The sequence below is a fragment of the Neovison vison genome, chromosome 4 (genome assembly GCF_020171115.1).
Source record: "Neovison vison isolate M4711 chromosome 4, ASM_NN_V1, whole genome shotgun sequence".
NCBI lineage: Eukaryota > Metazoa > Chordata > Mammalia > Carnivora > Mustelidae > Neogale > Neogale vison.
The window spans coordinates 82,183,412-82,327,590 of NC_058094.1; the positions used below are offsets into that span (position 1 = coordinate 82,183,412).

General features: G+C 37.0%; 1 protein-coding gene across 4 annotated transcripts; it reads left to right on the forward strand.

The window, feature by feature from the left end:
- Nucleotides 1-22,980: 22,980 nt before the first annotated feature.
- Nucleotides 22,981-87,126, forward strand: PCMTD1 (protein-L-isoaspartate (D-aspartate) O-methyltransferase domain containing 1). 4 transcript variants are annotated; one of them, XM_044245612.1, is made up of 6 exons: nucleotides 22,981-23,160; nucleotides 51,418-51,848; nucleotides 64,429-64,531; nucleotides 76,255-76,426; nucleotides 78,256-78,379; nucleotides 86,067-87,126. In XM_044245612.1, exons 2-6 carry the CDS (start codon nucleotides 51,542-51,544, stop codon nucleotides 86,432-86,434), a joined length of 1,074 nt encoding a protein of 357 aa, XP_044101547.1. In that variant the 5' UTR covers nucleotides 22,981-23,160; nucleotides 51,418-51,541; the 3' UTR covers nucleotides 86,435-87,126. The 4 variants fall into 4 exon arrangements, with proteins under 4 accessions (XP_044101547.1, XP_044101550.1, XP_044101549.1 ...); XM_044245615.1 differs by lacking the exon at nucleotides 51,418-51,848 and adding an exon at nucleotides 70,460-70,651 and having other exon boundaries at nucleotides 22,986-23,160; XM_044245614.1 differs by lacking the exon at nucleotides 22,981-23,160 and adding an exon at nucleotides 24,039-24,060.
- The last annotated feature ends 57,053 nt before the right edge of the window (nucleotides 87,127-144,179 follow it).

The following is a 144,179-nucleotide window of genomic DNA, read 5'->3' on the forward strand; positions in this document are numbered from 1 at the left end:
CATATTTACTAATTATACTATTTACAATGTCCAGTTTTTAACAGTGTAGGAGGGTTCCCCTTCCTCCGCATCCTCGCCAGCATCTGTCATTCCCTGACTTGTTAATTTTAGCCATTCTGACTGGTGTGAGGTGATATCTCATTGTGGTTTTGATTTGTATTTCCCTGAGGCCCAGTTATGTGGAGCACTTTTTCATGTGTCTGTTGGCCATCTGGATGTCTTCTTTGCAGAAATGACTGTTCATGTCCTCTGCCCATTTCTTGATTGGATTATTTGTTCTTTGGGTGTTGAGTTTGATAAGTTCTTTAGAGATTTTGGATACTAGCCCTTTATCTGATATGTTGTTTGCAAGTTATCTTCTCCCATTCTGTCAGTTGTCTTTTGGTTTTGTTGACTGTTTCCTTTGCTGTGCAAAAACTGTTGATCTTGATGAAGTCCCAATAGTTCATTTTTGCCCTTGCATCCCTTGCCTTTGGCACTGTTCCTAGGAAGAAGTTGCTGCGGCTGAGGTCGAAGAGGTTGCTGCCTGTGTTCTCCTCAAGAATTTGGACGGATTCCTTTCTCACATTGAGGTCCTTCATCCATTTGGAGTCTATTTCCATGTGTGGTATAAGGAAATGGTCCAATTTCATTTTTCTGCATGTGGCTGTCCAATTTTCCCAACACCATTTGTTGAACAGACTTTTTTCCATTGGAAATTCTTTCTTGCTTTGTCAAAGATTAGTTGACCATAGAGTTGAGGGTCTATTTATGGGCTCTCTATTCTGTTCCATTGATCTATGTGTCTGTTTTTGTGCCAGTACCATACTGTCTTGATGATGACAGCTTTGTAATAGAGCTTGAAGTCCAGAATTGTGATGCCACCAACTTTGGCTTTCTTTTTCAATATTCTTTTGGCTTAAAATATTAATCTTATGTTGGCCTCACCTCAATAAAAAAAAGTAAAACCATAACAATAATAAAGCCTGGACATCAACCCATGTCAATTAAATCAGAATTTATAAGTGTGAGATCCAGGAACTTTTAAGTCTTGAAAACTGCTCAGGTGATTCTAAGGAATATCCAGATTTGAGAAACACTGGGCTGGATCAGGAAGAATTTGCATTTTATGAATATTTTGTTTGAATGTTATTTTTTTATACTTAGAGAGGGAAGCCCTTGAAGAGTTCTGAAAAGAACATGACAAGACACACCTTTAAGATATATGATAGCAGAATAAAGATCACCTGAAGGGGGCTTAGATTGGAATTAGTGAGTTTGATGGGACTGAGACTGAGGGGCCTAATGCAGTCAAAGCCAGAGAAGACTGAGAGGATCCAAGAAATAAAACACATGTGGAGGTGGAGCATGAGGATAGAGTTTTGACCTTCAGTTTTCTGACTTGGGTAATTGAATTAATAGTATTATCATTAACTGAAAGAAAAATTCCAGGAGATGGAAGTAAGAAGAAATTCTGGATCCCAGCTTTGCCTTAATTTAGGATGTACTGAGCTCTAGGTAATGTGCTCATAGGACATGTAAGCAGAACCATGCAAGGGACAGTCAGAACAACTCATCTGAGAATCCTGTTTATAATGTGCTTATTGGCTTTTCCACAACATATCCTCTCTGATACTTAGGAGATTCACAAAAAGCCTACAAGGTAACACCAAAAATAAGACTGGCAGCATACCTCACAATAACTTGAAAGGAATTTCTAAAAACAACATCTGAAGCATAAATGGAAATACAATCATAAGCAATAAATTTTTTTGTCACCAAAGTAAACTAAAACTTATTCCTTCCCCCAGTGCTTACCTTGTGACTCTGTACTGAGCCCTCTTCTTTGAGGAAACATCTAGCCTTCTGTCTTAGTAGTTCTACATTAATTTCTACCACCACTGTGAGGCTCTGAATCTCAGAAATCAAAGAACAAGAATCAGCAGAAGGGAAAGAAAGGAGGAAGACTGACTCTGAGGTACACATAATTCTAGAACGTATAGCCCTATTTATAGAAGGCTGCCTCTGAAGGACATCACGAAAAAGACACCAGAGAGAAAAAAGGATTCTCATGTACTTGACACATCGGCCATATGTGGAGGGCCTTTGAAGAGCCTAAAAAGATACAATATAGTCTCAAAAGATGAGAGAAGGGTTTTTTTCCCACACTTCTTCTAAGTACAACTAAAAATCCCTGGGCATAACATATAAGAAAACGTAAGATGACTCAAAGTTGGAGAGAACAGGCCAAACACGATAGGGGCCTTGGGACCTAAGGAATGACTCAGCAGTGAGTTCCTGGGTTTTATTTTTACTTCATCCTCCCAGACAGGGTGCTGGAGAAGTTGGCAACCTAGAATAATAAATGAGTGCCAACAAAAAAAAAGTCCCAGGCTAAGCCTGCTCTAGTCAAAAGGTGAAGAGAGAGACAGCCTAACAATACAGAGAACTTTTAGAAAACAACTGCTTTCCTGACAAGGTTTTCAGGAAGCCTCTGGAAGTTAGAAAAAGCAAGGAAGGGACTCCCATAGAGACTCCAGAATGAATATCCTGCTGACACCTTGATTTTAGCCCAATGAGCCTCATTTTCAGAATCCTTACTTCCAGAACTAGACAGTAACAAATCTGTATTGTTTTAAGCCACTAAGATTATGGTAATTTTTTAGGGCATCGATTGGAAACTAATATAGATTTTGGTACCAAGAGTGGGGTGCTGCTATAAAACAATGCCTAAAAATGTAGAAGTTGCTTTAGAATTGGGTAAAGTGTAGAGGTTAGAAGGATTTTTTTTTTTTTTTTTAAAGTAGGCTCCAGACCCAATTGGAGCCCACTGAGGGGCTTGAACTCATGACCCTGAGATTAGGAGTCTGATGCGCAACTGACTGAGTCACCCGGGTGCCCCAAGGCTGGAAGAATTTTAAGGAGAATGATAGAAAAAACTTAAGAATGTCTTGAACAGACTGTTAGTTGAAATACAGATATTAATGACTCTGTTCGTAAGGACTCAGAATGAAGTGAAGGGCAAGGTTGAGAAAAAAAAAATCAAAAGACCATTAATAGAAACAAAGACATTAAGGCTTGAAAGGAAATGAGAAAAATATTACTGAGAATTGGAGGAAAAGGGATCTTTGTTACATAGTAGAGTAGCTGGCATAATTTACATTACATAGTGGCTTAGGTGAACTGTTTCCTATTTTTTTGTAGAAAGCAGATTTATAAGTTATTGACTTAAACACTGTTGAAGAAAAGTATATTTCAAGGCACTTGCTAAAGAGAGTAAGTAATGCTGTGACTAAAGAGGGGGAAAGAGGTGATCAGAGCCTGAGCTAAACAGGAGACTGAGCTGTTACAAGGACCTGTGGAGATTTACAGCCAAGAACAGGGTGGGGTAAGTGGATGGAACATTCCTACAAAAAAAACACCAGGAATAGGGGGATTCCAGTTAAACCAACTTGACAGGATTTTGCTGAAGACAGGTTAACAAAGTTTGGGGATAATTAATTTGATCAGATTATCAAGGGTGGGGATTTTCACTAAACTGACCCAGCAGGATTCTTGCTAACACTAAACTAAATAGGCCAAGGACAGAGCTCAAGGGCAAGGCCTAGTTGAAAGAGGACTCAGAGGAGCCTGACCTAAAGTTTGTTCAAAGGAGAGAGAATTTGTCAATATTTAGCTGAGGTCTTTAAGTAGAGTACTGAAGGTGAAACAGGCTTCTTTCTTGCTACCTATAAGTAAAATGTGAGAGGAAAGAGCTAAACTGAAGTAAGAAGTGTTGAGCAAAAAGGAATTAGGGCTTGATGATTTAGGAAGTTTTCATCCTATCCACACTGCCAAAGACGCGAAAATTTAAGAGATTCACTGTTAGGAAAGCATACTCAGAGAGAAAGCTAAGACTGTGGTTGGATAATCTTTTGATAGGTACCTCAGAAGGATAGAAAGGTTGGAGTACTCAGTGTCACACAGAAGCTCTCCCAAGAGTAGGAATTTGATTCATGGATCTCCTCAGCCATCTAAGCAAAAACCAGGAATAGATACAGCATTATGTGGGAATGATTTGTGGAGGAGCCTCTTGTTTAATAGAGTGAAGCTGAGACATACATGACAAACCCACAAGGATCCTGGCAGAAACACTGAACTGAAATGGGTAAAGACAACAAAACGAAGAAAGGCTGCCCCGGTGGTCAGACTCCCACAGTCCTTCAGACAGGAAAGAGGCTGATGGATCTACTCAGATGCAGATAACTGCTACCTTTTATGAAAAAGGAAAGAGAATTCCAGGGGATGGAGCCAGGAGTCCAAAAGGCAAAGTGAGAAACCAAGGTGAATCAGTGAACACAGATGATTATTTCCAGACTCTAAAACCCAAGGGAATTTGCCCAGTTGGATTTCTAAATTGCTACCAACCAGTAAGTACTTTTCACCTTCCATTTTCTCTTACTTGAAATGGGAACTTCAGTAACTAGTATCCCATACTTGTCCTACTATTATATTTCTTGTTTTCTAGTTTCATAAGCCTACAGATTGACAGGAATCTTGCCCCAAGATAGATTATGCAAGTTTAAAAAAAATTATACAGAGCATGTTCTTTGACTATAACAGAATGAAACCAGAATCTGATTACAAGAAGATAATAGAAAAAAATTTCAAATTTACAAATTAAACAATATACTTCTAAATAGCCTACAGATTAAGAAGAAAATAAGAAGGACAATTTAAAAAGCACATTAAGTGAATGAAAATAAAAAAATATATCAAAATTTGCAGGACACAGCTAAAGCAGCATTTAGAACAAAATTTATAGCACTAAAGTGCTTATATTAGAGGAAAGTCCCAAATATTCTAAGTTCTCATCTCTAAGTACTAGAGGAAGAATGAACTGAAACTGAAGCAGAAGGCAGTAATATAGATAAGAACAGAAATCCATCAAACTGAAGGCAAAATACAACAGAAAAAAACCAAAGATTTTTTGGGTAAAGATTAATAAAACTGACATACCTCTAGGAAGACCAAAAAAGAAACAAAAAAAAGTACAAATTACTAGTATCAGGAATGAAACACAGGATATCACAACATATCCTGCATTCATCAGAATGGCAAAGAAGGAATACAAAGAAAACTCTGTGCACATAAGTTTGACAACTTAATTGAAATTGCCATAACTCACCCAATATAAAATAGGCAATGTGAATTTGCCTGTAATTACTGGGTAAATTGAATTTTTATCTTAAACCCCCCCTGAGAAAGAAATCTCTAGGCTCAGACAGTTTCACCAAAGAATTCTACTAAACTTTGGTTTAATGAAAATTCCATCTCTTCCAGAAATTAGGAGAAACGCATTCTAACTCATTCAATGAAGGTTATATTGTGCTGATATCAAAACAACACAAAACAGAAAAAAAGGAAAACTACAGATTAATATCGCCATGAACATAGATGCAAAAGTTAGCAAACAGAATTGAGCAATATATAAAAAGAATTATACACCATAACTAAATGTTACCAAGATGCAATGCTGATTCACTATTTGAAACCTGATCCATGTAATCCACCCTATCAAAAGGCTAAAGAAAAAAATCATATGATTTTATTCACAGAATCAGAAAGAGAGTAGAATAAAGGAGGAACATCTTTAATTTGATAAAGAACATCTGCAAAAAAAAAAAAAACCCTACAAATAACATTATGCTTAATGATGAAAACCTAAATCCTTTTCCCCTGCAATCAAGAAAAAGGAAGTATATGTACTCTAACCACTGATAATCAACTTAGTTGAGGAAGCACAAGAAGAGAAGAAAGGAAATAAAGGCATACAACTTGGAAGAAGTAATACGCTGTTTCTATTTGTGGATAATATGATAGTTTACCTAAGAATCCCAAGATATCTATTCACACATACACAGAAGTTGTATAATCAATGGGCTCAGACATGGAAGTTATATAATCAATGAGTTCAGCAAGGTCACAAGATAGAAGGAAAACATACAAACAGCAGTTGTATTTTATATACTAGCAATGAGTATGTAGAGACCAAAATTTAAAATTTAATACCATTTACAACTGCTCAAAAAAGTGAAATAAATACTTTGTTGTATATTTAACAAAATATGTACAAGATTTGTATGCTGAAAACCAAAAATCAAACAAATAATCAAACAAAAAAAGCCACTACTGAGAGATAATCTGCATCTATGAATGGGAACACTCAACACAGTATGTCAGTTCTCTCCATATTTTGAGATACAGGTTTAACATAATTCCTACCCAAATCCCAGAAATATGTTTTTGTAGATGTGGATGTGATTATTTTAACATTTATATGTAAAGACAAGAGGATTAGAACAGCTAAAAAATCTGAAATTCTTATTTCAGAACTTATTATATAGCTTATTATATAAACTTATTATGTAAGATTTTATATAATTATATAGCTTATCATATAGTTTATTATGTTATTATATAGCTTGTTATTATATAGCTTATTTCAAAACATTATATAGCTAGAATCATAAAAGACTATGTGATATTAGCAGAGGGATAAACTCATAAATCAATGAAAAAGAATATAAAACCCAGAAATAGTTCCATATACATACTACCAACTGTTATTCTGAAAAAGTGCAAAAGCAATTTAATGAGGAAAGGATAATCTTTTTATAAATGGTGTTAGTGAAATTGAATATTATAGGAAAAAAAACTCAGCCTAAAATTCATACCTAATATAAAACATTAACTTGAAATGAATGTTAGACTTGAAATACAAAACTATAAAACTTTTAGAAGACAACATAAGAGAAAAACCTCTGGTACCCAGAGTTCCATGAGTAGTTCTTAGGTATGATCCTAAAAATAATGATTCACAATAGACAAAACTGATACAGTGGACTGTTAAAATTGAAAACTTTTATTCTGCAAAGCACCCTGTTAAAGGATGAAAAGACAAGTGACAGACTGGGGAAAATATTTGCAAACCACAATTTTGACAAAGGACACATACTTTGAGTATGTTAAGAACTCTCAAGCATGACATTAAAAACAGAATAAATTCAATTCGAAAATGAGAAAAAGATATAAAGAGACATTTCACTAAAGAGAGTATACTAATGGCAAGTAAGCACATAAAAAGATGTTCAAGGTCACTACTATTAGAACAGCTAAAATTAAAAAAAAATAGCAATAATATGGAAGACTGGTGAGGATGTGGAGAATCTAGTTCCCTTGCACATGGCTTGAGAGAATGTAAAATGGTACAACCATTGTGGAAAACAGTTTGGCAGACTCTTAAAAACACTAAGCAAACACTTACCATATGACCTAGTAATTGCACTTCCGCATATTTATCCCAAAGAAATGAAAGCTCATGTTTTCAGAAAAACCTGTAAACAATTGTTCACAGCAGTTTTATTTGTAATAGTCCTAAACTAGATACAACCAAAGTGTCCCTATGTGAAGGGTTCATTTGTAGTACATTTATACTACTCAGAAATAAGAAGGAAAAAGTACTTACTTATATGTGCAACAACTTGGGTAAATATCAAAGACATTATCTTGAGTGAATAATGTCAATCACAAAATGTAATATATTGTGTGATTCCATTTATGTAACTTTCTTTATATGAAAAAGTCAGACATGGAAAACAGATTAGTGGTTGTTATAAGTTATGGCTGGTTGGAAAGGGTGGGTGTGATTACAAAGGGGGTAGAAGATGAGAGATCTTTGTGATGATAGAATAGTTTTAGGTCTTGATTGCACTGGTGGTAACAGGAATCTACACATGTAATAAAATTACGTACAGTTATACATATAGAAGCAATGTCAGCAAGATTGTAGGTTAGGAAGTCCCATCCCCATTGCCGCCCCCCACAAAAACAATGGCTGAACAACTACCTATGGAAGAAAATAGCTTTGGGAAAGTTCCAGAGTACAATTAAGAAATTGCAGCCACTTGTTGGAGCATAAAAACTAAGAACAGCTGCATAGAAAAGTATAGGAAGGATTTTACCTGTGTTAGCCTCATTCTCTAGCCCAGTACAGTTTGGTGTGGAGAGGGATCCCTTCAGTTTTAACTTCCCTTGTGGTAGGAGGTGAGAGCTAGAAGACCCCAGCAGCCCTCACCACTGCAGCAGACACTCATTGCTTTGCCAATGAGGACTCCCACAGTCTTTGCTGATGCCCACAAAACTGCCCAAAGACCATGCTGCTGAGCACCACACTTCCCTAACTGGAGCTGCCTCTGTAACCACTCCTCCTACCAGGCTGGATCCAGTCCCGAGACCCTGTAGCCAGGGCTGGAGTTACTGCATAACACACCTCCAGGCCTGGTGCACTGCACTCCCCCTGAAATAGTATCATCACAAGCCCCCAGAAAAAGAACTCCTATAGTGATCCCCACACATCTCTATACTGATGCTGAGCCTGTGACTGCTGTGTACCCTATCTCACAGGCAGTCTTATACCTACTACTGGTGAAAGTCTTTCTCTACCAGAGCCAATACAAAAAGTCTGCAAGGGGTGATTGTACTTTTTTTTTTTTTCCTTTTAAAAAAGATTTTATTTATCTATTTGAGAGAGAGAAAGCACAAACAGGGGGTTGAGGGAGAAGCAGGGGGGTGAGGGAGAAGCAGGCTCCCTGCTGAGCGTGTGTGTGTGTGTGTGTGTGTACACACACACACACACACACACACACACACATCAAAGAAACATGACCCCACTGAAAAAACAATGTATTTCTAGTAAACACCTCCAAAGAAATGGAGATCTACAAATTTCCTGACAAAGAATGCAAAATAATTGCTTTAAAGTTGCTCAGTGAGCTACAAGAGACCACTTATTTGCTGGCATAAGACACTCCAAAAGAACACTGATAAACAATGAAATCATGAAAATACTACACAAACAAAACAAGAAGTCTAAAAAAGAGATAGAAATCATAAAAAAGAACCTAACAAATTCTGGAGGTGATACAGTGAATGAAATGAAAAATGCAATAAAGAGCTTCAACAGCAGACATGATCAAACAGAAGAGTCACACATGCATATTGTACAATGTCAAGTTCCTGGTTTGATATTATAAATATATGAGATATTAAACCAAGTAAAAGGTACAAGGGAATTCTCTGCACTACTTTGTAATTTCCTGTGACTCTGCAATTACTTCAAAATAATCTCAAAGATAATGAACAGGACTAGAATCCAGTAATCCAAAAGGGTGTGCTATAATTTTCTACTGAAGCATAAAATTTCTCTCAATAGTCACAATAAATGGTTAATTTTCACAACAAATATACCAGTAGATCATTAGTTTATGTATATGAATTAGCTTATTTTTATTCCACACTGTTAGGGAGCTATGCAATACAAATATATTCATACAGTGTTTATTTCTGTTTTATGACTTCCATTTTTTATTGCTACTGCTATCAGACTAAGAGGATCTTTATATTTGGGATACTGTTTTCTAATCTACTGTTGATTTTCTTGTTTAGTGACAAGCAAAACCTTAAACTCTCTTATCTTGAAGAACTGGGACTAGGATCCTCAGAGAGTCATTGTTAGTAAGATTATGACTAAGCATGAAGGTAGTGGCAGAGGAAGTTTTCCATGTGAGAGTATATTTTTCAGCTTTTTTTTTTTTTTTAAAGATTTTATTTATTTATTTGACAGAGAGAGATCACAAGCAGGCAGAGAGGCAGGCAGAGAGGAGGAAGCAGGCTCCCTGCTGAGCAGAGAGCCTGATGCGGGGCTCGATCCCAGGACGATGAGATCATGACCTGAGCCGAAGGCAGCGGCTTAACCACTGAGCCACCCAGGCGCCCCTATTTTTCAGCTTTCTAATACAAATAATAAACACGCCCCTTGGCACTTGGCTTTTTGTTTGAGTATCTAACACTGAGACTTTTCATCCTCATATTTTGGTGTTTTCTTTGTGGAAATGGGAAAATTACCTACCTCCTTACTGATAGATTGAGCCCTGTGAAAAGTTCTGGCCAATGAGTTCTGGGCAGAAATGATGTGTGTCATGTTCAGGCTGGACTACTTATTTGCTGGCATAAGACACTCCAAGAGCTCTCTGTTCCTATTATAAAAAGTGCGGAAAGCATGTGTTAATATGGTGGTGTCTGGAATACTGACCTTATCCATGGAGGACAGCTGCCTAAAATATCACATGATAAACTTTTGTAGTGCTATGCCAATGCAATTTTGTGTTATTTGTTAGAACAGCATAATCTGGCCTATTGAGACCGATACAGTTGAATCAGTTATTATCATAAAGCCATATAATTTATCATTCAAACCTGGACATCTTTGAGAGTAAAAGGATACATTATTAATAATTAGAACAAGACAACAGTCATGGACTGGTACTGTCTTGAACAATGTGTATGTATGGTCACCTTAAACATGTAGTAAGTAAAAGCAAACATACTGAGAACTGACTGCCAGAGATCTCCAAGAATATTCTCCTGCGGCATGTTGGAACATAGTTACAACAACATATTGTGCAAGTTTTAGATCATAAAACAATACAGTCAAAACTTTTTTCTAGTCAAATTAATTTTGAGTTTGTGATCAGAATCTGTAGAACTAATAAGAAATTTTTAATAATTTATTTCTAATAAATTTCTAATAAATAAATAAATTTCTAATAAGAAATGTTTTCAGGTCTCCTATCTCCAGAATTCTGGGGTCTTTTTTTTTTTTTTAAGATTTTATTTATTTATTTGACAGACAGAGATCACAAGTAGGCAGAGAGGCCGGCAGAGAGGCCAGCAGAGAGAGAGAGGAGGAAGCAGGCTCCCTGCCAAGCAGAGAGCCCGATGCGGGGCTCGATCCCAGGACTCTGGGATCATGACCGGAGCCGAAGGCAGAGGCCTTAACCCACTGAGCCACCCAGGAGCCCCCAGGATTCTGGGGTCCTATTGATGGTCAAATCATTGAGTCTTTGGTGGTCATGAGCCATCAGTTCATAGTGGTTACTGCCAAAATGCCCACTGTCCCACCTGGTGCGGACCTTTTAGTTCTGGAGGTTCTACTTATTCCATCCTACCTTTGGGGCATGAGAAAAATGTGGTAAAACTGCAAACTCCAAGTCTGAAAATCCAGCCTCTCTGTATATACTGTGAGTCTACTTTCTCTGCTCTTTCTTCTACTTTCTCATCTCTTTCTTTGCTTCCTGCTTGGGGAACTGCTTGGTAAACAGGTATTTATTTTGTTTTGCTATTCCTTAGATCCAGGGTCATCTCTTTCATTCCCCTTCTGGGGAGGGCTAGGAGGGTTATTTTTGTGTAAGCAAGTCTGGTTTCTGCCTTGCCAATAACTTTACCTCTACAACAAGGCAAAGAATCACACAACTTGGCTACCTGCTAAAACAGATTAAGAAAAAAGGAAAAATTATAGAACAAAAATATGAACAATTAGTTCAGAGATATATTTCAGAGATATATTTAGAGATAAATATTCAGAAATATATTTCATCTTGCAGTCTTTTAATTAGAAACTGAAGGAAGCTAAGAAAACAGAAGTCCTCCTGACTCTAACAATCTAGCAGTAGCTTACCACTGAGGCCAGAAATCATTGGTAGAATATCATTATTTAATTGCTTTGTAATAATTTTACATTTTAAGAGTTCTCTAAATAAAAAGATTCCTAGAGAGATATCAAGCTGATTTTACATATGAAGCATCTTGGTATGAATTCTTTTCTCATATCATATGATCTTTCCAATATAGTTCTTCTAGCTGAGTGCTGGATTGAATAGGACACACTGTAGAGAAGTAGAGAAAAGGCTGGGCAAGGTATGGATGAGACTATAAAGGGATATACCCACATAGCCTCAGGCAGCTTGAGGGAACTGTTTCTGAAACTGTGACACACACTGCTCATGTTACACACTGATTTATAGCCAGTACTGGCAGCAGAAGCAGTGGAAGCAGTGGGATCCAACCATTTGTGCTTTTTGGACTGCCTTTATCACTTAGCCATGACCTTCCAATTGGGCAACACTGAACACTTTTCCAGAATGTTTGGTGTCAACCAGACTCTTTTAAGTGTCTCCTTGAAAGGACACTGAATTTAAATCACATTCTGATTTATCCAGCATTTATTCAGCATCTAAAAGGAATGGTGTTGATAATTTAGAACAAGGGATGGCTTTAGGATTTTTCATTTAAAAATTTTGTTCTGTCCTAATAATAGGTTTGTTGCCACAACCCCTATTTTTAATATTATTTTTAGCAAACTATTCCATTTAGTGGAATTTTAAAAAATACTCTATTTGAAGACCAATTGGTTCCAGCCAATTCCTCATAATTACTGTGTTCAACATGATCAACCTATTTAGAGCAGAAAGAATCTATAAATACTAGTTATCACTTCAGTGCTTGGACTCATTACTGTGGTTCAGTATCTGATCAAGTCAGTCAGGCTTCTGGCCTAGTAATTTATCATCTTCATTTCAGAATTCTAATGCCATAGCTTACACACACACACACACACACAGACACACACAGTAATTTCATATATACCATGAATCACTAAGGCAAACTCTCAAATGGTTTGACCTAATAACAACAGCTATGTATGACTTTTTAGCTCTAAGGCACTAGAATCAATTACGCATAAATAAAAATGAATATGGCTTCCCACTGCCTGATGCATAAAATCTAATGACTACCAAAATCTACCAAAATCTTAATCTACTTTTCTGCACTTGGCTCCTATTATCCCTTTTGGACTTTATATTGTAGCTAAATGAGTTTTATCTCTACTATATGAAAATGCACCATAAATTTTCTATTTCAATGTTATACTTTTTTTTTTTTAAGATTTTATTTATTTTTGAGAGAGAGAACGAGCAGGGGAGGGGTAAGGGGGAGGGAGAAGCAGACTTCTCTCTAGCAGTGAGCCTGTTGTGGGGGCTCGATCCCAGGACCCTGGGACCATGACTTGAGCTGAAGGCAGACGTTTAATGACTAAGCCACACAGGTACCCCTCAGTGTTACTCTTTATGCTATTTCCTGTCCTAAAAATGACTGCTTTCATATTTGTAATGCAAAAGTTCTACCTAAATTTTAGATCTTGATTCAAATTACACTTCTGCCATGGAGCACTTCTATGATGCAACAGCATCTTATTTGTACCCTTTTTATTATGCCATGGGTCATTTTCTTATTTTATTTTAGTACAAGTTTATTAAGAAAGCAATTATGTTATATATTGTTATATAGCTTCAGCACCTATTATAGCTTCCCAGAATATGTTTGTTGATTTTTTAACCAGATTCTTCAAAAATTGACAATTTAAATAAATAACAATTTAGAAATATTTTTTATCTATAGTTTTGATGCATTTAGTTTATACAGAATTTTTAAGGAAGGGAAAGCATCTATATGGTTTATTTATTTATTTTTTGGGAGATTTTAATTATCTGAAAGAGAGAGAACGAGAGCGAGAGAGCACGAGAGAAAGGCGGGTCAGAGGGAGAAGCAGATTCCCCACTGAGTAGGGACCCTGAAGAGGGACCCATCCTGGGACTCCAGGATCATGACCTGAGCCAAAAGCAGCCACCCAACCAACTGGGCCACCCAGGTGCCGCATCTATGTAGTTTAAAAATCATAATAGTGTTAAAGTTAAAGTCCCTATTTATTCGACACAATAAATTAGAACTATTTTCCTGAAAGAAAATTCTTTTTGTTGTTAATTCTGTATTTCCTCTTATTAGAAAAATTTCCAATATCCTATTAATGTTAAATCCAGTATAAATGCCAAGTTAATTAATACTCAACCCATCTGCAAAACATGAGGAGCTCACCAAATGGCTTCTAAGATATTGTTCAGTTCTAAAAATTTTTATATTAGTATTCCATAATTTCACCTTGTTTTATGTACAGCTGCGTTAAAATACGTACTCAAGAATGCACGGGACTTTGCTGATATAGTATCTGCTATATCTCAGATGCTCAGCATATCTTATATTCTAAGTACTTATTGAATGAGTAAGTTTGTCTTCCCTCCCCCAAAAGTTTATATATTATGGAAATTCCACTCAATATATATATATTTTTTTTTGTGAAGCACTGATCATAAGTAGGACATTGTGCTAGGCCCTGGGCCTCTATTAACCTCACAAACTATCTGGAAAGGTCTGTCAACAAATTAAATATAAACACAGCTATAAAAGAAGTTTAAAACAAGATAATATGGAAAAGGCAATACAAAAGGATAAGAAAGATAAACTAATTTGGCCTATTAGTAACTTTACTAAATAGAGAATGGGAGCAGGCACCTGCGTGGCTCAGTCGCGTTAAGCTCTGCCTTTGGCTCAGGTCATGATCCCAGGGTCCTGAACAGAGTCCCACATCTGGCTCCCTGCTCAGTGAGGTGCCTGCTTTTCCCGCCCTCTCTACCTCTCCCTCCTTCTTTGCTCTCTCTTGCTTGCTGTCTCAAATGATAAGCAATCTTAAAAAAAAAAACAAGGGAATGGGAAGTATTAATAGTTTTAAATTTTCTTTCTCTTCTCTCTTTGCTCCCTTCCTTACTTTTCTTCCCTCCTCCTTACTGTGTCTCCTCCTTCTTAAAGGAGAAATGTAGTACTTTATTTACAGATTATAAATCTCATGGTACCAAGGAAAAGGTAATATGGAAATGGATATGCTTCCACTATTTCTCTCCAGTACCTCAGTAAAGGACTGACCTTACACATTTGAAAATTATATGCCATTATTCTATAAGTTTCTAATAGAATTTGTTTATATGCAGTTCTCTGGGATAAGCCTTGGTATATTTAAGAAAACAAAAACAAAAACTAAAAATGGATCTGAATCCAGATCTAATGAGTTATATTTCTCTTTTCTTAAATATTAATGATATCTGAAAATTGAATAATCTACTTTTTCTGTTTATTAGTGCTGGATAGCCCTGAGAAAAGAGATAATAAAACCCTAGAAGAAGAAGAGGTTGAAAGTTTTCATGGATATAGAGTATCCTAAATACTGTTTGTCAATAAAATAACATCCTCATTATATCTATTATGTTAGTAGCTTAACATATACTTGCAATATATAGGTAGCAAATTAGGGCAATCCCTTCCTTAAATTGTTATTCTAATGAAAAAGAAAAACACATATTCATTCATATTTGAGTTCCAAAACAGCCTGTTTTCAAGAAACAATGTACATTTCATCATAAAGAAATGTTTTAACTTTTTAAGCTATTACAGAGAGAAGTAAAATCTGATAATGTGCATGGAAGACAAATTCCAGGGCAAGAGAAAAAACAGGCAAAGATAACTATATACTCAATATACAATTATTTCAATTGTTTAAGATGAAGCAATAAAAGTTCTTTTGTCCCATCCAAAAGCAACAAAACACACATTCTTCTCAAGTGCACATGGAACATTTTCTAAGACAGATCATATGTTAGGCCACAAAACAAGACTTAATAAGTATAAGAGGATTGAAATAATATCAAATACTTTTTCTAACCACAATAATATGATACTAGAAATTAATTACCTAAAGAAAACAGGAAAATTCACAAATAATTTGCAGATTAAAACAACCTGTTACCAAACAACCAATGGGTCAAAGACTAAATAAAAAAATACCTTGAAACAAATGAAAATAGAAATGTAACTTACCAAAATGTATAGAATACAGCAAAAGCAGTTCTAGAAAGGAGTTTATAGAAATAAATGCCTACCTCAAAAAACAAGAAAAGCCTCAAAAAAACAACCTAAATGCCCTAATTATCCTGAAGGAACAACAACAAAAACAAAAGAACAAAAGAAGCCCCAAATTAGTAAGAAGTATGGAGATGATAAAGAGCAAAAATAAATGAATAAAGACTAAACAAATAATAGAAAAGATCAAAGAAACTAAGAGCTGGTTCTCTGTAAAGGAAAACAAAAGTGACAAACCTTTAGCTAAGTTCACTAAGGAAAAAAGAGAAAGGACTCAAATAAAATACAATCAGAAATGAAAAAGAAGATGTTACAACTGATAACACAGGTACACAAAGTATCATTAGAGCCTATAATAAATAACTATATGCTTACAATCTGAATAACCTAGAAGAAATGGATACATTTCTAGAAACATATACCTAGCAAGACTGAATCATGATGAAACAGAAAATCTGAACAGATTAATCACTAGTAAGGAGATTGTATCAGTAATCAAAAATCTCCCCTAAAACAAATGCTTTATTGGTGAATTCTACAAAACCTTCAAGAAAGAATACCAAACCTTCTCAAACTCTTCCAGAAAATAGTTGAGGAGGGAACTCTTCCAAACTCATTTTACAAGGCCAGTATTACCCTGATACCAAAACCAGACAAGGATACCGCAACAAGAGAAAATTATAGGTGGACATCCCTCATGAACACAGTTACAAAATCTTCTACAGAATATTAGCATATTGAATCTAACAATGTATTAGAAGAATCATACACCATGATCAAGTGGATGTATTCCAGGGATGCAAGGATGGTTAAACATCCAAAAATCAGTCATTGTGATATACCACATTAACAAAATGAAGAATTAAAAAAATCACATGATTATCTGCAGAAAAAGCATCTGACAAAACTCAATACCCACTAGTGATAAAGACTCTCCACAAAGCAGGTATAAGGGAATATTACTGAACATAATAAACACCACTTATGACAAGCCCACAAGTAATATCATACTCAATGGTGTGAAGTGGAGGGTCGCCTGGGTGGCTCAGTGGGTTAAAGCCTCTGCTTTCGGCTCAGGTTATGACCCCACGGTCCTGGAATCCAGCCCCACGTTAGGCCCTCTGATCAGTGGGGAGCCTGCTTCCCTCTCTCTCTACCTGCTTCTCTGTGTACTTGTGATCTCTCTTTGTCAAGTGAATAAATAAAATCTTAAAAAAAAAAAAATGTAAAGTTGAGAGCTCTTCCTCTAAGTTCAGGAACAAAACAGGGATGCTTACTTTTGCTGCTTTACTCAGTACAGTATTAGAAGTCCTAGCCAGAGCAATTAGGCAAGAAAAAGAAATAAAAGGCTAAAAATGGAAAAGAAGAGGAAAAGCTCTCACTATTTGTAAATGATACATTTACAGGAAATTTTAAGAACTCAATCAAAAAATATTAGAATAAATTAGAATAAATTAATTCAGTCAAGTTGCAAGATACAAAGTGTGTAACAACAAACTCTGTTAATGACCTATTCTGATAATGAACCATCAAAAAGGGAAATTAGGAAAAAAAATCTGTTTATAATTGCATCGAGAAGAATAAAATACCTAGGAATAAATTTAATCAAGGAGGCAAAAGATCTGTATATTGAAAACTATATGGCATTAAAAAAGACACAAATACATGGAAAGATATTCCATACTCATGGATTCAAATAATACTGTTAAAATGCCCATATTACCCAAAGCAATATATGAATTCAGTGCAATCTCTATCAAAATTCCAACAGTATTTTTTCATAGAAATAGAACAAACAATCCTAAAGTTTGTGTAGAACCATAAAAGATCCCAAATAGCCAAGGCAAATTTGGTAAAGAACAAAAGTAGAGGCATCACACTCTCAGACTTCAAACTATATTATAAAGCTAGAGTAATTAAAATAGTACAGTATTAGCACAAAAACTGATAGATCAATAGAACATAATAGAAAGTCCAAAAATAATCTTACCCATACATGGTAAACTAATTTATGTCAAAAGAGAAAGAAAGAAAAAAAAAAGAGAAAGAATATACAATGGGGAAAGGATAGTATCTTCAATAAATGGCATTGGCAAAATTGGACAGCCACACATGAAGATGAAACTGGATTACCATCTCCCATCATACACAAAAATGAACTGAAATGAATTAAAAACTTGAACCTAAGACCTGAAACCATAAAACCTCTAGAAAGAAAAATAGGTGGTAACCTTGTCTTAGCAGTGATAGTTGGAACTGAGATCCAAAGCACACACAACAAAAGATAAAATAAACTAGTGGGACTATATCAAATTAGAAAGCTTCTGCAAAACAAAGGAAACCATCAGCAAAATGAAAAGGCAACATACTGAATGAAAGATAGTATCTGCAAATTATGTATCTGACAAGTGGCTAATATCCAAAATATATTTTAAAAATTAATACTGAAAAAACCCTAAACAATCCAATTTAAAAATCGACAGAATATTTGAATAGACATTTTTCCAAAGACATAAAAATAGCCAAAAGAGACATGAAAATATGTTCTACATCACTAATTGTCAGGGAAATGCAAATCAAAATCACAATGAAATATCACCTCACACCTGTTAGGTTGGCTATCATAAAAAAGACTAGAAACAGTAAGTATTGGCAAGGTTGTGAAGAAAAGGGAAAGGGAACTCTCTGCAGTGTTGATGGGAATGTAATTTGTGAAGCCACTATGGAAAACAGTATGGAGGTTCCTAAAAAAATTAAAAATAGAGAAGTACATAAGATGCAGCAGTTCCACTTCTGGGTATTTATTCAAAAAACGCAAGAATACTAACTTGAAACGATAAATGCACCCCCATGTTCACTGCAGCAATACTTACAATAGCCAAGATATGGAAACTACCTAAGTGTCCATTGATGGGCAGATGGAAAAATTAACAATGGTTATTATAAAATGGAATATTATTCAGCCATAGAAAAGGAAATCTTGCCATTTGTGACAACATGGATGGACCTTACAGTTTTACGCTATGTGAAATAAGTAAGACAGAGAAAGACAAATACCCTGTGAGTTCTTATACGTGGAGTCTAAGAAAATATAAATTATAAATTAAAACAAGCTCAGAGATGTAGAGAATATATTGGTGATGGTGGAGGGCGAGAGAAACGGGTGACTTGTTTTTTAGTTTAAATAAATTGAAAAAAAAAAGGTACTTACGTTATTACTTCCAAATAATTACTTCATTTTGGGAAAGCAGTTTTATGTTCAGTACTTTAATGCTTAGTGAATCTGAGGTGCTAAAAGCAACTTTTCTGCTCTTAAGTATTTTGCTTTGAATATTTTTGGTGGAGGGAGGTGGTTGGACATGACAAAACATGTATTTACATTTTCGTTTGGTCTCATAAGAGTTGTATACTTTGATGTTCCAGCTTCGTTCCTTCGTTCCTTCTTCTTTCCTTTTTTTTTTTTTTTAAAGATTATAAGTTTATACAAGCTTTATCACAGCTTTTTAAAACACATTTAGAAGTTTCAGGAAATACAGAATAGTTTGGAAGAACTGGAAAATATTGGGGTCTACTGATCAATTTGGCATTTTGATTAGTTACTTCCCGAGGGGAAAGTAAAGAAAATAAACAGTTACTAAATATTAAGGCCCACTAAAGAAGCAGGAGTGCACAATTCTGGGCAACTTTCTAGTGTGGAAAGGATCTCTTGGGTTGTCTTTTCAGTCACATTCACAATCACAAATATCATCTTTACATGTGAACAAGAACAGCAACAAAATATCCTATTGTGCTTGAAGGTCCTGAGAAAAGCTCATAAAGGAAAGACTGCTGGGTTGGGTCCTTGAGCAAAGAGTAAATTTGCCTTAGGAGGGGACAATACAGATATTGGAAATACCAAGAATGGAGTATTTTCCCCAAAAGAAGCCCATTTTCAACCCAATTTTGTATCTAAGAATTGTATTTTAGAAAAAAAAAATGTACTGAGAATGTACACTTTGTGCTTAGAACTAATGGTTTTCAAATTTTAGCGTGTATCAAAATTGCCCTGAAGATTTGTTAAATTGGGGTAAGGCCCATGAATTTGCACCTCTAGTAAGTTTCCTTATGATTTTATGCCTTTGATCCCAGAATACATTTTGAGAACCACTGGTTTAAACAAAGTCTTTTTCACTTTTCTCTAGACAAGAGCTACTTTAATGCTGTCATAGAATTCTTGATCCTTAAATTTGACTGCAATGTTGTTCACTATGTGAAGTAATCATAAGTGGAATTCCACAAAAGTGGAATACAGTATCAGGAAGAGATCTTGTAATTAAAGTAAAAAGTGTAAGTGGCACTAGACATAAGTTGGAAGTTAGAAGATTCCCTTTCATCTGTCAGCTCGAAGACTTTTTGTTTTTCCTCAATTTGTAAACTACATAGATATTACTTTTCTGGAATGTAGGGTCTTAAGCTTCCTCCCCCATTTTCAAGTTCTAGTTCTACTTTAGAAAACATTATCCTCTTCCCACAAACTACATTTACGTTTCTTCAAATCAGTAAGGAAATGTTACTATGTTTTGTTTCTTAAATAGAAAAAAAAGAAGCACTGTGAAACTAAATCTCTTTAGAGAGCAAGTATTTGTTTTTGTTTTTTTGGGGGGGGCAGGAGGTGGTGGACTTGCAACTGTACTGAAAATAGTACAAGGAAATAAAATTGTAGAACAAAACAATTCCATATTTAGTAGGATTTAGTTCTGGGTTTTCCCCAGACACTGCAGGTCAAATGAAAGGTATAAGGAAATTTTTTCAGGTCTCAGAGGCTAGACTTGGCACTCTAAACCAAAACCAAGGCCTATTATGCAACACAGGTGTTTGCAAATAACTAGATGATTCGTTCATATGGGCAACACAGGGAGACCTCAAATTCTGAGGCTTAAGAAACATGCAGCAACTCTGCCATGCCTGTGAGAAAGAAATGTGAAGTCCTACGATGTTGATAGTAGTTTGTATGTTGATAGTAGTTTGTATGCTGAGTTTGATTTAATTTAATAAGCATCCGTTGAATGTCTTAAAAATTCAAGTCAAAGCATTTCTGACAATACAAGGCTCCTGCCTACCCAGTACTCTGTATTCACGAGTATCTGCTTTGTATTTTTTTGCTTTACATTAAAATTGAAACAACGTGGTATGGAGAATTAAATTACTATACCAAGTGTTAACTTTTCTGTTGCAAGGACCAGACTTGCTTCAACAGTAGACCAAGACTTTCAGAATAATTATTTTTGGATTATCTAAATTAATTCCAGGCTAAATAAATCTCTAAGTAATTCTACATGATGAAATAACTTAAAATTTAAATTACCTGTTAAACAAATACAGAGTACCAACACTGAGGCAGATTTTGTACTAGGTTTTCCAGCAATAGTGAACATGGTGGGCATGTGCCCAGACTTTGTGGATTATATATTAGTAGTAACACACACACTCACCAGAAGTAAATTATATATGAAAAGCGCTTAATACAGGAATAATCAGAAATGGTTTTAATGGTGGAGATGAGGTGACATGAGGAGATGTGTGTACCACAGGAAGTTATAATGATGGCTTACTGCTGTTCAACTACTTGCCCGCAAGAATAGTACTTACTCCTGTTTATTAACAAAGTACTTACTATTAGTCTTATTAAAAATAACCTGTGATCAACTTAAATGTAGTAGAGGAAGAAGAGAAAAAAGGTCTGGAACTCTGAAAAATTCCTGTAACAGAATGGAGAAAAATAAATATGTGAAGGAGAAAAAATGGGGGAAAGGCCATAGCAGTTATTTAAAGATTTTAACTGTTTTCCTAACTTAATCATTCCTACTTAATTTGCTTGTGGTAAGGTATTTTCATGCGCTAAATTCCTGCTTGGAGTAGCAGAAAGCTAATCCTGTTAAAACTGTTATATGATCCCACCATAGTTAGAGGAGAGCCCTGGAACCAGGCCAAGGGCCAAAAAATCTGTGACCAAAGGGCTCTCTCTAATCCAGAAGGCAAGTAAATAGAGATTTTGCAGTTAGAGGCAAAATGTCCACTGTATTTGAATTCATATTAAATAAAACAAAGTTCATTAAAATAACACAAGGTTGTTGGATTGCTGGCAGACCACCTTAGCAGTAACTTTTCTCTTGTTTGAAAAATTCTCACTTCCCAATGTCACCTTTGACCTTGACTGCATGGTCTTCTTTTATGAATATATTATTTAATCACTTTTGCACACAATCAACTACGGTGGGCAATAGCAACCTGGGCATCAAGAACGTTTTAATTCTAATTTACCGTTGGTTACCTTTAAAGGTGGCTAGCCTACAACCACTAATACGTCTGAAAATCAAAACCGAATAGAATTCGAACAATGCAAACCTACTAGTGGGTTAGAATGGCACATACACTCAAAGATGTGAGTCAAGAAAGCAGAACACCGGCACAAAAATTATCGTACTTGGAAGACATACTGCATTTTAGGTATACTAAACCCCACTGAGAAATCGAAAGAGCTTGTTTACTGCCTAGGTTCATGGGGCAACATTTTCTCAGCTGTCCAGACCTTGCTCTCCTTTCCCTTTCTCAATTTGCTAATCCTTCTCCCTCAAAACCCTGTCTTTCTAGTAATGGGCTGTGCGATGTTTAGGCAAGCCACGAGAAACTTGCTTGGCATACATTTTCGCCGGTTCTAGGGACTCAGTTTGTTGACTATTGAACGCGTGTTAATTATGGGAACAGGATCAACTCCCAAGCCAGGCCGAGAACACCGGCCAACGCGAGGGCCAGACGGCGAAAGCGCTAACTCCGGGAGGTGGGAAACTTCTAGATGCTAAACGGACACTTCCAGTGGCACAATCTTGTGAAAAATCGTTGACTTTTCAGATAAATCGGTGAGCACTTTCCACTAGTCTCTGTATAGTTACCCCGCGGGGAAGCACCCTCGAAGATGCTCCGACACCTAGATGCCCTGTTCGAATTATCGCGAAATAGAAGAGCCACCTCACAGCGAGTCCTCCAACCTCAAGTGCACTCCGCCACGGGTGACGGCCTCTCAGCGGTTCTTCTGTCCCCCAGCGTAAGGACGCGGGGAAGGGGGCGGGGAGGTTGAGGCCCTGTTCTCGCGCGATCTCTCCCAAAAGTTGTCGGTCCCCAGGTCTCCTCAAGACCTCGCGTTGTTTGGGCGTGGGGGTGGAGCAATCCCTGTGGGGGCGGAGCCGGATGGGGGCGTCCCCCTAGCCTTGTTGACTTCGGCGTCCTCCCAGAGCGGTCCTTGCGCCCGGTGTTCTCTGCGCATGCCCAGGTTCCAGACAACTCCCGAGGCCGCGACTGTCGGGCATCCCCCGCCGCGGATCCGGGCCCCGCCCCTCCTCCGGGCTGCAGCCGCGGCGTTGTTGTGGCGGTGGGGGAGGCGGGCTGCTGTGGAGCCTGCCGAGTCCTAGTGCCTGACCCTGTGCGTCGCAGCGGCGGGCCAGACGGACAGCCTCGCCGCAGGTAACGTTGGTGCCTGTGGACTCGGGGTCGTGCGGGTCGGCGTATCCCGCGTGCTGGGGTCAGGCGAGGGGGGTGGTCGGGGAGTTCGGGTGTTTTGGGGTCGGGAGAAGCTGAGGGTTTCTAAGGGGGCCGGGAGGTTGGGGGCTGGGCTCGGCAGGGTCGAAGAGGCTGGGAGTCCAGGGTGGTCGAGGGAGTCTGCAGGGGTCGAGGGTTTGGGAGGTCGGGGCGGACGGTTCTAGGTCTCTGACCTGGAATCGGGAACGGGGACTCCTAGACACTGCGGTCCGAAGACACCCACGGGCCCCTTCGGGCCTTTTCAGTTCCACCCCGTGACTTTCTGTTGTTGTTTTGATTTTGAAGGAAGAGAATCCAGCCTACGTAGGCTTGGGGAAGCCTTGGGGGTTGAGGCTGGGAAAGGATTTACGAGGCTAGAGCAGGCGCTAACATTTTCTTACTTTGTTTTTTTTTGTTTGAGCGTTTACTACTGTTTAAGTGTGCTACCCGTCCTTAGGGTATTTCAAACATTGGCGTAGAGAGGACCCAAGAGTGGAACCAGGGGGAGTAATTTTGCAAATCCAAGATTTTTCATTTTTAACTTCCATGACTGTGTTTTTGTATGTCTTCTTTTTTTAAAACTGAGAAATCATAACTATGTTTTTAAAATTACCCAGAAGAATTTGCGTACGGAGGAAAAAGTATAGTCCTACCAATGGTTATTTTTTTCCCGGTTATTTTTTTAATTACAAAACTACTACGTGCTCTTTAAGAAAAAAATTAAGCAGCTAAACAATGAAGACGTCTGCTCCCCACGCCCCCCCCCCATTTTTCCTCTTTTAATTACCCAAGGTAACCAGTCTTCAAGTTTGGTATTTATTAGCCATTCAGGATTTTTCTGTTCGTGTAAGTATGTTTTAAAAACAAAATGGGATCATATATAGTATATACTTCTTTTGGCCAAGGGATACTCAGAGATACTCTTCGATTTTATTACATACCTCATTCTTTTTAAAAAGCTACCACATAAGGTGTGTATGTGTTACTGCTGAACATTGTTTCCAGTTTTTCTGTAATCTTTTATTATATAAGCTTTTAAAAAGGGCTACAACTTAACTATTTTGAAACATAATGTGGCAAAACTTACAGGTTGTCTGAGGCCAGATGGGGATACTTATGTATTAGACAAGTTAAGAATTACATTTACACGGAGTTTATGGTAGGTTACAAGGTTTGGATGATTTCATAAAGCAGGTTACTAAAATAGTTAATTTTTTGTTTTTGGTGCATTTTTCAACGTAATTTTGAATTCTGTGTGGTCAGTTGAAAACAAATTCAGTTTCTTTAACAACCTACTCATGTTTGAAGATAGAAAACCAGCGGCCTAGAAGTTTGTATTTTAGACAGGTTAAAAAAAACAAATCCTCAAAATAGCCAGGAACTAAATATTTTGATAGTAGACCATAGGGAGTAAGCTGTAAGCTTATTATATTATACTTCTTACTATTAAATAAGACAGAAAGCTAGGAAAGCCCTATTACATTTTGTATTTTTGTGTGCAGAAAAGCTGGAGGTTTTGTTGATCTAATCAGTGGCATGTATTTATTAAAAATGTACTGTGTGCGTCTTCTTGCCAACTTCCAGGGAAAACATAGAACTGAGTAAGATAATCACAAAGAAGTCTGGTTCTAAGCATAAATATGTAGCCTGAAATCTTCGGTCCTGTTGTGTAATTATTTGGGAAGCTGTGTTTAAAAGGAACCACAGTGTCTGTGGCATTTAAGTTATAGTTGCTGGTAATAATATTTTTCCTATTTATCTCTAACAGCATAGGTGACATTCTCCCCAATCTAAGGATTAATAAACAGAGGCTCTGAGAGATTAATTCAGTTGCTCAAGATCTCATCAGCTTTTTAGTGGTAGTGACTGCATTTGAGTCAGGCTTAAGCCAAGAACCTGTGTTTTCTGCTCTGCCAGGCTGCCTTTCGTTAATGAAAACTACCTTATAAAATTGTGATCTTAGAGTTTTTCCCTCTTTTTTGCCTTGGAGATGTTCCTTCCAAAATAGAGACCTGAATATAATCATGTATTGAAAAATAGCCTAAAGGATAAATAGTATGAAACTATGGTATTGTTTTAGATGAGGTTTCTGTGCTGTGTTATTAAAATACTCCTTGAGCTGGTGCCATTGACCAAGAAGAAGGGGCTTTGTATTAGTCACTCTATTTGATGCCAGGGTAAATTTGGATATTATAGCAAATTGAAGCTCTTACAGGTATTTTTATTCCTTACAAACTGGGGTGGGTAATCTCATTTCATGTAGCATTTTTATGAACCCAGTTGCACTTTAGTATAAAATGTAATAAGATTAAAGTGTGCTTATTTCATTTTAGTATTTTGTAGTCTCTTAAAAATACATTATGACAATTTAATGAAGTATAGCTCCTAACATTTTGGGGTATTAATCTGTTCTGGGTTCCCAGCATATATGACAGCTATGTATTTTATTTTTATCATTATTATTTGTTAAAGATTTTATTTGAGAGAGCGAGTGACTGAGAGAGAGAGAGAGAGAGCATGAGAGGGGAGAGGGTCAGAGGGAGAGAAGCAGACTCTCTGCTGATCAGGGAGCCTGATTCGGGACTTGATCCCAGGACTCCAGGACCATGACCTGAGCCAAAGACAGTCAGTAGCTTAACCAACTGAGCCACCCAGATGCCCCTCTCGTTGGGTTTTAAAACCTAGATGTTTAAAACAACTACTGTGGAATTGCACAGAGGACTGTTGCTTTCTGATGGTTCTGTTTCTAGGTAGAAACTAGTTAAGATGAAAGGGAAGCCAAAATAGGAGAAAACCCGAGAATTGGCTGTCTTAAGAAGAAGGTGGGGAGTTTCCTCAAATAATGGTAATCAATAGAGTCAAATGTGTGGATGGATGTCAAGGAAGATGAGGACTTAAAAGTTAATACTTTGAGCTTTGAGATATTGGAAGAATATCTAATTATAATTATACTGCGTTAGCTGTGTCCTGCTCCGGGTTGAGTCAGAATAATTAACACTTCAGTTAACTTGCAGGCTCTTAAAATCCTATAATAATCACATAATCATAAGTCTGTTTATAATCTAAATTATTATGAGCATCTAAAGAGTTATAGAATATGAAGTGCTGTCAAGGCCTTGTCTTCTCTGTAGTTTGTACAGGCCAGCACCTCAGACTTACACCTTGTGGCTTTGTTCATTTTCTCCTCTCACTTATACAAGTATTACTTTAGATTGAGTCCTCACTTCTTTTTAGAATTGTATTTTCTCCTTTATAGTCCTGTGCACACCCATGGTTTCCACTGTTCATTCCCTTTCCTGCCAAAGCTCCAGTTCTGCATCACCAGCCTCATTGTCTTTCCTAAGCTTCAGACTTGCCTTTTGTTGTTCTCCATGATAAACTCTTCAAGTAACTGGCATTTTGTAATCTTGAATTTGTAGATTCAGAATTAAACATTCTCCTTTGCAATTTAATTCCTCCCTCATTTTCCTGTTTATATTAATGATCTTAACATTTTCTTCATCATCTATACTTAAAATCAAAGGTTGCCTTTGCTTCATCACTCTCCCCCTTTCTCAGAAATTCTTTGTCATTTTATTGCATTATGGTTCAGGAATCACTTTCTTCTGCTGCTTTTTCATTTTCCCAGCAAGAGAATACTTACAATACCCTTACCTCAACTACCATTAATAAGACATCCCTAATCTCTGGGTTTTGCCATTCATCATGCATGCTGCTATCAAATTATTTGTCCTGAAGACAGCCCTGATCATATTTTCTCTGCCTGACAGAAGCAAACAAAACAAAAAACACTTATTGAATGTTTCTTATGTCAGCCTTTGTGTTGAATGCTTTATTCTAATTTGGTCCTCAAAATAGTTCTATGTTGTAGACACTACTTTCTCACTCTACAGATGAAGAAATTGAGACTTCATGGGCTTGCAGGGTTGCTAGTAGGTAGAAGAGCTGGAATTTGAATCCTAAGCCTTTCAAATCTGTGTTCTTCACCACCATGGTTCTGTGGAGCGTCTCCTGATCAACTCTAGAATGAAATCCTTGTTCCTCAGTTTGCTTTTTAAAACTCCATTATTCGGCCTCCGTGCTCTTTCTCAAATTTAATTCTTGTTTAATCAGACTTAGGTTTACATTCCTTCTGGAGCAGAAGTATTTGTATTTTGTAGTCTGGAACAGAAGGAATGTAAACTTTTGGTTTCTTATGCATCTCCACTTGGAATTTTTTCCCTTTCCTATTTCTGCCTTCTGAAGTCTTTCAAATAAAAGGCTAGCTCATACACAGATTTCGCCTAGAGCCCCTTTTCTGTTTTCATAGGTAGTAAGGTCTACTCTTATTTGTGCAGTTGCTTTACCTCTTGATGATGACTTTCTATTCTGAATTAGTTTTTGAGTGCCCTAACAGTAATTGAATTATAAAATGCCTGAAAGCAGAAACCATTTCTTATTGTTGTATCTCCCAACGGATGCTCAGGAAATATATGTGAATGAATATGAAAATGATCGTGGAATTTAAGTAGTATTTGATTTTAGTTGCTAGATGACATATATAGTAGTTAACTGAAGTTTTTAATTGTGTATGCAACAAAACCAGATTGTCTTGTTTTAGGCTATCAAATGAGTTCTTTATTTTCAGAAAGATCACTAGGTAATTATGATAAATTGTTTATTTTAAAAGATGCTGTTTTATTTTTCTGTATTCACATGTCTGTGTTACTTATTCTTAAAACTAATGGTTTGATATTTGAATTCTTTCCCATGTTGAATTCCGCAGCGTTAACCATAATTCTTTGGCCTCGGTTTTTAAAATGCTTATATGAATATGAAAGGTAGAATAAAACTTTCCCTATACTGCAGTGTCATTTTCTGCCTTTTGGTGACATCAAGAATCTCCAACTATATGATAGCTGAAATGCCCTCGCACAAATTACACATAAATCCTTGCTTTTTCTAAAGAGTTCATGTGAAATTTCAGACATACTTGAATCCATCAAGGTTAATGGTTACCATGTAAAGTTTACAATTTTATATTTCTCTTACATCCTTGCATCCTATATTGTGTTACAGTTTAGCAACTTAATAAGTAATTATTGCTTTATTAAATAAAAATAACTTTTGCTGTTAGAAATTAATAAAGTAGGATATCTTGGTGATGGTGTTGGGGCAGACATTTGGGGTTTCCTTTGGAGTACTAAAATGCTTGATTATAAAGGAATGAGGTTGATTCTTTAGGTTGTCAGTTTTATCCGCTCTCAACTTTGAGGAATTAACAGCAGATACTTTGAATATAAGAGAAGATATTTTGAAGATAAGAGTTTGAAGCAAGTTTAAAATAATTGATTTTAAAATTAGGTAATATGATTACATGGTCCAAATTTTAAACATACAAAAGGTTTTATAAACTGGAAATGTCTCCTCCCTCAGTGTCCTACTTTCCCCACTAGGAGGTAGCCATTCATGTTCGGAATGATGTAAAAGAAACATTAATTTATTGTACGCAAGTACATATGAATAAATATGCTCTTTCTGCTTCTGTAAAGATGAGGTGCACTGCACAGTTTTTCACTTGATTTATCACTAATATTCCTTGTTTGTAGATGAAACATTTCATTATTAAAAAAAATTTTTTTGTCCTCAAAGTATTTGCTATACATAATTTACATATATAGATTATATATATACTAATTTAAGCGTATTTTCTGTTGGTGGGCATTTAGATGGCTTTCAGATTTTTACTGTTACATCCATTGAAGCAACACTTTGAAGGAAGAGAAATAAAAACTAGCAGTTCTTTCCTTGTGGGGAAGATAAAGCTTGAAAGCTGAAATGGATGTTTCATTGTGAGGAATAAAATGGATATCTTTTCTGGCCTGGATGATTAATAGCTAAGTGAATGGAGAAAAGGCAGAAATGGAGAATCATTAAAAAATGCTTGCTGGAATTCAGAGTTGCCGGTTGAATTGGAATACCAGGGATGGCAGTGCTGGTGGGTAGCTCCTGTGACCAGTTGTCTGCTCTGGACAAAGGACAGCTCTGGATGTGTTTAGTAGAAGTTTGGTGCTGAGAAGTAATCCTTGATATCTGGAAACTGGTCTCTGAGACTGTGGCCTCTAATAATATATTTAATAAAGCTGTTCAGGGGATGAACTAAATTCCTTCTATCATCTAGAAGGAAATATCATGGCCTACAATGCAATATACTTTATGTGGTCATTAATTTTTTATTGTATTATTATTGTATGTCAAAGATAAGATTTGAATTACAAAAATGCATGAAGTTAAAAGAAAGTTTCCTTCCTCAGCAAGTCTCCCCCTCCACATCTGTCCATCATAGGTTCCTTGGGTAATGTTTTTTTTTAATAGTGTAGTGTGAGTCCTTTCAGATTTTTACGTATAAACAGAAATAACATATTCATTCAAGAATTTCATTTGGAATTCTGTTGGAGTGGTGGGAATGTTGGAAGTCAGAACTGAATGGAATAATAAGCGAATAAGGTGATGGTGGAATACAGCGTAAATAGTGAATGCCCTTTGATTCTCTCAGACCAGGGGTGCTATAAATACAGAGTATTGTGTGAAGTGTAGCAGCTACTGAGGTTCCATAGCTGCTCTATCAGGTTACTCCTGACAAGTCATTTAAGGTTGTGCAACCTGTGGCTTTTTTTTTTTTTTTTTTTTTTCCTTAAGTAGTACTACATGGCTTACTGAATAGTCAAGTGTTTTCTTTGTCATTTTTCAGTCATTCTCTCCTAATTATGTAATTTGAGTATTTTTCTAATTAGCATTTAAAAATTAGTGTTTAGATGTTTGCTAGATATCTCATTTCCTTTTATGATGGTACAGTATATACTTTATTTTTTTTTTAAGATTTTATATATTTATTTGCAAGAGATCACAAGTAGGCAGAGTATTTTCCTAATTAGCATTTAAAAATTAGTGTTTAGATGTTTGCTAGATATCTCATTTCCTTTTATGATGGTACAGTATATACTTTATTTTTTTTTTAAGATTTTATATATTTATTTGCAAGAGATCACAAGTAGGCAGAGAGGCAGGCAGAGGAGTGGGGGGAGGCAGGCTCTCCGCTGAGCAGAGAGCCCGGATGGATGCGGGGCTCCATCCCAGGACCCTGGGATCATGACCTGAGCCAAAGGCAGAGGCTTTAATCTGCTGAGCCACCCAGGCACCCCAATACTGTATATACTTTAGATGGTACTTTACATAGTTTAGATTTTTTTTGAACAGTGGTTCTTTGCACCTGTGATTCTGTACACTTAACATGCATGTTATAGTCACTGTAGACATAGCATATAAAAAGGTTATTTGTTTTTGCTTTTCTTCCTTTAAACAATAACAGTAGCAATTCACTATAGAAAAACTAGAAAATACGGTTTAAAAAGCACAGGATTATCAGGAATGTTACCACCCAGGGATGGTATATCTTGTAGTTAATTCTGAGAGGCTTTGTGTCTTGCTTCCTCTATATCCATTAGTACCCTCTGTTGTGTAGAGCATTACTAAAATCAAGTACTGTTCCTAAATGTCTTAATATGGCTAGTTTGTCTTTCCATTCATTTTTAGTGACAGACTGAAAACATTTTCCTGTAGGGCAGTCTATTTTTAAAAGGATGCTGCTGCTCCATCTTGAGGCCAATCTAGAATCCTACTGCATTAAAGTTTGACAGTTTTGAATCTGCTACAAATCTTGGTGGGTACCAACAGCTAAGGAAAGGTGTGGACTATCATGTACAGCATCTTGCTTATGTCGAACTGAATTTTTGTAAGCACACAGAATGAATCCATGTAATTACTTTCCACATTTCTAAAAGTAAGATAAAGACTTAAGCAGTACTGACCCCTAAGTGGTTTTTAAGCTTCAGGTTTAATTTAGGCACAGTTTTCCCAGTGGTATAAAGTATTAGAAATACTGCATGTTTTTTGTAATACTATATTCAAGGGTTATTAAGACTGGATATATACTTTCTAAGAGAAATGATTATACATGGCTTAATAATAACCAGACAAAAAAGTTGATGGTTTTGTTACAGTGTTTCCAGTTGGTATTTCAAATTTAATTTCAGGGTATTTGTAAGGTTCTCTTACAGTTAGTCTATTGTGTAGTTATTATTGATTCAGTTAGAGGACTTCGTCCTGTCTTAAGAATGTGACCACACATTATATATAAGAGAAAATGAATTCCAAATTCTATATAAGAGAAAATGAATTCCAAATTCTTTCAAGGGATGAGAGCATATCTCTCTGCACTGATTATCCTTGTGATCTCTCATTTCCTTTCCTGTATCTGGGGCCGGGGGGGCGGGTATGGAAATAGGACAGGTGAGGATGGACTTGGGTTGTACATTACATGTTTAAGTTGGTTTTGTTTGATTCCCTCCTCTGCTGGAGATTGAGGACAAATACAATTTGGGTAGTGTAGTAAAAAGTAATGCCTCTTTTCCTGCAAAGATGCTCATGTTTTAATCCCTGGAATCTGTGACTATGTTACCTAATCAGGCAAAGGGGAATTATTAAGGTTGCTGATCCCCTGACTTTAAATTAGGAAGACTATTGCGGGTTTTCCTGATAGGCCTGGTGTAATCACAGGGTTCCTTAAAAGTGGAAGAAAGACAGTGGGGAGGACTCAGTCTGACTCTGGCTTTTTAAGATGGAGGAAAGGATCATGAGTTAGAGAAGTAGATGGACACTAAACAGTTGAAAATGCAAGAGAACAAACCCTCTAAAAGCCTCCAGGAAGGAATTCAGCCCTTCTGTCACCATCTCAGCCCAGTGAGACCTGTGTCAGACCTCTGACCTCTAGAACTGTAAAACAGTAAATTTGTGTTGATTTAAGCTGTTAATGTTTGTGGTGATTTGTTATGGCAATGATAGAAAACTAATATAGTTAAGTATTTTGAGACCATTTGATCCCTTAGGGAAGTGATTGCTAAGCAATCCCCTTCCCCCCACAAAATAACTAAGATGACATATATAAAACTGATAAAACTAGTGCTACTTGGTTTAAATGATGATGGACTTGAACCCCTGTCAGGTAGGATTTCTTCTCATTTTTGCAGTTTCCTGGAATTTTTGGAGCTGCTGCTTATCCTTAATGATAAAAGTGTTATATTGGGCATGTGAATCAGAATGGTATACAAGATAATATTGAAGTTAGGAGAACCACAAGTATGAAAACTAAATTGCAGTTAGTTACAGTACTCTAGCTAATACTGATAAGGATATTGACAGAAAAGGATTTTCAATAAAGAGGAATATGAAATCAGTCAAGCAGAGAGAGTCAATTATCATATGGTTTCACTCATTTGTGGAGCATAACCAATAGCATGGAGGACAAGGGGCGTTAGAGAGGAGTAGGGAATTTGGGTAAATTGGAAGGGGAGGTGAACCATGAGAGACTATGGACTCTGAAAAACAGTCTGAGGGGTTTGAAGTGGCGGGGGGGTGGGAGGTTGGGGTACCAGGTGGTGGGTATTATAGAGGGCACAGCTTGCATGGAGCACTGGGTGTGGTGAAAAAATAATGAATACTGTTTTTCTGAAAATAAATAAATTGGGAAAAAAAAAGAACTTTAAAAAAAAAAAGAGGAATATGAGTAATTGAATACAGTAGCTAGTGTGAGAGGTGGGCTATATAGAAGGTTTTGGGTTTGGACATAATTTGAAGTGATGGCAGGAACCCCTTCCCCTGTGAAATTAATCTAGAAACTTAATAAATGCACTGGGAAATTCTGCTAAAGAGGAGGAGGATTTTGAATCATCAGAGGAGGGGAAGAAGAACTACATACCTGTCCTAAAGTCCTCGAGGCTATTATGTTGGAGAAAGGCAGGGACAAAATTAACAGCCATGACATTGCTTTTCTGCCATGTAAGAAGCTAGGATCCTTGTCAGTTTGCTATGTGAGTCTTTCCAGTTGGGAATCAAGAGTCTTTTTTTTTTTTAAAGGATTTTATTTATTTATTTGACAGAGAGAGATCACAAGTAGGCAGAGAGGCAGGCAGAGAGAGAGAGAGGAGGAAGCAGGCTCCCGGCTGAGCAGAGAGCCCGATGCGGGACTCAATCCCAGGACCCTGAGATCATGACCTGAGCCGAAGGCAGCGGCTTAACCCACTGAGCCACCCAGGCGCCCGGGAATCAAGAGTCTTATACTTGAAGTTGTACGTATGTTTTGTTCTTAGTAGGAAAGTGCATTCGCTGTGCATTCCCTGTGCGTTCCCTATAAATGCACGTAAATGAATTTTTACCTTAGGCTCACCAGCTGTAAAACATGTTTGGAGAAATTACAGTAAGGTAATGAGATAGGAGAAGTCACTACAGGTTACTATTTTGTAAAGTATTTTTGTTCCTTCAAAACAGGTATGCCTTCCAACCCATCATACCTTAAAATAAAACAAATACCATAAAGAAACATAAGGCTTTTAGGCCACCTGGGTGGCTTGGGTCATGATCCCAGGGTTCTGGGATTGGGTCCTGCATTGGGCTCCCTGCTCAGCAGGGAGCCTGCTTCTCCCTCTCCAGCTCCCCCTTGATTGTGCACGTGCTTGCACTCTCTCTGTCAAATAAAAATCTTAACAAAAACAAACAAACAAAAAACCCAAAAAACCCCAAAGCAACATAAGGCTGTTTTTCTGGCAATTACCTCTCTTCTTTGGGGCCCATTGCATTGGATTTGTAGTACAGTAGCAAGCTAAGTGGCTTTCTTAGTGTCATTTACTATGGAGTTCTTCCAGAATTATTTTCTGCTGAATGAGTGATACAATAAATTTGTTGAATTTTTTTAGGGCCAGCTTATATCTTTAGTTTTCCTTCTTTGTTTCTCCAACTCTGGACTGCTTTTTTTCCCTAGAAATAAATATATATTTAGATTTTATTTATTTATTTGTCAGAGAGAGCAGAAGGAGGGAGAGCTGCAGGCAGAGCAGGCAGAGGGAGAAGCAGGCTTCCTGCTGAGCAAGGAGCCAGATGTGGGACTTCATCTCAGGATGCTGGGATCATGACCTCAGCCGAAGGCAAATGCTTAACCCACTGAGCCACCCAGGTGTCCTTCAAGAAATATTTTGTGGGCACTTGGGTGGCTTAGTGGGTTAAGCCTCTGCCTTCGGCTCAGGTCATGATCTCAGGGTCCTGGGATCTAGTGCCACATCGGGCTCTCTGCTTGGCAGGGAGCCTACTTCCTCCTTTCTCTCTCCTTCTACCTGCCTCTCTGCCTATTTGTGATCTCTCTCTGCCAAAGAAATAAATAAAATCTTTAAAAAAAAAAAGAAATATTCTTTGATGCTCTTTTCTTTCATTTTGAAATGCCACTAAGAAGAAAAAGTAACCTTTATAATTGCTTATATCCCTGGCATTTGTTTCAAGAATTTGGGTTTTCTCTTAACCTGCTCTTTTGTAGTCTGCTCCTATTTTTAGTTTGCCTACCATGCATACATGAAATTTAATGAGTTTTTCAGTGGTTTTATTTTGTCCTTTTTCAGGTGTGCTAATAATCACCGAAGTCTATAGAGGGGAAATGGGCACCAGAAAGATCATGTACTTCTCTCTCTTTTTTTTTTTTTAAAGAATTTTTATTTATTTGACAGAGGGAGATCACAAGCAGGCAGAGAGACAGGCAGAGGGGGGAAGCAGGATCTTCTCTGAGCAGAGAGCCCGATGCGGGGCTCCATCCCAGGACCCCAAAACATGACCTGAGCCGAAGGCAGAGGCTCAACCCACTGAGCCATCCAGGTGCCCCGATCATGTGCTTCTCTTAACAAGCTCATGTTTAAGCTGACTCCCAGTAGATGAGGCCACTAAGTCATCCTCCTCTCTGAAAGTTTGACAGTGATGGATTCCTAGTAGGGAATTTAAGATGGTAGAATGGGCAGCTGCTGCCGTCGGTACTCCAAAGTCACTTGGTTATCTAATGTTCCTCTCTGATCAGGATGGACAGCTCTCAGCACAGAAAAGCTGGTGACAACATTTTGCCGTGAAACTAAGATAAAACACACTCAAATACTTAGCAGTTAAAAAAAATCGGTTTTCAAGACATAGCAGTTTAAATCAAATCCAAGGGATTGTGGATGTTTTGGCTGGCAGCATGTCAGGATTTGTTGTTTTCACAGTTCATTTTTTTTGCCTGTGTGCTTATTCTTCATTCCCTAACTGACCTGAGTGTCATCTTAATGGTTTTCAGCACTGTATCAGTCTAGCTCAAACAGGAAGGAAAAACCACACAGGGTAATATGAACAGGGAAAGTTTAATGTAAAAAAATGTTACCAATAACAGGATTGGCTAGTAAGTAAACAGAGTTCTAATGAATATGGGAATAGGGCGCCTGGATAGTTCAGTCTGTTAAGCATCCCAGTCTTGATTTCAGCTCAGGTCATGATCTCAGGATTGTGAGCTCGAGCTCTGAGTTGGGCTCTGCACTCAGTGTGGAATTTCCTTGAGATTCTCTGTCTCCTCCTACTTCTCTCCCCCCACTCCATGCTTTCCCTCTTTCAAAATAAAATCTTTTTGAAAAATACAGAATATGGAAAAAGATACAAGGATTAGGTTCTACCCCTAAGGACCAAGATTAAGCACCTAAGGAAGAACCCCACCCAGTGTTGAGATCTGGACCTTTTTGAGAGGATGTGTGGCTCACTGGATGGCAAGGAAGTTGCTATGGTGCCTCCTTAATGGAGTTGCCAGGCATCTGCTTTCTGATACCAGGGAAAGATGTTCACAAAGAGATGTTTTACCAAAGGTTGTCTTCCGCACACCATCCAAGGGAGAGCGCTGGGGGAAGCTGATGGCTATTGTGCACTGTGGGAGTGTATTGGTGGAGAATGCTTAAGGACTGCAGGAACCTGCCAAGCAGTGCACCAGACCTAGAAGCAAAGCTCTTTTCTCATGTATTGTCTTTCTGGCACCATCTGCTCATGCTGTGACTGAATGTTACCCATCAGTAGGAATTGATAGAGGAAGTAGAATTTTTTTCTGTGTTTTAATTGAATAAATTTAACATATGACACGGTATAAATTTAATGTGTACAGTGTTACTTTGTTACATTCATATCTTATAATGCTTCTGTAGCAATATTTATCATATTACATTATTATAGTACAATATTGTCTGGATTTATTATATTGTACATTAGACCTCTAGGACTTACTGCTTTTTGCAAGCTTGGACTCTGAAACACTATCAGTCTTAACCACCCCACTCCTCATCCCCTGGTAACCATCATTTACTCTCTGGAAGTAGAATATTTTTAATTTCTACTTAATTTCTCTTTGACAGAATCAGGGCAATGAACTGCTGCTCTTAAAACCTGTCTCCATTGCTCTTGCTCCGTTTGCCATTCTAAACCTTTCTCCCAGCTAAAATGATGGTAGACTCCTTTTGACTTAAAGGCCACTTGATATTTTTATGTTTTGTTCCCAGTCAGCTAATCTTTACTATTTTTTGCTGGCCTCCTGTATTCTCTTAAGTATCAAAATGGAGGCCTAGTGCCTGGACCAAATATTTGAGCACTGCTTCTTTATTTTTACTACACTGTCTCGAAAATGAGCAGCTCTGTCTACACTTTTAGTAAGGACTCTACACTTCTTCCGTGTCTTATTTTAACAATATGAGGGTTTTGTTTTAAAAACCGTAGGCGAGCACATGTTATTTTAGAAAAGTTGTCACTTTTTGAGCTTTAATTTTATGATGTATTGAAAAGAAACTCAACCAAGGCTCTGGAGCCTTGAATTCTGTTAGTATGACCTTGAACAAATAGTTTTGCCCCAAGCATGACAGGGTGAATTGGATAATTTTAGAGGTTTTCTTCTCTACAGTTTATTATTTTTCTCGACTTTTCCACAAATACCAAAGTTGTGTATTTTATTTGGGTTTATATGCACAGAAAAGTATATAGATTATGCCTTTGGTCTCATGGATTACAGACTAAAATATAAAGTTCTAGAATGAAATATCAAATGTCAGCAATATATAAGTATCCTCCACTTTCTGAAACATAGCATTGGACCACCTGGCATTTCTGAAAGATCTGCATTAGTACCTATTTTCATTAACTGAAAGAAATCTGTAGAGGATTTTCCATTTAGGAAAAAAGCCATTACCATACTAATGTAGGTCTTTCTTAAAGCTTCATCTGAGCACAGGGGGAACACTGTACTTTTGGATAGCCTGGGACATCTGTAATTTTTTTCTGACTCATTTTATTCTATTCATTTTATTGCACTCTACTTTTGGATAGCCTGGGACATCTGTAATTTTTTTTTTTAAAGATTTTATTTATTTATTTGACAGAGAGAAATCACAAGTAGACGGAGAGGCAGGCAGAGAGAGAGAGAGGAAGCAGGCTCCCCGCTGAGCAGAGAGCCCGATGCGGGACTCGATCCCAGGACCCTGAGATCATGACCCAAGCCGAAGGCAGCGGCCCAACCACTGAGCCATCTGTAATTTTTTACTGACTCATTTTATTCTATTCATTTTATTGCAACTGTCACAGTACTTCACCTATAAAGAATTAAGATGCCAGAAAAGCCCTTGGAACCTATGCTAGTTAGATCTGTACATCACAGGAATTTAGAAAATGTTGCTTTCAGGTTGACTTTCTGAACACATTTTTAAGATCTTTTGGACGTTTTGCCAACCTTTGTGTAACTCTTTATACTTAACAGTATTTACAAAAGTGATCCTTATAGGGGTCAGCAAATTATGGTCCATGAGCCAAACCTGGCTCACTGCCTGTTTTTGAATAGTCTGCAAACCAAGAATAGTGTTTGTATTTTTTAAATGGTTGGAAAAAACCTAAAAAGTATATGAAAATTATATATAATTGAAATTTCAGTGTTCATGAATAAATAAATTTGGAGCATAGCCATACTTCATTTACATGTTGTTTGTGGCTGCATTAAGCACCTAAGGAAGAGACAGGCACAGAATTCAGTAATTGTTAACAGAAACTAAGGCCTGCATACTCTAATATATTTACTCTTTGGTCTTTTATGGAAAATCTTTCCTGTAGCATTAGTGACACATTAGTGACACTAATTAGTAAATTTAGTGGTAGAAAAAGAATGGGCAAACTACTTGTAAGATGTGATTGTGGAATAAAATTAGAATACAGAGTTTGGGCAGTAGTGGAGATAGGTCCTTGGAGTTTAAGGCATAGTGATGGTTGTTACCTTTGGGGCTTGAATAGTTGTCAGAGATGCCCAGGATGCTTGTGAGACCTGGGAGCAGAGAAGACTGTAGCAGAGATACCAGAGTCCCTGCTACTGATGAGAGGGGTGGGTTACTAAGTATCTTCAGAATGGAGAATGGGGAGATTACTATTAATAGCTAAGAAAATGTAGTAAGTAAAAATGCAAAACATATTTTCCTGCATACCTTTTCAAGAAGAGTTTGAGTTATTTTTGGAAACATTGTCTATTTTTTAGACATTCATAAGCAAGAAAAAGTATGTATATGTATTTTCTATAACTTTGTATTTTGTTTTGCACATGTGTGTGTATGTGTGTATACACATACAGTTTTCCAGATCAAGTAATGAGTTCAGACTAATTCTAATTCTATCCAGCCTCACAAGATATGTCCCCAAGGTCTTTCCTCATTTTTCCATGCTTTGGTTTCCCTCAGAAACACCATATAGCTATTGAGATCTTAATGAAAACTGGCACCTAAAATCCAAATTATTTTATATATATAATATATATTATTATTAGATACAGATTTGTAAACACTGAACAAATGTTTCTTGAAGTGGGAACATGTTCTTTTGTGAGAGGGTGAAGTAGGTCTGTGTTAATAGAAACAGGTAGCACCTATTGAGTGCTTGGTACATGACCAGGGACTATAGGCAGTTTACATACATTATCTCAGGTACTTCTCCTGTGAATCCTGTGAGACAATTACTGGTATTAAAATTAACATAGCTAGAATTTATAGAATTCGGGTTCCAATCTAGAATCCACACTGTATTATATGATCTTTGAATTATAATTTTTACTTACATTGAAATACATTCTATTAGAGTATAACTCAGTGAATCTAATTTGATATGAAATCATTATTATTTGGTATACTAGTATTCAGTCTATAAATAATCATTCTAAGATTAGCAAATGAATAAATAAAGTAAAATTGTTTTCTTCTTATTGCTATAAACCCTATTGAATTCAGATCAGAATTGTACATTGCTTAATGTTATAACTCACCATTATAACCTGTGTGGATTCAGTTTAGATATATTTAATACATTGTTATATAATTATTATCTAGATATTGATAATAATTCATAAAATTTTCTGTGAAGAACATTAATAGCTTCAAATAAAAAAGTTATTTAGTTGACTTATTATTATGTTTTCTTTAATAGTTTAAATTTGGCTTTTTTTTTTTTTCCTTACAGTCTCCCAACAAGCTGTTAGAGTCAGGTTTTAGTAATATTGCTTACTATCTGTAATTAAATACTGAAATTAATAAAAAATTATTTTTAAAAGAAGCATTTTGCTTAGTTTTATGAAATCTAAAAGGAGTATTAGATCTTTTTGGCCTTATATGTCCTCATGTTTGAAGAGATTTTCTCATATCTAGATTATTATAGAATGATTTATAAATCTTGGGTTTCTTTCGAACTTGTGTGATCTTGGACAAGGCAGCTGCTGGGGCTCATTTCTTTATCTGTGAAATGAAATGAGCTCTTCTGCTATTCTTACCTCCTAAGAAAGCTGTTTAATTTGAGTTTAGCTTCTGGGAGTATGATCCTCCATGCTTATCATAGTTTCTGAGGCAGAAGTAGGTGATCAGTTTTTGTTAACTGAATGAGGAAATCATCAGATGGAAGTCTTTTTGTGCAAAACTTGGAATCTCCAAATGTAAGGCAATCAAATTGCATTGAGTAGCTTTTTGTTGAGAGAGCATTTAGTATTTTATGTGTACTGTTAATAAACATACCTATACTGAGTTATGAGGACATAGTTTGACCATAGTCTGATGTGAAATAATTCCTTACGTTATGAAAAATCTCAGTTCTGTGAATTTATTGTAGTCAATTAATACACACCATTTAAGAGACTTAATTTCCACGAACAAAGACTGTCTACTGAATTGAACTGAACTGAAGCCATTTTTTGACTTTCTATCCTCAACTTGCTGCGTCTTATAACTTGCTGGACCGGTGGTGAAGAACTTCTTAAATGAAGCCTGGAAGGAGGTATGGGGCCATAGTTTCACAAGCTTTCACAGCATTTTGGTTGTTTAGTTTGCATGGTGTTCTCCAGATGAATTTTATTGATAACAAAGAACTGTTGATGACAGATTAATCATTTGAAATTAAGGTGTACTTCCTAGTAATTACTGTAGAGCCTATAGGATTATGGTGATGATCTTATTACAGTTTTATTTTAAAGATTTTACTTATTGAAAGAGCAAGAGAGAGCATGAGCAGTGGGAAAGGGAAGAGGGAGAAGCAGGCTCCCCGCTGAGCAGGGAGCTGGACATGGGGCTCAGTTCCAGCCAGGACCCACTCTGGGATTATGAACTGAACTGAAGGCAGACGCTTAACTGACTGAGCCACCCAGGCATCCCTGGTTACAGTTTATTTTAAAGAACTTATTAAACTTTCTCTGGGTCGTGAGTAAAAATAGGAAGAGAGTTACCTGTCCCAATAAATGAGATGAAGGTATTAGTATCAAATGTGGTATGTGTATATTTGTCAAAAGGTCTTAGACCTATATTTCTAGTTGCTGTATTTTCTTATTTATGATAATGTGAATGTTAGTGGTAGTGGATGCCATCAGATCTGTGAATGAGACTGGAGTATCTTTGTATTATATGGGAAATCTAGAACAAACAATTTGTTCTTTCTCAGTTGGTGTTCTTCATTTGCACAGTGCAGGTAATACCACCTGTCCTTTGTAAATACCTTGGGGTAGTTAATGAAATTATATGAGTTGTTATTGAACCACTGAAAAATTAAGGATGACATATAACTACATATTTTATTCTATATAGCTTTCACTGTCCATAGTGAAAGATTATCATGGACTTTGGAAAGATGCCATTTTTATAAGGTCAGAAAACTTGATAGTTATTTACATTCTTTATTTTTGTGTAGCAAATATACTTAGACATTTTTAAAGTTTTTACAGGTTTCATTGAGAAGATTTGATTTAGTGACAGTAAATTCCAGGTGAAAAAACCAAAGCCAGGAAGGATAACAGTTTGCTCAAAATCATAAAGTATGAGGCCAGTCTTTATATATTATCTATAGAAAGAATGTGTTTGGTGTGAGCTCATACTTGGTTTGTGATATGCTAGTGGAAGGGAACAGATACAGACCATCCAAACTCCCAAACTATGAAATTTTGCTTTGGAATATTGTTTTATTTTTTTATTTGAATATTGTTCTTTGTGAACTCTGAATTTTTCAAATAAAAAATAAGCCCAACTTAAAAAGCCTGACCCCAGAGGAGCCAAAAATGTGTATGTTTTTCTCTCTTGCTTCCTTATTGATCTCATTACTTCCTAAGAACATAGCCACTTAATGGATTAAAACCAGAAAGCTCAGTTGTCATTTCAGTGTTCTGCTTCAGAGTTTTCCCGAGTTACAGGAGGTAAACAGCTCTTTTTTTTTTTTTTTAAATTTTTAAAATTTATTTATTTGACAGAGAAAGATCACAAGTAGTCAAGAGAGGCAGGCAGAGAGAGAGGGTGAAGCAGGCTCCTTTCTGAGCAGAGTCCAGTGAGGGGCTCCATCCCAGCACCTTGAGATCATGACCTTCAGCCAAAGGCAAAGGCTTAACCCACTGAGCCACCCAGGCGCCCCAACAGCTCTTCTTTTTGAAAGATTTTCTAGGCTATAGCTTCTACAGGGAATTTTTTTAAGTGTGAAGTATGGTTACTAGAGCACTTCTTATGTTTCTTGAAAAATTGAAGATGTTAAGCAATAATCCTAAAAATCTGAGGCAGTTATTCTCTGATGATTTTGTTCCTCAAAGTTGGGACTTTGCATATTGAGGGCATTTGTAGTATATGGGTGTGACTGTGTTTAGGAATATGGATACGTGCTTCATTGTGTAGTGATACAGGTTTGAAGAGGTTGTACGTTAAAATGTTTTAAGTGAAAGGAATGGAGGAAACATTGGAGATACATGAAATCCTTTAACTTTCAAAAATGATAAAATTTCAGCTCAAGTTGCCTCATCTTGTGCTTTAAAAATGTTTTATATTCCTCTGTCCTTTTACATCCTATACCTTGAACTCCCGTAGAGCTATCCCCTACTGTGTCTCCATCTTGTTTATGCTGATCTTCACTGCCCCAGGCAAAGAGAAGAGGAAAATTAAAAGAGTAAGGGGGAAGGTGGAGAGAAGGAAAAGGCACAGGAAGCAAGACTAGAATAGAATTGAGAATATGACTGAAAAGTCTACATCTTGAATGTAGGCATCTTAAAACTTGATGAATGTTAAAATATAGAGGGGCGCCTGGGTGGCTCAGTGGGTTAAAGCCTCTGCTTTTGGCTCAGGTCATGATCCCAGGGTGCTGGGATCAAGTGGAGCATTGAGCTCTCTGCTCAGCAGGGAGCCTGCTTCCTCCTCTCTCTCTCTGCCTGCCTCTCTGCCTATTTGTGATCTCTGTCAAATAAACAAATAAAATCTTAAAAAAAATACATATATATAGAACCTACTTGCTGCCAACAGAACTTACTTCTGTTACTTGAAACAATCTGTAGTAGTGAACTGAAGGGTTAGGGAGCAGATGATTTTTGAGTATCTTGAGACAGTAGTGTATCTGCTGTCTGATCGGATGAAGATTCCTGAGTTCAAGGGACAATTAAAGAAAATTGTACTTTCACTTTGCTGTAGCTGTTAGATATGTTAAAATTTGAAAGGATGTCCTGAAGTAGAAAGCTAGAAGTTACTCCTACAGCATTTTATGTGTAAATGCTTGCTAACACCTTTATAGGTGTGATGAAAATTTTACGTATTTTATCTTCATTTTATTTTATCTTTATTATTGAGTTTACAGTTTGGATGGAAAACATTTCAAACCAAAGAAAACTGCACAAGACAGGTAATTTTTGCTAATGTATGTAGCAAATTCTCCATTAGAAAAAATAAGCACAGGTAGAAGTTAGCTTGTAAGCTACCAAAGAGAGAAGTTCAGTACCTGACTGCTGCCTGAGCCCACCTAAGTGAGTACAGAGGGCCCCTGGTCCTAATGTAGGCCTTTTGGCAAAGTTTGTGGCCCAGAGCATGACCGAAGGCTCTGCATTGTTTTTTGTTTTTTGTTTTTTTGGTTCTGTTTTGTTTTGCTTTTATACTAACATCTCTCAGTCAACTTATATGTGAATGGGTATGTTTTTCCTTTTGCTTCTGTATACACTGTTCCTTGGCTTTTTTTTTTTTTTTTTCCCCCCTGACACACACTTCTAACTTTAGGATTTACATTTTATTCTGTAGTTCTGTCTTAAGGAAGTCACTAGGTGATCACTAGATTTCAGAACTGTCACTTTTTTGTTTTCCCTGTCTGGTCTTTTGGGTTTACAAATGAACGTTTCAAATGTGTCTTTTTTGTCCTAGATGTGAAAGAAAGTGAATTAATTATTGGACATGTGAATGTTAGAAGCTTTATGTCCCATGCACTATTTACGGTTTACAAATTTATGATGTGGTTATTATTTTTCCCATTTTATAGACAAGGACCCTGAAGACCACAGGTTAAATAATTTTCCTGAGGCTACAGTCAGTACCTGACATCAGCTGCTTAATTCCACCATTCCATTCTTCTTTTGGAACCTAGAATACTAAAAGGGAGGAAAAAGAGGAAATAAGAGTTTGAGAGAGAGAGGGAGAGAGATCTTTTCAGGCAAGGGCACGAAAACTCTGCTTTCAAATTATGGGGCAGGAGCCTCTTCGTAAATTGTTCTGCTTCAGGAGGATTTTATGGCTTGCCAAACTGGGTTTGAGTTGTGGCTTAGCTGTTTATGAGCTCTGAGCTTGTCTTGTGCTCTCTCCAGACTTAGCCTCCTCATTAGTAAAATGAAGTTAGTGCCCCTTCATAGAGTTTTGGTGAAGAAATAGAGCCCAGGGCCTGTATGCAGTACAGGCCACTAGAAATAGACACAATGAGTGGTGAAATTTAATGTTGGAAGAAAAAATTTTCCTTCTAGTCTAGGATTAACATAAATAATAGGAAATTAATGTAAAACAGATTAACAGGAGAAAAATTTAATTGCACAAATCGCAAATATGTGATAACCCCACAAAGACAGGGAAACCCAAGGGTAAGCTGGGTGGGCATTTGTGGCTTACATGCCATCAGGAGCTAAGAAGTAGAAGAGAGGGGCCTGGGATGTCACAGGGGAGGAGGTGATTCACAGGATGTGAAGAAGAACAGAAGTTTGGTAATTAGATGTTTGCCTTGCTATACAGATAGGTCATTCAGATTAAAAAAAAAAAATAAGTTGTATCTTGGTAATAGCTCTTTCTCTGGACCAGGGTCCTTAACTAATTTCTTTTAGGTAGTTTAAAGGATTATTTATTTATTTACTTAACAGAGAGAGATGACAAGCAGGCAGAGAGGCAGGCAGAGAGAGAGGAGGAAGCAGGCTCCCCTCTGAGCCGAGAGCCCGACGCGGGGCTCGATCGATCCCAGGACCCTGAGATCATGACCTGAGCTGAAGGCAGTGGCTTAACCCACTGAGCCACCCAGGCGCCCCTCTTTTAGGTAGTTTAAAGGGAGGTAAAAGTTTTTCTTTAGTCTGCTGGGTCTTGATTGTTTTCAGCTCAAAATGGTCCATATGTCAAAGCAGCACATTTTGGGGAGGCTTGCTCTGAACCCCTTCATTAACCTTTTCTTTCTTTCATTTTTTTGTATTTATGTCTCATCATACCTGTTTGCCATCATTGAGAAAATTTTTTCTCCTGTGTAGCTGTTGCCACACTCAAAATAGCCTTCATACATGACTCCCATGACAAGATCTTTGAGAGCATGGGGAGGAAAGATCCTTTGTTTGTGCCCTCAAATAGTGTATTCCTCCCTTGAATCACCAGTCTTCTTTACTCCAAAGCTGGGTGAGCTTTGTCCTCACCTTTGCAGAGAAAGGAGCAGCAAGCAGCCGTTGGCTGCTTGCCACTGGTTGCTAGGAGGGAAAGAAAGTGAGTCAGCATTCATTCTATTCTCTGACTCTGTGACATCTGCCTGCCATCTGTTTGCTTCCCTCCTCCTTTGACTTGTCTTTAACCTTCCATAAAACATCCTTAAGCTGCCTGAAAGACACCCATAATAATGAACTAGGCCTTCAGTAGATCTTCCCCTAAACCAAATACATTAAAACTACATATCTTATTTTGAAAGACTAGAAACAACTTTTGGGACATCTTGCAAATCATTTCAGGAGAGCTTATGTGAATGTATGTACCCCAGACACTCGTACTAGAAAGAAAATGCAAAGGAGTGAAATTGTGTTCTGTTAGTAAATACGATAACTTCTCAAACAGACATAACTGCATAAGCTGTTCTTTTATTTTCTGATGCTTCTCTCTTTTGCCTTTGCCTTTTCTTCTTTTCCTTAGATTCCATGTTTTGCTTTTATTGTTTAATGCAGGACTTGAACACTCGTAATTTTTTTTTTCTTTTCCATGTTAGAGAAAATGGCAGGAATGGGGCACCAAAAAATGTGACTGAAGTAACAGATGTTGAGGCATGAGCAGACATTTCTGGATAACTAAAACTGAGCTGTACTGAAATACGGATTTGATGCCAAAATAGCAGGGAAATTAGAGCTCTGGGGAACCTTAGGAATCATATAATTTAGCCTCTTCATGTCACAGGTGAGGAAATGATGTTCTAGAGAGCTGCCTAGAGCCATACAGAAAAGTTATCAGTGGGACTAAGGCTAGACCTTGGTCTCTTGACTTGTATTTGGCACTTTTCCATGACTGAGATGGAATTATCTCAGAATTAACAAATGGCAAATGCTTCCATGATTTAATGCTATGGTGGTTTTTTAGTAGTATTTGCTTTACTCATAAAAATGAAGTATATTTCAAGTTAGGGGATTATTATGGAATTATAACATTTATTACAGATTTTTAACTTGCAAACTCCTCACATGTACATTAATTATAATCCAAAATTCATGGTGCACCAGTCAGGGGACTGATTACATTTTGGTGCCTCCTTGTGGTGGGATATCACACTTTTGGATTTTGGAAGAATTTTTGATGACATGAAAATCTTTAAGACACATTAAGCAAAAGTTTGAAATATATACCATATAATACTAATATTTTGTTAAAAAGAAAGTGGATAGATGCTTAGAAAGTAAATTTTAGCAGTGGCTCTTTGAATATTTGGGTTATGAGTAATTTTTATTGATTGTTTTTCCAAATTTTCTACAAATACACGTACTATTATAATTGAATCGGTCAGTGTTATGAAAATGTAATTTAATTTATAATAGTTCATTTTCTACCCACTATCAGGAATATGTATACGATAAAATGACGTATCTTTGAAGCTCTGTAATATAAATTATTAGTATCTCTTTTTTTGTTCTTCGATTTTTCTACTGTTGCCTCTTCGTTAAATATATTTTTATTCCTTAGGAAATTATATTCTCTTGTCTTTTATCTTATTCTGGTTAAAAAAAATACACACACACATATTTATGTATCCCCTTTATTTTCAGTTTTACTTGTCAGTTTTGTTCAAATAATGCATTTACATAATTTGGAAAGTCAAGTGATTTCCTGAAGACAAAGTATAGCAGTTCCTGGCTCTACCTGCTTCCACCTGGAGGCTCACATTCCAGAGGGAACTTAATACATTCAGCTATTTCATGGTAGGGAAGTGACCTCCACGTTGCTAACTAAGATGCTCTTTTTAAATTCACTGATTTTAGATAGCATTTACTTTCCTATAATCACAGATGAAGTATTAACTTCCATGCCCCTCTTTTACCTCTTCCCTTGCATCCTATTGTGGTTAAATGACTATTCAGATTGAATCAGCAATTGTGTTTTCACTATTCTGACTACGTAAATATTGTCTTCCCCAGACCAAATAATGTATAATTGTATTCACTTTCTTTTATAGTTTTGGTTTTTCCTTTACATCTTGTTTTAAAATTAGTCACACAGTGTGTTTCTCATTCTCTAAAAAGCCTTTGTTGGCTCCATCGTCTGGGAGGAAGTCCAAGCTCCATGTGTGTGTGACCTGCAAGCTTCATTTTTCATTCCTCTTTATTGCTGTAGCCTCCAAGGACTACTTTCTATTCCCGAACTTCGGCTCTTCGATACTATTTGTAGTGCCGCAAGTGGGTGGGTGCATTGCCTCTTGTCTCCTTGTCTTTTTCTGCTTGTTTTGAACATCTCTACTCCCTTCTGCCTCTGTACTTACCACGTCTTCATATTTAGGAAAATCCTTACCATCCTTTTGTCTCCACCCCCATGTCTGGGCTGGTGTTCCAAAACACCCATGTATAACTCTACCACGGTCTGCCCATCCCATTTTGTAGTTTTTCATGCCATCTCTTCTCCAGGGGTGGTCTGAGGACCCTCATGTTTCCTAAGGTTCTTTCAAAGGCCTGACAAGTCCAGTACTGAGTTTTTCTATAACATGAGAAAACACCCTCTGATCTTTTGCAAAACAATAGGACTTGTGGGGAAAAATAGCCTTGGAACATACTACTGAAAACCTATGCATCTGTGTACCAGTTTACCAACAAAAACAAAAAATAAAAAAATACAATTTTTAGCATAGTTAAATCTACTGGGATTTGCATGTTAGCATCACAGTCAGTCAGTCATTCATAGTCTTAAACCCTAAGGTTTGTCTTCCTCTGAAATTTAGGCTCTAGAAGATCATTTGCTTATGGATATCGTTTTATTTGCATATGTATATTTTTATCAAAATTTAAAAACCTGAATCTGGGTGTAGCCATATTTTTGGTCTGCATTCACAGCTTCCTTAGACCACTTGAATTGCCTTAGAGGTGGACACTCTCTATTTTCAGCTTTTTACTGAAAGTTTTCTTAAGTTGCTAAGGTATCTTTTTAATATGTGTAAGCTTGTACCTTCCTGTCACTTCCAAACATGAACATGGAAACCACCACAACTTCTTCATTATCTGCACATTGTTACCTTATGTAACTTACGTAGCCTAAATGTATGAATTAACAATTTGTGTTAAAGAAACATGATGCATTGTAATTGATTGCACATCTTATTCCATAAAACCTTTCCTGACCACCTCCCTCCTAGATACCTTACAGCTTTGTGTTTAGATGTATTCATCTTTCCTATCAAAATAGGGAAAGGAGTCTAGGAAATCTGGCTTCAAATTTTTGTGGTGCTCCTTGTTAACAAGGTGTGATGTGTGTCCTAAATTTCTTTTTTTTTTTTTTTTAAGAGTTTATTTATTTATTTGTTTGTTTGACACACAGAGATCACAAGTAGGCAGAGAGGCAGGCAGAGAGAAAGAGGGAAGCAGGCTCCCTGCTAAGCAGTGTGCCCAATGCGGGGCTCCATCCCAGGACCCTGGGATCGTGACCTTAGCTGAGGGCAGAGGCTTTAACCCAAAGAGCCGCCCAGGTGCCCCATGTTTCCCAAATTTCTGAGTACTTGGTCTCTGGTGTGTTGCAGTAGATCAGAAACACAAATTACACTGCACTTTCTACAATGGAAATGTAATTCTCCCTTTCTTGTTAGTATCTGTGGCTAACTTCTTTGCATCTAATAGATGTTCTTAAATTAGATTTAACTGATGGGTCTGTAGGAACTCAGGATCCTTCTGAAGTTGGATGTAAAACTTCTCATTCATTCATTCTTTTTTATTTTAATTAGAGAAAGGGGCCCAGAAATACCAGATTCTCAAAAGGGTCCAGGCTTTAAAAAACAAACAAAAAAACTGGTCTGCTGGATAAATGTCTTACGGTGCTGGAAGGTACTCAACTACATGTAGTTTCTTAGAAGTGTTATCTGCTTTCTTGCTTTAATACCAGCCATATCCTCAGCCTTTAATTCCCTTAGTCCTTTAATTGCATTACACAATCCATGCCTTTTTAAGAAAGCTTTCCTGGATCCCTGGATCCAGTTTCCCCTGTGCTCCTTTAGCCGCAGTCACATGCATTGTAGTGCCCTAGTCCTTTATGCATTATTTCTACTTGAAATGGTCATAGGAGTGCCTTCCTCATAGGCTTATTGTAGCTTTTAGTGAGATAATATACAAAAAACACTTAGTACAGTGTTCACCAGCAAATGGTAGTAGTTCTTGTTGGTTTGAGTCTTCCTCTTTGCCTTTCTCACCAGGAGTGTGCGCTTTTGTGCAGTAAAGTAATGTTTGTTTATTTTGCTGTGATAATTTTGGACAGGCTACAGTTCAGAAGGACCTGAGAAGGATTAGGTTGCTTTGTGGAATAATTTTTCAGACTATTAAAATACAGCATTTACAGGAGAGCCATTAAATGTCTGCATAGTCAGAATTAGGCTTATAAAGTCCTGAGGTAGGTGCAACATTGGAGACTCAACCGAAGCTGCCTCCCAGTCTAATGTAGCAGTTTTTCTTTCATTTTGGGAGGGCATTCAATCTGAGTACCAGGTAAAAAAGTTAACCTATGCTTAGAGGCCATGTTAGTAAAAACAAAACAAAACAGAACCTCACACCAACTTTAACCCACTGAGCCACCCAGGTGCCCCCCCCCACCAACTTTAAATGCTAGAATTGTGCTCAGCGAGTTGAGATGCTTGGGCTATAAAAGGATGTCCAAACTAAGACCTGTTGAAGGAAGAGTGGATTGATATTTCTAGTTGTACTACATGCCATGAAATACACTCGTTGAGGAGAATGGTGCTATGAGCCCATGTATTTTTTTCAGTTACTTCTTTTTTGGGGTGTGGGGGGCATTGGAGCCAGCCATGTTTGTATAAGTGAGTTTGAATAATTTAAATAGGAGTGTGACATGAGTTCACAGTATTTCCTCCACTTAGAAAGTTTAAGGAGGTCATTTGAAAATACAGAAGAGGACAGAGGCAGGCAGTGGGGACAGGGACAGGACCTGGTGAGGCACCTGCCCCAGTAGTGCTCAGGCAGGTTGGTACCAGAGGTGTGAGGACCTGATGAAGCTCAAAGCATCAGTTTCGTTTCTTCTCTAAGGTCAAGAGTGAGTTTACAGCCTTGCCATAGTCTGGCTGTCATAACTCTTGTTTTTGGCTGTAAGCATTTCATTTTTTACTTCCCGTTCTCCTGATGTATTAATTCAGAAATTATTACATGAATTTATTAAGTGTAATTGAATAAAGATTAAGTTGTGTTCAATTTGATGTATTGAAATTTAGTTTATCAGGTTGCACTAATGTGTTCATTTAAAGATGCTGAATTTGACTTTAAAGAAGTTTATTGTATTTGTATGTGTAACATATGTTCTGGTACATGTACCATTAAAGTTGTTAATAAAACTTCTGGTCTCCTTATTTATCACAGGGTTTACCAAGTAAAACAGTCTCAATATGTCTGTACTTGTGTGTGGGTGTGTACATTTTAAACATGTGGATCTGTTGTGTTTTTTTATATTTTGTATTCTGTGTTTGGATAATATCTTACTTTGTGTTAACATTTTGAATTTATGTGGTGCCTTTAAGATGTTTATTTAGCATTTAGGTGTTAGTGGATTTTTAAGTTTAGGAATTTTAAATCAATCAGATGCGTATTGAACTAGACTCATGGTACTCCAAAGGCCTCCTGGCTTAATTAATGCTTAAGAGCATGGTTTCTGAAGTCTGGGACTGTATCCCAGCACTGTCACTTTCTAGAGCAGCTCTGTTCAGTGTGACAGCTACTGGCCACATGTTGCTATTAAGCACTTGAAGTGTGGCTAGTGCGCCCGACTGAATTTTAAATTGCATTTAATTTTAATTTTGGTCTAGGTAGCCACGCCTGACTAATGGCTGTCATATTGGGCCTGATGGTATGCAGTGACTGAAACCTTATGTGTCCGAGATTTCCCATCTGTACAGATGAGATCAAACTTAAGCTACCTTTTGTGGTTGTTAGAAGAATAAATAAAGTACTATACTTAAAGAACTTAAAACTATGCCTAAAACAGAATATGTCCTTGAAAAATGATAGTTACGATGACTATTATGTATTTAATAAACTGGAATTACTTTCCTGTGAGCATTAATTTAAACCTGTTTATTTTTATTCTTCCCTTTCAGGATTAATTTATTTTTGGAAATCAAGTGCAATATTAAAGGGAAAACAAACCACACTACATTATTGGAAGCCATTTCTGCTAATTTTATTACATTTTAAAATTTATGATTTGATTTGAATACTATCATGGGAGGAGCTGTGAGTGCTGGGGAAGATAATGATGACTTAATTGATAACTTAAAAGAAGCTCAGTATATCCGCACTGAAAGAGTGGAGCAAGCCTTCAGAGCGATTGACCGCGGAGATTACTATTTGGAAGGCTACCGAGACAATGCTTACAAAGACTTAGCCTGGAAGCATGGGAACATACACTTGTCAGCACCTTGCATTTATTCTGAAGTTATGGAAGCATTGAAACTTCAACCAGGATTGTCTTTTCTTAACCTGGGAAGTGGAACCGGATATTTAAGTACAATGGTGGGCTTAATTTTAGGTAATTTTATTTTTGTAAAATTTTATTTTAAAAAACAAGCTGAGTTTGTGTTACTGTTTATGATTTATAGGGTTTGTAAATTTGTATATCTTTGAATGTATGTACTCAAAGTAGTTCTCTTCCTTAAGTGTAGAAACACAAGGCGGTAGTAATCTTTTTTTTATTATTTGCTCTGATGCTGAAAGTTAGCTTGTGCATTTAATCCTAGACTTAAGAAACCCGGAATTGTTTTTTCAATCATTGTCTGTACTTAAAATTGAACAGCTGGTAGACAGGAAAGTCAGGGGTATCATGTAATCTGTTTCAGGTAAAGGGTTGTGACTGACTGCTGGCTTAGAGGGTTCATTAGTCACCAGTGTCCCATTTTATTTTATTTTTTTAAAGACTTTATTTATTTATTTGACAGACAGAGATCTCAAGTAGGCAGAGAGGCTGATGCGGGACTCCATCCCAGGACCCTGGGGTCATGACCTGAGCCAAAAGCAGAGGCTTTAACCCACTGAGCCACCCAGGTGCCCACCAGTGTCCCAAAAAGGGAATGGAGCCAGGTTTTTGGTAGCAGTGCAGGAGTTTGTGTGATACAGAGTATATGGCACTGATGAGGCAAAACAAGGGATTGGGAGAAAAACAGAAGAGAAGTATGTCAGTAAACTTGTAGTATACTTACTGTCTGTTCTGTCAGGCGTTATTCCTGGTATAGGTATATAGCAGTGAACTAAAGGTACAATTATCTCTGCCTTTGAGAAACTTACTGGGTGCTTACTGTGAGGGTGAGGCATCGTTTAAACCACTTTTACATAGAGTAACTCACTTAATGTTCCTAATAATCCTGTGACATATATACTGTTACGGTTCCTGTGTATATAGGTGAGTAAACTGAGGCTCAGAGAGGTTAACTAACTTGCCTCAAGTCTCATAGCTAGGAAGTGACACCTGCAAAATACAGAATGTGGGTTGAAGAGGCATGGATGGAGGAAAACATGTGCCAAGACTGTAGGATGTTGCTGGAGGATGAACAACCATTATTTTTACTAAGCCTCTTGGTATTTACTGAGTGCTACTTTGTGACAGGCCTTAAGGTAGAATGCTATCAAGGCCCATAACGTAGACTCTTATCCTTGAGTTCACAGACTGGCAAGAGGAGAGAGACCAGAAAAATCAGCCATTTTCATCCAGTATGGTATGTGCCATAGTTGAGGCATATGCCTGAGTTCTAGGGATGAGACTGTGGTTTAAAATTCACTCTGCAGTGATGGAGAATCATTGAAGGATTTTGAATAGAGAAATGAGTATACTCTAGTTGGATGACTCTCTGTCCCAGGGTGCTGGGTCCCAGTTTATCCCTCTTGTCCTAGCATCAGTATTTATAATGTCCCTTTCTTTCCCAAAGTGTCCCAGTTTTGACAATAAATTATATGGTCACATGAAATGACTTCTAAAGCATTTTCAGGCCTGAAATTCCCCTTTCTTACACACTTACTGTAGCTCCTTACGTTCTTCTCTTGTTATAGAACCTGCAGTCTATTTCATAAAAACAACTGAGTTAGTTCCTGTTACATAATACAACCTAATACATAAAACAGTCTACTTGATGTCACTACTAAGTTTCTGATTCATAATGATATGCTCAAAAAGTAGTAAAGTATTAATTTTTACCATGAAAGAGATTAAGCACCTTATATTTAAATTTGGTATTCCTGCCTTTCCTGAGACAGGAGTTTCTCTGCAGTTTGGAAACTCCACATACCCAATTAACTTTTGAAAAAGGAATTTCAGGGTTTGAAACTGTCTCCAAATCGGATGAACTTAGTTGAGGGAGTAGGGAGAGCCTTTAAAAAATGGGAATTGCCATTTTGAAAGTGCATTTCTTGACCAGCTCTGGCACCTTTAGGCTGGAGTCCAGGCTTCCTAGCATGTCTGGCTAGCCTCAGAGCATCTGTTACCCTGTCTTCTACCTCTCTAGCCTGTCAGCTGGCTCAGTCTGAGGGAGGTCAGTCTTATACAAAGGCCTGCAGGGAAGAAGGATTCATAATTAGCAACCTTGCTAGCTATGAGATTGCCCCCCTTAAACTCTACTCCTCAGTCTCAGTCTCCAAGAGATTCCTGTGTCCAGATGCAGCTGTAGGCTTACCTCACGACTTTATTGTATCTTGAATAAGAAAGAGACCCCTGCCTAAGTGATCCATAATGCGGTTGATCATTTTTCTTCTGTTACAAGGCTCCAGGGAGTCATGGTCTTTGGTTACATGTATGACTATGGTTATTGGACATTATTCCAGGGTTTATCTGTGTGTGACCTTGCAGTCAAGACCAAGATAAAGTTCCTTTCTTTTTGATTGGGAATGGTCATTTGGTGAGAAAGATAAAACACTTCAAAGAAGATAGAAAGGCAGAAAGAATAGTCTGTAAAACAGTGATTATGGCTAATAAATTTTGGATCTGTCTAGCTTCTGAGGAAGCTTAATCTTGTTAACCCAGCGTAAACAGTGAGTGTTTTAAGTCAAGGAGGTAGACGCAAAGAAAGATGCTTACATGTTCCCTACAATTTTCTGAGTATGGTGAATCAGATTTGGCCTCATTCCTTCACAGTGACCTTAGTAACAGAAGTTCTGTCCTTATTAAGTAACTGTAATATCATGGCTCTAAGCCATTTTTTCCCTCCTAGTCACAAGATGGGGATGACAGGTGCTCACCATAGGCAGGGATTCTTATTTGAGGACATGATCTGAAAGAATTGTGGCTAAGGCAGGGAAAGCAGGGTGTCTGTGGTTTGGTAATGCAGACAAAACTGCTCACTGAGGAATTTCCACTGCCTTTCCAGAAACACACCTGGAGGGGATGGACTGCAGTCTTGAGAGAGCTTTTGTTCAGTGAGAGGAAGTTAGGCTTATCTTAACCTCAGGAAGTAGCTTGTGATTAAAGTATACTTGAAGCAGTTATTCATAAGTGGAATTTATTTTTGCTCCAGACCTGGAGAATGGATTGCTCTGATTCCCAGTGTACCTCATTTACACAACTTGTTTTGCTTCACACTGAAGATAAGTTCTTGTTCCACTTGCTTCACCTTAAGACTCTTCCTAGACCTCACAAAGAATCAAGCACTTCCTTAACTCTCCTCTCAGTACTACTGTCTTTCCATACTTAGGGTTTCCCGTTGAAAAACAGGGCCCAAGAGAAGGCGGCTCCCAAGTCCTCTGCTTCCAAGACTTGAGTTATGAAACTCATCAGGTTTATGAAGGCAAATTGGTCTGATTATCTTTCTGATTCAGGTAGGGATGGTTCTCCATTCTGATCCTTTTTGCTTAGAGATTCACTCCCATTTTCTAAACTTACAATATGAGGTTTCATCCAGCTTAATGACTTCCTTAGTCTCTTGACAAGTTCTTGAGTTAATAGAAGTGATTGGGAAACTGCCAGAATCATTTGAATACTATGTTTGCCACTACCTCAGCACTACATTAGTTTCTAAAGTTAAAATAGTTGGCAAACTTACGTGCTTAACAGGTACCTCACTGCCAATATTATATTGTCCAATGCTGCTGTATTGTCCAAAAGGCTGATTAAACTACATGTTGCCATCATGTTTGGTCTCTAGTCTCTCATGGGTCTTACGTTATGTTTGGTCTCTATACCTTTTTTTTTTTTTTTTTAAATTTTATTTATTTATTTATTAGAGATCACAAGTAGACAGAGAGGCAGACAGAGAGAGAGGCGGGGTGGGGGAAGCAGGCTCCCTGCTGAGCAGAGAGCCCGATGTGGGGCTCGATCCCAGGACCCTGGGATCATGACCTGAGCTGAAGGCAGAGGCTTTAACCCACTGAGCCACCTAGTTGCCCTTGGTCTCTATACTCTTTATCTTTTTACTAGACGACATTAAATGGTCTTTAATCAGCTGCCCTTAGATTGCCTTTGACTTGAGATACTCATGTTTTAACTCTCATTTTAGCCCCCCTTCTCTCTTTAATGAGATACAACTTAAATAAAGTTTGCCCATTTTAAGGGTACAATTTAGTAAGTTTTCGTAACTTTGCAGAGTATGTGAACATGACCATAGTTCTGTTTGAGAATATTTCCATCACCCCCAAAAGATCCCCCATGCTTGGTTGAATCCACTCCCTGTACCCACTCTAACCCCTTAGCTGTATGTTCTGTTTCTATAAATTTGTCTTCTCTGTACGTTAATATAAATAGGATTATATGAAATACGGTCTTTTGTGTATGGTTTCTTTTACTTAGCAATATGTTTTCAAGGCTGTAGCATGTATTAGTATTTCCTTTTTATGGTTGAATAATATTTCATTGTATGGGTGGGCATGCCATATTTTGTTTGTTCATTCACCGCTTAATGGACATTTGGATTACCAGTTTTTGGGTATTATAAATGATACTGAGAACATTGAAAATATACAAATGTTTGTGTGGACATCCATTTTTGTTTCTCCTGGGTGGATTCCTAGAAATGGAATTGCTGGGCTCTATGTTTTTATGTTTAACATTTTTTTTTTTCCCCAAGATCTTTATTTTGAGAGCAAGAAAATGTGAATGAGTGTGAGTGGAGGGAGGGGTACGGGAAGAAAATCTTTGAAGCAGACACCCCACAGAGTGTAGCTCAGTCCCATGACCCATGAGATCATGATCTGAGCTGAAACCAAGAATTGGACACTTGACTGACTCTGAGCCACCTGGTGCCCCTGTGTTTAACTTTTTAAAGAAATTGTCAAAGTATTTTCTGAAGTGGCTGCAGTATTTCATATTCCCACAATGAATGAGGTTCTATCACAGATGGTTGTGTGGTTTTATGGTTTGTTTTTAGTAGGTATAAAATGCTATCTCACGGTGCTTTTAACTTGCACTTAACAATGATGTGGAGGGGCATCCATTTCTGTGTTTTTAGTCATTCCGGTATCTTTAGTTAAATGCACTTTCAAATCTTTCTCCCAGTTTTTAATTAATTGTTGGGTGTTTTTATTATTGAGTTATAAGTGTTCTTTAGATATTTTGGATACAAGCCCTTTATCAGAACTGCAGTTTTTAAGTAATTTTTCATGGTCCTTAAACACCTCTTCTAGATCTATCTTGGCTCACTGAGCCAGAGAATCAGGGAGATCCAGAGTGGTGTTCAGCTCCCCTTCCCCATTCTTTCTGAAATGACAAAACAAATTCTGCAGGTTCTCAGGGTTCTCTTTAAAGTAGACCACATTTTCTTCCTTAACCTAAACCTCAGTTTTTCCTCTCCCTTTTTTTTGGGGGGGGAGGGGGATTTTTTTTTTTTCTTTGTTCTTTTTAAGAATTACAGAGTCTCTTGGTATGTGCTTTATTTTGAGCTCTGAGCAAATCTATTTTGAAAAGAACCATTTCATTTAGGCTAGTCATTTTCTAAAATCAGGAAAGTTTGTTACTATTTAAACTGTTCTTCTTAGTCCTAGTTAGGCTTCTCTGCATCTTTTCTTCTGCCCACATAGCCTGTATTGAGTTGCCATTATTTTTCTATATCTTGGGGTTTCCCCCCCTCACTTCTGGTTGTGGAGTGAAAGTCATTACTCTCAACCATCTCTTTCATTGCTGCTGCCTCTAAAAAGAAAGGATTTTGTGTTTATGTGACATTACTGCTAATTGTTACTGGGCAACAAACAGTAATAAAAATCTCAGATATTAGGAAATAGTATGGGTTTTAGAAATTTTAAAGTTTTCATAGTAATTTCTGGTTCTAAGTCCTCCTACTGTTCCTTGAAGTTATAAGGCAATCCCCTCAGTGGTGTGAAAAATCTTAAGGTGGTTCTCTGAGCATCTTGAGTTTTTATTTACCTTCGGGATTAACTCTACCCAACTCAAGATTATCCTTGTACCAAATACAGTTGATTCCTGTTGTTTGTGAATTCACTACTTAAAATTTGTTAGATGGGGGCTTTTGAAGTCATTTGTGCACATGGCCATAAGCACCAGATTACCAATGAGCCATCGTTCCTTGGGGAAACATAACTCAAACTGTTAATAATTTTAAATCCTAAAAACTCATCCTCATTGTTTGTTTGCTTTATTTTTACAAAAGAGAAAATGAACTTCTAAATATTAAGAGATTTGCCTGAGAATGGCTCAGGAGGGACCAGAAATGGACCCCAGGTTGCACTGCATTGTCCCCTTCTGTCTCCATTGGCTAAATTTTCCTTCTGTTCTGTTTCTCATTCTGGTGAAAGGTACTTTTTTCCTACCAAAAATTACTTAAATGGAAACCTGGACATCGTACTGTTTTCTCTTTAATTATGTTTTGTGGAATAGGTAACATATTGTAGGGTTTAAAAAATCCAAAAGACATACTTTATTAATTTTAATTTTTATTTTTTGAGAGAGAAAGAGAATTCCTGTGTGTTTGTTGGGGGACAGGCAGAGGGAGAAGATAATCCCAAGCAGTCTCCATGCCCAGAGTGGAGCCCATCACAGGGCTTGGTCTCACAACCCTGAGAAATCAAGAATCAAACGCTCAACCACCTGAGCCACCGAGGTGCCACTCAAAAGGCATACTTTAAAAGGTTTGCCTTTTCTCCTTTTTTTTCTGGTTGTCTTTCCACTTCAAGAATAGCTTCATAGAATCTGGGATACCTCTCCTTTTGCATAATACTCACATGATTGTAGGGCTAATAGTTGACTTGAAGTCATATTTTTCTTAGGTATGTAAAGGAAAATATGTATTACATTTTAGAAGATTCCTATCAACAGCTAAAATTAGTAAGATTTCTTTTGAAAGGAATGTTTTATCTTCTGTTTTCTGTGGGATGCCTGTTCTGTAATAATAACATAAAATGGATCTGACATATACTTAATGACCTTTGCTAGTGTACTTTAAGACATAAAAAATAGCATTTTAGGCTTTGTGTAAATCATTTGCCTCAGTCTTGGTTGTGAACCTTTTAAGTTTGGGACCATAGCTACTTTTTTTTTTTTTTTTTAAAGATTTTATTTATTTATTTGATAGACAGAGATCACAAGTAGGCAGAGAGGCAGGCAGAGAGAGAGGGGGAAGAGAGAGAGCGGAGAGCCTAATGTGGGTCTCGATCCCCGGACCCTGGGATCATGACCTGAGCTGAATGAAGGCAGAGGCTTAACCCACTGAGCCACCCAGGCGCCCCATAGCTACATTTTTGTACTTTACCATTCTTTTAGAAAAATATTAATTATATCGAATATTTGCGCCATCTACTGAGGATACAGCAGTGCAGTAGGCAACCTGTAACATTGAAATTGTGCCTATCTTCTCTGAACTAGCTATAGAAGCATTGTGTCAGTTTCACTGGCTGTTCTCTTCATTTAGTTCATGGTATTTATTCTATGTGAATTGATCACTGGCCCCAGCATATCTTCAGGTATTTCACAAATAAATATTCAGTGGAATGAAAGAGCTATGGAAAATGGCTTCCAGGGGAAATGATTGCATTAAAAAGAATTTAGATAAAAAGCTAAAGCTGTTTAAATTAGCTTTGAAAACTTTTCCATTTTGTAGGTGAGCACAGCTTTTTCTCAGTTTACTGAATTTTGTAGAAACAATTGATATTAATGTTCCACTGTAGACATAGTCATAAGTTGTGAAGATACTGGACTTGACTATTAGCCTACTGTGTGGAAATATGTAAATGAGCTGATTTTGATGTCTGTTTTTGGTATTTTAGAGATATAGTTTATGTAGGGGCTTGGATCCATTTTATGTAACTGTTAAAACCAAAATGTTCAGATTTTATGTAAATACATGTCTGAGATTTAAGTGTAATAAAGAAAAACTGCTTATAAATCCATCAGCTGAGAGGAACTCAAGGGACTGGAACTGGAACTTTCTGGAAAATTTTTTAGGATTTGCTTGTTAAGGCCTTTCCTAAACCTAGGGAGCAGAGAACCAAGTCTCTGGTCTAATCTTGGATATAATCCAACTAGCTTCAGAATGGTTACGCTAACGTGGCCAGACTCAGCAAACATTTGACAGTGTTTGTTTTTCTTTAATGTGCTCATTTTGTGTGATATAATAGGATGGAGAAACCATAAGAAATTAATTGTATCTTAAGTATCAATAGATGAGATCTGTTTCTTTTTATCTAGTTAATGATTACCTAATCTTTTGCTGATTCCTTTTACTCCCCTTTCCTTTACCTACCTTCACACTATTGTATGTCTCTTTGTTATACTCCAGGGTGTTCACAGGAGTGAAACCTAATCTTGTCTGCTTACCTATTACTGTCTCTGAATTCTTAGAAACTTACAAGTCTTTCCAAAGATGCCTTATTTTATACAACTGAAATTAGTAATAAAATATCATTAGAACTTCCTAGAAGATATTTTTACGTTATGTATTTCAGTTCTTACTGAGAAACTTTACACTGATTTTCATAGAAACCAAAAATCTGGTTCACCTGCTCCCTCTTGTGGTAAATACTTAGTTTTATCCATAATGCTTTTATTTGCAGTTAGTAACTCTTGGTAACACTTTACCAGTGAGGGCAGAGATTTGGATAGTCCAAACGGATTTTAAATATTAGGAGGATGTGGCTAGTGTGCTTAACCTGGGCTGCATTTAAGGTTATCGGCAGGACCTGGGCCATACCCTAGGAGGTTCCCTCTGCCTGCCTTAGGTGGGAACCAAGCATTTACAGTTTAAATCAAATTAAATTCAATCTACCTTTAATTATTATTTAAAAATTCCTAGGTATGCAGTCAGAGTTGAGAACTATTTAGAGGTTACAGTTTTGCTTCTGTAGCTAATTAGTTCTGTATACAAAGAGAGGGCATGTTATGATTTCTAATAATTTGTACCCGTTTTGTACTTCATAGTGTGTAAAGCACTATGTAAATTAAAGCATAATTTACTTGGTTTTCCCAGGAACCGATTTTACATAGTAGGAAAGACTTCAAAGGGTAAGTGACTGGTCTCAGATCATGCATGCAGCCGTTAGGAGGAGGAACCAGATTGGAAACTAGGACATCTAACTTTAAATCCACTCTCTTTCCTACCACTCCATAGAAGGTAGATCTGAGTCCTCAGTTGAAATGATGGATCTTAAACTAGTTTATCTGGAGAGCTCTTCTGGTTTTGGTATCATGAAGAATTTTTTTTTGGCCTGTAGCTGTGTTCTATAAATTAGCTTTACTAAAACAAAATACTAAAGGCACTGAAAACTTCATTAAAATGTTGTGTAAAGCTCTCCTGATTTCCCTGGATTGCCTTAGGCCAGCTCTAACCTTCATACCACATTCTAAACAGCCTTTCAGGGTGCCTCAGAGAAGGAAGCTGGAGTATTAGGTGTCACATAGGGTCAACATACATGTAAAAAAAAAAGATCTAGATATTGTATAGATTACTAAACCTAGTAATTATTGACCTTTATATAATAAATATGCTTTGATTATTGACTGATAGATGATAAATGAGGTAGATTAGATCCAACTACTACAAAGGAAAAATAGTCTCAATTTTATTATATTAGATTTTGTTATATTTGTTATTGCTCTTAATAAATAGGCCTTTCCAGCCTTAAAAATCACATCTAACATTACATAGGACACCTAGGTTTTTCTAGTAACTATTTGTCTTAAGAAGCTTTGACTTCTGTGAACTGTGTATATTTCAATTTTTTCTTTAATGTTTACCTTTTAAAGGTAATGGTCAATTGTTAGTACTTTTAAAAAAATATGTATTACAAAAATGATGCATTTATCATTTTACAGAAAAACTTCACGTTGGAAAATACAAAATATCATTGGAAACTATTGAATACAAAATTAAACTTGCACTTATCTGTTAGATGGTGTTAGAAAGTGTTGACAAAGTTTGTCTTTTGGATACTGTTTGATTTTTTTCCATTGACCTTTCCATTGTACCTTTCTGTCAGAATTACTATTTTATTAACTTGAAAAATCTCATACTGAAGTTTTTTTCTTATCTCTCTGACTAGCTTACTCTTTTTTGATTGAAAGGTTACAGGTATAGTTAAGTCAGGACACTTTAGGCAAAGGGTATATGTAATGATGGAAGTGTGTCCTTCTCGCCTTAGATCTCTTAGTTCCTTTCCTTAGAAGCAGCTTTGTGTGCTTTTTTAGTTTGCTATTTAATATAGATGTCAAATATGAGTTTTAATAAATAGTATCACGCTACATTTTTATCATACACTTGCTGTGTTCTAGTTGCATATCACATTCTAAATAAATGAGATGGTGACATTGCTATTTAAGTTCTGCCTTTTAATAATGCATTATTTTAGATTTATTTTTTCAATATTATTACTGTTTATTAGTGATAAAGGTACTTTTTTCTGTGTTATTTAATTTTCACAAAAAATCATAAATGTTTTTGCATTAGAAGTTAATACATAGTCTATTCTGCATGTCTATTTATGATATTAAGTCCTTTATACGTTAATGAAATTGTTTTCACTTTATGTTAATGTAAAAAACAAGTTATATGAAAAACATTCTTAGAATATTTTCTGAATGAACTTTAATCTTATTTCCAGAAGTTGTCACTTTGGTTTTAGACTATTAGCAGAAAGTAAGGAAAGGAAAAAGAGACCAGTGGTATCTTCAAGTGATGAACACCTGTGTAGTCCCTTTGATCTAGAACTCTGAAGTCTGACTCCCTCTGTTAAGAAAGCAGTTTGAAAGACTGAATAGAAGCCATGGTTTCTGGATTCTTTACTTGACACCTTTATTGCAGTGCTTATGCATTTGGTTCTAACAGGAAACCTCAAATTATAGCAGTATTGATGTTTTTCATTGATCTCTTACCCATGTAGCCCTAGTTTTGTTTTGTGTTCATAAAAATAGTTGATCAGTATAGCTAGATTCTTAATGGATGATGAAAATATGGAAGTCTCTGTTTTAAACGGATCTCCTTTAAGGATTAAAGGAATTCATTTCATAGAACAGTATTTTCCTTATTATATACATAATGTTAAATAATTGTGGTTTAATTTCAGTTTTTAAATGAGGAAAACTTTATTCAGTGGTTGCTAACATTCTTTAACTCCTTATGGAAATTCAAGTTATTGAAATATTCAGATTTTGTATAAATTAAAAAGAGATGTCACCATGTTCTTCTGTAAGTTTAGTTTTTAGTCACTTTATTTTTTGAAAAGTGTTTTTGTTTGACTCAGTTTATGGTAAAATAAGGAATTACAAGGGTTCTTAAATGCTATCAGATGGATGTTCCAGTTTTCAGATGAAGACAGTTCAATCATATGGAGACAAAAACAAATCAAAACATTTAAGTTTGCATCAGAATAATTTAAAAGCATAAAAACAGTGCAAAGGAAGTTAATTCTATCTGTTGTATTTTGATGGATCGGATAACTTTTTTATTTAACCTCCTTATCTGAATAAATTTCTCAAATAGAGCCAGTTTTTTTTTTTTTTTTTAAATAATACTACTCAAATGCAATATGATAGAAATGTAGTAGGATAAAGCATTATCTGATTCTGGCTTGAAGATAGTCTCCAAATATTTTGGTTTAATTTTTATAATTAAGTGGTTCTAGATCACTTTTTTTCCATGTGCCCTCTGAACATTCAAACATGGTAATCAGTGACTTTTGTTGTTGTTGTTGTTTTAAAAAATCTTAAAGGTCAGTAGAACTTCACCTTACATTGTATTTTAATGACATTCAGTAGGAGGCATGTTGAGTTAATTAGTTCCTAAGATACAGAAAGTATGTGTAAGATAGAGAAAATACATACTCAAACTTCTTCCTAGGAGACCAATTCCAAAATAACAAAATATGTAACAAAAATATAGAATGGAAAATCCTGTTCGGCTCAATTTTGGAAGTTCAAAAGTAACTAGCCTAACGAGAGGAGTTGGTGTGTGTGTGTTACTTTCATGTGTCTCATGGGGCAGGCAGTAATGCACAGAAGCTTTAGGAAATGTGAATCCTGTAGGTCATATTCTCAGCGAAGTATACTAGGATGCTATCTGAGGACCATCTCCTGGGCTCACTCATCTTTTTCTCATTCCTGTGATGTCACTTATCCATGGCTGTGGGTAAAAAATACTAAGTGAAGTGTGAAGTGTGCTAGAATAGGAGAGTAAGATCAGTTCTGCAATGAAGTGTCTCGATGGCCACATTCTGCTAGACACTGGGAACTACAAAAGGCATAACATAGAATGTGGTCTTGGCCCTCCAGGAATTTAACATATAGTGTGTTGGTGTGAGATATTTATATAGCATCTATGTTAGCCCAAGGTTTCACGCATTTTAGAATTGCCGAATTTTTAGAAATGATAAATGAAAATGTAATGGTAAAGAAGTATGTAGGACTATAATTATTTCTTTGTCAGTATTGTCCTGACAGATAAGCTTTTCTCTTCAGAGAACTCTTCCTTACTTAGCCTTTCTGTTTTTCTTTTCTTCATTTTTAATTAAAGCCATGTAAGTAGTGAGATTTCCATTTAGCATTTTAAATCTGGCTAGCAAATGTGCATATATTTAAGCCTTTAAGTGCTCCTGTGGTAGATATGAGCAGAAATTAAAAGAGCTCTGTAAAGACATATTACTAATATATATATACATATACATATATTATAAAAATGCTGCTGCTACAATTGCAGGTCCTTTTGGAATAAATCATGGGATTGAGCTTCATTCAGATGTGGTGGAATATGCCAAGGAAAAACTGGAGAGCTTCATCAAAAATAGTGATAGCTTTGATAAGTAAGTATTCACATCTACAGTTTTGGTTTGAAAGCAGCTGATAAGTAGATATATACGACATGTGTGTTCCTTAGTGCTATTAGTTTATTGATCCTGAATTACTCAATTGAATGCAGCAATAATCAGTGTGGTATAAAATGACTGAAGAAATTAAGTTAGAAAAGTTATTTGATACTCTAATTTTTGTTCTACCTAAGCTTATAGTAAATTACAAATAATTTATAATTCTGTATTACCATCACTTTATTAGTGATAGTAATGTTTCATTCATTAGATAGCATACAAGTACTTTTTGGAAAAAGAATGTAAAGATGCTTGGCTTTAGAGAATTCTGGAACTGGTTTTATACCTTTGGAATGGTCTTTAAGAGATCTCCCCTCTTTATAAAATAAGGGTGATACTTGTTAGCATACAAAGGAGTTTTTTAAAAACATTGAATTTAAAAACATTGAATTACCTTGTAATATAGCTAGAGATAATTATGATAGAAATACCTTGATCTATTTTGTGATAGGGTTGTGTTTGAGCAATTTCTTTAGAAAACCATGGTTTTGAACTCTTATTTTGCCTCAAAGAAATACTGCACAGACTTTGGTCCTTAGCCTGGTAGGGGAGTCTTCTTGGTGTGTAATGTTACCAAAATTCAGCAGCGTCAGAACTATGGGTCCACAGTGTCTTGTGCTAAAATCCATGAACTCTGTGAGATTGTAAAAATTTGACAGCATTTATATCTCTCAACTCATATTTTTAAAGAAAGGAGGTTCTAAAATCTTCAAACACTAGCTTACAACTCAGGCACCTTCTATAGCAAAATTTTAGTACAAAACCAGAGTTCCAACTTGGGCTTTTTGGGAGTGGGTCTTCTTCACTCATCTCTCTACACCCTGGCCATGACCATGGAGTTGAGAAATTGGAGGTCTGAGTCAGAGCTGAGGCTTATTTCCCAGAGAGTCTTAAGCTTGAGACAGTACCATGAAGGAAGCAGGGAAGACCCTGTGAATGTCTGTTGGAGTGTATTTTCCTTCTTTTCCATTCTCTGCCTTTTCTCTCCCTCCACTTGCTCTTTGCTTTTACTCCCCTTGCCTTTGGCCCCATGTGTCTGTCCTCTGGCAAGTGGCACTTGACTGGTTGAAGAACAGAAAACTGCTACAAAATCCTCAATGTTACAAAGGGAAGGAGAGGTCTTGTGTGTATAGGTGTGATTGTAATTGGGTTATTAAAGACCTCAGGCAGGCTTGAGAGAGTTGGAAAACATTCAGGTTTATTTTTTTCTATAATTAATACAGTGTATTTGAGCAAGCTATTTGAATTTTCTGCAACAACTTGCTGAATACCATCATTTATCTTATTTCTGTTTGTCTTTATAAATAGTTAAAATTTAATTCACATTTTATATTTTGAATTATTTTTCAAGTGCTTACCGTGTTGGTTCATTTTCTATTTCCAAGAATAACAAATTGTTTGACAGAAATAAAATAGTTTCTAGCCTGTGTTGTTTTATAAGAACTTGGGATTCAATTTCATCATTCTTTTGTGTCTCGTGTTTCTGATGATTTGTAGCATGTTAAATGCTTAAGATAGGAAATGAGAATTTTTTATATTGTTTATTAGAGGTATAGAATTTTGTTGAATTTATTGAATTCCTATTGTATGTGTTTTGATGTTGAAAGAGTGTACACATAAGGACTTTGTGAATACATTTGAACTTAGAAAATATAAAAGTACTATTAGTAGAAGCCACTGTTTAAAGTCTAACTTAAGGTCTATTATATATTAGATAGAAATACATTTCAGGCAGAACACACGCAAGGATGAACCTTAAATCACTGAAGCACCTTTGTACAAGTATCTCTGGAGCTCAAGTTTATTGCTGAAAAGTGGGCATGGTCCTGGGAAAGAGTAAAATATGTCTTTACTCAAAGAATTTCTCTGTTGATGTAATTTAAATATTAAATAATCCCCAACAGAGAAGTTTGAAGACTGTATTTGTGTCTCAATTAAAAAAAAAATTTCTGAAATTATTTCTATATAATTGTAAAATGATTAGATTTCCTTGTATTTCTTGAGTTATTCTGTTAAACAGATTTGTTACTCATAAAATGATGAATCATAAAATATGGTGACATGACTGATATAAATGTTTCTTTATAATTTTCAGTAGTCTTGTTATTTTAGTTAAAATAATTAGGCTTTTTAATGTAGTTCTTTCTGAAGTGTTGCAACTTATTTTAGATTGAGACATTGATAAACCAGTCTAAAAAAACTAATTCTGGAAATGTTATCTATTCTGGTTTTCAGTAGTGTTATGAAGTATTAGTAAAAATTTTCAGATTATAAAAGTATCTTGCATACAAAAAGTAGTAAGTACTGGGAAAATGTTTCATTTTCCATAAAGTAGTGAATGGTTGTAAGTGAAGTTGATGTGTAACTCATTGGGCTCCTTTTTTGATCTTTATATTACTTGGTTTTGGTGATAGAAATTCTAAAGATATAATGGTTTTCTTTCTATCTTGTGTTTTGATGATTTCTTCACAATTTTTCTTGATGTTTGTGGGTGATATTTCCATTTATAGTAAATTTTTTGAATTAGAAAAACTTGAGGAGCAAGTCATTTTAAAAATCCCATTTCCAAGCAGTTTCATTATGTTTAATTGTATTATGGTATATCAAAATACATATTTTAATTAACAAAATATAAAGTATCTCTGTTACATTATTTGCTATTTTTGTATTCCTTAGTACCAGATCATCCTTGATTATATGTAATACAGAGAATAGATCGCTAAAACCCAATACTCTTCCCAATCTTACGTAACCTGTTTGTTTGGATCTTTTTAATCAGTTCTTTTTTCAAAAGTGTTGTTATGTCTCTTACAATTTAAATTGCATCTTACAAATCTGTTGGAAATCATAATGAACTCTAAATGTAGTAGATGGGAAAGAATCTATAAACTATATATATATGTGTGTAATATATGTGTGTGTGTGTGTATATATATATATACAGTCATCTTACCATATATATACACACACATATATATATGTGTGTGTGTAATATATATATTACACACATATATATACCATATACACACAATATATATATGTGTGTGTGTAATATATGTATATATTTTACACACACACACACATATATATATTTTGTGTGTGTGTGTGTGTGTGTGTGTGTGTGTGTGTGTGTGGTAAGGTGACTGTTTAAAAAGTACAAAGGTGTGTTTTACAAAGCAGGCTTGGTTCCTGAGTCTTGAAAGTAGCATTTCTTCTTTTAGAAGAAAGAATCTTTGTTGTAATGTATATACTTTAGTTTAGTTTCCATGCCTTACTCTTGTATCAGCAAATGAAATAATTTGGAGAGGCTACTCTGAATTTACTGTATTTGGAGATGGGCAGGAAGGGGGAACTCTCCTATATGGTTTATCCCTTTGTTCTACCTGTGGTATTTCCAGAATTGCTGAAATTCCCTTATAAAACTGACATTTAATTTCAAAGTTCTTCCTAAATATTGGCAAAACTTTAACAGTAAAGGACCAAATAGTAACTATTTTGGGCTTCCTGGGCTCAGTGATCTGTGCAGCAGCTGCTCAACTCTGCCACTGTAGTGCAGAATAAGCCTTAGACACCATGAAAGAGAGTAGGTATGGGGTGTTCTAGTAACACTTTATTTACAGAAAGATGCAACAGGCTGGATTTGGCCTGTCTGCTGCTCCCTGTTCTGCTCTTCACACATACTCTTTAGAACACCTTTATTTTAGCCCACTCTGATCTAGACAAGTTTTTGGGCCTAGGTTTTAAAGGCTTTTATGAGGGAAGAAGTTTGCAGAAGGTCAAATTATCATTATTTGTGCTTGAACAGTAAGCAAAATAATCTCTCCAGTTACAGGAACTTGGAAGAGTAAGTCAGTTGAAGTAGCCTGAATTGTAAACTTTTATCCCCTAAGTACTTTGCAAATGAGTAGTAATTAGTATAATATTTGTTCATATCAGTAGTCATGTACTTCTATGTGTACATGTGCATGAGGTTGACCTGGCTCTCTGGAATGTGTGATTTGGAATGTGCCATTTCCTTACAACAGATGAGTCCTCCTATTTCCCCTCAGTTTCAAGGGTACTGTAGCTGACTTTGGAAATATTCTAACGTCAGTAGCCAAATGAGTGCAGCATGGTCTGATTTATTTGAAAATTTTCATTCTATTTAAACAGGGAGGACTATTGTTTCTATGTAGTTTGTCATACAAGTGAGTCATGATAGGAGTACTGAAAAACTAATGAGATAATAAAAAATAATGTGTTGTCTGTTCATTAAGTACCATGTACCATCCATTCTAAGTGCTTAGTCCACAGCCCAGCAGGCAGTATTGGTGTCCACATTGCCGAAGTGGGAAAACCGGGGAGTAGACAGGCTGTGACCTCATTAAGCCAGCCTTCTTATTTAGTTCTGATTTAGCTATGGTGATGTAAACACTGATTTATTCTAATACTTCCTCCAAACAGTAAGCTGCTACCCATGGATTACTGTTGAGCAAATGAGCTCCAAATTAAAAAGTTGAAGTAGCATTTACTTTCTCATCGTCTACTTCCCTCAGGTTAAAATGAAGGAATGCTGTTAACATGGTTAATTGCACCACAGCTTTTTATTACAAAGCACACCTGGTCTTTTCATTAATAAAACTCCCCTATGGTATGAGTTACTTTTGAGGGCAGAGATGACTGGGAGAGACAATGCAGTCCTCAATTTTAGTTGAGGCATAAGGTTTTTTTTTGTTTTGTTTTTTGTTTTTGTTTTTGTTTTGAGGCATAAGTTTTAAGTTAAGTGTGGAGTTGGTATTTTAGAATATTTATTTTATTGATTTATGACAGTATCTAGTGGTATAAGTTTATCTTTAATTACAGGTTCATTTTTCATGTGATTTGATTTACATTGGAAAAATTAAATGCTTCCAAATCCTGTCAGCTTTGTCATGGGAGTAGTCTTTAAGAGAATTACAGCATACTTGAAGTAGTTTTGCTATCCGCAAATAGATATTCAACATTATTACAAAATAGTTCTCAGATATTTGAATGGTTTGATATGCCAATAATAGTCAGATGGTAGTTTTATAACAGTTATTACAGGTTGTACACCATTTTTAATCATGACAAACATTCAAGTGGTGGTAACAGATGCTTGATAATAGTCATCAGGGCTATATATCAGTTTTGTATTTTAACATCAATGAGAGATGGAATGGGGAAAAGTTGGATGGCTTCAAAATATTTATAGGAGAATAAATCATTGTTGAAATACTGAAGACTCACTTTTCGGTAATGTACCTGCACATTTCCTATAAAGTATTCGGGGATTGTTTTTGATTCCATGGATTTTCCTAAAGCTTCATTCAATGGAAGAAAAATATGTGTACTTATTCTTAACATTTTGCTTTAAATAATTCTTGAATTATTCTGAGATGAGTTTGGTGCAGTTGGAAGGGAAAACACTTGAAAAGGTAAAGTCTTTGTTTTTTAGAATTTTACTTGATTCAGTAGCTTAATAATTGATTGTGAGTCTTTGAATGGTATAACTGCATTTGGAGATCAAGATAAAATGTTTCCCTGGATTTTCTTCCCAGTGGAAAGTGTTGAAATTTTGTCTTGTTTTGACTGAGTACTCATACCTCTTAAAACCCAAAATGTGTATTTTGACAAAGTGTTTTGAGAAAAAGAGGTTTCTATGATTCATTTGGCAGATTGTTTTGGATGAGATATAAGAACAAGGTAGAATTTTCTCCTATGACCTTGAAATCATTTATTCCATTGGAATAATTGTCTAAACTTTCAATGACAGCATCCTGTGGCACATGATAAACTAGGTGTGCAAATTTTCAGCCCCCACTTCAACAGTGTATTGAAGGGGAATGTTGTTTTTTCTACTCTCAGTCAGCTCCTAGACCTAGACTATCCGTCTAAGAGGGAAGCTGCAGGGCAAGGCTAGGTCACCCTGATCTCCTAGCAGCTTATCAAAAGAATTATATGGGCAAGTTGGCAAGGTCCCTGCTGTGAAGGAAATCATCTGTCCATCTCCAGACGAAGATATTCCAACACGCACCTATAAAGAAAACCACTGCTAAGGTAAGTGATGAGAATCCCGGTGTTATTTTGGGCAAGTGTTCATGTTGTAAACCAAGATAATATGTGCTCTATATTTTCCACAATTGATTTCCAGTGTGCACTTTAGTAAGAGTGTGCCATATATTTTCCCCTCTGCATAAAATTTTAAAAACAGTTACTAGATTTTCAGATTTAAATCAGCAAGTGATTATATAAGTCTAATGTGAATCAGTCTGTAGTTATTACATGTATTTCAGAACTGTTTATTTTGTATACAGATAAGTTATATTGTTAGGTATAATTCAGTATAATTTAGGAGTATGAGTCATCTCCATCTGGGAAGTTGTGTTTTAGAAATTTTTTTCAAAGAATAAAAATGATTGCTACTTTTCATTTTACTAACAGACAAAATTTTAACGAATTTTCCTAAATTAAGAAAAAAAATTAGGTCAAACACGCGTGAATCATACTTTTATGAATACAGTACTAACCACATAGGAAATGCCATTTTGGTATACCTCTTGCTTTCCCCCCAACTCAGGTTTTGTATAGTATGTGGTTGATGTGAAAAAATGGAATTTGGATTTTCCTTTTCACTATTTTTAACCTAGATTTTATGTATAGATCTATAAATAGTGTAGTACTATTTTGTAATAAACTGAAAACTTCTGGTTAGTTTATTGCTGAAGTCTTCCAGATTATACACAAGTTGTATTTGTGGTTTAAAACATGTCCTTTGCCTCTGTAGAGGTTTGTGGAAACCTAGGTGAGATGCAGCGTTCAGAAGATAGTGAAAGTCTACGGAAGAAAATGTTTTCTTTCTTTTCCTGTCTGCTTTGGAAGACTGAGTAGGAATTGTAATTTACTTTGATAACATGGTAGCCATCATCCACGTCTCCAGTCACTTGTTTAGCTCTTTGTAAATATTGGCATGAGCATGATCTGACGCAGGTAGGACCATATCCATAAACATTTCCCTAAGCATTTTTAAATCATAGACTTTCTCAAAAAATATTCTCAGCCCTGGAATCGATATGGGTTTATTTATGTGAAATGCTATTATAAAAATAAGCCATAGTTTTAATATTAGAATACCAAATGTCTAAGTAAGACCCTCAACTATGTACCTAGTTAGAAATACTAAAGCTCATCTCTAAGTCCTTTATTAGAAAAGATAATCCATTACCCATTTATTTTTTATGTGTGTGTGTGTGTAATTGCAATTTGAGAATTTTTTTGTGTTCTTTACTGATGTGAAGGATTCATTTATTACTGGTAGAAAAGATCAAGCCATAGTTACACAAAGGAATCCTCAGATAGGACAGTCTCTGGTAGATGTTTTTCTTAATAACCACTAAATTGGTAGTGTTACAGTTTTTTTGTGATGTGTTTGGCATGTGAATTTTCTGTGTTCTAGATGTTTTAGTGCCAACATTTAAAAATACACAGTGTTCTCCCCAGTGTTACTTTTGTCCCTGCAGTTTTACTATTTTGTATTTAGAAATAGTCCAATACTTTGGAACATCTCAAGTTTGATTAACCTTTCAGGTTTGAGTATTCTGTTAAAGGAAATTAATTTGACCATGGTAAATGAAAGTGTAAGATCCCATATGTATTTGTTAGAAATATATGTTCCATTTGCATTAGTAGAATTTGATAGATTTAGAGATCTGATTTTCAGTATAATGATCCTTTGTATTACTTCCTAAGTGGAAGCAAATGTACTTGTTTTAATCTGTATTACAGGGGAAGAAAGCATTAATTTGTTTCCTAAAATTATGGTGGCTTATTTAAGATCTTCAGAAAGGCCCCCCAAAAGTGCCTTTCAGTTATAGAACAGTTGATTTATTCATTAAAGACAAAGGTTTTTGTTTTTTTTTTAATTATTTGAGTTTTGCTTTTTTAATTATTTTGAGAAAAACTGTATTCTGTAGCATAAGGTTATGGCTTTCTATAGCGATTAATTTAGTAAAACAAGAACCATCATATTGATATAGAAAGTGCCATAGGCGTATATTTTTCCTATAACATTCTGGGCAAGTTTCTCTTCTAGCCCTGAGCTTTTTTGGGGGGGGGTTCATGTTCAGAGTTGGCAGGTGGAAAAGTTGACAAAACATGTTTTTTATATGGTTCACTCAGTAAATACACTTTGAGGACTGTAATAGGTAATGGAGATAAATTTTAAAATTATAGAAGAAATACTCACAGAAGTAACAGGAAAACCAGGAGAATGTTTCAAAGGGTAGATTGTCTTAAGGAGAAAGTATTTGAAGCTCTTAGTTACAAGTGATATAGATAAGTAGAAGGGTATTTGTTTAGTATCTTCAGTTTATGTGGCTGTTGAAATATGCACAAACACACACATTCTCACACACTCACCCACCCCTATACACATAAATATAAAAGAAATACTGAGTTATTTTATATTTATTTTGGACTAAATCTTTGAAGTCCCATGTGAATTTTATCCTTAAAGTACATTTCGATTTGGACTAGCTGCATTTTAAAGGCTCAATATCCACATGTGGCTAGTGACTACCATCTTGGCTACCATGTATCTCTAGATTGACCTGTCTCATCTTTCAGATCTTGACATTTCTCAGGGAAACTTTCTCTGGTTCCATAGGTCTGTCCATTTCCTTTCGTCCTCAGTTTTATGGAATCCTATTCCTTTCCTTTAAATAAAGCATTTATCATAGTTGTAAATCTTTATTACTATGATTCTTCGATGTTCATCTCTTCAACTAGATGTAGGCATGATTGTTTCCCATTGTCTTTTCAATCTTTACACAAAACGGGTGCTCAGTAAATAATATTTCACTTAGCAAATTGTACTTATTAATAGTATAAGGAAATTTGACCAGAATCACACATTTGGTTTTAAAATCAGGCACTGAATTCTTTCTAATTAATTTTTTTGGGATGAAGACATATAAAATATCACTTATCTGAGAAGTGGTTTTAATTATAAGTTGTTTACTTGCAGTGATATTGTCCTAGGTAATAGTTCTCTAAGCTTTCTTTTATTTTTAGTAGGTAGAAAGCTTTTAAAACCATAAATGTATTTTTGAGTTTATTTAACAGACTTGATAAAGAGGTTTTAATAATTTAATTTTTAAAATATAAATTCCCTGCTCATATTCATCCTGAAAATAAGACTAACTTAAATTATTATAAAATTTAATTATTTAAGATGAATTTTTAAAAGAATAAATATTTTTAGATAGACTTCATTGAAAATAGTCTAACTTTCTCATTTTAAAGAATTCTTATTGTGAGTTTGGTGGAAATGATTAAATCACATGATTCACGTTATCCTATTAGTTAAAAGTCAAGAAATTGTATTTTGGCCATATTTTAGACAATCATAAGTTGTACCATAGTCTTGAGTTTAAAAGGAGTTTAAGCATGGTCCCCGACTTAAGTAAGTTTACACGTCCTATGTACTATGCAAATAGAATGAGATACTGTTAAGTAGAGTTGGGTAAGATTCATTTCTAAAACTAATATTTGAACTGTATCTTGAAGGGATAGTAGGCATTTATCAAGGGAAGAGGAGAAGGAAGGGTATTTCAGTCAAAGGAACAGCATATACACAGATACAGGGTTTCAAAACATTTTGGAATAGTTCCACTAAACAAGTGGAAGCACACACAATTGACCCTTTAACAACATGGGTTTAAACTGTGCAGGATGGCTTAAATGCAGATTTTGTTATGGTATATTATGATAAATATGTTTTCTTCTATTAATATTTTCTTTAGCTTTATTGTAAGAATATAGTATACAATACATGTAACATACAAAATATGTGTTAGTCAACTGTTTATGTTACCAGTAAGGCTTCTCAACAGGTTATTAGTAGTTATGTTTTTTGGGAGTCTTAAGTTATACTCAGATGTTTGAGGAAGGAGTTTAGCACCCCTAATGTCTGCCTTGTTCAAAGGCCAACTGTATTCAGTCTGGCTACAGCATAGTATTGGGCGGGGACAGTGTGGGGAAGGCAGGGCCAGGAAATGAATCTGGCACAACAATTTGATGGTAAGGTCATAAAGAGTCCCATGTGGTACTGTATGGGAATTTCACCCTATACTGTGCAATACGGAGCAAAATGATGGAAGAGTCCTAAAAAGTGTGAGCAGCAAGGAGATAGTTACAGTGAAAGAAATAATTGGACATGGACTACCTTAGTGTGGGGGGTGTGGAAAAGAGAGTAAACACTGATGACTCACGCCACCCCAACCTCACACCCCTTCCCACACTACCCTTGGCCCCTCCACTAAGAAGACAGGATACTGAAGACAAGGCATAATTCTGGTAAACTCCTCTTTAAATATTAATGAAGATAATGTCTCTGTGTTTTAGTGAATTTTAATGGAAACTTGTGTAATCTATTAATTACCAAAGAAATAGGATATGTTTTACAAAGTAGAAATGATTATGATTCAGTCAGTGTCATTTTTCACTACATGCTGAAACTTGTAACGTAAATCATTTCATTCTCAAATAATAGCCTGATTTTGCTGTGTGGTCATATTAACTTTAATCAACTTAAAAGTAAAAGGATATTCCATGAATTAGTTTTTTTAAAAAGATGACATGTTTTATTAGTGCATTGGGGTTTTAATTAAATTTGTTATATGTTAGAAACTGTTTTCCGAATTGTTAAAATTTAAGGACTAAAGTAGAAGTCTAAATAGGGTAGTTTGTAAAAGCATAACTACATACCATGAACCAACACTGTAACCAGAACAAGTGGCCTGGATAAGATGCCTTTGCTTTGAAACTGTATCTCCTTCGGTTGCATTGGGAGATCACAGGGGCCAAAGCAGCAGTAACATCTGTAACAATACTGTAACATAGCCCTGCTAAAATCTATTAGGAAAATCTCCCTAATCTTAGTGGTTGCTAAGGTGTGTGGTCAGGGCATTGGTGTCTTTTCCTAACAAAGCTTTCCACTGTTAGCCATAGCAAAAATAATCAGAGATAAATACTGCATGAGCTCTTCCCATTGCCACTGACCCGTCAGCTTTTTTTGGAAAGACCAGTGGAAGGTGAACCTTTTCTTGTTTGCTTGACCCTTGTGATTCTCATCCCTTAGTATATATCATTTGTGGCACATCACAAGAGTGGTATCCTGAGGGGCTTTTCATTGTGTTCATTTTTTAAAAAGATTTTATTTATTTATTTGACAGAGAGAGAGAGAGCCCAAGCAGAGGGAACAGGAGAGGGAGAAGCAGTCTCCCTGCTGAGCAGGGAGCCCGATGCGAGGCTCAATCCCAGGACCCTGGCATAATGACCTGAGCCGAAGGCAGAGGCTTAACCAACTGAGCCATCCAGGCGCCCCTGATTATGTTCATTTTTTTAAGCCCTAAGTGAGGGTTCACTATGGCAAAAAAATAGATCAATGCTTTGAAAACATGCACTATATCATTGATGATAAAACAATATATTTGACTAGTTAAACTTCATAAATATGATATTTAAATAAAATTTCATAATGATATTTTATCCTAAAATTAATTTTGGTAACTTCACTATTTCAAAGAACTGAATTATGTTAAATTTTTTTTAGATCTGATCTTTGTTTAAATGAATTAAAATAGATTTGTTTTTTCATGCAGATTTGAGTTCTGTGAACCTGCATTTGTGGTTGGTAATTGCCTCCAGATAGCATCTGACAGTCATCAGTATGATCGAATTTACTGTGGAGCTGGTGTCCAGAAAGACCATGAAAACTACATGAAAATATTACTGAAAGTTGGAGGCATTTTAGTCATGCCTATAGAAGATCAGGTAACTTCTGCTGTCCTTTGCTTAAACACAGTAGTTTAGGATAGGAAATAAAATCAGTGAAAATTGGTTGTAATTTTAGATAAGTACACTTTATAGATCTATATATAGTAAAAAAAAAATACAAAAACCTTGAAATGGATTCTTAATTATGGAACCAAAGAAAATACAGAAGAAATCCTTTATACTGGGATTTGAAGAGATTGGTCTTTTCACCAGAGCTTAGCCACTACCTGTGTGGTGTTTGCCGAGTTGCTTCCTAACTCCAGTTTCTTTACCTGGGGCTTTTTAATTAAATGTGATGATCTCTACTAACTGCTCAGTTTCCAACATTCTTTAGTTCTTTAAACATATAAAAAGAAAATCTATTTTGGATTTGGTTTGTACTGCTTAAATCCATTAAAGAAACAGATAAGTTTTTAAATCTTCATTTAATACTAGATAGACTTATTTGAAAATATTTTTCAGCAGTTTGCCTGCCCTGGTTTAGAATTACTAGGTATATTAAATGTATGAAATACTGATGTATTCAGAAAATGGGTGGATCTTTCAAAAGGCAATTACTTAATGTATGAAAATACATTTCAAAAAAATCTTTAATATTCATATTAACCTAAGTTTGAGATGTTTAAAATGCCTTGTGTTTTATATAGTAGAAGATTAATTTTATAAGACAACTGGGACCTTGCTGGATTATTTTGGAGTTTATAATCCTAAGAGAAGTCCCTTAACATCACAGCATATTATTTGCAGTTCAGTAGATTTCATCATTACCCTGCACTGTGCTCTGCAGCAAATTGTTTGTCAGTTATTAAAAAGACATAATAAAAATGTTCATTAAAAAGCATTCCTAGAAAAATGTTACTTGAATGCTTCCACAGTTGAGACTCCCAGATGAGCAATCTTATGTTTTCTCTTAAAGATACATTTTCAAATACTTAAGATATGGCTTCCCATTGGTATTTTATTAAATAGTAATTATATACTATTATGCTAATGTCAAATATAATGCACTGATTTTTATAATAGAAATTGAAGATATTAATTCAACTTGATCAAGCCGTGTACTGAGCTAATATTTTTTTCCAAGGACTGGGGATGGGTTTTTGCCAGGTAGGTAAAACTTCTAATCCTTTTGTGATTAATTACATTATTTATGAAATACTAATTTGGGATTAAAATTAGAATCTGTATTGTATTACTATAATGGAGCACCATGAAGTTGAGTCTTTGGTACACTAATCAGAACATGGTTTGGGGGTGCCTGGGTGGCTCAGTCAGTTAGGCAGCTGGCTTCAGCTCGGGTCATGATCCAGGGTCCTGGGATCAAGCCCCATATTGGGCGCTTTGCTCAGCAGAGAGCCTGCTTCTGTCTCTTTCTCTGCCTGCTGCTCTGCTTACTTGTGCCCTCTTTCTGTCTCTCAAATAAATAAATAAAATCTTAAAAAAAACAAAACATGGTTTTATTAGCATAGTGCTTTAACCAAGCAACAGAACCTATGTGAGACATACATTTTGGGAGCCACTAGCAGGTGTGGATTGGAATAAGACCTCTAAAAGCTATTGGATTCCAAATACAGCATGATGAGTCACTTGACTATATTTGGATATTTTATTTACATGGACTAATCTTTTCTTGAGTTGCAAATATTTGTCATTCCTTCTGTATTACTTCATGGTAAGTATTGAAATGAAAGTAATTTGGTTGCATTCAAGTAGAAATGATTATAGCAACCACAGGGGCATTTATTCCATTAAAACAAAATTGTGACTGTAAGGTGATCACATTTCTAGGATTAAGCTATTCTGTTTCTGTTTTTCCCTCTAAATAGTTAACACAAATTATGCGAACTGGACAAAATACTTGGGAAAGTAAAAATATCCTTGCTGTTTCATTTGCTCCACTTGTGCAACCAAGTAAGAATGATAATGGCAAACCAGATTCTGTAGGACTCCGTAAGTAACTGTTGGTCCTTTCTGATTGAAATGTGACTTAGATTGTTCAACTCTTATGTTTGGGATTTAATGGACTACGTAATTATGAAGAATTAAATAAATAGGCAGTAATATATTCAGTAGATTTATTTAACTTTTTTGTGGAGGTGGGTTAAAGCCCCTACCTTGCACCAGATGCTGTTAGCTGCCTTCAGGGACATATGAAGAGAAGGGGCAGGTCAAAGAAAACATGAATTTATTAACTATAATTGTGAATTTACTATGTATATTAAATTTGTTTGCATTTTCTATACAGAAGGACAGCAAATGAAAAAGCCTTTGTGAGCTGAAAAGTGCTTGGTTGTCCAAAACCAGAAATAAGTTTCAGGGTAGTTGAAGCTCATTGGTTAGAGTGTAGAAGATATATTATAAAAGACTTTTCTTAAACTGAAAGGGAAAATCAGTGTTGTTGTGGACAGAGGTAGAAAAATAGTAGACTACGTGGAAGATGGTCGCAGAGGAAAAAAAGTAGCTAGCTGAGTGAGGGTACCATTTATGCTGTTTGAAAGACTGGCAGTGGAGTTGTTTGGAAATAGGTGTGGGAAGATCAGATATTTTATTCTGGCCATGTTTGAGCTCTCTTTTGGCATGTGAAGGAAAGGTAGTTGAGTAGGTATAAACCTACTGTGTGAGGGAGGTATAAATTAAGAATCTCAATGTAAAAATGGCATTTTAAGCTATTAGAATAGATGAGAGCACTTGGGGGGAGGGTGAGGAGAGAGAAGAGGTGTTTGTGTTGGAAACCAAGAAAAAAAATATTTCAAGAAGGGAGTGATCTGTAGCTGAAATACAAAAAAGAGGTGAGTAGTATTAATTGGTTTGTGATTTATCATGGTTTTGGAAATCAGTTATTAAGGTTCTGTACCAAAAATGAACTTTACCATGGTAGACTTCTTTCTATAATTTGCTTTATTTTTTATTTTTTTTTATTTTTATTTTTTTATTTTTTAGATGTTTTTATTTATTTTTATTTGACAGAGAGAAATCACAAGTAGACGGAGAGGCAGGCAGAGAGAGAGAGGGAAGCAAGCTCCCTGCTGAGCAGAGAGCCCGATGCGGGACTCGATCCCAGGACCCTGAGATTGTGACCTGAGCCGAAGGCAGCGGCTTAACCCACTGAGCCACCCAGGCGCCCCAATATAATTTGCTTTTTTAAATGAATTATTTCAAAGTAATCTGGCTTTATATTTAATTTTATTTTCATTTCATTTTACCCTCTTTTGAGCTTTGTGATTTTTGTGGCCTGTTTTTCCCTGTTCAGGTTCTTAACCAATGGAGAGATGGACTAGGTGGAGAGATAGCTAGGAACTGAAATGTCAGTTTTATTACCTAATCAAAGTAGGTGGGGGAGTATGGCTTAGGTCTGCACGTTAAACTATTTTCTCCCTCCTGTTTTCCAGCATGAGAATTATAGGTTATTTATGTCAGTTTTCTTTAACCTATCATAACTGGTTAGAAAGTCATACAGAGAAGTAATGAAAACAGTTCTGTGACACTGTTTAGTCTTGACAGTGGATCAGCCACTTAGGCATTTTTCTTTCTAATGGGCACTGTCATAGCCTGAGCATTCCTCTTTATCTGACAGTTTTTCTACTTTAGTGTCCTTTTTTTTTTTTTTTAAAGATTATTTATTTATTTATTTGACAGAAAGAGAGAGATCGATCACAAGTAGGCAGAGAGGCAGGCAGAGGGGGAGGGGGAAGCAGGCTTCCTGCTGAACAGAGAGCCCGATGCGGGGCTCCATCCTAGGACCCTGAGATCATGACCTGAGCCGAAGGCAGGGGCTTAACCCACTGAGCCACCCAGGCGCCCCTTTAGGTCCTTTAGAAGAGTGTGGTTGTAAGTGTGGTTTTACAGTGACAGATTTATGAATGACATGGATGATGATTGGTTATAAACGGGCAATTTTCATTCTCTCTCAGTTTAAGGATGTCAGTACAAACAGATCTGAATAGTTAAAAAGAGTGTCCTTGGTTGGGTTGAGCAACATGACCATGAATGTAAAGTAGGGATATATTTGGTTCAAAAGGATAAAATGGAGGACAAGCCTGAATTTAAAAAAATTAATTATGCCTCTAAAGTATTTACAGGTGAAATGATCTGTCTCAATTTTCATCAGAATAATATTGTGGGGATGGAAATAGAAATGGCACTGCTGATGAAGGAAGAGTAGCTGGAAGGGGTCGTTGTTGAAACTGAGTGTCCAGTACATGAGATTCCTTATACTGTTAACTCTCTTGGCTATATTTGGAAGTTTCTATAATAAAAAGAAAAAAAAATTACCAGTTTGCAATAATAGCAATTTATAAAAATGAGTCAGGAATTGTGATTTTGTTTAAAAAAAAAAAAGCTTCACTACAAATAATCACAGAATGAAAAATGTTCTGAAAATATTATTTGTGAAAGTTTAATAGGGTGTTTGGAGAATAAGAACAAGTTTTCTCTTCTGTTAAAATTGCTTTCTGTTTAGAGAACATTATTTCATTAATTATAGGGGGTTAAAATAAGAATGTTACTCCCCCCCAAAAAAAAACACACACACAACTAAAAACATACACATGCAAGTCTTTGCCAAATGTATTTTGTAGCTATGAAATTACCCATAATAAACAGTTACTAAATGTAATTATCACTTTCCTCAAGCTTATTTTTCTCCACTTCTATGGTATACACACTGCTCTAAGTTTAGGGCAGGTCCTTTAGAAAGGGATGAAAGGAAAAGGAAAAGGAAAAAAACTTTCAGCTAAAGAAAAATTGTTTCCTTTATACACCACCCATCCAATATTTCTTTCTGTATTCCACGTGTGTGGGTGTTCTACACCAAGCAATTCTCCAGTCCTGTGCAGATACCAAGTAGGTGTCCTGTGATCTAACTCCATTCTGACACTAACCAATGTTAGCATAGACCCTAAAGCTTAAAGGGTCCTATCCCACAAAGCTGCCCCCCTCCTCCTCCAGCTGGAGACACCAATCACAAATACAGGTTTTCATTTATATTTCTGATCTCCTGGCTATAAATCAAACTCCCATGACCCCTTTCTAGAGTTTGATAATTTGTTGGAGTGGTTTACATAACTCAGGAAAACAGTTTACTTACTAGATACCAGGTTTATTATCAGAAGATCTGACACAGAAACAACCAGGTGGAATTGACTCATGGAGGAATCCCAGAAGTTCTCTGAACCCTTTCAGTTAATGCTATTTACGGAGGTTTGATTGATTAAATTATTGGCCATTTATGATTAAGTCAACCTACATCCCCTATTCCCCTTCCAGAGGGTGCTAGTGAAAGTCCCAGTCCTCCAAGTGCATGGTTGGTTCCCCGGGCAACCAGCTCAGCATCCTCAGTCTCCTTGGTGAGCCCAGCTTACCACAAGTCATCTCATTAATGTAAACTCAGGTGTGATTGGTTATCACTTACAAATTCCAAGTGTTTTTAGAGCTCTGGAATTGGGAAGCCAAATGTGCATTTCTTGTTACAAAATCACAAGGGATAAAAGAGACTTCAGAAATTGTGACACTAAACCACCTTGAGTTACATGGAATAGTTGCTGTTTTTGTAGGCTAAAAAATGGCCCCAATTTATCACTTTTTTGAGTTTGACCTAAATATAATGCCTTTTTTAATCTCTGTTAATAAACAAAAGTGAAAGTGCTGACTGCTGGGTTCCTTTCTGTTTAGAGAAACTTTTGGGAAACAAATAGAGCTTACGTGTGTGTGTGTGTGTGTGTGTGTGTGTGTGTTAGAGATAAACTTAATTATAATTTTGAAGTGAAAGCTTTAATTCAAAATAAAATTTTAATAGCAGTTAGGATTTGCGGTCTAGTCCATTAAATCCTTATCTCATGACTGGAAGCATTAGAAACAAGGGAGTGTTAAAGAGTAGAAAATAATGGGAGACTTTTGAATATCTAGGGCTGAGAATTATCGAGAAGTTTTTGTATCATTCAGAAAAACTTAAATGCAGCTCATGTGGATACTATTTTAGGACTTAAGAAAAGTCTGAATCTTTTCCATTGTGGATCTGGTTTGTTCTTTATGAAGTTCAGGTATTCTGACAGTTTAGGATTGAAAGATTATAAGATTCATCATTCTAACAGTGCCCTTGGAATGGTAGTGTTGGCAGAGGAGGAACATAATTAAGGTGTGAAAAGAGAGGACAAAAAATTTAAGAGGTTCAAGAATAAAGACCAGCCAAAAAGACTAATTACAGCTCTATTTCTTAGTTCTTTAATAATTCCCAAACTTTTTTTTTTAAGATTTTATTTATTTATTTGACACAGAGTGATCATAAGTAGGCCGAGAGGCAGGCAGAGAGAGAGAGAGGAGGAAGCAGGCTCCCCACTGAGCAGAGAGCCAGACGTGGGACTCGATCCCAGGACCCTGGGATTATGACCTGAGCTGAAGGCAGAGGCTTTAACCCACTATGCCACCCAGGCGCCCCTCCCAAAACTCTTTTATGGATTTATTTTCTACTAGCTTCCCCTGCCTTTTCAGAGCTTTCCTCAGACATAGACCTTTATTCTCTGTCTACACTCCCTCTTAGGTGCTCAAGGAGAGGCTGATGGCTTCCATATTTCTGCCCCCAGCCCTGACTTCGCTCCTGAGTCTCGGAGGCATGATTCAGCTGCTTGTGTTTGGGCAGGAACCTAGACTGTGAAGTTAAATGCCCATTTGCAGGTCCCAACTCACGTCACTTATTATGACCTCTGTGACCAGGATCAAGTTTTTCACCTCTGTCTGCTTCCTTTTCCTCACTTCATGTGAAATGTGTTATTGCCTATAACATGATGAAATGGTGATTAGTGTGTCACTGTTGTTTTTCTTCCTGAAATCTCCATTCAGGAAATGTGATAGACATTTCAGATTTTGCACAGAACAATTGTGCTTTTCTTCTCCCCAGCTACTCTTCCTCTCTGTCATGTCAGTAATTGGCTGTTAGCACCAACTAGTTTCTTGGGCCAGAAATTCTCCTACATCCAATCCCCATCCATCCTGTCTTCAAAATGTGTTGCAAATTTGTCCAGTTCTCTACACGTTTGCAGCCACCGTCCCTCACTCCCATCTGCATCAGAGCGTGGTCAGATCTCAGGTGGATGACCGGAGTGTTCCAGCTGGTCTACTACCTCTCTTTATGATCCATATTCTACAGAGGAGCCTGAGTGCCATTTTTATTGCATTACATCCCTGTTTTTTAAGAACCCTTGAGTAGCTGCATGGCCAATACAAGGCACATTTTTTACCAATGCCTGCAAGGTCACCCATGATCATACTTCTTACCATTTTCTTCTTGCTCTGAACTTCATCTACACTAGCCTTCTTTCAGCTCCTTGAACATGCTAAGCTCATTTACCTCTTAGGGCTTTGCTATCCCCTCTGCCCCAAGGTATTTACGTGGCTCTTTCCTCTTGTCATTTAGAGCTTAGCCCAGGCATGACTTCCTCAGGGAGATGTTTGGACTCCAGTCAGAAATAGCTCTACCCCCATGTTACTTTCTGTGTCATTGGTGTTTTTTTCCTCCTGTCCTCTTTTTCATAATTATTTTTTATCTACCCCCTCCCCCAAATACATAATCTCCATAAAAGCAAGGACTTAGTCTGAAGTATCCACTATATGTGAGTTCTTTAATAGTAGGTGTCATAGAGTTTAACACAGAGGTGTTGAGTGAATGTTAAAACAGTTTAAATAGTTTTGGGAGGTAGGCAGAGCAGGTGGTTATTTTACACATTTTAACATATAAGGGAGGAGCTCTCACATGTTTTTACTTACCAATGTTCACAACACTCCATTATGGCAGAAGCAGGACTTGAACTCAAATTTTTGTGTGGTGCTTCAGTTTCCATCTCATACAGTTGGGGGCAGGCCCGGGAACAAACAGTTTCTAACTAAACATGCCCAGTCTGGCTCTTTGGAATTCTTACCTATTTCAGGTTTCAGTAGGGAGTTGAAAAAAGACAGTTTGGAGAAAAGGTTTTATAGTAGGCCACTTAGGTAGGTGCTGAGGTGTCTTTGAATCAGTCTGAAAAGTCTCCCATGCTGGAGTTTAAAAAAACAAAACAAAACAAAACAAAACAAACAAAAACAACATAAATTTATCTCCTGTATGGTGTATCTAATTTGTGGTAGGGTCTGGTGTTCAGAATACAGGAAGGACTCTGAGCCTTGGACAGGATGATGTACTGTGCAAGCCTAGAGTGTACAGGGCCCTGTGGGGAGGACAGAGAGGAAATGCTGTGTGACCCCTTATTCCTGGAGCTTTTATAGTCTGGTGGTATAGAGATACCACATACCAGAGAGTTCCTAAGGAAGGCAGGATTTCATAGTAAAACAAAAAAGTGTGCAAGGGAAGTATCCAGAAAAGTATACCAAAAGTGAAGAAATAAAGCTAAATGGTGAAGATTTTTATTTATTTATTTGATAGACAGAGAGAGATCACAAGTAGGCAGAGAGGCAGGCAGAGAGAGGGGGAAGCAGGCTCCCCGCTGAGCAGAGAGCCCGATACGGGGCTTGATCCCAGGACCCTGAGATCATGACCTGAGCTGAAGGCAGAGGCTTAAACCATTGAGCCACCCAGGCGCCCCAATAGTTAAGATTTTTTAATGCTGTTTAACTGGAAGAGGGTTATGTCCTATTTTGTTTAGGCATTTGAGGATCCTTGATGATAGTTTTATTTCTACAGGGCTGGAAACTTTGTGAGACTAGAGTTAATTTCTGTATATATAAAGTATTAGAACAGGCTACAAAGAAGAGTATGTGTTCTAGGGCTTATGCATTTATAGGTCTGTGGGAAATGGGAGTGAAAAGACAGGATGGGTTCCAACTGTGATGTGTTTGATAAAAGTAAACATCAGTAACATAAGGAAATCTGTGATGTGTTTTTGGGTTATTAAATTGTTGACAGCGTGATTTCTGGTGGCCTTTCACCTAGGAACCAGTTCTACTTACCGATTTACAGAGAAAAATTCTGTGTGTGTGTGTGTGTGTGTGTGTGTGTGTATAAGTAATAGCTTTAAAGCTCAGACTGAAGGAGCTGTTCAAATGTTGCCTTTATTTGAGTTTTTGGAATCAGTTGTTCTTATATGATTTTCAACACCAAAAAATATAAGAAAGGTATAGTATAAGATGTCTCTTTTATTCTTGTTCCCTAAGTACTTCATTCTCATGTAGCCTATTTCTAAGTTCTTAACTTATTCTCTCAAAGAATTTTTATGCATATATATGGGGACATACATTATCTGTGCACAGAAATCTTTCCAGTATCCACAGAATTTAAAGATTTTTTATTTTTATTTATTTGACAGACAGAGATCACAAGTAGGCAGAGAGAGAGGAAGGGAAGCAGTTTCCCCGCTGAGCAGAGAGCTCGATGTGGGCCTCGATCCCAGGACACTGGGATCGTGACCTGAGCCGAAGGCAGAGGCTTTAACCCACTAAGCCACCCAGGCGCCCCAGTATCCACAGAATTTAAAATGGTGGCTTGGCAAATAGTAGGCATCTTGAAGTCTTTGTTAGATGGAAGTCAGAGTAGCTAAGAAATACTTGTTTTGTTCTGTGAGGGAATGAACAATATATTATGTTTTACTTTTTTATGTTTTGTGTGTGTGTGTGTTTTATTTTTTTTTGTTTTTCTTTTTGTTTTTATTTTTAGCCCCCTGTGCTGTCAGGAATCTCCAGGACTTGGCTCGTATTTATATTCGACGTACACTTAGAAATTTCATAAATGATGAGATGCAGGCCAAGGGGATTCCTCAGAGGGCTCCACCAAAAAGGAAAAGAAAGAGGGTTAAACAGAGAATTAATACCTACGTATTTGTGGGTAACCAGCTTATTCCTCAGCCTCTAGACAGTGAAGAGGATGAAAAAATGGAAGAAGATAACAAAGAAGAGGAAGAGAAAGACCATGGTGAAGCCCTGAAGCCCGAGGAGCCGCCTCAGAATTTACTGAGAGAAAAAATCATGAAACTACCCCTACCTGAATCTTTAAAGGCTTACTTGACATATTTTAGAGAAAAATAACTTAGATCAAGAAGAAAGAATACCTACTGATTATTCCTTTAGTCTTGAAAATGTAGCATTTGTTAGGAGTTAAAATTCTTTCATCAGAGCAAACTATAGGGGAAAAAGTATAACTTGTTTCTGTCTTAGTAATAAAAAAATGATGTATTCAGTAATTAAAGAGAATCCCTTTTATAAAATATATTTTTCTTTAAATCTTGGAAAAATGCTGTTTTAACTCAGAGTGACTTTAAGAATGGAATGCAACAATACTCAAGATTTGTGTACTGTAAATCCTTTTCTGATTCTTTACAGATTTCTAGTGGTTAGGCTTACATTTAATTTTGTATAAGGCTAAATAATTGTTAAGCATATACTGATTTTTGAATTGTAGTTGTTTGCATTTCCTGTATGAAAACTTTCTTACCTAATTAGAAAATCAAATGCTGTGTAGAACCACTTACCTTACTTTGTTGCAGTCACTATTGCTGAGTTGCTATAGTATTCCGGGCAATATATGAGTGCAATAACAATACAAATATTGAATAATTTAGCTTTAAAAAAAAAGTTTCATGGAATTCAACAGCACTGCTACTTTTGCTTTTGAATCTATTGCCAAAAGACACGGGAAATGATCTGCTTCTCTCATAGAGATTTTAAGAGCACATCAAGTGAGTATTAAATAAAAAGTATATACCTAATACAGTTCTTAATTTGTGTGTGGTCCCTTTACATTTTCAGTATTTAAAAATAATGAGGTTATCTTATTTGCTGGAGTTTCAGAAGATAGTACATTTAGGATTGGTTTTCCTCTTATTCAGTGTATAAAGTATTTGTTTTAAAAAAGAATATCCATTGTTCTGAATGACTGTTGACAGCACAGACAGGTAGGGAGTAAACATGGGTAACAGCCTCTTTCTGAGTTGTACACAGAGGCAGGACCAGAGCAGATTTGGTCAGCAGGTGCACTTTAGCCAAAAGAACCATTTAAATATTTGTCTTTGACAAGTCGGAACTGATCTAGCCTACATACGCTTTGAAATTCATCTTTGTGTAGTGTATGAGATATTCACAGGAATTGTATGTAGATGCCTTTTTGCTTTGAAAATTGTGTTCAGAATCATAGTATAATCTTTGGGACCTATGTTGTGCTCATTTAAGTTATCATGGTGTTTGTGGGGTTGTTTTTCTGTTTTTTTTTTCTTGGGGTTTTTTTTTTTTGGTAAAATTATAATGATTCTCACTTTTTTCTTCATATTACATACTTAAATTATCCATCATTTGACTATTAGTTATAGCTTTATCGGGGATAAAACAGGTAGTAAATGCCATTGTTGGTTTCTTTTCTTCCTACTAGGACCTGAAAACAGTCATTCCTTGTTAAGAAAGTATACAGTGTAACATATTTGCTACTTAGTGTCACATGGATTATGTATTTTTGAAAAGGAAAAATTTGAGAGTATCACTACCAACAGCATCACTATTGTAGTAGTTGATCAAATATGTTTAAGGAAACCCAACTGATGTATATAATAAAGGATTGTTATCTCTTGAAAGATTAACTATTAGTAATACATGGATGGTTTCAAACATCTTGGGTAATTCTACATTTTTAAAACAAGTGTTTGAAATATTCTAAGTTATGAATTCTCCTAAGTAAATAAGGATATTTTAGTAACGGGAAGGATAATTTCGTGGAAGGTATTTGTTTTATACCAGTGCTTGGGGTTAGGGGTTAGGGTTTGGAGTTGCGTGTATCTCCACAAATTTTTTTTAGATGATTACTAAGCTGTTACTGTTAAGAAATGTCCCATCTCATTTCTGTCAAGGAAAAAAAAACAGTTTTACACGATTGTCATCTGTTAGGAATGTTCATTTTATTTTAAATTAAGTGTTTTAGAGGTTTAATATCAAGTTCCCAATGCCCACATATTTTTATCTAGCTCCCTTCCCCTGGCCACCCTCTACACACTTTGTTGGTTTTGGAGCTAGTGTCCAGTTACGTAAACATAAATAATTCTTAAGTGTTGATTTTACTATTCAAAAGAGAGTTTTTGTTGAGGATATATTTTGAAGATTGACTTACTCATATGGTCCCTTACTCTGTTGACCTTAGCAAAGTGTACAGTAGATTTTCATGATCATTATATGTTTTTTTGTCATTGAAATGTATCTTTTGTGTATTTAAATGCATTCATTTTACAGTTGTGACTTTATTTTTGAATTTAAATGAAATAGAAATAAAAAATGAAAATTCAAGTGAAAAGCCCTTTTATCTATTAGTGGGAATATATTAGAATGATTAAGTATATTTTGGGTTTGTGTTTATTTTTTAATGAATTTACGGTTATTTGAGTATGGTTAATTATGCTTTTTTAGGCTAAAGAAGTAGCAAATAAAGGTTAGATAAAAATTGAAATTGATGAAGAATATATTCATGGGATTTTAGCAGCCAGATAAAATGATAGAAATAATCTAATCTAGGTTTGTTTTTTTTTTAATTTTATGGAAAGAAAGTAGGCTTAGGGAGATAGCATGATTTTCCTAAGACAGATAGCTAGATGGAAACGGCTTGAAGTAGTTTCCAGCATCTGATAAATCCAAGAAAGCTTTAGCAGCACCACTACTACCAGGAAGATTATTTAAATCTATACCTCATATTGGTTGACACATTAGGTTCTAGTTTTAGTAAAGAAAAAAATGTCATTAAAATAGCATACATAATGTTTAAAATACAAAAAATATTAAATGTTGATTTCTAGCTGTTTGAGAGGATACAAATGAAGTGCAAAGCCTGAAATCATGGGAAGGCCTTGGAAAACTATTTTAAATAAACAATTGCATATTAATTAAACTTTGTTCTCCAGTGGCCTGGCTTTTTTTTCTTTTTAATTTAGAAAATCCCAATGCATCTATGACTATATGCAAGAGGTATTGTATGTAGTTTTCTGTATTCAGACATCTCATTTCCTTTTGACTGTTGACACTTCTGAAGACAGTGTAGATTTTTTTAAAATTTATTTTTATATTCAGTAGATATGAAGAATATTTAGAAGATATATGCAAAACCCAAGGAATAAGTAATTCAGTGTACCTGTAAGTACATGTGTGTACCTACAGCTAGCTTTGACTACTGGCATTACCATGACTTGTGTTCCCCTTCCTAATCTCCTCTTAATTCTTCTCTGGGGTCTTCCTTTTGTGTTTATCATAACCTTGCCTTTTGCTGTAGCTTTAGCACATATGTTTGTATCTCTCAAGGATATATCACTTGGCTTCATACATACTTAACTTTATATTAATGGAATCATACTCTGTGTATTCTGCAGGTTATTTTTTCACTTCATGTTGCCTTTTCTGAGATTGCTCTGTGTTGTAAATAGTTACCTTGTATCCACGACTCAGTTTAATTAATCTTTATACTGTTGATGGACATTGTTGTTACATCAGATACTTTGCTTGTCAACATTCTTAAACATGTCTTGTGACTGTGTGCAAGACTCTTCATAGACTGTACATCTAGGTGTAGAATTCCTAGATCATAGAATATGTTTATATTCACTTTCACAAGGTGGTGCAAATTTATTTCCCAACATAGTGTTAACAGTGTGTTTCTTCCTACAGAGTTTAAACGTTCCAGTTACTGCTTAACCTAACCTATATTTAATAGTGATTTTGCCTATTTAGTAGTATGAAGTGTTAGAGGGGCTTTGTTACTTATTAAGGGGGTTTTATAAGGGGTTTTTTTTGAGTGTTTTTTTGGTTTTAAGTTTCCTTTCTGTAAAGTTCCCAGTAGACTCTTTTGAAAATGTTTTATTCCTTAGTTTCTTTTAAAGAAATTGACTTGTAGGGTTCCTTTTGTAGCCTGGCTATTAACCAATTGTGAGTTATGTGTATTGCAAATATCTTTCATTAGTTTGTGGTTTCTGTTCTCATTCTGTTTGTAGTGTCTTTCTTGAATTAGATTTTTTAATTTTAATTGTTAGATTCATCTTCACACAACCTCAGTTGTGTGAAGATGAATATGAAAATATATTGAAAATATATTTTGAAAAATAATATGAAAATATTAGCCTATATTTTCTTACAAAAGTTCCGTGATTTTTGTCGTTCACATTTAAGTCTGTAGTACACTTGCTATTGATCTTTGAGTAAAATGAGAAATAATACTTTCTTTTTATTAATATTTTTTATTAACATATAATGTATTATTAGCCCCAGGGGTACAGGTCTGTGAATCGCCAGATTTACACACTTCACAGCACTCACCATAGCACATACGCTCCCCAATGTCCATAACCCCACCACCCTCATAATAATTTCTTTTTTCACTTTGTTGATCAACTGTTTCAACACCATTTTTTAAAAGTCTCATTTTCTTCCTCTGATCTGCAGTATTAACTGTCATAAATTTATGTATCTTTTTGCTTTGTGTCTAGGTTTTCTTTTCTATTTTGTTAGTTTATGGATTCCTGTGCTAAAACTACACAGTCTTATTTACTATACATTTATAATAATTCTTGATCTAGTAAATAAGTCCTTTCAATTTAAATTTCAGGAATTTCTTGGCTATTCTTGGACCATTTGACTTTGAAACACATTTTAGAATCAGTTTCTCAGACTTATACACAGTCCTCTTGGGATTTCACTTGGAATTACTGAGTTTATAGATCAACTTGTGTGAGAACATGTTTATATGATGCAGTGTCCTCCAATCCATGAATAGGGTACTTCTCTTTTTTATTTAGGTCTTATTAAATGTCTTAACAAAGGTAGGCAATTTTGTTTGAAGCATCTTTTGATTTATGTGTAGATATTTTACATTTTTTCAATGCTGTTGTATTATTTGTTAAAATCACACTTTGCTCCATTATTGATTTTTATGTATTACTTAAATCCCACTGTCTTGTGATTGTTCTAAATTTTCTACATAGACAACCAAATCATCTTTATAAAGATGGTTTTTTTTTTTCCTTTGGGTTTGTTTGTGTTTGTTTTTGTTCATTTTGTTTTTGTTTTTGGTCAGATATGTTGGTTGGGACCTCCAGTACGGTGTTCAGTGGAAGTGGTGAACAGGAACCTTATTTCTTGTTTTATTGCCTGGACACAGTCATTTTTAATAAATGGCTTGGTGTGCTTTGAAAGAATATGTATTCTGTTCTTCAGTATAGTATTCTGTAAATGTAATTTGAATCAAATTTTTTATTGTATTTGAATCTAATACTTTTAAACATTTTTTTGTATGCTCTTGTGATTTTCAGCAAAATCTCTCACTTTGATGGTAGAATGTCAGTTCATTGTAGTTCTTCCAGTATTTCCTTTGTGTATTTTGATGCAGTGATGCTACACTCTAGGTTTCTTATGTCTGTCTGGTGATTTAAACCTTTAACATTACGTAGGATCCCTATTTGTATCTATCCTTTACTTCAAAGTCCATTTGGTTTGATACTCCTATAGCATTGGGCAGGGGGGGGGTGCTGGTCGCCTAGTGTATCTTTTTAAATTTTTACTTTAAAAGCTAATTTGGGGATACTACATCTCCAGGGAGATTTTTTATTCCCTTCCTTTTCATAGCAAGTTTGAAACAGGCAGTTTTCCTTGTGTCCTCTGGGTGGACGGGGACAGGGTAAAGTGGATTTCTAGTTCATCCTTAATGAACTTGAGGAAAATTCAGGTTTTCCAGTTAAGACCCTCCACTTAGGAAAAGGCTTTTTTTTCTCCCTCCTGTAACCCTGATACTTGGGTATCTATCTATTTTACTTGGTTAAGCAAGTACTCTTCAAGCTGAACCAGCCTTCAGTGTTTACTTACATTGCCAGGTTCTCATTTTTTTTTCAGTTTTGGACTCTTGTGTACATGTTTAACTTAGCACCTTGATGCATTTTTTAAAATGTTTATAATACTTAACATATATAATAATACTTTTCTGCAGGAAAGTTGTCCTGAGGCATTCGAGGAAAGAATCTACAGTCTATAGTAGCTGTGTCACTCATGTGGTTCTCTGCCTTCCTTATAGTTCTTAACCCTATATTCACAGGAGGTAATCAGTAGCATTTTCTCATTTATTGGAGCTTAGGTTTCTCAATAGAGAGTGTGTTGTCTCTCCTAGAAAATACTGTATGAATACAAGCTAATACATTTTGAACTGAAAGCAATGCGCAAACTTGTGTGTCTTGTCCATCCAAGTCACAAGCATTGGCAGAAACAGTAATTGTAAGGCATGGAATTGAAAAGAAGAAATTAGCTTTTTTTGAAGTTTATTTTGATATTTAGACAATAAAGTAAACATGAATAATTGTCAAGCATACTTGGTTTATTTTAAAATCATTCTTCATAGTATTTTTCCTTGTGATCTGTGCATTTTAATTAATAAAACCCCACGTATTTAAGTTTGAACATTTTGCCAAAAGAGGGCAGTATTCACCCACTGTAGAATGTAAGAGGGCTGAAAAATTACTGGAAAGAAGGAAAATGAATTTGTTTTTCCTTATAAGGTTGATAAGCTTTGACAAAACTAGATCTGTAGTCATTAGATTTGTCTCCCAGTCTGGTCATCTGGGAGTTGCCTAGATTGTACCATCCCAAATTTTAATTTGTTTTTCTATTACTTTTACATTTTTTAAAGTTCTAGTTTAGGGATTTGTTTGAAAATTTAGTCTTTAAGGATAAAACCATAAACCTTTTCTAAACACCTGCTTAGAGTAACCAAAAAACTTGTTTAAAGCATATTTATTGAAGTCTGTCTTTGCCAGTGTCCTCCGGGCCACTCAACTCAGTGACCCGTGGCTAATTAAACCTGGTAGAGAATGTGTCTTCAGCCATTGGTGCTGCCACTGAGCCCAGCGGTGGCTCGGCCTTGTTCTGTTTTACACATACGTTTGTCTGTCAGTTTGTCTTCTCTGCATGGTGGTGTAGTAGTTCATGATGTAGACATAACAGCTTTAAATATTAAAGGAAGAAATCAAAGTAGCTTGTTTGAATCTCGTGAGTGAAATGCTTTGGGCTTGAGGTGTAGAATATATAGGAAGAAAGGAAACCATTTTTTGACAACATGCTTTGGAGCCGGGAAGGAAAATGTGAGCCCAGATCAACTAATTAGAGCTCTGCCCTTTAGGATTTGGTAATAACTGCCGCATAAAAAGAAAAGCTGTTCTCCATCGATTCAATAAGTAATCAACTTGCGCTTCAGAAGGACAGCCGGGGGAGAAAAAAGGACAGCTAGGGGCTAAGAGGCTAGCGCTTACATAACATGTAAAGTGGAAGCAACTTTGGAAAAGTTTATATTTGCATCATGCTGCCCGAATAGAGGGCGTTTGTTTCCTGAAATGGCCTTTGCACGGACTAGCTTCTCGGCGTCCAAGTCCAGCGCCCCCTAGAGGCGGCGGGTGCCCGCCGCCCTGTAATGTGATCTCCCTACTCCGGGATTGGTCGGAGGCTGAGTTTCCCCCTAGGAGCGGCGCTTCGCCGGGGCTCCCAAGCCGGGTCCCGCACCGCACGGCAGGTCGCGCACCGCAGCAGCCGCCGCCGCTTCCGTCGCCACCACCGCGGCTGCTGCTCCTGCTTCTTGCCTTCCAGCAGCGAATGGAGCGATGGAGTCCAGACTCTCCTGCTGGACCGCTTGCTTTCTCCTGGTCGTTTGGTGCCTGCCAGTGCTGCCCTGCCCTAGCCGGTGCCTTTGCTTGAAGAGCACCGTTCGCTGTGTGCACTTGATGCTGGATCACGTTCCTCAGGTGCCCCATCAGACCACAGTTCTGTAAGTTGCCAGAGATGCCCATTCAGCACTTTTCCATTGCCCTCTACTGAGACTGAGCACTCTGCTTTTCACCTAAATTCCTGATGCGGTCCCTGCTGTGTAACTGGAAGAGGGTTTTCACGTTTCAAACGAATTAATGGTCCTGCTTTGTTATACTAGAAAATGGGAGCGATGATGTGTTGAAATAAGTGTTTGCACGAGGTGCAGTTGTATTTTCCAGCATCTTCCAGAACTTACTAAGAATTCACAACTCTATCTTAAGAGTAGTCCTGCATAGAGTCTCAGATTATTCCTTTCATGCTTTCCAAAATCCTTTGGACTCCTAATTGGGTCAGCATGTGTCTGTCCCATTTGAAAAGAACTAATTCAGCTTCGGAGTGTGCTTCCAACTGATTACGTGCTGGCGATTTGCATTTCTCATGTTAATTATTGGACTTTGTATTGCGTGTGCCTCTCAGGTGGGTGATCCTGTCAACCTCGGGTCCTTGAAGGACTGTTGGTTTTCCAGAGCAGGCCCTGTCCAGTAGAGCACTGGGTACTTAGAAGCCTTCTGGAGCAGTGACTTAATCAGCATCTAGGAGGCATTATGGGCTGGTAGTGGGATAGAATAAACCATGATACAAGTATAAGATGGGCCTTGGTTCAAATCATTATAGTAAGGTGGGGATAATAAACCTGTATTATTGAATTAACATTTGGATTAAATTAAATAGTGTGTGTGAAGTGTGAATTGTTTATTATCATTTTTAAGTCTTAGATCAAAACAGAAGGCAAAACACTGAAAGGACATACTGATTTGAAGGGTTCACCTCTCTGTGATGAAGTTTTTGCAGATTATGTCATGTCCATGGAAGAGAACTTTCACTGTTCCAAGTCCATTCTTGAGCAGAGTGAAATAGCTTAACATTCCTGGGATTTTGAGATATGAGATAAGAAGATCAGCACTGTTGTTTTTTTGGTCATCATCATAAAATGAGGAATTTCGCTTGGTAATGAAAAGTTGAAGTTAGTGGTTGGTACTTGTTTAGAATAAGATCGATATTTGCCATACATATTTATGGTAATTTTTATTAAGCATTTTGCTTATTTCATATGCTTACAAATACCAAAATAAGTCTAATAAAAAGGAGTAAGACAGGTTCTTGAAACTGGGACTGCTCCACAATCAGCACAGCACCAGAGAGGCCTTTGGCATTGTAGCCATCCCTGCCTGTATCATTTTGTAATAGCAGTTTTTGACAGAGTAACAGCCTTACAGAAGGGGCAGCTTGTCTAATCACATGCCACAGACTTAAAATAAAAAGCTACTTAGGCTCCAATCTGGACCTAAAATTTTGATGTTTAGGTGTTTCGAAGAAGAAATTAGCACTCATTAGACACTGTTTTTGAGACATACTGGACAGAACTGAACGGACACTATTGATGTACTTGTGAAGAGCCTTCCACTACATGTGGAAATAAGTCCTAATGGTTAGGTTCTCAGGTTCCAGACTGGGCCTGCCGATACCCCTACCTACAGATGAAATGTGTGTTGCCTGGGTGAGTTCCCAGCTTCATGATGTCTCAGTTTCCTTTTCCATAAAATGGAGATGCTAATAGTATTCATCATCTAGGGTTATTCTGAAGATTAAATGAGTTAATGCATGTTAAATACTTAAAATAGCATCTGTCCCTACTAAGCAGTAGAAGCGTTTGCTATTATGTTTACAGTTAAGGATATAATTTGAGCTGCAAACTCAAATACCCCAGAAGTTGGCTGGTAAAGTAATGTGAAGGAAGTGGGTGGGTGAGGACAAACCACTTCATGAGTAGTGTGATGGACTGCAACCAACCTCAGCTTGGGTCTCTTGGGACCGTGAGGAGGAAGTGGTGAGCCAGCAGCAAGGGCCGGCCAGCCCCTGAGCTCATTGCTGCTCTGTGGGAATTTGGGCCCATTGTTAACGAGCTTGCTGTATTTTTCAAGCAGCTATGGAAGTAAAAAATGAAATTCCCTAACTTTTAAATCTTAGAGGATCAATTTTATTATTTTTTTTAATGTGAAAGGCAAGAGCACACAGGCCCAGCCACACATATTTGTAGGTTACTTTTATCCCAGGACCTTCCATTTGTGATCTCTATTAGAGAAATAGTATAAAGGTCAAGAAATAGATGTAAAGCTTATAAAAGTTGGTGCAGTCTACTTCTTTTGGGCTTCAAATCTTTGACATAGGATTACTTTTTCAAGCAAGCAATCATCAAGATACACTGCTAATTGCATTAAAATAAGAATTCTGGAAAAGAAAAAATCCAGCCTTTGGAAGCTAAGGCAAATGGGGCCTGGCCCAATTTCTCCCCAACAGCAGCATCAAGAGTTTTTGTTAAACCATACTTAGATATATATGTGTTGTCATCATAACTGTGGAAACAATGTAAATAAACATAGCCAAAGTGCTTAGTAAATGTTAATTAGCAGTAGTATAGCTATCTTGAGTTTGTCTTTACATGTTTTTAAAATTTTAACTTTAATACAGAAAATACTTTTCTCAACCATAGGTAAGGAAACTTCACTATACTTATGATTGATTATGGTTGGTGTTTCAAGTTTAGCAAGATGAAAAAAACTACTCCTCCCAATCTTTAATTCCATCTATAAAGATATCATTGGGTCATTTACCAAATAAGCTGTTACCATTTAGAAACTCTCACTCTTCATGCTCTCTGTTTTAGTAAAGCAAATCTTTCAGAATTTGGATTAGCAAACAAAAAATTTCTAGTAATGAACTTCAAGGAACCTGTCCAATAATCAGAAGCCCTGTGTAGCTTTTGTTGATTTTCCTTTAGCCCCAGGTCATTAGGTTGTACCTCCAGAATCTCAGCTGCCAGTTAAGAAATGTGATGTTCTTAGAATTCCCAGGAGTGAAAAACTGAGCCTTGGTTGAACTCAGGGACTGTGATTAAACAGGCTCTAAAAACTATCTCAGTTCCACCAGAAAAAATGTAAAAAGTGATTGAGAATTGCCCCAATTTTTAAAATTTCCCCTAAATTTAAATTTTGCCCAGTTTTAAAATTACAAATATGTAGAGAGTGAAGTTTTAACTATTTAATTAGGGTATTTCCGTTATGTACAAAGCTTACTTTGCCTTCCAAATATACCAACCTTGGGAGGAAGGCTGGGTGGCAAATGGGAAAATGACAAGTTCAGTCATGAAAACATTTATCCAGCTGATAAAAATGTCATGTTCAAGAAGAAAATAGAATTCCTTCAGCTCTTTCTAGTTTCCAATCAAATCAGACAATTAGATTTTTTTTTCTTAAGTTTAACCCTCAGGGGTTACTATGACCTTTGAAACAGAATTTTTCATAACTTTTTTGCAACTGACATAACTTGCTGGCTTTGAGTTAGCACTTAGTAGTGAGCAGGCCCGGACTCCCTTGACACTTTCCCATTTGGCATGGTTGAAGGGAAGCGTGAGGGAACTGGCAGAACTATGTCTGAATTCAAACCTACCCCAGTTAATTGACCAGTTGGGGAGAGAAATGGAACTAAAAGTTGAAATGCATTTCCTATTTCATTGCCTAGTTAATAAGTCAGGGTACACTACTTCAGCAAATGCCCAGTCTTGGGGGCCTAACACGATGCAGCCTCACCACCCTAATGACTCAGGACATGTTGGTCCTCAGGAGCTGGAAGAGGCTGTTCTAGAAGGTAGGATGAGTGTTCATGGAGCCCATGTGAGGATCTTGGATGGAGCAACAGTGAGGAGAGAGCAGGGCCAGGGGTGTGGAGGGATAAAATCTACCAGCTGTGCATCGCAGTCTGGGCTGTGACCCACCTCTGATACCTGGGAGTCAAACCAACCTACAGGAGAATTCGTTTAGGAGATAAATGAGTCCTATCTGGACATACTAATTCTCCCATGGGACAAATAGTTCAAGAAACCCAGCAGGTAGTTACGGGGACCAGGAGATGTAGATCTGTGATGCCGAGCACTCCCCTTTTTAAAGCACTAAGGAGGGTGTAGGGTGGAGCCGTGGGACAGGAACACACAACCAAAGGGGAGAAAGTGAACTGGCCAACACAGGGAAAGCAGTAGGATGTTTCCCAGAGGGGTGTGACCGAGGTACGGCAGAGTGGAGCTTGGACACTGAAAGACAACCTTACAGTTGCATGGTACAGATGACAGCAAAAGCAGTTTTGTCTGATAGGAATAGAAGCCAGATTGCAAGGATTAGGGTTGCTTTTCCAGATTTCAGAACGTGGCCTCCACCAGGGAAGTGTTAGCAACCCCATCTCCGCATCTCAATATCCTCATAGGCAAAATAGGGATGAATAATTGCGTAATGATGCCAGAATCCAAGCGATCTCAACTCAGGATATCCTACAGTAATAGCCTGTACTTAGATGATATATGCTGATTTAATTAGTGGAAGAGAATGGTGTTTTCTCTACTGAACCCTGCATGTCAATCCCTACTATAGATTCTATAAGGGAAATTAAGGGAAGCATTGCACAATAACAGCTTTGGGGGGAATAGTTATAAGGCCACAAAGCTGAGGTCCTTGTTCCAGTTAGAGAGCTAGTGCATATATATAAAAAAGTTTAACAGTACAGGTCTGATGTGAGAAGGACATTTAGGGAGTAAGAAAGGATGGTGAATGTCCTGTTTTGTCAACTTGATAGGATACTGTAGATAGTGAAAATAAGTAACAAAGAGGGGAAAATTCTGAAGAACAGAGAAAATCTGTTGAGTGTTACTTGGGCAATGGGTGGAGAGGATAGGGGTTCAGGAATATAGTAAGCTTGGGAGGAAAGGGATGCAATTTTGAAAGTCCCTGGGGTAAGAGTGTGCATTAATTCAGCTGAATGGAGGAAATGTAATTTCCAAGGAGGCCCTTGTGGAATAAGAAAAGTCTGCATAGACTAGAACTCTGGAAAGCCCAACAGTCAAGGGAACACATATGTAAGCAAGAGCCAGGATGGTCAGCTGGGTTTGTAAAGTCTGTACACTGCTCAACTCCACACTGTGCTGGGAATGGTGTCCCCCTGCAGTTGTGCTGTGTGCTGGTCCTGGGGGCAAAAGGAAGTGGAGTCAGAGAAGAACACAACAACCAAAGTAGTAGGAGTACCAGAAATGAGTGCTCTCAGTATTTCAAGAGGGAGAGGGTGGTCAAATCTGGCAGAAGAGATTGAGGTGGCCGAGTGCATATTTTGCCTTCGAGCTGTTGGAAGAATAAAATGTTGAAAGAATTTTGTTGTTTTTGTTCATTTTTTAGAGGATGGGGAATGTTTTGTGTGAATGGCAGACAAAGGGGATGGAAGTCACATAGGAGGAGTAAAGATACAAGAGAAGAGAGAGGGTATGTTTTTGTTGGAGCTTGCAGCTCCAAGGAGAGGTGTTCGTAACAGATGAGTGTAAGCAAGTAACTGAGAGCTTGATGCCTAGATAGATGAGGCAGGATGCGGACCTTATCTGAAAGGGAGAAAACACATCAGGACAGAGTCTAGAAACCTCAGAGCCAAGGCATCTGGAGGCCATCATGCTGCAGCAGATGTCTTAGCCCAGGCTCAGAATGAGTCTGATGTTTCTGGCTCCAAACACAGAGAGAAACATTATAGTAATAGTGAGAACTACAGAAATTAAGTTGAGACAGTGAATGTTGAGCAACTAGATGTCTCCATTGCTTCAGTGGCATCTTCAACAAATAATTTTTATAGTGTTCTTTTATTCAATTGAGTGTTAAATTTACTTAAGGTGATTGTGTTAGTCAGCTCAGGGTGCTATAACAAAATACCATAGACTGGGTTATTTAAAAGACATTTGTTTCTCAGAGATCTGTATGCTGGGAAGTCCTAGATCAAGTGTCTGGTGAAAGCTTTTTTTCCTGATCCAGTGAGATGGCTGCCTTCTCATTGCCTCACATGGTGGAGAGAGAAACCATCTCTCTACGGGCGTTAATTCCAACATGAGGTCTCTACCCTCAAGACCTAGTTATTTCCCAAAGGTCCCACCTCCTAATACCACCACAGGAGGATTAAGTGTTCAACATGTGACTTTGGAGGAGAATCAAGCATTCAGTCCTTAGCAGTGACTCAGGTTGAAGTTATCAAAATGTTTATCCAAAGCAAATAGGATACTGATATAATTTAAACATTCTGGTATGTTCCTTATTTAATCTGTATGTTCCTTTCTGCTCTGGGATACAATAAGCTATTTCTTGAGATACATGGAGGGCATAGTCTCCTTCTTGCTATTACATGAAATTGAGCATATCTGACCAAAATACAAATCACGAGACTTTTCCAAATGCAACATGAAAACATTTAAACTAAATATTCTGCCTTTCTTTCAGGCAACAGAGTAGCCACAGCAAATGACATAAACAGTTTTATTGTCTAACTCCAGACTATGCAGTGCTTGAGTTATGATTAAGAATCATCTTGTTTTATTGTTCTGTCTGATCAGTTTGGATCACTGTATTGTTCCTCTCCCAGTGATTCTTCATCCGAGCAGGAAAAAAAAAAAAAAGTTTTATGTTTGGATTTTAAAATGGAAAAAAGGAAAACGTGAACATCATTTCAGCTGAAAATACTGTAAAAAAAAATTCCTAAGTCTACTAACTCCATTTATTTTAACTAAAAGGCAGAACCAGAAGGTCCTCTTTTAACCTCAGTTGTTGCAGAGTGCTATATCTATATAATATGGTAGGTATCCATAATACTTTGTGTAAATGGTTTCCAAGACAAAGGACATCTTTTTTTTTTTAAACTCTCTTTTTAGTTTTTATTTAAATTTCAGCATAGTTAACGTAGAGTGTAATATTAGTTTCAGGTGTACAATACAGTGATTCAACATTTGCATAATATACCAGGTGCTTATCCCAAAAAAGTGAACTCCTTAATCCCTATCACCTATTTCATCCATCCTCACACCCACCTCCTCTCTGGTAACCATCAGTTTATTTCTCTAGATTTAAGAGTCTGTTTCTTGGTTTGCCTTTCTCTCTTTTTCCCTTTGTTTCTTTGTTTTATATCTTAAATTTCACATATGAGTGAAATCATATGGTGTTTGTCTTTCTCTGACTTATTTCATGTAGTACAATAATCTCTAAATCCATTTTGTTGCAAATGGAAAGATTTCATTCTTTTTTACGGTGGAATAGTATTTCGTTCTTTCTGTATACCACGTCTTCTTTATCCATTCCTCAGTTGATGGGCACTTGGGCTGTTTCCATAATTTGGCTATTGTAGATGATGCTGCTATAAACGTTGGAATGCCTGTTTCTCCTTGAGTTAGTATTTTTGTGTTCCTCGGGTTAATACCTGGTAGTATCATTGTTGGAATGTAGGGTAGTTGTATTTTTAACCTTTTGAGGAAACTAAGTACTGTTTTCCAGAGTGGCTGAACCAGTCTCAGAGGTTTCCTCTTTCTCAAGATCCTCACCAACATGTGTTGTTCCTTGTGTTGTTGGTTTCACCCACTCTGACAGGTGTGAGGTGATATCTCATTGTAGCTTTGATTTTCATTTCCATGAAGATCAGTGATGTTGAGCATCTTTTCATTGTGTCTGTTGGCCATCTGGATGTCTTCTTTGCAAAAATATATGTTCATGTCTTCTGCCCATTTTCAAATTAAATTATTATTTTTTTGCGTGTTCAGTTTTATAAGTTCTTTATATACTTTGGCTACTAACCTTTTATTACATATGTCATTTGCAAATATCTTCTCCCATTCCATAGGTTGCCTGTCAGTTTTGTTGATTGTTTCCTTCACTGTGTGAAAGCTTTTTATTTTGGTATAGCCCTAATAGTTTATTTTTGTTTTTGTTTCTCTTGGCTCAAGGGACATATCTAGAAGGAAGTTGATACAGTCAATGTCAAAGAGGTTACTGCCTGTGTTCTTCTTTAGGGTTTTGTTGGTTTCAAGTTTCACATTTAGGCCTTTAATCCATTTTGAATTTATTTTTGTGCTTGGTGTAAGAAAGTGGTCCAGTCTTTTGCATGTTGCTGTCCAGTTTGCCCAACACCATTTTTTGAAGAGACTATCTTTTTCCCGTTGCATATTCTTTACTTCTTTGGTGAAGATTATTTGACCATATAGTTTTCAGTTCATTTCTGGGTTTTGTATTCTATTCTGTTGATCTATGTGTCTGTTTTTGTGCCAGAACCATACTGTTTTGCTCTCTACAACTTTGTAAAATAACTTGAAGTCCAGAATTCTGGCCTTGTGGTGTAATGATCAGCACTCTAGACTCTGAAGTCCAGAATTGTAATGTCTTCAACTTTACTTTTCATTTTCAAGGTTGCTTTGGATATTTGGGGGTCTTTTTCACTCCATACAAATTTTAGGATTGTTTGTTCCAGCTCTGTGAAAAATGCTGTTGGTATTTTGATAGAGATTGCATTAAATGTGTAGGTGGCTTTGGGTAGTATAGACATTTTACCAATATTTGTTCTTCCAGTCCATAAGCATGAAATGTTTTTCCATTCCTTCATGTCATCTTCAGTTTCTTTAATCTGTGTCTAACAGTTTTCAGAGTACAGGTCTGTCACCTCTTTGGCTGATTTATTCCTAGGTGTCATTGTTTTTGAGCAATTGTAAATGGGATTGGTTCCTTAATTTCTCTTTCTGCTACTTCATTATTGGCGTATAGAAATGTAAATGATTTCTGAACATTGATTTTGTATCCTGTGAGTTTACTGAATTTGTGCGTCAGTTCTAGCATTTTTTGGTGGAGTCTCTGAGGTTTTCTGTGTAGAGTATCACATCATCTCTAATAGTGAAATCTTGACTTCTTCCTTGCTGATTTGGATGTCTTTTATTTATTTTTCTTGTCTGATTGCTGTTGCTAGGACTTCCAGTATTGTGTTAACTGATGGTGGTGAGAGTGGGCATCCCTGTCTTGTTCCTGACCATAGAGGAAAAGCTCTCAGTTCTTCCCAATTAAGGATGATATTAGCTGTGGGTTTCTCATAGATGGCCTTTATTATGTTGAGGTATGTTCCCTCTAAACCTACTTTATTGAGGGTTTTGTTTTTTTTCCATGAACGGATGTTATAATTCATCAGATGCTTTTTCTTCAAGTATTGAAATGATCATATGGTTCTTAAACTTTCTTTTATTAGAGCAGTGTATCATGTTGATCAATTTGCAAATATTGAACCACACTTGAAACTCAGGAATAAATCCCACTTGATCGTGGTGATTGATTTTTAAAAATATATTGTTGGGTTCAGTTTGCTAGGTTTGCTAGTATTTTATTGTGAATTTTTGCACCCATGTTCATTAGGGATGTCGGCCTGTGGATCCGTTTTTTAGTAGAGTCTTTATCTGGTTTTGGTATCAGGGTAATTCTATTCTCTTAGAATGAGTTTGGAAGTTTTATTCTCTCTTCTATTTTTTGGAATAGTTCAAGAAGAATAGGTACTAACTCTTCTTTAAATGTTTGGTAGAATTCTCCTGGGAAGCCAACCTGACCCTGAACTTTTGTTTGTTGGAAGTTTTTTTTTTTTTTTTTTTTTTTTAAAGATTTTATTTATTTATTTGACAGAGAGAAATCACAAGTAGATAGGCAGGCAGAGAGAGAGAGAGAGAGGGAAGCAGACTCCCTGCTGAGCAGAGAGCCCGATGCGGGACTCGATCCCAGGACCCTGAGATCATGACCTGAGCCGAAGGCAGCGGCTTAACCCACTGAGCCACCCAGGCGCCCGAAAGTTTTTTTTTTTAAAGATTTTATTTATTTATTTGTCAGAGAGAGCGAGCACAGGCAGACAGAATGGCAGGCAGAGGCAGAGGGAGAAGTAGGCTCCCTGCCGAGCAAGGAGCCTGATGTGGGACTCGATCCCAGGACACTGGAATCATGACCTGAGCCGAAGGCAGATGCTTAACCCACTTAGCCACCCAGGCGTCCCATGTTTGTTGGAAGTTTTTGATCACTGATTCAATTTCTTTGCTGGTTATGATTCTGTTCAAGTTTCCTATTTCCTCCTGTTTTAGTTGTAATAAATCACATGTTTCTAGGAATTTGTCCATTTCTTCCATCTTGTCTAATTTGTCGACATATACATTTTCATAATATTATTTTATAATTGTTTGTTTTTCTGTAGTATGTGCAGGGGCTTGTGCTGGTCTTCTAGGGGAGGGGCCTGCTATACTGGAATTGAGGCAAGCTTGACTGAGAAGGGCAGTCCTGCCAGAGCACAGAGTTGGTGGGGTTTGGTGTAAGCAAGTTAGGCAGCCAATGTTGGCATTGTTCTGCAGTGGTTCTGTGTTTATGCTGAGGGACAGGGAAGGGAAATGGGGTCAGTCAGCTCCTTTGTTCCCAGAGAGGCATCTTGATGCATGCTGCCTCTCAGGGATGCATTCTGAGAAGAGGGAATAGTCTCAACATGATGTGCCCCAGGTGTTCCTCACTCTTTCCATGCTGTCTGTAACCCCACTGCCCCACCCCAGTTGTTTGTCTGTCTTCTCTCCAGAAGCAGGGCATTGCCTTCTGGGCTCTATCCCAGCCAACCCCACTGACCTTTAAAATTCCAAGCTTCAAGTCCAGTTGGTTGCAAGCACTCACAAAATCCACCCTCTCTCATTTTTCAGGCCAATGACTTTGGGGAAATGTTCTCCTTTGGCATTCTCCTACATGTTCCTCTCTCTCTTGCTCATCTCTTCTACCACAGTCCCTTCCCTCCGCAGCAGCCAGGATCCATTTCTCCCCGAAACTATAGTCTTTGCCTTTCCTACCTTCTTCTGTGTGGCCTCTTCTCTCCCTTTAGTTGTGCAGTTTGTTCTGTCAGTCTTCAGGTTGATTTCTGGGGTATTTAGGATATCTTGATAGTTATCTAGCTGTGTTTGTGGTACCAGATGAGCCTAGGGTCTTCCTGCTCTGCCATCATTTTGAAAATGTAGGACACAGATTTCAGGATTCATTTACAAATTTCACCTGAATTGTGAGCCCCATGAGTAATTAGAAGAGGCAGCTACTTACATCCATGCATGGTTTGGAAAAAACCTAGAGGTCTCTCAAAGATAGATTCCCCAGTGCTTACCAGATCCTAATTTTCCACCATCTACCCTTGTATGAGATCACCTAGGACTCCAGTGAAAATCATCCATTTTATCTTGCAGGAATGTTGTGCCCTCATGGATGAAATAGGACCACCAAATCAGTTAATTAAATTAGTACTAATTGAGCCCCTGATACAATTAGAACTGATGTAGATTGTGCTTCTAGGAAGGTGCAGCAGAAAATCCAGAGATGCAGGGAGCCAATGGTCTTTGTACACACTGCTCTTTTGGCCTGGAATGCATGAATCCTCATTTTCCTCACTTGGCCTACTTTGGTTCAGTCTTCAGAGGTCAGCTCAGAGCTTACCTCTGGGAATTCTTCTCCATCTCCTTTCCCTTCTTCCCAGTTTTTGGGAGATACATATCCCGTCTTGATCAGGGAACATGTCACATGGGATTAGGATTGTTAACTTGTCTCCCTGACAGACCAAGTCCCGCCAGGGCAGATAAGACAGATTGTGTCTTTTCTTTTTAAACTCTTAGGGCCTGCCAACATAAAATATGTTGATCCATGAATGAGCCAGTTGGCAAAATGAAACTTGAGAGGTGGTGAAAACATGCTCTACCTTCTAAGAAACTTGCAGACTGCTCTGTTTGGCCTTGATTAAGATGATTTCTTGTTAGTTGTGACTCTTACCTACCGCTTCTCTTATGTTGATCGCTGCTCCTGTAAGAATGCTATGTAATGTGCTCTTGAACTGCAGGCTGAGAGAAGAGAATTGATGCCTAGACACAAAAAAACTTAGGGGAAATGAGGTAGAGAAGAAAAGAAAACTGAAAGCTAAAATTCCAGCAAGTAGAAATTGGTTATCTGAGTGCTGACTGATACTACAGTGCTGGGACAGGGAGGAGGTATTTGTGAATTTCCTTGCTTCTCGAGTTGGTCTTTGGTTTCAAACAAGGTGTTGGTGCACAGAAAGATGGTTTGTTTTCTTCTTCACCCCACACACATGCATCTGAGTACCTTCCACCTGGAGCTACTTCCTTCTTGTTTCACCCACCATCCTTCCTGTTGGGGAGAGGCAGACTTGGCTATCATTTATATTTGGCCACCTCTAAAGACAAGCATAATGAAAAGCTGGTGCAATATTAAGAACTTATTTTATTATTTATTTTTATTTTATTTTACTTTTTTAAGAATTTATTTTTAGAATGTCCCAAATCAGCTAAAAGCAGCCACCAACTAAGGATTACAACTCAGGGCCCATGGGAATCCTCAACAGTGCTCATAAAGAACTTACCAAGAAAACAGCGCCATCACTTATTATACTGTTAAACCTTCCCAAAATTCGTTATAGTAGTATTTTATTTACTTATACCTCACATTTGTCCAGAAAGTATTTCAAGTGGCTAGTAGCTATTTTTAGTTAAGGGAGAAGCTAAAATTCAATGTTTCCCATCTACTTTTTAAAAACATTGTGTTTTCCCTTTTTGCACTTTTCTTATTTCTGATCATGTTTTTCTTTTAATATTAATCTCTCTGAATTTATTGAATGCAAAAGACGAGGAAGTGGAATTCTGTCAGAACAGAATTCCATTTTTTCTAAGTGTGACATCAACAGAGTTGTAATCTAGTGCTGAATCTTAGAGTTCCAGGTTACTATATTGCGGGTGGGACCCATACAAAGAATCTGATATCCAAGAACAAACATATGAAGGATTTTGCATCCATGACTGAATTTATCCAGTGTGATAGGTCAATTTCAGTACTAACCTGGACTGTCTGGAAGGAAGCAGGAAGCTAATTAACTTTACTAAGGGGAGTCTAAATTGGCACTCTAAATTTAAAGAATTGCCCAAACTGGCAGGGGTGAATGTAATGCAAAACATTTTGAGTACCGTTCTGCACTTTCCTTCCCCCAGCATATTTGAGCAATGAGATACTGGCCAGGCCTTCAGAAAGTCACCGGACTGAAGTTGTTACCCCTCAGCACTTGGGCGCTCTCTTACTATCTCAGAATGGCTTTTCATTTTATGAACTTCGGGTCCTGCGATGTTGCCTCTAAAAGCGGGTCATTCTGAGAGACTGCATGTCATGTCTATGCAGTGTGCATGGTACCTCGTGGCCACTATGGACTGTATACTTGTGATATGATTCTAGTCACACTTGGAATAAAATCCCATTGAAGACATATGACTGTACTGTATGGCTTCCCAGTATTTTTCTGTGTGAGAGGAAGAATATTAGTAGGGTTATAATTTGCCTAAAATGCATTTCAGACTAACAGATCTAGTTGTGAGGTAGTGTGCTTAGTAGTCAGGATCATAGACTTTGTAGCCAGACTGCCTACATTTGAATTTGCCCCTCCCAATTTTGGCTTCATGTCCTTGGACAAGTAACCTAAGTTCTTTGGCTTCAGCCTTCTCCTGTGTGAACTAGTACTTATCATGTGTTGGGAACTATTTAAATGTTACTTGCTATAATTAGCACTAATATTATTATAGCCCCCGAAGTCTAGAGGTAGAGATATCAATTCTAAAAGATCCTCTTTTTTTTACGCTCTCTTTTTTAATAAGGCACGGTATAAATATTATTTATAAAGATTCTGAAAATAAATTATCAACTCATGTCTCTTGAAACTAAAAGCTTCCTTTTGTTGAGAAAACATTAGAAATACTCTTAAGCATGATTAAAATCATGCTAAAAAGTATGGTTGTGTCTGAAATGATTTAATGTTCAGAAAGTGTTATTTATTTCTGAAATTGAAGTTTTTACAGAGTGTGAGGAATATATGACAGGCAAATCATTAGCCTAGAGAGTAGGTTTAGTAGATTGTAACATTTTGATAAAATCTATAGATTTGCTTTTTTCCAGTATAGGGTCACACTGGTTTTGATATTATGGTCATCCTGCTTGGTTCCTGCTCTGATCCCAAAGCCACCATGCTATTTTAGCAAGGAGCTTGGTATAATAGGAAAGGGGAAACTCTTCGAAGTCCCTGATGATTGTAACACAGAAACAGTTCCTAGTTCTGGCAGTGAATGTCATAGTTTAGAACACAGTTTTATGCCACTCAAAACCATAGATTGTCAATTGTACATTTTTTCCAGATTCTAGTGTGTATTTATAAAATTTCTGAGATTTATACTGTGGGAAAATGCTCTCTTCATCTTTCCCTTGGGAGATATATGTAAGGAAGAAGGAGGATCTTAAGTCGTGTGTGTGTGTGTGTGTGTGTGTGTGTGTGTACACAGCTGTAGAAGCCTGAAGCTCTAGAGTTTTTAAAAATAAAAGAAGTTGGAGACAATAAAAAGTCAGTGGTTGTCAGAAGTGGGAGGGAGGAGGGTTGAATAGGTGGACAGAGGATTTTTAGGGCAGGGAAACTACTCTGTATGATACTACAATGGTGGACACATGTCAGCCTGTAGAATGTACAACATCAGGAGCGAACCTTAATATAAACTGTGGACTCTGAGTGATAAGAATGTTTCAGTGTGTGTTCATCAATCATAACTGCATTACCCTGATGGGGATATTGATAACTGGGGAAGCTGTGTGGATGGGGGGTTGGGAGATATATGAAAACTCCTACTTTCTGCCAATTTTGCTGTGAATTTAATATAGCTCTAAATATAAAGTTTAATTAAACATATAAAATGAATAAAAGATGACCCTGGGGAGTACAATGCAGGAGTCTAGAAAGGAGTAGGAGATTCTAGAGATCAGGAAAGTACCTGGAAGCATGGGGAAGGGGACAAGTTGAAAAAGCAAGCCACTTATGGATTAAAATCTCTAGCCAGCTTTAGTGTCTTGACGGGGCAGGGTGGGGGGGAGGGTGGGGGGGACAGTGAGGGAGGGAAGGGAGCCTCTTGATAGGTCTCCAGAGGAATCAAGCATCCTGGTGTGGGTCTGTTTATATGATCAGGTAGTCATCAAAGTTTGAGATGTAAGTAAAGCATCTATAAATTTATTTTAAAGTTTAAAAGTTTAGATCCTACTATTATATACTTCTCAATGCTTTTTGGCAACTTCAATCAATGTTTATTTTACTTATTTAATGTTTTCCCCATGACTTTTCAGCTCCACAAAAGAAGGAATCATTTTGTCATGTTAACCCTCCATCCTCAGCTCATAACACAGTTTCTGGAACATAGGAGATTCTCACTAAGCATTTGTTAAATGAAATACCTAAGAACGTTACTATTAACAACAGTGGCTTCCATTAAGCATTTCCTGCCTGCCAGTCTAGACTAATTATAGGAAAATACACGTGTGCATAGATCCTTCCAGCAGATCTGAGAGCTCCCCTGGGAGGCAGTCATTGTCTTTACTCTTCTGTCATTTTACAGATTCAGCTTGGAGCCTTCCCATTGCTGGGACAGAAACAGGGAAGGCCCTGTTGTGTTTTCAAGGATAATTAAATATAGTATTTTTAAAAGGGAAAAAAGCATAGTATAATTTTATAGGAAAAGAAAACAAAATGATTAGATTAGAGACAGGAATGGGAACAACTCACAAGTAAAATTTACTTTAATGTTAACTTTCACTAATAGCTTTTTTTTTGCACAAACTCCATTTTAAAAGAAAAATGAGGGGCGCCTGGGTGGCTCAGTGGGTTAAAGTCTCTGCCTTCGGCTCAGGTCATGATCCTGGCGTCCTGGGATCGAGCCTTGCATCGGGCTCTCTGCTCAGCGGGGAGCCTGCTTCCTCCTCTCTCTCTCTGCCTGCCTCTCTGCCTACTTGTGATCTCTGCCTGTCAAATAAATAAATAAAATCTTTAAAAAAAATAAAATAAAATTGCACAGGACTGGCATCATGGAAGGCCATGAATCAGAATACCTGTTTTCTTTTGACCCTAAGAAAGTACATGATCTTGGGTCAACCATTTAAGCCCCAATCCTCCAGGGTTCTCTTTCTTCTCAATGTATAAAATGAAGGCTATACCCCATAACTGCCTGGGATGCTGCTGAATGCTGGTCATTGCTTATGCCTGAAGACCCTTGTTTCATGCCCCAAACACTTGATCTTGCCAAACTCAATGATTATTCCTTCTGCGAAAGAGAAAAACCAGATTTTCCTATGTCAGGGCATTTTTGGAAGTACAGGTCTTTTCTAGAAATGTCAACATGTTATCTATGACTTTCTACTTCTGGTTTCTTCATTTCATGTTTAAGGTGGAATGATCATTATCTCTTCCACTGTAAAGAGCAAAGTGTGTGGTGGCCTCTGCCTCCCTCAGCACCTTCCCAGCAAGGGCCTTTCCTTGCACCCATTCTCAACCACAGATTTTAGGTCGGAATAATGTCATTCCTAGCTTCAGAGGGGGCAATTGTTCCATGAATCCTGAACATTATTAGCTGATATACAAATATTTATTACTTATAGTTATTATATTCATCAGAATAGCAATAAAATCTTATTTTTCTCCTTGGAGCTAGACTTTAAATGTGCACATCTCAAGTATTACTTAATTAGCCATGCTTGTTCTTTCATTCAGGTCCTTTGATCAGTACAAATACCCAGCATTATACTGTTTGTAATGAAGCCAAAAGAATGAGTTCTGTACTTAAGAGTCAGGACAAGTTTCACAGACTGTGGAATTCAATAATCAGGAACATGTTAGAAAGCAGCTTGTTAAGACAACTGACAGAATGGGAGAAGATACTTGCAAACGACATATCAGATAAAGGGCTAGTGTCCAAAATCTATAAAGAACTTCCAAACTCAACACCCAAAGAACACATAATCCAATCAAGAAATGGGCAGAGGGCATGAACAGACATTTCTGCAAAGAAGATATCCAGATGGCCAACAGACACATGAAAATGTGCTCCATATCACTCGGCATCAGGGAAATACAAATCAAAACCACAATGAGATACCACCTCACACCAGTCAGAATGGCTAAAATTAATAAGTCAGGAAATGACAAATGCTGGCGGGGATGTGGAGAAAGGGGAACCCTCCTACACTGTTGGTGGGAATGCAAGCTGGTGCAACCACTCTGGAAAACAGCATGGAGGTTCCTCAAAATGTTGAAAATAGAACTACCCTATGACCCAGCAATTGCACTACTGGGTATTTACCCTAAAGATACAAACGTAGTGATCCGAAGGGGCACGTGCACCCGAATGTTTATAGCAGCAATGTCCACAATAGCCGAACTATGGAAAGAACCTAGATGTCCATTAACAGATGAATGGATAAAGAAGAGGTGGTATATATACACAATGGAATACTATGCAGCCATCAAAAGAAATGAAATCTTGCCATTTGCGACGACATGGATGGAACTAGAGGGTATCATGCTTAGTGAAATAAGTCAAGTGGAGAAAGACAACTATCATATGATCTCCCTGATATGAGGAAGTGGAGATACAACATGGGGGGTTAAGGGGGTAGGAGAAGAATAAATGAAACAAGATGGGATTGGGAGGGAGACAAACCATAAGTGACTCTTAATCTCACAAAACAAACTGAGGGTTGCTGGGAGAAGGGGGGTTAGGAGAAGGGGGGTGGGGTTATGGACATTGGGAAGGGTATGTGCTTTGGTGAGTGCTGTGAAGTGTGTAAACCTGGCGATTCACATAACTGTACCCTGGGGTTTAAAAATATATGTTTATAAAAAATAAAAAATTAAAAAAAAAGAAAGCAGCTTGTTCTATCTACAGTGAAATATTTAGTACCCCGAAGTTCTTGATGGTAAGACCAGTACTTTCACTGGAGACTGTATGCTGAGAGAAGTATGTCTTGGGTGTTTGTTTATAATTTTATGCATCATAGAAACATTGCAGTCTAGAGTATTTAAATCATTTCAATAAATAAAAGATACATAATGAAGATATTTTAATTCTAACAATAATATAATTTTTCTTACTAAAAAGGGGTAAATGAATCTTTGTTTCTCAGTTGTTTTAGGCACTAAAATATGACTATTTTCTACATATATGCTACATCTATTTTCTACACCTATGCTATAAAGTTTACAGCAGCATAATAAAGGGAAGCAATGTGGAATGATGGTTTCTAACTGCAAGAGAAAATTCTGTGCTGCTTAATAAGTGTTCCTCTGATGAACAACATACTGTTTATTGTGTGTTCATACATTCTTCTATCTTATTACTAGAAGCAGATTGTATTTGTTTCCATGTAATATTGATGCAATTAGGAGTAATGCTCATGTAAAAAGAGATGGAGGGTACAAAGATGGACTGTAATAAGAAAAGTACATCAGACAGGCTATTTAACTGCCATATTTTCTGTTTAATGTTATATGAACTGTCACAGGGCTTGAGGCTTCTTTGGTACTCAAAATGATTTTGCATTGCACTTCTAGTAAAGAGCATACAAAATCCATGAATGAGATTATGGTATGAGTGTACTATGCCGATCTAGCAATTCACAAAAATAATAAAATAGCATAACTTGTTAAGGAGAAATGATTGGCTTTTGACTGGTAGCATACACAGTTTGTTTCTGGCAGGTTTACATGGATCTTTTCCCTATGTGGTGATGCTATAGTAGAAGCCCAGCCATCTGACTGATAAAACTCTTAACAATTCAGAATTCTTATTCCCTATGGAATCTCTCTTGGTTGAGAGAAGGCATGAAGAGTGCCTTTCCCTGCAAAAATCAGATATGTATCTTATTTCAGTAATGGCCTTCATTAGTTTATCCTCTGTTTATCCTATATTGAAGACAGGAGAGGGTTATTTCTATGCAGTTCAATTATCATGATGCATGAATGGGAAAGCATTGAGATTAAGAGTATCCTGGGTTATCTTTTTGTTTACTGACTCTTGGTGTGAGTGCTTCAGTTTTAAAGGAATGTGACACACTATAAAGCCAATCAAAAGCATCTAGCCAGGACAAGTTATTCAGTTACTGTTCTATATTTCTTGCTTCAGGATTCTGAGTCACTTCATTCCCTATTAGTAAAAGCATTAAGTATTACTCAGCTCAGCAACATAAAGAGGTTTTCTGCAATGGCCAGTGGTTACTGGTATTTCAAGCTTGCATACATTATAGTGAAGATAATAAAGCACTTCTCATTTTGATGGTAAGGGTGTGCATAGCTACCACATACCAGCTAGTTCTAGACACCAATTACTTATGGCCTAAGAACTCCATCCTTTTGCAAAGTAAACTGGAGTGAAATGGTCTTCAGGTAAACCTATACGGCTTTTACACTTAGCTTGATACATTTTTACCCAAGAGGAAGCCTATAGTCATAATTATGTAATATTGATTTTTTTTAAAGATTTTTATTTATTTGACAGAGAGAGAGAGATCACAAGTAGACAAAGAGGCAGGCAGAGAGAGAGGGGAAAGCAGGCTCCCTCCCAAGCAGAAAGCCCAATGCGGGGTTCCATCCCAGGACCCCAAGATCATGACCTGAGCTGAAGGCCAGAGGCTTAACTCACTGAGCCACCCAGGTGCCCCAATATTGAATTTTTAACTCAAGTTTTATAAAACTTTATACATGTTTGAATATTGCTGATTACCTGAATCAGCCACTGCAGATCTGAGAATGTGATACCTTTTTTATAAGTCAACTTATTTTATGATTATTAAAATCTCAGATTGCCCTGCTTCTTATATTGAGTATAGAGGGAATGCTCAATAGGGAGAATGTTTGACATATTCAGGACCTTCATAAACCACTAAAGTAAATTTTCTGCCTGAAAGGAAAATTTAAAAAGGGTAAGGTTATGTTAACTCTGGAAGATGGTTGTTGGTAATCTTAGCTACGTGGTTATGTACATGTCTTGAAATGTTGGCTTGAAGGTACTATATTTTAGCCGTAGAGTGAAATTCTTTTATTTAACGTACTGTAAAGGAGTGAGCATATGCTTTATGGATTATTCAGCATGATTCAATAAATATGAGAAGTGATTGAGAAGCATCTACCAATATTCTTATGTGGGATGATTTATTCAACAAATATTTGATCAGTGACTATCATGAGTCCAACATTATAGTAAGAACAAGGGAGGAGAATATGAATAAAATCTTTAAGGAGCTTGTAGTTTATTGAGAATGAAAGTAAACCTACCAAAAGGTATAATGAGTCCTGCAGTTGAGGGAACTAAGAGAAGTGGCCCTCCCCTTAAACCTCTCTAACCCTCAGTGTGTGGTGGATCCTGAGGCCCCTCTGAAGGCCAGGTAGTGCTGCTCAGTTTGTGGGAACTCTTGCTCATAGTGCAATGGGGCTCTTTATAAGGGTCTGGCTTCCCTGAAGCATGTGTGGGCACCACAGTCCCCATGACTTTAACCTTTCCATCTTTTCACAGAGGTCCCAGACACCAGTGGGGAAGGACAAGCCAGTCATGCCATGTCCTCCCCAAATTTCTGACCCAGAACAGCATGATGTTTTAAGTCACTAAATTTGGAGGTGGTTAGTCTCATAGACTTTGCACTGAACATGTTTTCTGAAGTGATGGTAGCTAGGGATGCCCTGGAAGCAGCTGGGCGAGGAGCGAAAGGAAGATGCTGTACGCAGGAGCAGCTGTGGCAAGGGCTTACATTGAAAATTAGTGTTATATTCATACACCTCTGTTCTCTGACGTCTTTTTTTTTTTTTTGGTTTATGTTTGCTCTGAAATAATAATGTCATCAGAGCATAATATCAGGAACTGAAAATTCAGCAGCAGAGAATGATGAGTTTACACATTGATGCAAGCAAGAGATAGCAGGCTTCCCTTGCCGGGATTGGGTGGGGGGCAGTGACCACACTGTCTCCGTCCTCTGGTGACATGCTTCCCTCAAAACTTTCTTTTCTCTGAAGGAAGAGGATCCCAAGAAACATGTTTTATGTGAACATGACAATTTGCCACTAGACAGAAGTGAGAGTTTTCACTAGGAAGAAGGATGAGCACAACTGAATGAGTGAGAATTAAAACCAGTCATGGTGAACCAGTATCAAGAAGATGAAATCAGGGTGCCTGGGTGGCTCAGTGGGTTAAGCCGCTGCCTTTGGCTCAGGTCATGATCTCAGGGTCCTGGGATCGAGTCCCACATCAGGCTCTCTGCTCAGCAGGGACCCTGCTTCCTCCTCTCTCTCTCTCTGCTTGCCTCTCTGCCTACTTGTGATCTCTCTCTCTGTCAAATAAATAAATAAATAAAAATCTAAAAGAAAAAAAAAGAAGATGAAATCATAAGTAACTGGATGAAGAGTCCTAGGGAAACTAACATGCCACGAAGTCTCAAAGGATAGTAACATTTCAACTGATTGTGAGTTTGAATCAGTGATGTTTCTTCCGCTACCATAAGTATCCTTGTTCCTAAATGCTTTTTGATGTCATTTTTTTTAAAGATTATATTCATTTATTTGTCAGAAAGAATGAGAGAGAATAGGTGCGTGCACACAAGTGGGGGGAGGGGAGGGGCAGAGGGAGAAGCAAGCTTCCCACTGAGCAAGGAACATAGTGCAGGACTCGATCCTGGGACCCTGAGATCATGACCTGAGCCGAAGGCAGATGCTTAACTGACTGAACAACCCAGGCAATCCTGGATGACATTGTGGACAATAGTCAGTCAAGATGTCATGTGGGTATGTACCCTGAGCAATTTACACAAATCGTACAAGGTAATACTAAAAAGAGATTGCTTCTTATTCTCCCCTTTCCCCATCCCTAAAACATTCACCACAAAATGAAATACTTTTTTGATTTACAGATGCTGTCTTTACACACTGGATGTGTATCATATAAGTATTTTATTTAACATCTGCATACATAATTTTTAAAGTTTTATCAGTTTAGGATAAGTTGCCATGAACACATTCTCCTAGAAGTATTTTTTGAGCTGAGGTCCTTGAAATCATGTGGACTTACATATATTCTTGGCTGTCTGAGAATTTTCTATGAGAAAAGCTGTGTATATATTTTTCATTCTATTGACATTCTGAATGCCCTACTTTCAATGCTTCTTACAATTTACCATGCAAGCAGATCACTGGAAGACATTGTTACAACAAACATGTTCTCAATCAGGTCTTAGGAGGGCCTGGGTTATTGCCTTTCTAACACATTCTCCAGTGAAGACAATGGTTTGAGTCTGGGGACAACACACCTGAGTGGCAAGGACCGAGATGCTACTTTTCAAGTAGTGTCACTGCCTGCATTGTGTTTATGTGAGTGATCATAGATGACCCATGCTGCACTGCTGGGATTGCCACAGTTGAAAGGAGGATGAGGATGCCTAAGTATTATTCAACAGCGTCTTGCCATTGACAAGAAGCAAAATGGAATTCTTGGCACACATATTCAGGAAAAATCCTGGCTCCAGGGTGGACTAGAACTGGAAGCTCCAGGCCATCAGAACTCTCCACCTATGCTCAACCTTCATGGCTGTGGGCTTGGCCTGACTTCCTCAGGGACACAGCTTTTTCCCTGTAATGAGAAAGGTCACCATCAAGTTTTGCTACACCCTACATTACTGTACCATCTCTATCAGAACTATTTTCCTTTTTTTAAAGATTTTTAAGATTTATTTGAGGTTGAGTGAGAGACAGTGCACGAGCAGAGGGCAGAGGGAGAGAGAGAAACAGACTCCCCACTGAGCAGGGAGCCCAACGCAGGGCTTGATCCAAGGACCCTGGGACCACGACCCGAGTTGAAGGCAGATGCTTTAACCGACTGAGCCACCTAGGAGCCCCTGTCAGTCCTGTTTTCATTCCTTTTCTCACTCTTACTGTCTGGTATCCCCTAATTTGGGATTTTGTGATAAGTAGTCTGAGGTAGATAAGAGGTTGCCTCTCATACATCCTGGAAACTCACCAAGGTGCTGTGTGGACTTTTCCCATTCCAGTCAGACTGTACCATGTTGTGACCTTTCCTTGTGACCTTGCCTAGAGAACACTTAGATTATGGTTTATGGTTGTGTTTGTTTGGGGACAGTGTAATTACAAAGAAATGGCATACTGATGAAAGACTATAAACTGATAAACAAAATATTAATATTTATCCATAGTCTGATAACAGTATTATCTTTTTACTCCTACACTTTTGATTAGTGCTATTTTATTCAAAAATCTTCCTGTGTTTTTAGATTTATGTGGATATGGTGTTTTAGAATCATCTCAGAACCAGGTCTGTTGGAAACCTCTGAGAAAGTGATAAAGTACAGATTCAACAAAAACTAGTGAACAACATAAAAGTTCTCCCTAGGTTGTAGTTTTTTGCATGCTTTTAAAAATCTCAGAACTGTAAGTAGCAAAAATTAGTGTGTTCTTTAAAAAGTAAAAGAGCATATTTTTGGATAAGAATATTTGCAAAAACTGAATCATAAATAAAATATAGCTTCTGGCAGAAATTGGAATGCCAAAAAGAAGACCCAAGAGCTATTTTAAGAATTATCATTATCTTTCATTTGAAAGTGAAAGTGTGGGAGGCTGCACAGCAAGAAAAAAGAGCGGGGTTTTGAAATCTAACGACTTGGGTTTGAATCTTGGTTCTGCCACGTTCCAGCCTAATGATCTAGGGCAAGCTGCTCAATCTCTTGGAGCCGGTTTCTTCCTCTGTATTAATAATCTCTAACTTGGAAAGTTGTGAGTATGAAATAAACAATGCCCTTGAAGTGACCAGAGAGTGCCACACCCATGGTAACCACTCACCTAGTGAACTGTGCTTTTAAAAAACTGTGTGCAGAAGAATGGTGAGGCTATTGGATTGGCAGTACCCTGTGATCATGCCATGAGTGCAAAGGGGTAGAGAAAGGAGCCCACCGAGGCCCGTCACTGTGTGGGGGAGGGAGTGCCGGCGGAGTAGCCACCCTTCTGATGTCACCGTCTCAGTATCCTTGGCAGTACCGGAAAATTCTCGTGAAAGAATTCCAGGTCAGACTGGTTTCACTTATCTGTTAATTTGTTTTGTTTCAGGTCTGGAGTTTGTGAACATTTGCTAATATCTACGGTTCTCATTTCTGGCTATTTCTATTCAGTTTGCCTTTTCCCAGTACACGCTGAAGAATAATTTCTCTACACCTGATCTGACCTTATGAGAACTGTGTACTTGGTACTGACTAAATTTGTAGGGTTTTTTTTTTCTTTTAAAGTCAATTGACAGAAACTTCAGAACTGAACATAATAAGTCAACTTGATCATTTTTTTCTGTTAATGATTGTGATGTGTTACCTGGTATAAAGTACTCTGTGACAGCCATGGGTTTGTTTTCCCCTTTTGATTGTTTTTGTGAAGTTTAGATTTATTGAGAATTATTACATCCCAAGCACTTGACATTTATTAACACTTTTTAATTCTCACGGCGCTCTGTGGTGGATAATAATGTTATTTCCATTTTAGGAATGTGGAAATGGCTCAGAGAGGCTAAGTGACTTGATCACAGTCACCCTGCTGGGTAAATGGTAGAAAATTGGAGCTTGTTTTTCTGCCTTGGGGGAAAGCACTGATATTTAACAACAGTTTTAGAAACTATTATCATTCATATATAAATATATATGCATGTACACACATATATATGAATACACATAATACATAAATTTATATATAGAAATATATAATGGGCATATGGCTGTAAGACATCATGTAGGAAATGAATAGTTAATGTAATTTACTTACATACTTACTTCTACTTTAATGTGAAAATACGAAAGGTTTGAATCAGGGCTTGTGTAAGTCCATAGTGAAATACTTTATGTTGCTAACTCTAAGTTATGGAATGCTTATATGGTGTAGGCTGTTTAAAACTACATTTGTTGCTGGGCTAATAAATAGTATTAAAACCAGAAAAAGCAAGAGGGAGTGGTGAAGAAAAAAAATTATTCTGACCGTTGTTAAAAGGCAAGGAAGATTTTATTCAGGAACACTGTGATAAGTAATAAGACTGTCATTATAGGGGAGAGAGATTAGGTTCACCTCTGGATATAGCTAGGGGCTTACAGCTGTCGAGGAGAATGAGGGGATCAGTGGACGGAAAATTGCTAAGAGGAGACATCAAGGGTAAGGGCAATTCTTGTTAAACTGACTTAACAGGATTCTTGCTGAAGGCGGCAAAAGAGGATGATCTTACATTAAGGGTGGGGGGAATTCTCTAGAAATTGACTTAGCAGGATTCTTGCTACATTTGAACTAGGGCAGGTGGAAGACAGGGCCCCGCTGAGCAGAGGGCTCCAACGAGCCTGACTAAAGTTTGCTCAAGGGCAGCACTGGTGAGTCCTCTAAAGAATCAGGAAAATGCATGACATCCTGGAAACAGGACTATATTATCCATGTGAATGTTAATGGATGCAGTTGTATGTTAAGTTGGATTTAGTATTCTTCTTTACTGATTAATTTCATGATAAAGTTAATAAATGTTAAAACCATTGATTTTCTTCCTATTCTCCACATACTTCTCTGTTGAGGCTACCTAACTTCATTAGCTTTGTTTTTACTCTCATATTGCTGAGGTTTGTTTTTTTAGTAATCAGATCAGCCTGTAAATTTGCACTAAGTGGCCTTTGTGGATGGAGAGATACTAATTAGTAAGCAAACTACCTAAGTAAATAACTATTGTATAAACATGTTCAACATAATTAATGGGAGAACAAAACCCATAAAAAGCTATATTGTTCTTATGTACATATTTAACTTTGGAAGGAAATTAGTCACTCTGAAATGTAGACTTTTAAAAACCTCTTGCTTGGGTGAATTGTAAGCAAAGTACAATTCCACAATGACTTGAAAATACATTGTATTTCTTACTCTCAGTTATGAAAATGTGTTATGACATAAAATGCATTTTTCTTGAACTTTTATGTAAACTTCATACAACAATATGGGGGAATTAGTTGCTTATATTTTCTACTTCAGATTGTAGTTTTTTTGTTTCTTTCTTTTCCTCTATTTTTGCCTACCTCACATGAGACCAAATTATAAAAAGCCAGACTGATGTTCTTTTTTTTTTATTTTTAAAGATTTTATTTGTTTATCTGACAGACAGAGATCACAAGTAGACAGAGAGGCAGGCAGAGAGAGAGAGAGGGAAGCAGGCTCCCCGCTGAGCAGAGAGCCCGATGCGGGACTCGATCCCAGGACCCTGAGATCATGACCTGAGCCGAAGGCAGCGGCTTAACCCACTGAGCCACCCAGGCGCCCCAGACTGATGTTCTAAAGAGAGTAACCAAGATCTATTCCTTTGCTTCCACCCAATTCACAGACTTCTAATTTATCTTTTTAAAACTCTTTTTGTGGGGGCGCCTGGGTGGCTCAGTGGGTTGAGCCGCTGCCTTCGGCTCGGGTCGTGATCTCAGGGTCCTGGGATCGAGTCCCGCATCGGGCTCTCTGCTCGGCGGGGAGGCTGCTTCCTCCTCTCTCTCTGCCTACTTGTGATCTCTCTCTGTCAAATAAATTAAAAAAAAAAACGTCTAATCAACCTAAAATTCTTAACATTTTAATCTTCCCACCCTGGATAATTTAGGAAACAACAATGATTTTGGAAAGTAATAAAAAAATAGCCTTTAAAAATGTCCTTTTTAGGGGCACCTGGGTGGCTCAGTGGGTTGAGCCGCTGCCTTCAGCTCGGGTCATGATCTCGCGTCTGGGGATCGAGTCCCGCATCCGGCTCTCTGCTCAGCAGGGAGCCTGCTTCCTCCTCTCTCTCTCTCTCTGCCTGCCTCTCTGCTTACTTGTGATCTCTCTCTGTCAAATAAATTAATAAAATATTTTTTTAAAATGTCCTTTTTATTAATTAACTAGTGAATACCATTGGAAGTTAAGCTCCTTTTACTCTAAAGAGGTTCAACATTATTGCAGTTAAGTAGGGAGAAAAAATTCTCATATTCTTTTTTAAACAAAGTAGCAGTTAGGTAGGACACAGACCACAGTTTGAAAACTCAAAGTTCTGAATATTATGAAATGGAAGAATCCTGTTTCAATTACCATGAAATAATTAAAATTGCAGTGATCTTAAATAACTTCCCTGTAAGTTATATCACAGTGGATTAAAGAAGACATTTGTTTCAACGTGCTGTATTGAAATTACACTGACAATTAGTATGCGATGGTCTTTTCAAATTATCTTCTACATAGTACCATCTTTTTATATACCATTTTACATTTATCTGATTACCAATTCCAGCAATAATGCTACTTTAAATGAGTAATTTATTGGAGAAGAGAAGGACTTGCTAAAGGTAACTACAGACCGCTTTTTCATATGTTGTTTATAAAGATTTAGTTCAGTGGAACAACCTCGAATAACTAGTAACAAAAAATGAACAGCTACTGAAAATGGCTTAATTCATATGTACTTGATGGAAGAACTTTTCAATACGAAAGTGTCAAAATACACTCTTTCTTAGAATGTTGAACTTGATAAATGGTAAATAAAAGTAACTCATTATAAAACTATAGCAGAGTAATCTGATTATATCTGACTTCCATGAAGAGTTACAATTCAAAATTCAGATAGTGTTGCCCTTCTTGTTCCTTGTGATGGCACCTCAAAAAGGTAAGCATGATCTACATTTTGAGTGTCCAGCTTACAGTCAGTCGGCCTCTCTGCCTCTATATCTGTCCACAGATAAAGTTAGCATCATGCAGGAAGACTCCTCCACAGGTCCTAGCAGAGGTTTAATACAGGCTGGGCTCTCTTCTCCCAAGGGGTTTTGGGGCCAAGAGGGAAAATTGTGTGAAGGACTGAGGGTGAGGTGGTGTTTCCTAGACCTAGAGATGAGGGCTTAAATCCCAATTCATCTCTTATTAGGTCTGAATTTGAATATGAAAAAAAAAAAGGTAGAAAAAACTTGCCTCCTTTTTATGAGGATTAAATAAGAAAATAAAATATAAATATAGGGGTTAGCACAATGTCTGACAAATAGTAAACAGTCAAATGTTAGCTATGGCTTCTTCCAAATATGTCAGGTTGCACTTCTCAACAACTGACATTATCATTCTACTACTTCAGATTCTCTTCAGTCTAAGCTGTTTTAACCCAATCTCTCAATATTCCAGTCCTATATTTTGTCTTAGAAATTGTAGAGCATTGTCACATTGTTGTAAGGGTTAAAGCAGATCTATGTAATTACCTAGAACCATAGCAGGGCATTAGCATGCAATAAAGGCAGTGTCTAACTTCTTGGTTTTCTGTCTCTGTTAACAGGTTGATATCCTCTCAGGTTGGTATCTTCCACACTGGAACCCTTCCAGTCACTCCGTGGTTCTCCAGTCCTCTTGGTTCTATGACAAAATCAACACTCCTCTCTAATTTCACTTTCTTGGTCCCTTTCTTTCTCATGACAGCCCACCTAGTATGTCACAACCTCTTTTTCTTCAGCTCTTCTCCCTCCTTCTCATTCCCCACTCCAACCCCAGAGGTATCTCCTTAGACTCTTACTAGGTTACCTCACCCTGAGGTAAAATAAGATCAATCACACAGTTGAATTCCTTAGCTTCCTACTTTCCATGTTCTCAGATAATTCCTTCTAGAGAGTTTTGGGGGCTTCAATGCAGATGATTCTAATGTGGCATTTACCATTTTTCTTTTCTGCCACAGTTTGTTGTACTTCAGCAGCTGCTCTGATGGGGTTTGCCCAAATCTGCCAAGGCTGCCTGTACACCTGACCTCCCATCCGCAACCCCAGTTGCTACCAGGATTTTCTTCCTTCTTTTTTTTAAAAAGATTGATTTATTTATTTGAGTTGGGGAGGGGCAGAGGGAGAAAATCTTCAAGCAGCTATGCTGCTGAGTGTGGAGCCCAGTTCTGGGCTTGATCCCATGACCCATGAGATCATGACCTGACCCAAAACCAGGAGTCAGACACTAAACTGATTGAACCCCCAGGAGCCCCCAGAATTTTCTTCTTTAAAAAGAAAATCTGGAGTGCCTGGATGGCTTAGCTGTTAAGCGTCTGCCTTTGGCTCAGGTCATGATCCCAGAGTCCTGGAATCAATCCGCCCATGGGGCTCCCTGCTCGGCAGGGAGCCTGTTTCTCCCTCTCCCACACCCTCTGCTTGTGTTCCTGTCTTGCTATCTCTCTCTGTCAAATAAATAAATAAAATCTTAAGAAAAATAAAATAAAAAGCAAATCTGATCCTGAAAAACCCATTAGAGTCTCTTGACACCACATGATATCCACCAGAAGAGCAGGTGTCAGTTGGTTCCAGTAAGCCAGAAAAAAGAGTGTGGGACACATGAAGAGATGGAACCCTGAGGCATCTAGAATGTTCACACCTATCCTGCTGATGACCTGTGACCTCCCTCTCCAGCTAATTTTGTTAACCCCCCCACTGCTCCATAACTTTTTCTCCAGTCTCTGACAAATGTTACCCTCTAGCTCTAGGAGGTGTGGTTCTCTCTCTCTCTCCCTGACCTTCTGTACTCCACGACTACAGGGTCCTCCTTTCCTTAACTGTCCCAGTGATAATTTAGGGGTCTTTGGCATCTGAGGGACAGCTTCTGAGGTCTGGACATCTCAGGGAACTTTGCATATATCCCCACCACAGGCCTTGTAAGAATTACACTAGATGAAATAGATTATGTCATTATTCATTACTTATATGTTTATTTTTCCATTAGATTCAAAGCTTCTCATGTAGTTAAGAAAGTATATTGTTTATAACTCTCCTAATTCAATGACTGTTTATAAAAGAATTGATTAATATAGTCTGTATTTACTAAAATTTGTCACATTTTACTGCTGTGGATAGGTTTTGTTTATTTTAAAACTTTCCCTTAACATGCTCTGTGATATTGAGATTTATCAGGAGCAGTGTTCCTTGGGTCAATTGGTGGATTTGGATAGACATATTTTTTATTCTTGACATATTTTTGAAAACCCAAATACAAGCCCATGGTTTTAGGCTACTCTTCAGTTCTGGCATAGTTTTTGGCTTCCAGAGATGAGACAGATAGTAGCATGCTATAGTGAGTGTGTCCTTCTCTTTAGTATCCCAGATACTATTGTTACTGCTGCCACCATCCATGTGTCTGTGAAGGCGTCTGGGGAGCAGGCACTTTCCTTTCTTGATGTGCTGTAGTGTTTAGAAAGATTTTTATGTTTTGTGTTTGAGAGGCCACCCTCTGTCTGAGAGCTGTGTTAAGAGGCCCTGTCTGCCACTGAGAGCCAGCACAAAGGCATCCAGAAGTATTTCTTCTAACTTTAACATTTTCATTACCTCCACTTTATTTTTGCCATGAAGATATCCAATTCACGGAAGATATAAATGTTATGTCTGGTTTCGAAATGTGGGGAAACTCCCTTAATTTTAAATTAAATGAGTACTTTGCTTCTGAGAGCCTGCTGGAAGCCTATTGTATCCTGATCAGGAGAAAAGAAGAGAGGATCATACAGAGATCCCTGGCCCAAAGATTCAGGGACCAAAAGGGAGAAAAGCCAGTCACATTCTGCCACAGGGAAACAACCAAAGGAAAAAAACCTTCAGAGTAGGGGTCAGGACATCTGGGCCCCTGTGCTGATCCCTCTCCAGCAAAGCCAGTGTTTTTGAAGCCTCTGTTTTCTCTTGTAATATTAGCTCCATGAAGGTAGAGATTTTCTCTTACTTTGTCACTTGATAATAGTTATTCACTTAAGACTTGTTGACAGAATGAATGTATGGTGGTTCTAAGTTTCTTTTAGTAAAAAGTTTTGATTATTAGGTGTTAAAGTGTATATCACAGGAAGAGGGAGACACAATTGAAGACAAAGAACATCAGATTATTAAAGACATGTAGTTCTTGAATAGCCAGAGAGGAGAAAGGGCAGAGTTTTTACACACAGGTGTTTAGGACTACCCAGAGAATAGGACTGAGATCTGTGAAGTCAGTCCCAAATATCAAATACTATGAACAGGACAGTCTGCTCAGTAACAAACCCAGGGGTAGTAAATTAGCTAAATGATAACTTAGATCCACAGTTGCACTTGTGAGTTGTATTGAGAGTCAAGGTAGGTAGCAGGGGCCCAAAGCTAGCAGAGAACTTTGAAAACATCAGGCTTTTCTGTTGCTGAAGCTGTTTTGTAAAAATGGTAACTATAGAACCAGTTTCATTAGAATGGATGTAATGTTGGCTAGGGGTCTTCAGTTGCTTCTGGGCCTCAAGGACAAATTCTCAGGGGTATGGAATTTCTTTAGATGTGGACTGTTAGGCATATGGTAAACCATTAATAAATATTTGTGAAATGAATGAAAGGTATAATGTTGAATTGAACTTTGATGTGACTCAACTAAGACATGTGCAGTTAATGTCACAATTTATCTGTTTGCCAGTGATGTGCATTCTTTTTCATTCTGTGTTTTGGCTTGATTTATAATGTATAGAATGGTGGTTGCTGGACATGTTTTTAGGTTATCATGTAAGTGTTTGAGGGTTTGAGTACACATGCACTCATGACAAGCTGAAGCCAGCTTGGCATTCAGAGGTTCCTTTAAATTTTTCATGGCACATTTTGGATGCTGGGAAAGTTCTTCCAATCCTGTATTAGTGTAATTATCTAAAAATTTAGAACATGGCTTTTACTGGCATCATGAATTTTTCCACAGGTTCTCTTTTTCCCAGAATTTGCACTTGTATTTGAACTTGAATGTAACAAAATTAATTTCTTTTAATTTGTTTCTAATATAGCAGAAAGACCAATGAATTTGGCATCAACCTTGGATTCTTATAAAAACTCAGTTATCAACTTGCTGTGTACATTGAACAAGTCAGTTAAATTGTCTTGGCCAGAAGAAACACTTTGGGAGTGTCAGATTAAGGACTTCCAAAAATCTATTTATTCATTATAAACAATAAGAACATTGGCAATTCCCCCCTCAGAATTCTAGAAATTAATCAGAAGCTTATAAAAATATAAGGAGCATTTATGTAAGAAAAGTGGCAAAATTTCAGTAAGGATCTAGCTTTGTAATGTTTAATGTTTGTAATGTTTTATTTGCTTTATTTCCTTCTCTTCCTTATCTCCAGAGTAGCCTTGAAAACTAACAGCCTCGCAGCTATGTTAATTGTGAAAACAAGCTGCCTACAAATCGTTAAGAAGGAAGAATATGTTTGAAAATCTTTAAAATAGACCAGTCCCTAGAAAATTACTATTTGACCTATCTGGAAACCCTCTCCCCCAAAAGTCCTATTCACACATCTAGTCTTTATTTTATTTGATTCAGAGCTGTCTCTGTGAGGAAAGCTGGATGAGGACATCCTTAGGACACTGATTGAAAACAATAAGCAGCAGTTGTTTAATATCACAGCTGCCCTAAGCAGTGACAGTAGTTGGGGCAAACATGAAGATGGTCACAAAAACTTAAGTGGAAAATATGAGAAATGAGATGTCTGTAGAAAACTTTGAAAAATGCTGACATATTCCAGAGGATGTAGAAGGTCATGCACATGTACAGGAAAAATTTGAAAAGGCCTCAGTCTTTTACCTATGGCTTACATTGAGATACTGCAGAACAGGAAGTGAAAGCTACAGCAGAGTAATAAAATGCTAGAGTTTTGACGGCCCAAGGTGTGCACACGTGTGTGCACGTGCATGCGCACAGACACACACATACACACACACACACACACACACAAATTGAACAAAGGATGGAAGACTTATGTTTCAAGGAATTTAAGGAAATTGTTATTTAATCATTAGCTACCTAATAATTAGATATCTGAACAGAGATTTAACTGGTATTACAAAATAAAAAATATTTCAAGAAAATAACTGTATAAATAGCAAAAACACGGGAGAGGGCTTCTGATTTTCAGTTTTGTCACACTGTATTATGTTAAATGTTCAGTTTTCTAAAAGAGGGAAAAAGGGGACAGAGAAAAAGAGAGAGGGAGAGATTGAGAAAGAAAGAGAGAGAGAGGCAAAGAAATAGGAAAGTATGACCCATGCAGGAGAAAGAAAAAACAATCAATAGAAATTATCATTAGATAGAAGATCAGGTGTTGGACTTACTAAATAAATATTTTAAATTGGCTGTTATAAATATCTTCAAAGAACTAAAGAATTGCTCAAATTATGCCTAAGGAATTAAGCACAGTATGAGCATAATGGGTTACCAAATCAAGAATATCAGTAAAGAGATACAAATTACTAAAAAGAACTAGATAGAATTTCTGGAGTTAAATAGTACAAAAATGGAAATAAACAACTAGAGGACTGGGAGAGTATTTTTGATCTGGCAGAATAAAGAGTAAGTAAACTTGAAGATGGGGCAATGGAAATTATCTAAATTATGTAGTCTTAGAAATAGAAAAGGGAAAAATTGAAAGAAAATGAACTGAGCCCAAAAGATTTATAGGATACCATCAAGTGTACTCACTTATACACAAAAGGAGTTCTAAAAGGACAGAAGCAGGAGAAAGTAACAGAAACAATATAGTGAAAGCAATGGCTGACAACTACCAAAATTTTCTAAAGACAATAAACACATCAAACAAGTTCAACAAACTCCATATAGGATGAACTCACAATGATCCACACCTAGACACATTATAGTCAAATTGAGAGAAGCCACAATGAATCTTAAAAGCAGGAAAAAAAGAAACCTCACATACAAGGGAGGGTCACAATAAGATTAACAGCCAATTTCTTATCTGATACTATGGAGACCAGAAGGCAGTGGAATGACATATCCAAAGAGTGGAAAGATTATCAATCAATAGTTCTATCTCCAGCAAAACAATCTTCTCCAAACGCAGAAATTAAGACTCTCACAGATCAGCAAATACTAAGGAATTCACTAGCAGACCTGTTCTACCAGAAATACTAAAGAGATTTTTTGGGGGGATGAAAGGACATTAGCCTATAATTCAAATTCATACAAAAAATCACAAAAATTATCACATCAGTGAAAGCATAACTATATTTTTATTTGTACTCTTTTCCTCTCCTATCTGACTTAAAAACCAATCAGATCGAACAATTTCTTATAAACTGTGTTGATAGGCTTAAAATAGAGATGTAATTTACATGACAATAACAAAAAAGGGCTCTAAAAGCAGTTTTCTGTGTGTTCATGCTTTTTTAAAAAATTATAATTTTTAATTAACATATAATGTATTATTAGCCCCAGGGGTACAGGTCTGTGAATCGCCAGGTTAACACACTTCACAGAACTTACCATAGCACATACCTTCTCCAATGTCCATAACACAACCAACCTCCCCTACTCCCCTCGCCCCAGCAAACCTCAGTTTGTTTTGTGAGATTAAGAGCCTCTAATGGTTTGTCTCCCTCCCAATCCCATCTTGTTTCATCTATTCCTTTTCTACCCCACAAGCACCCCCCCATGTTACCTCTCAACTTCCTTATATCAGGGAGATCATATGATAACTGTCTTTCTCTGATTGACTTATTTCGCTAAGCATAATACCCTCTATTTCTATCCATGTCGTCGCAAATGACAAGATTTCATTTCTTTTGATGGCTGCATAGTATTCCATTGTATATATATACCACCTCTTCTTTATCCATTCATCTGTTGATGGACATCTGGTCCTTTCCATAGTTTGGCTATTGTGGACATTGCTGCTATGTACATTTGGGAGCATGTGCCCCTTCGGATCACTACATTTGTATCTTTAGGGTAAATACCCAGTAATGCGATTGCTCTGTCATAGGGTAGCTCTATTTTCAACTTTTTGAGGAACCTCCATACTCCTTCCCGGAGTGGTTGCACCAGCTTGCATTCCCACCAACAGCGTAGGAGGGTTCCCATTTCTCCACATCCTTGCCAGCTTCTGTCATTTCCTGACTTGTTAATTTTAGCCATTCTGACTGGTGTGAGGTGGTATCTCATTGTGGTTTTGATTTGTATTTTCCTGATGCCTAGTGATGTGGAGCACTTTTTCATGTGTCTGTTGGCCATCTGGATATCTTTGCAGAAATGTCTGTTCATGTCCTCTGCCCATTTCTTGATTGGATTATTTGTTCTTTGGGTGTTGAGTTTTATAAGTTCTTCAGAGATTTTGGATACTAGCCCTTTATCTGATATGTTGTTTGCAAATATCTTCTCCCATTCTGTCAGTTGTCTTTTGGTTCTGTTGACTGTTTCCTTTGCTGTGCAAAAGCTTTTGATCTTGATGAAATCCCAATAGTTCATTTTTGCCCTTGCTTCCCTTGCCTTTGGCGATGTTCCTAGGAAGAAGTTGCTGTGGCTGAGTTCGAAGAGGTTGCTGCCTGTGTTTTCCTCAAGGATTTTGATGGATTCCTTTCTCACATTGAGGTCCTTCATCCATTTTGAGTCTATTTTTGTGTGTGGTGTAGGGAAATGGTCCAGTTTCATTTTTCTGCATGTGGCTATCCAATTTTCCCAACACCATTTGTTGAAGAGGCTGTCTTTTTTCCATTGGACATTCTTTCCTGCTTTGCTGAAGATTAGTTGAGGGTCTATTTCTGGGCTTTCCATTCTGTTCCGTTAATCTGTGTGTCTGTTTTTGTGACAGTACCATACTGTTTTGATGATGACAGCTTTGTAATAGAGCTTGAAGTCTGGAATTGTGATGCCACCAACTTTGGCTTTCTTTTTCAACATTCCTCTGGCTATTCAAGGTCTTTTCTTGTTTCATATAAATTTTGTGATTATTTGTTCCATTTCTTTGAAAAAAAGGGATGGGGTTTTGATAGGGATTGCATTAAATTTGTAGATTGCTTTAGGTAGCATAGACATTTTCACAATATTTGTTCTTCCAATCCAGAAGCATGGAACATTTTCCCATTTCTTTGTGTCTTCCCGGATTTCTTTCATGACTACTTTATAGTTTGATGAGTACAGATTCTTTGCCTCTTTGGTTAGGTTTATTCCTAGGTATCTTATGGTTTTGGGTGCAATTCTAAATGGGATTGACTCCTTAATTTCTCCTTCTTATGTCTTGTTGTTGGTGTATAGAAATGCAACTGATTTCTGTGTGTTGATTTTATATCCTGACACTTTACTGAATTCCTGTACAAGTTCTAGCAGATTCGGAATGGAGTCTTTGGCTTTTCCACATATAGTATCATATCATCTGCAAAGAGTGAGTTTGACTTCTTCTTTGCTGATTTGGATGCCTTTAACTTCTTTTTGTTGTCTGATTGCTGAGGCTAGGACTTCTAGTATTATGTTGAATAGCAGTGGTGATAATGGACATCCCTGCTGCATTCCTGACCTTAGTGGAAAAGCTCTCAGGTTTTTTCATTGAGAATGATATTCGTGGTGGGTTTTTCGTAGATGGCTTTGATGATATTGAGGTATGTACCCTCTATCCCTACACTTTGAAGAGTTTTGATCAAGAAAGGATGCTGTACTTTGTCAAATTATTTTTTAGCATCTAGAGTATCATGTGACTCTGTTCTTTCTTTTATTAATGTATTGTATCACACTGATTGATTTGCAGATGTTGAATAAACCTTGCAGCTCTGGATTAAATCCTACTTGGTCGTGGTGAATAAAATCCTTTTAATGTACTGCTGGATCCTATTGGCTAGTATTTTGGTGAGAATTTTTGCATCTGTGTTCATCAAGGATATTGGCCTGTAATTCTCTTTTTTGATGGGGTCTTTGTCTGGTTTTGGGATCAAGGTAATGCTGGTCTCATAAAATGAATTTGGAAGTTTTCCTCCCATTTCTATTTTTTGGAACAGTTTTGGAAGAATAGGAATTAATTCCTTTTAAATGTTTGGTAGAATTTCCTTGGGAAGCCATATAGCACTGGGTTCTTTTTTCTTGGGAGATTTTTGATGACTGCTTCAATCTCCTTACTGGTTATGGGTCTGTTCAAGTTTTCTATTTCTTCGTGGTTCAGTTGTGGTAGTTTATATGTCTCTAGGAATGCATCCATTTTTTTAGTCAAATTTGCTGGCATAGGGTTGCTAATAATACGTTCTTATAATTGTTTTTATTTCTTTGGTGTTGGTTGTGATCTCTCCTCTTTCACAATTCATAATTTTATTTATTTGGGTACTTTCTCTTTTCTTTTTGTTAAGTCTGGCCAGGGGATTATCAATCTTATTAATTCTTTCAAAGAACCAGCTCCTAGATTTGTCGATTTTTTCTACTGTTTTTATAGTTTCTATTTAATTGATTTCTGCTCTGATCTTTATTATTTCTCTTCTCCTGCTGGGTTTAGGCTTTCTTTGTTGTTCTTTCTCCAGCTCCTTTAGGTGTAGGATTAGGTTGTGTATTGGAGACCTTTCTTGTTTCTTGAGAAAGGCTTGTTTCACTATATATTTTCCTCCCAGGACTGCCTTTGCTGTGTCCCACAGATTTTGAACCATTGTGTTTTCATTATCATTTGTTTCCATGAATTTTTTCAATTCTTGAATTTCCTGGTTGACCCATTCTTTCTTTAAAAGGATGCTGTTTAGTCTCCATGTATTTGGGTTCTTTCCAAATTTCCTCTTGTGATTGAGTTCTAGCTTCAGAGATTGTGGTCTGAGAAGGGAATGATCCCAATCTTTTGGTACCAGTTGAGATCTGATTTGTGCCCCAGGATGTGATCTATTCTGGAGAATGTTCCATGCGCACTAGAGAAGAATGTGTATTCTGTTGCTTTGGAATGGAATATTCTGAAAGTATCTGTGACGTCCATCTGGTCCAGTGTGTCATTTAAGGTCTTTATTTCCTTGTTGATCTCTTGCTTGGATGATCTGTCCATTTCAGTGAGGAGAGTGTTAAAGTCCCCTACTATTGTATTATTGTTGATGTGTTTCTTTGATTTTGTTATTAATTGGTTTATATAGTTGGCTGCTCCCATGTTAGGGGCATAGATATTTAAAATGGTTAGGTCTTCTTGTTGGACAGACCCTTTGAGTATGATATAGTGTCCTTCCTCATCTCTTATACTCTTTGGCTTAAAATCTAATTTATCTGATATAAAGTTTGACACACCAGTTTTCTTTTGATGTCCATTAGCATGGTAAGTTATTTTCCACCCCCTCTCTTTAAATCTGGAGCTGCCTTTGGGTCTAAAATGAGTTTCTTGTAGACAGCATATTGTTTTTTTTTAATTCATTCTGACACCTTGTGTCTTTTAATTGGGGCATTTAGCCCATTAACATTCAGGGTAACTATTGAGAGATATGAATTTAGTGCCATTGTATTGCCTGTAAGGTCACTATTACTGTATATTGTCTCTGTTCCTTTCTGGTCTACTACTTTTAGGCTCTCTCTTTGCTAAGAGGACCCCTTTCCATATTTCCTATAGAGCTGGTTTGGTGTTTACAAATTCTTTTAGTTTTTGTTTGTCCTGGAAGCTTTTTATCCTCCTTCTATTTTCTTTTCTTTTTTTTTTAATATTTTATTTATTTATTTGACAGAGAGAAATCACAAGTAGATGGAGAGGCAGGCAGAGAGAGAGAGAGAGGGAAGCAGGCTCCTTGCTGAGCAGAGAGCCTGATGCGGGACTCGATACCAGGACCCTGAGATCATGACCTGAGCCGAAGTCAGCTGCTTAACCCACTGAGCCACCCAGGCACTCCTCCTTCTATTTTCAATGACAGCCTAGCTGGATATAGTATTCTTGGTTGCATGTTTTTCTCATTTAGTGCTCTGAATATATCATGCCAGTTCTTTCTGACCTGCAAGGTCTCTGTGGATAAGTCTGCTGTCAATCTAATATTTTTACCATTGCATGTTACAGACTTCTTGTTCTGGGCTGCTTTCAAAATTTTCTCTTTGTCACTCAGACTTGTAAGTTTTACTCTTAGATAACGGGGTGTTTACCTATTCTTATTGATTTTGAGGGGGGTTCTCTTTGCCTCCTGGATTTTGATGCTTGTTCCCTTTTCCATGTTAGGGAAATTCTCTCCAATAATTCTCTCCAGTATACCTTCTGCTCTTCTCTCCTTTTCTTCTTCTTCTGGAATCCCAATTATTTTAACATTGTTTCATCTTATGGTGTCACTTATCTCTCGAATTCTCCCCTCAAAATCCAGGAATTCTTTTTCTCTCTTTTGCTCAGCTTCTTTAGTCTCTGCCATTTGGTCTTCTATATCACTAATCCTCTCTTCTGCCTCATTTATCCTAACAGTAAGAGCCTCCATTTTTATTGCACTTTATTAATAGCTTTTTTGATTTCAACTTGGTTAGATTTTAGTTCTTTTATTTCTCCAGAAAGGGCTTTAATCTCTCCAGAGAGGGTTTCTGTAATATCTTCCATGCCTTTTTCGAGCCTGGCTAGAACCTTGAGAATCATCATTCCAAACTCTAGGTCTGACATATTACCAATATCCGTATTGATTAGGTACCTAGACTTTGGTACTGTCTCTTGTTCTTTTTTTTTTTTTTGTGGTGGCTTTTTCTGCCTTGTCATTTTATCCAGGTAAGAATATATGAAGGAGAAAATAAAATACTAAAAGGGTGGCAGAAACCCCAGAAAAATGTGCATTAGCCAAATCAGACGAGACCCCAAATTGTGGGTGGAAGAAAGGGGGTAAAAAGAAGTTCAAAAAAAATTAAAAAGAGAAAAGAAAGTATGTATATTAGACTGGTGAATAAAACAGAGCCACTCACTTAATTTTGGAAGTATTTTGGTCTCTTAGAAGAAACTCCCTCCCAAAATTTTTGAGAAAGGAAAACTTACGTATACATATAAAAAATAAGAGTAAACATGATGAAGGGATGGAATATGACTGTAAAGAGAATTTTTATAAAATTCTAAAAAAGAAGTTGATAAGATAAGTTGGTTGGGAAAAGAAAGAAAAAGAAAGTGGAGAGAATTTGCTCAGGCTGGAGACTAGAACAAAGCCCACTGCTAGATTTAGCATAATTTTTATCTATTAGAAGAAGTTGTATCCCAAAATTTTTTAGAAGAAAAAAAAAACCCTATGTGTATAGAAAAAATAAAGATAGATACAATGAAGGATAAAATAGCACTATAATAATGAAGGTTTAAAAAAATTTTTTTTAATGAAAGGTAATATTAAGATAAACTAGTTTAAAAAACATTAAAAGCGGAAAGTAAAAGTTAAAAAAATTAGAATAAGAAAAAAATAAAATTAAAAAAATTAATTAACTTTGCAAGACTAAAGAATCATGGTGAGAAAGCCATGAATTCCATGCTTTGCTTTCTCCTCCTCCGGATTTCCGCTGTTCTCCTTGATAAGTGAGCTTGGTCTTGGCAGGATTTCTTGCTGATCTTCTTGGGGGAGAGGCCTCTTGTAGTGATTCTCAAGTGTCTTTGCATGAGGTGGAATTGCACCACCCTTGACAGGGGCCAGGCTAAATAATCTGTTCCAGTTTGCTCTCAGGAGCTTTTGTTCCCTGAACTCTTTCTGTAGAATTCTGGAGGACAGGAATGAAAATGGCAGTCTTCCAATCTCTGGCCCAGAGGAGCCAAGAGCTTGGGGCCCCACTCCTCAGTATGTCCTCAGAGAAAAGCAGTCAATCACTCCCATTTCCCTGGCCTCCAGCTGCATGGAAAACTCACCCAGCCTGTGACTGAGTGTCTCTGTCTCTGGTACACAGCCCCACCTGGAGTCTCCATACCCAGTAGATCCCTGTTGCTCTTCCAGGGGATCTCCCCGGACCTACCACTTGTTAGTTTGCTGCTCAAAGAGCAGTGGCCTGTACCACAGATCACAGTATAGTTAACCATGAGTTGAGAGCTCACTCCTCTGCTCTGTCTCTGTAGCTGGCTTTCCTGCTCTAATACCTGTGAGCTCTGTGATATTCAGACACCCCTGAGTCTTCTGTGACCCCATGGGACCTGAGACCACCCTGTCCCCATGAGGGCTCCACCCTTGCTTAGCCTCTGGAATGATGTCCCTCAGTGGAGCAGACTTTTAAAAGTTCTGATTTTGGGGGCGCCTGAGTGGCTCAGTTGGTTGGACGACTGCCTTCGGCTCAGGGCGTGATCCTGGAGTCCCGGGATCGAGTCCCGCATCAGGCTCCCAGCTCCATGGGGAGTCTGCTTCGCTCTCTGACCTTCTCCTCGCTCGTGCTCTCTCTCACTGTCTCTCTCTCTCAAATAAATAAATAAAATCTTTAAAAAAAAAATAAAAGTTCTGATTTTGTGCTCTGTTGCTCTGCTGCTTGCTTGGAGCCAGCCCCTCCCCTTGCATTCTATCTTCCCATTGCTTTGGATTCACTTTTCTGCTGGTCCTACCTTTCAGAAAGTGGTCGATTTTCTATTTCTAGTATTGCTGCTCTTCTTCTCTTTGATCTCCTGTTGGATTATAGGTGTTCAGAATGGCTTGATAAACTATCTAGCTGATCTCCTGCTACCTGATATCATCTCAGCCTACTACTTCTCTGCCATCTTGACTCCTCCCCCACACTTTTTTGCATACTATTAAAATTGATATGGTATTAATACAAGTAATTTATTTTAAAATATTAACTGTAATTCCCAGGGTAACTACAAGAAAATATCTACAAAAAATATTAACAGAAACAAGGAAAGAATTAAAATGGCACACTAGAGAATTTTGAATTAACAACGCAAAAGGTAGTAATTGAAGAAAGAGGAACAAAAGGATATGAGACATAGAAAATAAAAGGTAAAATGGCATGTAAATCCTACCCTATCAATACTTATATTAAATGGAAATGGATTAGACATGCCAATCAAAAGGTGGAGATTGCAGAATGAATTAAAAAAATGTGATGCAACTATGTCATATCTATAAGAGACCCACTTTGAATTAAAGAAACAAGTTAAAAGGAAAAGAATAGAAAAGATATAGTATGCAAGCAGCAACCGCAAGATGGGCGAAATGGCTATACTAATACTAGAACGTACTTGAAGACAAATTTTTGCTAGAAACAAAGCAGGAGTTTTACAAATAATGAAATATTTAATCCATCATGAACACATTATAATTTTAAATCTATATGTACCTAAGAACTGAATCCCAAAATGCATGAATAAAAAAATCGATAAAATTGAAGGTAAAAATAGAAGTTTTAATAATAATAATTGGATACTTCAATACTTTCAATAAAGTAATTCAAATAATACAAAGTATTTACTCCCTGGAATGGAATTTGAAATCAATAACAGAAGGGAATTTGGGAATTTCCTATATGGAAATTAAACAAAACACACCTAAGTAAACAAAGGGTAAAAGAAGAAATCACAATGAGAATTGGAAAGTGAAAACTTAATATGGGAACACTTAAAGGCTGTAGTGACAGTCATGATTAGAGGGATATTTGGAGTTGTAAATGCTTGTATTGAAAAGAATAGAGACCTCAAATGAATAACCTAATTCTCCACCTTAAAAGACAGAAAAGGGCAAATTAAATCCAAAGCAAACAGAAAAAAAGGAAGAATAAATATTAGAGCAAAATAAAATACAAAAACAAAAATATAAAAACAAAATACAATAACAAAAAAAGTGAAACAAAATAGAAAGTTGGTTCTTCAGAAAGATCAGCAATATTGACAAATCTTTAGTAGACTGACCAAGAAAAAAGGAGAGAAGATTCAAGTTACTAGAGTCTGGTGTGAAGGAGGGGACATTACTTCTGAAATTACAGAAATAAAAAGAATTATGAGGGAAGACTTTGCACATAGTAGGTAATGTAGATGAGATGGTCAAATTCCTAGAAAGAACATAAGCTTGTTTTCACATCCAATATCTACTGATTTCACATACCCCATTAATAGAATAAAGGACAAATACCACATGACCATCTCAATATACACAGAAAAATAATTGACAAGTCAACACCTTTTCTTGTTAGAAACAGCCAACAAATTAGGAATAAAAGGGAGTTTCAGCCTTATGACCTAATTCCCTCCCAAATTCCATCACATTGGGAATGAAGCTTCAACATATGCATTTTGGGGGAGACAAAGATTCAGTCAACAGCACACTGGAACCATGTTGAAAGACATTAAAGAAGAAATAAATGGAAAGGCACCTCGTGTTCATGGGTTGGAACACTTAATATTGTTAAGATAGCAATATTTCTAAAATTAGTCTGCAGATCAAATAAATCCCTATTCAAGTTCTAGCTGCTTCTTTGCAGAAATTGACCACCTGATGGTAATATTCATATATAAATTTAAGACACCCAGAATAAACAATCTTGAAATAGAAAAAACAAAGTTGGAGAACTCACACTTCTTAATTTCAAAACTTAATACAAAGATACTATAATCAAGATTGTGTGGTAATGGTATAAGGATAGACATACATATCAATAAAATAGAATTGAGAGTCCAGAAATAAACTCATATTTATGATCAAATGAATTGACAGGGTGCCATGACAATTAAATGTGGTTAAAACAGTCTTTTCAACAAATGGTGCTGGAATAACTAACTGTATGTCTACATGAAAATGAATGAAATTAGATCTCTGTTTTAAATAAAAATTAATGCAAAATGGATCATTGACATAAATGTAAATGTGAAAACTATAAACACTTAGAATAAAACATGGGAGTAAATCTTCATGGTCTTGGGCTAGGGATAGATACTTACAATGCCAAACACAGAGTGACAAAAGAAATAAATTATTCTTCATCAAAGTTAACATCTTTTGTATGTCAAGAAATGAAGGGCACCACCAAGAAAATGAAAAGATATTGCAAAGAATGGAAGAAATATTTTTAAATTCTATGTCTGACAAGGGTCTAGTATTTAGAATATAGAACACTTTCATGTCAACTATAAAAAATAACTTGATTAAAATGGGGCAAAGTATTTGAATGGCTGTTTCTTGAAAGAAGAGACACAAACAGCCAATAAAGCACATGAGGTGATGTCCAACATCATTAGTAATTAAGGCAATGCAATAAAAACACAATGATACAATTTTCCATTAACTAGGATGGCTAAAATTTAAAAAGGCAGTTAATAACAAATGTCAGTGGGTGTGGAGAAACTGGAACCCTCATTCACTGCTGATGGAATTGGGAAATGGAATATTTACATGGGAGAACAGTTCAGCAATTTCTCAAAATGTTAAACACAGAATTACCATATAAACCAAAAGTGCTAATGTCAGCTAAATAAATAAGAAAAGTGAAAACATATTTCCACACAAAAGGCTGTACATAAATGTTCATACTCACATTATTCATCAAGAAGAATGGATAAAGAAAATATGGAATATCCATACAATGAGATATTATTTAGTAATAGGAGGGATAAAGTATTGATTCATGCACAATATGGATGGCACTTGAAAATATTCTGCTAAGTGAAGGAAGCCAGTTACAAATCATCATATATTGTATGATTTTATTTATATAAATGCTCAGAATAGACACATCAATAGACAGAAATGCAGATTAGTAACTCTCTCAGGGCTGAGAGGTGAGAGTCAATGGGGGAATTAGAGCTAATGAATATGGTGTGATGATGGGAATAATAGGGGATAATTACATAGGGTGATTTTTTGGGTGTGGTAAAGATGTTCTAAAAGTGGTGATGTCTATAAATCTGTCAATATTCTAAAACCACTGAATTATACCCATTGAGTGATTTTTTGGTATGCAAATTTTATCTCAAAAGAGCTATTATAATTTTTTTCATTTGGTCTTCAGTTTCTCTTTTGAGAAATGAGAGTTGGGATTGATTATCTCTATAACTTCTAGCTCATTTTACTCAAAAGATGTATGCCTGGAAAATTGTATGGAAATTGAACTTTGTAAAGCAGAAATGTACTTGCTCATTGTTTCATTCTCAGAGATACTTTAATTTTATTTGTTAATTTTAATTTTATTTGTTCTTTGTTAATCCTGTATGCTAACTCCAGTTGCTCTGTAGAGAATGCAAACATTTCAGGAGTTCCCAAGACTGTAGAGTTTAAAAAAAAAAAAAAAGAATGTGTATGTGTGAACACATACATTTTGAGTGTTAAGTGTAAAAGAGATCATTTTAATCCCGCTAGAGAGGTGATCTAAATTAAGTCAAATTTTCTGTAATACACTTAATTTTTCTCAGTAAGCATTTTTGGAATATTTTTTAATCAAACAAACTGGAGACACTAAAGTAAGTGGAAATATTTTAGATTAAGTAGGTATAGTTACTGTATATAATAGCAAGAACATTAAAAAAGGAACACCGGAACATGTGAGTTTAATTTGAACTTTGATATGGGCAAGTTTATTAAGAACCTTAAACCTTAGCTTTTTATTTTAAAATGTAGATAATAAAGAAATGTGTGTGTGTGTGTTTAATTACTGGATGAAATTCACTTAGAATTTATCGGAAGTAATAATAAAATAATAGGTGACATTTATTGAGTGCTGGATATGAGCTAAGTGAAGAATCCCTTGGGATAAGGATTATTTCTCACTTCATTCTGCAGATGAGTAAAACTTATGTCATCAGGTTAATGGCAGAAATAGGCTCTTAGCCTCAGGAAATGTTCTTCATAGTAAAATCACAGCAAATGTCCTGAGGCCTGTAGGAATCCTGACATTTATAAAAATCATGTCATGTTTCTTTCAGTGCAGTAGGGAGCTGAAGAGTTTAAATGATTTCCTTCAGGCTTACAGTGGAAATTGGCTGGGGAAAGGAGATTCCCAGTGAACTAAAGCCCATTCATATTCTGCACAGGAAGAGGAAAAGAGAATTTCAAAACCACCCTTGGACCTCTGTGTTCAGTTAAGCTTACCTCACCCACTATCCGTTCTCCTTGTACGTATTTACTATACATCATGGATATTAGTGCTTAAGTTTTCAAATGCTACAAGTCCAGCTTATTTAAAAAAATGCTTTAGAAATGACATGCTATTCTAATTATATAAACACCTATAACTATCACAATACATTAATATTACAAGGAGTTGGAAAGTTCAAGCACTTAATCATATTGCAAAAATCTCATTTGAATGTAGGTCAGTGTATGTTTGTCTCACATCCTGTGACAGATTTTTAAAGGATTTAATTTAATCATATTAAAGTACAAATTTGTTTGTAATATATGAATAATGATAAAAGTAGCATGAGTTCCAAACTAATTACTAAGAAATTTGATTTTTTTCTCTTTTTTCTGGAGAAAATTAGCTCAAGAGTTATTAGAGAAGTTTGAGATGTGTGTGGAGAGTCTAAAAGGGACCTTCAAGTGACAGCATCTAAGGCATGTTTGGAAGTGGCTAAATTTAGCAGGGTTTACAAAGGACTGTTAGGCCCCACAAGCACTCATGCCTTAGCTAATTTATCTGTGTAACAGCCCTGTCACCAAGCAGAATGTGTCCTGGATGCATCCAAATGAAGACCCAGTTAAATCGAATGCTTAGACATCTGGTTAAGATATTGTTGAGGGTAAGGAACTTAGCTCTTAGATGTTAAGTCCAGTATGAGAACAACATAATTTAAATGCTACATTATTGTTTACTTTTTCTTGCTTTTAGTTTTCCACAACACTAAAATGTGGCAAAATAATGAATGGTCATTTCTAGAAGTATTTTCAAATGGAGAATTGATCTGTTTATACCTCTTAGCTATAGAGAACTTCCCTGTCTTTTCCCCCTCTGCTTCCCACCAACAATAATGAGTGCATGTCGTGTACTAATTGGAGGGCTTTGTGGTCCTTCCTTGTGGCTCTTATACTTGAACAGGACATAGATAATAAAGAAAAAAACCCCAAATATATAGAGTGAGAATTCTGAAACTATGTAGGAAACAGTGCAGTAATGAAACATCAGTGATTGGGGTGGAGGAGTTTATTTAGAAGCATCAGTGCTCCCTTGCCCAAGAAAGGTACATTTAAGTTGTACTTAAAGGTACACTCCTGCAGAATGAGGAGTTATCCCTTTGAAGAACTTCCAAGTGGAAGTGTGAAGTCTAAGGCTGGAAAGATTTTGGCAGTGGGACTTAGTGACTGAGAGGAGGATAGCACAAGACATTTAGTAGGTGAGGTGAGTAAGTGAGGAATCTCTTTCAACCAACCTGGGGCAATCAAACAACTCATGGGTGCCTCTGTCCCTGGCATCTGGTGCTCAGTGCTGGCAGAGTATACCTAACACCCCAACATCTGATCTTACAGTCAACTCTATTCTGGTCTTGGAAAATGCTTCTTTACACACCTTGCCTCAATTCCTCAAAACAAAAGGTGATGTTACCTCTCCAAATGCTGCCAAGATTTATGGATTATACCAGTGCTAACACTGGACAGGGCCATTGCTTTGGAGTTCAGAGAGGATTTGAAAGATGTGAAAGTATGTTGCTAAGAGAAAGCACCAATACGTTAACCTGTCAAATCTCTCCATTCAAATTAGCATGAAAATCATCCTAACTCTTGAATAATAAAATATTATTTCCCAATATTGTTGAACATCCATTTCCTTAATCATCTTCATATACCCTTTCATGGTCTGAAAGTACTCATAAATTAGCATGGCATTTGAAATAGTTGCACATGGTGGCTAAGGAATTTTTAAAAATACAATATAATTTTAATTTATAATTTATGGTAATACAATAATAAGACAGTTTTTCTTATCCTTAAATGCACGACACTTTACAGTTATATATAATATATGAAGTATGATACAGATTCCTTACACTGGTAACTGTATAGACCTAGAATGTTTAATAACAAATAGATTTACTTTTGTAAAATACTTTATGAGATTTAATTGAATTTTATAATTAAAGATTTTAGTTTAATTTTAAGAAATTTGATTTAAATTTTATTTGATTTTATTTCTTTTATTTATTATGTTTATTATTTACTATATTATATATTTATTTTGATTTTTTTCTTTTTTTTAAATTTATTTTCAGCATAATAGTATTCATTATTTTTTCACCACACCCAGTGCTCCATGCAATCCGTGCCTCTATAATACCCACCACCTGGTACCCCAACCTCCCATTCCCCCACCAATTCAAACCCCTCAGATTGTTTTTCAGAGTCCATAGTCTCTCATGATTCACCTCCCCTTCCAATTTACCCCAACTCCCTTCTCCTCTCTAACTCCCCATGTCTTCCATGCTATTTGTAATGCTCCACAAATAAGTGAAACCATAGGATTATTGACTCTCTTTGCTTGACTGGTTTCACTCAGCATAATCTCTTCCAGTCCCATCCATGTTGCTACAAGAGTTGGGTATTCATCCTTTCTGATGGAGGCATAATATTCCATAGTGTATATGGACCACATCTTCCTTATCCATTCATCCATTGAAGGGCATCTTGGTTCTTTCCATAGTTTGGCGAGTGTGGCCATTGCTGCTATAAACATTGGGGTACAGATGGCCCTTCTTTTCATGACATCTGTATCTTTGGGGTAAATACCCAGGAGTGCAATTGCAGGGTCATAGGGAAGCTCTATTTTTAATTTCTTGAGGAATTCCCACACTGTTCTCCAAAGAGGCTGCACCAACTTGCATTCCCACCAACAGTGTAAGAGGGTTCCCCTTGCTCCACATCCCCTCCAACATATGTTGTTTCCTGTCTTGTTAATTTTGGCCATTCTAACTGGTGTAAGGTGATATCTCAATGTGGTTTTAATTTGAATCTCCCTGATGGCTAGTGATGATGAACATTTTTCATGTGTCTGATAGCCATTTGTATGTCTTGAATGGAGAAGCGTCTGTTCATATCTTCTGCCCATTTTTTGATATGATTGCCCGTTTTGTGTGGGTTGAGTTTGAGGAGTTCATTATAGATCCTGGATATCAATCTTTTGTCTGTACTGTCATTTGCAAATATCTTCTCCCATACCGTGGGTTGCCTCTTTGTTTTTTTGACTGTTTCCTTTGCTGTGCAGAAGCTTTTGATTTTGATGAAGTCCCAGAAGTTTATTTTCGCTTTTGTTTCCTTTGCTTTTGGAGACGTATCTTGAAAGAAGTTGCTGTGGCTGATATCGAAGAGATTACTGCCTATGTTCTCCTCTAAGATTCTGATGGATTCCTGTCTCATGTTGAGGTCTTTTATCCATTTTGAGTTTATCTTTGTGTACGGTGTAAGAGAATGGTCGAGTTTCATTCTTCTACATATAGCTGTCCAGTTTTCCCAGAACCATTTATTGAAGAGGCTGTCTTTTTTCCACTGTATATTTTTTCCTGTTTTGTCGAAGATTAATTAACCATAGAGTAGAGAGTCCATATCTGGGCTCTCTACTCTGTTCCACTGGTCTATGTGTCTGTTTCTATGCCAGTACCATGCTGTCTTGGTGATCACAGCTTTGTAATAAAGCTTGAAATCAGGTAAGGTGATGCCGCCAGCTTTATTTTTGTTTTTCAACATTTCCTTAGCGCTTCGGGGTCTCTTCTGATTCCATACAAATTTTAGGATTATTTGCTCCAGCTCTTTGAAGAATACTGGTGGAATTTTGATCGGAATGGCATTAAAAGTATAGATTGCTCTAGGCAGTATAGACTTTTTTTTCCTTTTTTTTTCCAATTTATTTATTTTCAGAAAAACATTATTCATTATTTTTTCACCACACCCAGTGCTCCATGCAAGCCGTGCCCTCTATAATACCCACCACCTGGTACCCCTACCTCCCACCCCCCCGCCACTTCAAACCCCTCAGACTGTTTTTCAGAGTCCATAGTCTCTCATGGTTCACCTCCTCTTCCAATTTACCCAAATTCCCTACTCCTCTCTAATGCCCCTTGTCCTCCATGCTATTTGTTATGCTCCACAAATAAGTGAAACCATATGATAATTGACTCTCTCTGCTTGACTTATTTCACTCAGCATAATCTCTTCCAGTCCCGTCCATGTTGCTACAAAAGTTGGGTATTCATCCTTTCTGATGGAGGCATAATACTCCATAGTATATATGGACCACATCTTCCTTATCCATTCATCCGTTGAAGGGCACCTTGGTTCTTTCCATAGTTTGGCGAGTGTGGCCATTGCTGCTATAAACATTGGGGTACAGATGGCCCTTCTTTTCACGACATCTGTGTCTTTGGGGTAAATACCCAGGAGTGCAATTGCAGGGTCATAGGGAATCTCTATTTTTAATTTCTTGAGGAATCTCCACACTGTTCTTCAAAGAGGCTGCACCAACTTGCATTCCCACCAACAGTGTAAGAGGGTTCCCCTTTCTCCACATCCTCTCCAACACATGTTGTTTCCTGTTTTGTTAATTTTGGCCATTCTAATTGGTGTAAGGTGATATCTCAATGTGGTTTTAATTTGAATCTCCCTGAGGGCTAATGATGATGAGCATTTTTTCATGTGTCTGATAGCCATTT

Excerpts from the sequence above, each read along its gene's own strand:
- PCMTD1 (XM_044245612.1), top strand. The coding sequence starts at position 51,542 with ATGGGAGGAGCTGTGAGTGCTGGGGAAGATAATGATGACTTAATTGAT. Across the intron at positions 51,849-64,428 it reads AATGGTGGGCTTAATTTTAG|GTCCTTTTGGAATAAATCAT; the intron begins GTAATTTTATTT and ends CTACAATTGCAG. Across the intron at positions 64,532-76,254 it reads AATAGTGATAGCTTTGATAA|ATTTGAGTTCTGTGAACCTG; the intron begins GTAAGTATTCAC and ends TTTTTCATGCAG.